This window comes from Macaca mulatta, chromosome 4 (assembly GCF_049350105.2).
Source record: "Macaca mulatta isolate MMU2019108-1 chromosome 4, T2T-MMU8v2.0, whole genome shotgun sequence".
Taxonomy (NCBI): Eukaryota; Metazoa; Chordata; class Mammalia; order Primates; family Cercopithecidae; genus Macaca; species Macaca mulatta.
The window spans coordinates 175,055,660-175,199,838 of NC_133409.1; the positions used below are offsets into that span (position 1 = coordinate 175,055,660).

The window sequence follows — 144,179 nt, forward strand, 5'->3', positions numbered from 1 at the left end:
TAGGCAGCGAAGTATTAAATGAGATAAATGAGGCATGCAGGAAATTATTTATTTCTTAATTAAAGGTAAACTTGCTTTTAAAGGTAAAGAAAATATATTGGTAAAGGAAAAATGGGGGGAGATGATTAAAACTCAAAAAGTGTTAAAAATGTAAAGTGCTGTCAGGCAGAGTGGCTCACACTTGTACTCCCAGCACTTTGGGAGGCTTAGGTGGGAGCATCGCTTAAGCCAGGAGTTTGAGACCAGTCTGGGCAACATAGCGAGATGCTGTCTCTGGAAAAAGATACAAAAATTATCCAGCCGTGGTGGCATGCGCTTATGATCCCAGCTACTCAGGAAGGGGCTGAAGTGTGAGGATGGCTTGACCCCAGGAGGCAGAGGTTGCACTAAGCCAATATTGTACCACTGCGCTCCAGCCTGGCCAACAAAGCAAGACTCTGTCTCAACAAATATAAATAAATAAAATAAAATAACAAATTTAAGTGCATTGGCATGTTGTATTATCATCAAAACACAATAAATTATTGAATAATTGAAGAATTTATTTTCTCTTGTGGGGAGTGACCACGCTCTTATTTGTAACTACTGCCTACAGCAAAGATTTCATGCTCACTATCTGTATCAGTCACGGGTCAACATTTGTTCTGATCTGTGTGCCTTCTTTCAAATACGGGCTGAAGAACCCCCACCCCAACCCCCATCTGGGGGCATAATGATCTTGTGGCAGAGAAAAAAGTGTTAAGGCCAAACCACCCAATAGCTCTTCAAGCTTCTTCTCATATTCCCTCAGCCAAAGTAAGTCAAATGCCCACCCCTGACATAAGTAGGGCAGAAAAGTATAATCCTCACTTAGGGATGTACTGCAAGCCACATGGCTAGAGACAGGGATATATCATCTTCTCACAAGGGAAGGCAGAAAACAAGTAGGAACAGTAATACAATCTACCCTTCCACTATATAATCACTGTCTCACACATCTTGTACAAAGTAGATGTTCAATAAATGCTTTGAACTAATATATGAATGACTTAAGTTGACCATAGCCTCACAAATGTAGATTGATTCATCTTTTCTGGTGTAGAGTTTTATCCCCTGGTATGTTACTTAGTAACTTTCCCTTTTCTTCCGTAAATGTCCTCCTAAGAATGAATCTCACAAGTATAATGTTAAGCAAAGGCAGCCACATGCAAAAAAGTATTAACAGAGGAGTGGATAAAGAAATTGTGGTGTGTCCAAACAACAGAATACTAAAGAGCAATAAAAATACAAACTACTGATAACACGAAATAGCATGGGTACATCTCAAAATAATTATAGGGAGTGAAAGACCAAAAAAAGAATACATTCCTTATGATTCCACTTCCATCAAATTCTAGAAAATGAAAACTGATTTATGGTGACAGAAGCAGATCAGTGGTGGCCTGGGGAGAGTAGAGGAGGGGCAGGGAGAGGGTAGATAAGGAAACTTTGGGAATGATGGATATGGTCATTATCTTGATTGTGGTGATGGTTTCATGGGTGTATTCACATGTCAAAACTCATCAAATTGTATCCTCTAAATATGTGGAATGTATCATACAACATCATGCCTGAACAAAGCTTTAAAAATAAATGCTTTAAAAAAGCTACTTACCATATAACTATGTTTATATAAAGTTTTAGCAACAGGCAAAACTAATCTATGGTATTCGAAGTCAAGGTGGTGGTTACTTTTAGGATCAGTAACTGGAAGGATTAGAAAGGGGTGCATGAGAGGGCGCTTTTTGATCTGGGTGCTGGTTGCACAGGTGTGTTCTCTTTGTGAAATGTTGAGATGTATGTTTACAACTGGCACACTTTTCTGTGTGCAAGTTGTGCAGCAATAAAAACTGTTTAAATGTGCTATTGTTTTTTTAAATGGAATTTCACTCTTGTTGCCCAGACTGGAGTGCAGTGGCGCAATCTCAGCTCACCGAAACCTCCACCTCCTGGGTTCAAGCGATTCTCCTGCCTCGGCCTCCTGAGCAGCTGGCATTACAGGCACCCGCCACCACGCCTGGCAAATTTTGTATTTTCAGGAGAGACAGGGTTTCTGCATGTTGGTCAGGCTGGTCTTGAACTCCCAACCTCAGGTGATCCACCCGCCTCAGCCTCCCAAAGTGCTGGGATTACAGGCATGAGCCACCACACCTGGCCAAATGTGCTATTTTCTTTAAAATATCAACCATCTTAAAAAATATCAAAGACCATCCCATAAATTGTTTATGATGACAGAAAAATAATTGTGTGATTGCATTCATTTATGATCTGCTTTTGAAATTCAAAGACTGTGAGTGGATTTGTTCCTGCCAGGGTCTATGACAGAGGACAGACCACAGGGCTTGTCAGTCATAGACACCAGGACTGAGCAGTTGCAGGGACAGTTGGAGAAGTGCATCAACTACTGACTAAGGTGCCAGTGTTTGTCTCCAGATATGTGCCACTTCTGATGCTTCTGTTCTCTCTTGTGCCCTTAATTTGAATTACTGTTGCCAGCACTCTCTTCTTGCACAGGGGCGTATGGGAAGCTACATATATGGACAAATGGCACATGTGCACATAAAACAACTGAAAAAGCAGGCAAGCTATGTCAAAGTCCCACTGTTGGGATTACACTGTTGCAGACAGCTGACCTAAGATAAGAAATGAAAATTCCTAGACACTTTTATGAACCCATCATTTTTACCATTTAATATATTTAAAGAAAGCAAACCCTGTTCCTACTGATTGATTACTTTAATGAATAAATGTACAGTCAATGATTTGGTGGTTGGAATGGATTAAATTTCCCTTGCTGGCAAGAATGGCCCTAAATAAAAATGAATGAAAGGTTTATCTTTTTCAACAACCTCCCGTTATCTCCCCCAAAAAAGATAGAAAATCAGTCTGAATTTCAAATGACTTTGGTCTCTGTGTTTATTTGATAAACTATTACCTGGCCCCTGTAAATGTCCTTGTGGAATAAAAACAAATTACAGTGTCTCAAATTGTGTGCTCAAGTAATTTTAAAAGAAAAATTTTTCAAAATGTCATTGATCTGTTGTAAAAACTATGACTCTCTTTTCATGCAGAAAGCTTTAAGATTCCCCACTGGACCCCATCTAATAAGAAAAAATGAAAATAACCATAACTACCTATGCCCATCATTTAAAATGTGAAAAAAGACAAAAATAAAGAACTGAAAAATATAATTCTACAGCAAATATCCGCGTCTACCAGGTGCTGTGCTACGGACTACATAGATAAGTTAAAAACAGATTTTGGGCCAGGCACACTGGCTCACGCTTGTATTCCGAGCACTTTGGGAGGCTGAGGCAGGCGGATCACCTGAGGTCAGGAGTTCCAGACCAGCCTGGCCAAGGTGGCAAAATTCTGTCTCCACTGAAAATACAAAAATTAGCTGGGCGTGGTGGCAGGTGCCTGTAATCCCAGCTACTTGGGAGGCTGAGGCAGGAGAAACGCTTGAACCCAGGAGGCGGAGGTTGCAGTAAGCCGAGATTGCACCGCTGCACTCCAGCCTGGACAAGAGCAAAACTCCGTCTCAAAAGAAAAAACAACAGATTTTGGTACCTGGAAGTGGGCTGCTGCTCTAGTAAGGCCGTAGAATATATGCTAGTGGCTTCACGAACTAGTCGTCAGTAGAAGTCCTAAGGACCCCGAAGAGACCATTAACAGAATTGATCATGGCCCCTAAGAGGTAGTCATAGAGGGCTCATAAAAAAAGTTAAGAAAATGTTACCAGAAGCTAGAGGAAGGAAAGGGGATCCTTGTTATTGAGTAGCAAAAAATCTAGTAACAATGTTGCCTATGTGTCTTAGTCCATTTTGTGCTGCTGTAAAGGAATGCCTGAGAGTTGGTCATTTACAAAGAAAAATGTTTCGGCCAGACACATTGGCTCACGCCTGTAATCTCAGCACTTTGGGAGGCCAAAGTGGGTGGATCACTTGAGGCCAGGAATTTGAGACCAGCCTGGCCAACATGGTGAAACCCGTCTCTACTAAAAATACAAAAAAAAAAAAAAAAAATTAGCTGGGCATGATGGCGTATGCCTGTAATCCCAGCTACTTGTTAGGCTGAGGCAGGAGATTCTCTTGAACCTGGGAGGCACAGGCTGCAGTGTGTTGAGATTGTGCCACTGCGCTCCAGCCTGGATGACGGAGACAAGCAAGAAGGAAGGAAGGAAGGAAGGAAGGAAGGAAGGAAGGAAGGAAGGAAGGAAGGAAGGAGGGAAGGAGGGAAGGAGGGAAGGAGGGAAGGAGGGAAGGAGGGAAGGAGGGAAGGAGGGAAGGAGGGAAGGAGGGAAGGAGGGAAGGAGGGAGGGAGGGAGGGAGGGAAGGAGGGAGGGAGGGAAGGAAGGAAAGAAAGATGTTGTATTTGGCTCACAATGCTGCAAGCTATACAAGAAGCATGATGCCAGCACCTGCCTCTGGTGAGGGGCTCAGGCTGCTTCCACTCGTGGCAGAAGGTGAAGGAAAGTCAGTGTAGGCAGCGGTCACACGGCGAGAGAATGAGCGAGAGAGAAAGAGGGAGGTCCCAGCCTTTTTTTAACAACCAGTTCTCTCAGTAGCTGACAGAGTGAGAACGAACTCACCTCCAAGGGAGGGCATTCATCTATTCATGAGGGATCTGCCCCATGACCCAGTCACCTCTGTTGAGGCCCCACCCCCAACCTTGGGGATCAAATTTCAACATGCGATTCAGAGGAGACAAATATCTAAACTCCAGCACTATGAGAACATGGAAATAGAAAATGTCACTGAGTGCCAAGCACTGTGACTCATGCTTGTAATCCTAGCACTTTGGGAGGCTGAAGTGAGAGGCTCACTTAAGCCCAAGAGTTCAAAACCAGCTTGGACAATACGGTGAGAGACCTAATCTCTATAAAAGATACAAAAATTAGGCTGGGCGCCGTGGCTCATGCCTGTAATCCCAGCACTTCCGGAGACTGAGACAGGCGAATCATGAGGTCAGGAGATCGAGACCATCCTGGCTAACACGGTGAAACCTGTCTCTACTAAAAATACAAAAAAATTAGCCGGGCGTGGTGGCGGGCACCTGTAGTCCCAGCTACTCGGGAGGCTGAGGCAGGAGATTGGCATGAGCCCGGGAGGTGGAGCTTGCAGTGAGCCAAGATCGCACCACTGTACTCCAGCCTGGGGAATAGAGTGAGACTCCATCTCAAAAAAAAAAAAAAATTAGCCAGGTATTGTTGCACACCCCTGTAGTCCCAGCTACTAAGGAGGCTGAGGTGAGAGAATCGCTTGAGCCTGGGAAGTGGAGGTTGCAGTGAGCTGAGTTGATGCCACTGCAATCCAGCCTAGGCAACAGAGAAAGACTCTGTCTCAAAAATATGAAGAAAAGAAAACGTTATTCTGAAAGGGACAATCTAACTGATATGGTTTGGAGTTGTGTCCCCACCCAAATCTCATGTTAAATTGTAATCCCCAGTGCTGGAGGTGGGGCCTGGTGGGAGGTAATTAGATCACCAGGGTAGACTTCCCCCTTGCTGTTCTCATGAGAGTGAATAAATTCTCACTAGATCTAGTTGTTTAAAAGTGTGTAGCCCTTCCCCCTTCTCTCTCTCTTCCTCCTGGTCCAGCCAGGTAGGACATGCCTGCTTCCCCTTCTCCTTCCCCTTCCACCATGATTGTAAGTTTCATGAGGCCTCTTCAGCCATGCTTCCTGTACAGCCTGCAGAACCAGGAGTCAATTAAACCTCTTTTTCTTCATAAATGGTCTAGTCTCAGGTAGTTCTTTATAGCAATGTAAGAATGAACTAATACATTAGCTGAGGAGATTTCTAAGGAAAGTGGTGAAGGTGATGCATGGCTCTATTTGCCACTTACCGTAAAATGTAAGTAGAGAAACAAACTGAACTAAATAAAGTAAAGAAAGAATTGTTAATATAAAGCAGCTAGGTCTTGCTAGGTTTAAAAATAAAACTGTTTTCCTTCCTTGGCTTTCCAGATAACGAACAATACAAAAAATACAAAAAGTAAGAAATACCTTCCAGACCCAACCCTCCCCTATGCAAAAAAAAAAAAAAAAAAAAAAAAAAAAAAAAAAACCCTCCAGGGCACTATCAGGGAAGCATGAACTAAAGATGAAGCCAAGGATGTAACTGTAAAACCATGTGTTATGGTCTCGGAAGGCATTGCCCTTCCAAACAGAAAAAAAAGTCCCTGTAAGATGAATCTTCATGTCATTGTCCCTCAGATGCCTTACAGGGAGTCTAAGCTAGAGATATTTGGGAAGAGATTTGTGGCTTTTCTAACGGAATGAATTACAAATTGATTCACACAATAAAATACAACACTTTCAAAGGAATACCATTACTTGAAGTAAAAGGAATAGATAGTAAAAAAATAAAATGAAGCTTTTAAAACCTCAAATTTCTGTGAGTAAGAAACAGAGAGAGAAAATTACTCAAGTGTGCACAGGGGCCACATTTTATGAAAAAAAAAAAAAGAGGATTTCAGAAGATGGAGCCAAGAGCCACATTGAATCCTAAGGCCTAGTGTTCGACCTAGACATTAGGATTGAGCCCTAATCACAGAGCTGGCAGCACATGCTGGATTTCAGAATTGTGTGCCTATAACTGCTGTGTGCCCTTACCCTTTTTTTCTTTTTCTTTTCTTTTTTTTTTTTTACATTTTATAAAACAGTTCTGTTGATGTAACTGACAGAGAAAAACTACAGTACTTAAATTGGACAATTTGATAAGTGGCAACTGTGAAATCATCACCACAATCAAGATAATGAACATGTCTCCCTCATCGTGTGCTGTCAACACGTCTTTGTCACAAAGACATCCTTTCACATGGCAGCCATCGTTTTTGTCTTGCTAGTAAGCCCAAGGAAGCCTCATCATCCTTTCCAAGTGATCCAGATCCACTATCTGTCCAACTGGACGAAGTCTCCTCACCATACTGCAGAACCCCACACCTGCCCACTCCCCTGCCAGAGAAGTACTTTCCTTGAGTCTAACACCGAGATAAGGTAACACCTCCCTCACATCTCCGCATCCAGGTGAAAGGTGAGTTTCAGCCCACAGATATTACAGTGTCTTCAAATCAGACAGCTGCTTTGGAAAGAATGTGGTTAGGACCTTACCTCCCTGGTGAGGAAGCTTAAAGCCACATAATGACTGACGTTCACTTTAGTTCTCTCTCTCTCTCTCTCTCTTTTTTTTTTTTTTTCTTGAGATGGAGTCTCGCTCTGTTGCCCAGGCTGGTGTGCAATGGTGTGATCTTGGCTCACTGCAACTGCCACCTCCCAGGTTCTAGCGATTCTCCTATCTGAGTCTCCCGAGTAGTTGGGACCATAGGCATGTGCCACCACACCCGGCTAATTTTTGTATTTTCAGTAGAAACCATGTTGGCCATGTTGGCTACGCTGGTTTTGAACTCCTGACCTCAGGTGATCCGCCCGCCTCAACCTCCCAAAGTGCTGGGATTACAGCCATGAACCACTGTGCCCAGCCAGTTCTCTCTTTCACCAGCGCATTACAAGGACATTTCCTTCCCTCAAAGAAATCTAATTCAAAAATTATCTACCCTCCACTCCCTTGGTTTTCATCCAACCTGACCCAGCCTTTAGTCTTTGGGGAGGTGGGATGGGGCAACGGGAGGCGCCCAATTTTAGTTACTTTCTGCTGTTGCTCTAGACAAGAGTTTCCCTGGAAATGGAGATTTTAGGATTCCAACTGAGGGCTAGAAAAAAAAGCAAGTTAGAAACGTTTCCTGAAGAAAACAAGATAAGATGGCTAAGGTTGGATTAAACATAAACCCTCTAAACTCAGACACTTCTTTTAAAGGGAGTCCCTTCACTCTTTTTGAACAGGAGTATCTCTAGTGGCCATTGCAAACCTATCCCACCACTGCATGTTGAGAAAGTGAGACCCAGATAATGTGTCCCTCTAGTTACAGGTCTTCCGATTAAAAGGAACGGTTCTCAAGGAGCTGCTTGAGAGGAACAATATTTGAAGAACCTCATCCTCACTTGGACCTGATTTAAGTGTTGGGAGTCTAGACCTTGAGACACAGCCTGAAGTCCAAATGGGATGAAGCTTTAGGGCAAATGTATTTTGAATGTGTGAGGGATATGCATTACTGTGGCCAGAAGATAGATGGTAGCGGACTGTATTTTTCAAAACTGGCTGCAACAGGCTGGGCGCGGTGGCTCAAGCCTGTAATCCCAGCACTTTGGGAGGCCGAGACGGGGGGATCACGAGTTCAGGAGATCGAGACCATCCTGGCTAACACGGTGAAACCCCGTCTCTACTAAAATACAAAAAAAAATTAGCCAGGCGAGGTGGCGGGCGCCTGTACTCCCAGCTACTCGGGAGGCTGAGGCAGGAGAATGGCGTGAACCCGGGAGGCAGGGCTTGCAGTGAGCTGAGATCCGGCCACTGCACTCCAGCCTGGGCAACAGAGCTAGACTCCGTCTCAAAAAAAAAAAAAAAAAAAAAAAACTGGCTGCAACAATAGTTTTAGCCCCTTTGTGCCCTTCCAGAATCTTGCCACCACTCTTTCTTTTTTCTTTCTTTCTTTTTTTTTTCTTTTCTTTTTTTGAGATGGAGTTTCACTCTTGTCGCCCAGGCTGGAGTGCAATGGTACGATCTCAGCTCAGTGCAACCTCTGCCTTCTGGGTTCAAGCAACTCTCCTGGTTGAGAGTAGCTGGGATTACAGGCGCCGGCCACCACGCCCAGCTAATTTTGTATTTTTAGTAGAGACAGGGTTTCACCATGTTAGTCAGGCTGGTCTCGAACTCCTCACCTCAAGTGATTCACCCACCTCGGCCTCCCAAAATGTTGGGATTACAGGCGTGAGCCACCGCACCTGGCTGCCACCACTCTTTCAAGAGGTAGAATCTATTTCCTTTCTTTTTATATTTGAACAGCCCCGGTGAACAGTGTGTGACAGAAATGACACTGTAAGACTTCCACCTCTGGGTAATTTTACAAATAAATTTTGCAAAATGTCATCAATCTGTATAAAACGGCAACTTTTTTTCTCATGCATAAAGCTTTCAGATTCCCCCAGTAATCCCCACCAGAAGAAAGAAAAAATCAAAACCCTACAACCATGATTGAAACGTGAAAAAGACAAAAATCAAACATTAGAAGTTCAGGCCTAGCACAGTGGCTCACACCTATAATCCCAGCACTTCGGCAGGCCAAGGCAGGAGGATCACTTGAGCCCAGGGGTTCAAGACCACCCTGGGCAACATAGCGAAAGCTCATATCTACACATAAAAATTAGTCAGACACGGTGGCATGCACCTGTAGTCCAAGCTACTTGGGAGGCCAGGTGGGAGGATTACTTGAGGCCAGAAGGTCAAGGCTGCAGGGAGCCATCATGGTGCCATTGCACTGTAGCGTGAGGAGCAGAGCAAGACCCTGTCTCAAAAAAAAAAAAAAAAAAAAAGTAAACGTTCAAGTTAGCTTTGTATATCTACTATTTATCTGGCACTGTTATAAGACCAGATATACACAGATAAATAACAGTCTCTATCCTCATGTAGTTCACTGACAGGCAAAGGTGACATGATATAAGCCATTAATATAACATAAGATGTGCTGGAGGCTGGGCATGGTGGCTCATGCCTGTAATCCCATCACTTTGGGAGGCTGTGGCAGGTGGATCACCTGAGTTCAGGAGTTCAAGACCAGCCTGGCCAACATGGTGAAACCCCGTCTCTACTTAAAAGACACAAAAAATAACCGGGCATGGTAGTGCACACCTGTAATCCCAGCTATTCAGGAGGCTGAGGCAGGAGAATCACTTGAACCCAGGAGGCAGAGGTTGCAGTGAGCCAAGATCGTGCCATTGCACTCCAGCCTAGACAACAGAGTAAGACTCCATCCTAAAATAAAATATATAGATATATATGTGCTGGAAAAGATGGCTGCAAACAATACTTTAAACAAGAAATAGGAGAGTGAATAGTTCTATTGTGGAGAAGACAAAAAAGTAGTTAGAGAGTTTATACTGAGTTGAGTGTTGAAGAATAAATAAGATATTGCCAGGTAGACAAAAGACATCCAAATAAAACCTTTGACATAATTAGGACTAGGTTTAGCTATATATGTGGCAGAAAAAAAAAAAAAAAAAAAAAAAACCCACAAAACTAAATGGCATAAGCAAAACAAATTTTATTTCTTGATTACATAGAAAAAGCTTGTCCAACCGATGGCCCTCAGGATGCATTGGGACAGCATTAAATGTGGCTCAACACAAATTCATAAACTTTCTTAAAACTTATGAGTTTTTTTGGAATTCCTTTTTTTAGCTCATCAGCTATTGTTAGTGTTAGTGTACTTTACGTGTGGCCCAGGACAATCCTTGTTCCAATGTGACCCAGGGGAGCCAGAAGATTGACATGGAGGCATCTGGCACGTGATCAAGATTGGCATATTTCATCATATCACCCAGGCCCATCCAACCTTTAGTCTCTGGGGAACAGGGATGGGGTGAGGAGGGGAGCTAGGTTTCAGTTGCTTTCTGCCCTTCTTCTAGATGGGGCTTTTCCTAACAATAGAGATTTTCGGATTCTCACTGAAGACTAAAAAGAAAGCCATTTAGACACTTCTTGAAGAAAGCCAGATGTGGCAACGCCATAGTCATGAGCGAGCCAGGCTTCTTCTCTTGTTTTTCTGCCACATTCATGTACGGCTTCCTCCTCATCATCCAAGATGGCTGTTGTGGCTCAAGCCATCACATCTGCTTTCCAGTCAGCAAAAGGAAGAAGGTCAGACAAGGGAGGGCTCATTCACATGACACTTTGGCCTAAATCCCACTAACCAGAACCGAGCCATATGCCTCACCTAGATGCATGGAGTTGGGAAATGTAGTCTTTCTTGTGCACAGTCATGAGTCCATGTATGAATCAGGGTTTCCATTACTAGGGAAGAAGAAGAGAATAGGGGAGGTAGCTGTGCTGGGAACTCAGTCTGATCTGGATCTTCCAGGAGCAGTGGTGATGAAGCTTTAGCATCTGGTCTTGAACATTACAGGGGCCAAGTAGGATTGCAGTAGTATTGCTAGAGTAAATTCAGTTTTCTGCAGATAACCATAGCCAGTACAATATTTTCCTGATAAAAGGGAAGTGCCTTTTCCCTTTTGGCCTCCTGGCCTAAAAAGGCACATGCAATGGAGGTACAGCAGCCATCTGTCAACCATGAGAACAAGAGCAACATGTTGGAATGACAGAGGCTGAAAACAGAAAGAGCCTGGACTCTAAAGGCAAAAAAAAGCAACCATGGACTGCCATGGACTGCCATCAAGAGGCTTCTTATTATGTGAGAAACCCCTTTGATGAAGCCAATGTAGTTGAGTTTATGACATAATCAGCCATTAGTATCACAATCCTAATCCTAAGTAATAGACCAAGCTGTGTAATCCCACACCTGAACCCCGTAGATGGCTTGCAAGTTCATTTCCCTGCAGCCATTCATTCTGCCCCACCATCCTTTCTTCACATGACTACCAGTATGAAATTTAAAAGTGTACGGCAAATTACATCATGCCCCTGCTTAAAGCTTCTGAAGGCTCCCCAGTGTACTTGAAATAAAACCTAAAGACCCCATCATGGCCCCCGATGTCCTGGTCCTTATGCATCACTCTGACCTCATCCCCTATCTCTCCTCCTCTCTATTCACCAAGTTCTCTTCAACCCCTTTTCAATCAACATCTGTTGTGCTTCAGAATCTTGTACTTGCTATACCACAGAAACCTTCTTTCATGTCATTTAGATCTCACTTCAAGTGCCACCCTTTTAGAGAGACCTTTCCTGAACCCACCTCCTAACATAAATCTCTTTTATTTTCTCAACAGCACTTATCACTACTGAATCTTTTAAATTATTTACTGTTTGCTTATTTACTGCCTCTATCCAGAAGACAAAGTCATGCTGCGTGTGGAGAAACTCACCCTTTCAAGAATAAAACTAAATGGAAATATTAATTCATTCTATTTCAGAGACCCCAGAAGCAAGCCATGCATGGGTAGGGGTGATATCATGAATAGTAGAGGTTTTGAGTCATGTATTACTAAAAAATAAAGTCACTCCTTTCCCCTTAGTCTCTTCTCCCCAGATTGTACAGTTGATAGTTTACTTTAGCTGAGAACCTCATGAAGTCATTTCAAAGTTCGTTATTCATTTAGGGATTTACAGAGGTGGGTTGTAAAGAGATGTCTGCTCAGTAATGAGCCTTTCAAAAAAAAAAATAGCTGCAGAACTGGGGAAGACAAATTTGAATGCATGGGGAGGATGTTTTTTAAAAAGGACCTACACTTCTTAGCATAAGAAGCAGACAATAACATTGGGGTGCTAACAGAGCGGTCAGGAAAATATTGCTCTTCTTTATGGCTTTAAATCAAGGCTCACAAATTCAAATGCCTAAGGGGCCAGGTAAGAAAGAGAAATGGGCCTGTGCAAGATGATAAAAAGTAACTAATTCACTGCCTTATTTCTGGGGAATACTAAGGAGAAAATGAGGTCTGAGTCGAACCAAAGAGAGATCACCCTTCTTCCAGAAGAATCAGAACCCGCTCACCTCCAGACGCTTGGTTCTAAAGCAGGAACGAACGCTCAGTTACCAGCTTTTCCTATTCCTCAAGCAAAGCCAGAAATCTGGATTTTTATGTAAAATCTCTCGACTTTAATGGTTGCCAGCTATTCCAATTTCTTTTAACTATATAAGCCAACATCATACTGGATAAACAAAACATATCCACGTACTAGGTCCAATTTGCCGGCTACAGAGTTTGTGACCTTCAGTTTCAAGTGTACAGCTTAAACGCTCCTTAGGAAATGGGTAATTACATTTGTTTATCCTTAGGAAATGAATAATTACATTTGTTTTAACAGTTATTCATTGAATAAAATGGGGAATAAAGGGAGATAGTGGCCCCGCTGGTGAGGGTGGGCTTGGAACATTCGTATCTCCTTGAACTACTCCATGTCATTGGCAAGACAAGGCCAAAATCGACTGCCATCCTGGAGACCTTCTTCCGGAGTGGTATCCTAAACTGAATAAGTCAGACCAGCCTTGGGGAAATGAACTGACTGGAAGAGAGAGATCAGTCTTAGGGTGCTTAAGAGGTGGTTTTCTGAAAGACCAATGGACAGCCACATCATGGAAGTTTAGCAAAAACAAGCACCTTTATGAAATTGTGCCAATCTGTGGACAGAAGAAATGAAATTGGGGTCTGTGAATGTCCATGTGGGGACCCCTAGGGACAGGCATAACTTCTGGATGGGGCCAGTTCTTGAGTGAAAGGGACAGTCAAATCTGGAAGGAAATTTTAGGCTTTTTCCTTTTGCTGTCATTTCCTGCAGTTGCCTCAACCCTTCAGTAAAGCTTGGTGGGTTTTTTTTTTTTAATTGTATGGACATACTATGTTTATTCATTATCAGATGATAGACATTGAGTGGTGTTCACTTTTTGGCTACTGTGAATAATACTGCTATTAACATTCATGTACATGTTTTTGTGTGGACATACGTCTTCTGTTTTTCTTGGGTATACGTGCAGGAGTAGAACTGCTGGGGCTTATGGTCTTATGTTTTACTTTTTGAAGAGATGCCAAGCAGTTTTCCACTGAAGCTGCCCCATTTCACATTCCCATCAACAGTACGTATGTGTTCCAATCTCTCCATATCCTCAACAATACTTATTCTGCCTTTCTAAAACAATCAAAGCCATCCTAGTTACTGTGAAGTACACCTGTGATTTTCATATTTCCCAAGCAACTAGTGATGTGGAGCATATTTTCACGTGCTTCTTGGCCATTCATATATCTTTTTTTTTTTTTTTTTGTGAGACAGAGTCTCACTCTGTCACCCAGACTGGAGTGCAGTGGTGCGATGTGGGCTCAGTGCAACCCCTGCCTCCTGGGTTGAAGCATTGTCGTGCCTCAGCCTCCTGAGTAGCTGGAATTACAGGTGTGTCACCAAGCCCAGTTAATTTTTTTTTTTTTCGTATGTGTAGTAGTGATGGGGTTTGACCATGGTGGCCAGGCTGGTCTCGAACTCCTGGCCTCAAGTGATCTGCCCACCTCAACCTCCCAAAGTGCTGAGATTACAGGTGTGAGCCACCGTGTCCAGCTTTGTATATCTTCTTTGGAGTGATGTCTGTTCAAATCCTTTGCCCACTTTTATGTTGGGTTATTGTCTTATTATTATTGAGTTGTAAGAGTTCTGGATTCTGTATTCTAGACCCTTTGCAGATAAATGATTTGCAAATAGAAAAAAAAGTAAAGCCTGGTGGTGTGGAAGGAAACAAAGGAAAAGAGCAGAAAAGGGGCGTGAAGCCTGCTCCATCTTCACCCTCCATGGTCACCATAGAGAAGGAGCAATATTTATCCAGGAGTTATATCTAGAACTTTTAGACATGAGCCAGCAGAGAAACAAGTAGTTGTCCCCGGCAAAGCTAGGAGTGGAGACTAAGAAGACCAGTGACCGAGAGGACAGCTCTGGGGGACAGGAGGAGCAATCAAAATATCTTTCAATTTACACTAAGAAAATGGCCTGCAAGACGGAAAAGCTGACCCTTACATTGCCTCTAAAATAGAATTTGGGGGACTTCAGGCATCATCCAATCCAGAAGCTTCTAAATTTGTTTTTAGCAGTGGCACTGTTCTTTAAAAGAAATGTTCTTATTGCTGAAATTGGGTGATCAGTAATAAGGGTTCATTATATTGTTATCCCTACTTGTGTGTATATTAATTTTCCATAGTATTTTTAAAAGATTATGTTTATATTTAATATGTAAAACAGATTAATATATGTAGTTTAAAAACTGCAAAGTATTCTTCCAATATTCTGCATACTTGCAACGAATCATTTCCAAAGAATCTTGGCAGATGATCTCCAATTGCTTGAATACTTCCAATGACAAACAGTACACTAACTTTGAGGCAGTCATAGTTGGATGGCTCTGCCTGTGAGAAAATAATGTTTATATTGATCCAAAATATGCCCCTTATAACTTCGAGTGAGAATCAGACAATTCCTCCACCATGCAAGTATTTTTATCTTATTTTTATTTTATCTAGTGCCTTTTCAAAGAATGCCAAATAACTGGCAGAGTTTGGTATTCTGTATCACACTAACATATGCTACACAGTCTGCTTGAGAGATGCTAAGGGCTATGTTCCCATCCTCTGGGTTAAAAAGATATGAGCAAAATATTTAAGTAAAATTAAGATACCTACAGGCAAAATCTGACAAAGTGTTGCACATTGTGCTACATAATAGATTGAGATTTTTTTTTTAATATCACGGTTCTCTCCAGTTTCACCTGCCTGTCAGCTCTACATCATTTGTTATTAATTTAACACCAGAGAGCCTGGAAAAAGCTGCAAGCTAGTGAGCACACACAAATCAGGCACAGGGATGGCAAGTGCTCCTTGGAGATTCTTGTTCACAAACTTTAAGGGAATTTGAAAAATGCCCGCCAATTTGCAGGATGCGTGATATGAAATCAAACAAAGTAGAGAAACACAAGTTACAATTGCCTGATTTAACTACAGAAACTGACAGCAAGACACGAGCAGCTGGGTCATCTGTGGAATTCCACGCAGCACTGTGGGAACACATACCTGTCTTCCTGACTCCCTTGGCATCTTCCTCCTTAATGATAAGGAATCTATTCCCAGCAACAGCTGATTCTGAGACACACACATCTATGTGCATCTCAGCAGGATGAATTGGAGAGGGAAATGCATCTACTTTGCAGACTTATTTTTACAGCAGTACTCTTTCGCTAAGAATTACTTTGGGCTGGCTGAGAGCTGTGGCTCACGCCTGTAATCCCACACTTTGGGAGGCTGAGGTTAGGAGTGGTGGGGTGGATCACCTGAAGTCAGGAGTTTGAGACCAGCCTGGCCAACATGGTGAAACCTCGTCTCTACTAAAAATGAAAAAATTAGCCTGGTGTGGTGGCATGGCCCTGTAATTCCACCTACTCGGGAGGCTGAGGTGGAAGAATTGATTGAACCCAGGAGGTGGAGGCTGCAGTGAGCCAAGATTGCGACACTGCATTCCAGCCTGGGCAACAGAGCAAGACCCTGTCTCAGAAAAAAAAAGAAAAGAATTACTTTGGACCCTACAGTGAAAATTTATACAAAGCATATTTGTCCCCAGTTAGCCAAAGCCCAATTTCAGATGAGTAGTCTTCATCCCAATGTTCAAATGCCATTTTAATGTCAAAAAGCATCTGAAAGTAAAATTTTTCAATATGAAAAAGACCCTCATCTACTAAATTTCCTCATAAAAGTCCATCTACTTTCATCAGTACATGTATTTTATATATATATAAGTACATTTATATTAGACAAATGATGTTGACCATATATATCCACATTCACTGCAAACCAAGGATAAAACTTAAAAATTGGCACTGACCATAATGTGGCAGCAACTGACTAAATGCTCACCAAACCAGTTCCCTCTTCTTCCCATACCATCAGGTTTCCTGCAGGAAACAGAATCTGACTCTGATGCTCCAAGACACTCTTTTAAAGTACTAGATACAGAAGCATGGAAAGCATTAAGAAAATCATTCTGGGAAGCTGAGGTGCCCATGGACTAGCAAGAATAGAAAGCCATGACCACTTCTAGGTTACCAACTGCTCTCAGATAACACAGCCTGTTTTCTGGTCATTCCACCAACAGAGAACGGACTTCTTCCCAATCAATAGATCAGATGTGGAGACTAATGACCCTCCTTCATGCACCAAGAGAGTAACAAAGAAAGTCTATTATTAACATACAGAGGACTTCTGGGGAAGGGCAGGTGCAAGCTGGATGAAGCTGAGGGGTTCAAACACACCACTGCATCAAGAGCTCAGGAGCTTGGGGATGGGGAGTTCCTTACATGAAGTCCCAGATGCATGATGGTGGGCAGGGCAAGGGTGGGTGGAGGCCTAAATGCTGTGAACAGTCAAACATTACAAACACAGTCAGACTCTACTGCACAGCCAAATGCAGGAAGGGAGAAAGTCATAAATACTCCAAACTCGTGCTCTCCAATCTCTTAACTGTGCCTCCCACACTGAACCTATCTGGAAGCCAGAAGGTAGGAGACTCTGGGTAATTTCATCCACAGTGTCAGTCTTCTGTGTCAAAGAGCAGGGCAAAGGAGAATGGAGAATAAAACTGTGTGGCAGGTGCAGAATAACCAGCAGACACACAGATCAGATCACTTCACTCAGCCTCCCTTTAGCCAGGTGTGTCTTCCTGACTGAGTTTCAGCCAACGAGACGTGGACAGAAGTGATGTGCAACATTTTCAGACCTAGCCCATAATACTTAGTTAGTCCTCAATGGTCTCCCTCTTGCCTCACCTATAGTTCAAATGACAAGAGCTTAGGGCCCAGAAAGGGACTTTGAGGCCTTAGAGGATGATGGGATCACTAGACTGTAAGTTTGAGTTCCTAAATGACTGGCAATCAGAGACCCACATTGAACTGTGGCATGAGTGTTCTATGTGCTAAGCCCCTGAGACAGTGGAAGTACTTGTTATCAAGACAACTGTAACTAATACACACATGAATGTTATGGAGAAAGAAAAAGTCTAAAATGAACTGAAGTTTACAAAAGATTCTAAGGTAACCCTTTAAAAGCCATTTGAAAAATTATTAGCGGAGAAATGCCATGAAAGAATAAGTTACCGACTTGGGACCAAAGTTATCAACCTTTGTTTTATAAGCTTTGCCCCTGTACTTCCTGGCAGTATTATGCAAGCTGTGCTCCATTATATGGTAAAAAGGAGAGGAAAATAGCTTTGGGGTAGGAAACCAACAGTCCCTGTCACAGATGGGAACACGTGGAGCCCTTCAACATCAGCGTGTGGATGGCTAGTCCTTGAGCCTGTATATTGCTTTGTTTCTTTTTCTTTTTTTTTTCTTCCTTTCTATTCTTTTTGTGTTTCTTTGGTTTTTTGTTGTTGTTTTTGTTTTTTAGGACAAAGTCTTGCTCTGTTGGCCAGGCTAGAGTGCAGTGGCTATTCACAATACAACCATAGCTCACTGCAGCCTTAATCTCCTGGGCTCCTGCCTGAGCCTCCCAAGTAGCTGGGACCACAGGTGCATGATACCATGCCCAGCTGCCTTTGCACCACTCTAAAGTCCATCTTCTTTTTTTTCTTTTTTCTTTTTTTTTTTTTTTTTTTTTTGAGACAGGGTATCACTCTGTCATCCAGGCTGGAGTGCAGTGGCATGATCTCAGCTCACTGCAACCTCTGCCTCACGGGTTCAAGTGATTCTCGTGCCTCAGTCTCCCAAGTAGCTTGGATTACAGGTGTGCGCCACCACACCCAGCTAATTTTTGTATTTTTAGTGGAGACAAGGTTTCACTATGTTGGCCAGGCTGACCTCAAACTCCTGACCTCAAGTGATCCACTTGCCTCAGGCTCCCAAAGTGCTAGGATTACAGGCGTGAGCCACCACACCCAGCCCCATTCTCTTTCAACACTCCTCTGCCCCTCTAATATTTCACCCCAATGATTACTATTCATTTAACCTTCATTTACTCATTCTAGAAATATTATTGAATGCCTACTCTGTCAGTTTCATCTCAAGTGACTTAGAGTCTATTTGGAAGAGTCCAAATGTGAATAAATAGGTGCGATGAAGTATGGCAAATTTCTTTGGAGGGAGCAAATGCAGGGTTTCAGCAGAACCGCAACACAGATGACCAGTGCTGCCTGGGTTGGGGGTGAGGGTAGGAAGGGATTAGGAAAGTCTTCAGAGAGAAGGTGACCCTGGGCACAGTCTGAAAGGAAGTAGTTCTCAGGACACATGTCCCTCCAATGGCCTGTGCTGCTCTTGATCAGAAAGAATTGGCCTGTCACCAGCATGCTGGCCCCAGGCTGACTCTTCACCTGAAGGGTGGCACCAAGGACATGCTCCACCCTTGAGCCTTCCTCCAGAGAGTGTGGGAAAGATGTTCTGCTGCTAGAAATCCTGTGACTCTCTGCCGTCATTGTCCCCGGGGCTGTGGTTGGAGCTGTGCTGACAGCTCCCCTCTCACACCTCCTCTGCAACAATCTCAGTGACACTGTGCAGCAGGTCCCCAGCATGGCTCTCAAGCCAAGATCCACCCAAGCCTTGATGAACTGGCATCCCCTGAGTAGAGCCTGGAGTTCTAAATTGAGTCGGCGCTGAGTCGGAGAATTAGGAGGCGACAGAGAGGATGTCAGGGCAGGCCTCATAATCTGGGGGATACTTTGTTCTTTTCTAAGATACTTTTCTATCTGTAATGCTCTGAAAATTCATTTTCTTACCTTTCTTGGAGCCTCAATTACCTCATCTATAAAATAGGGATAACAATGGTATCTGCTTCAAAGGCTGGTGTGATAATTCATGAGTTAATTCGAGAGCTTAGAACACAGACCAGCACACAGCAATGATCAATAAATGCTTGATAGCCAGATACCGAGAGGGAGGAGAATGAGGACGATGGTGATGATGATGGTGATAATGTGATAAATGGCCACTTCCTGAGCCCAAAGAAGGTGGTTTGGGGGATCAATGAATGAGTGTTTGGGAGACTAGTGAAAGAAAACGATTTTTCTTTCAGTACATTGGTTGCCCATTCCTGACTTGTAGTTTTGAGTCATTTTCATTTGCACCGGTCAACCCATCACATACGGGTTTTTAAATTTTTGGTTTTTAATGTTTGCTTAAAGATGAGACTGTATAAGATCCTCACAGTTCGCATGTTAGTTGTTTTGACCCACTGACCTAGCTTTCAACATCATTTCATATGTTTGCATGATTCTTTATTTATTCAGCAAAGGAATGTACCCAGTGCTCACCCTGTTCCAAGGCTGGTGCCCCGTGCGATGACTCAGTAACAAACACGACGCGGTCCGTGTTCTCAGTCAGCGCGCCAGCCAGGGGAGGCAGACACCAAGAAGGCAGCCTCAGCCCACTGGGGTCTGTCTTGTGTCGGGAGCATTCCCAAGGCTGTTATGAGTGCTCAGATTCAGCCCTAAGAGAGGAAGGGGGGCATTCCTGCTGGAGTGAACCAGAGACAGAAAGGCCCAGAGACAAGAGAATAGTTTGGGCTCCCAGGAACTGTGAGGAGATGGCCAGGGCTGGCGGCAAAAAATGCCACGCAGGAAGTGTCTAGAAGTGAGCGTGAAAAAGGCAACAGAGATCAGGTTACAAAGGACCTTAGCTCCCAGATGAAGGAGTCTGGACTAAATTCTAAGTGCTGTGAAGAACCACAGGCATGTTTTCTGGAAGGAGTCACCAAATAGATTGGCAGCTAAGAAAGATCACCTGAGGCCAGGCGTGGTGGCTCACACCTGTAATCCCAGCACTTTGGGAGGCTGAGGTGGGTGGATCACGAGGTCAGGAGTTCGAGACCAACCTGGCCAACATGGTGAAACCCTGTCTCTACTAAAAAATACAAAAAATTAGCTGGGTGTGGTGGTGCGCGCCTATAATCCCAGCTACTCAGAAGTCTGAGGTAGGAGAATTGCTTGAACCTGGGAGGTGGAGGTTGCAGTGAGATGAGATCACACCATTGCACTCCAGCCTGGATGACATAACAAGACTCTGTCCCCCCTCCAAAAAAAAAGTTTTTTTAAAAAAAGAAAGAAAGAAAGATCACCTGAGCTGCAGAGTGGAGGACGGATGGGGCAGGGTACTAAATAGATATTGGAACCTCAGGTGGGAGACCACTGACAAATTTCAGATGGCCCGTGATGGTGGGTGTGCTAAGGCATGAGCAGTAGGGATGGGAGATGTGACTGTAAAGGCAGCCATCAGGAGATCCACAGAAATCAGAGGACCCAAACACAAATCCAGTGTATAGACTTCTACCCAGTCTTTCCATGCTGGGGTGGCAGGATAAGGAGGATTTCTTTGTCATGGGGCTTGAGTCCATTCACTGTTGCCTGCATATAGGACATGAAGGAGGAGAAGAGTCAAGGATGGCATGTAGACTTCTGATGTGAGCAACTGGTTGAATGTCAGTCAAAAAGATCAAGACTAGTGCAGAAGGAGCAGCTTGGGGGAAAATAATAGTTCAGGTCAGACATAAGTCTGAGATGCCTAGGAGGCTTTAGAGTCCTCCAAAGAAACAGAACTAACAGGAGATACAAACAGAGAATGCAATACCTAAAGATATAGATACATAGAGATAGGTGTATATAAATAATATGACTGTAGGCAAGAATTGGCTCACACAATTATGGAGGCTGAGAAGTCCAGTGATCTGCGATCTGGAAGTTAGAGACCCAGGAAAGATGCTGTGATATGGTTTGGCTATGTCGCCATCCAGATCTCATCTTGAATTGTAACTCTCACAGTTCCCATGTGTTGTGGGAGGAACCTGGTTGGAGGTTATTGAATCATAGGGGTGTGTCTTTCCTATGCTGGTCTCATGACAGTGAATAAGTCTCATGAGATCTAATGGTTTTAAAAATGGGAGTTTCCCTGCACAAGCTCTCTTCTTTTGTCTGCTACCACGTGAGATGTGCCTTTCACCTTCCGCCATGATTGTGAGGGCTCCCCAGCCATGTAGAATTGTAAGTCCCATAAACCTCTTCCTCTTGTAAATTGCCCAGCCTCAGGTATGTCTTTATCAGCAGCGTGAAAACAGACTAATCCATGGGGGTACCATTCAAAAGCCTGAGAGCTGGAGAGCGATGGTGCAGATTCCCATCTGAGTTTGAAGACCTGAGAACCAGGAGCACTATGGGTAAGAGAAGATCAGTGTTCCAGCTCAGCAGTCAGGTCAGGAGCAAATTCCACCTTCCTTCATTCTTTTGTTTCATCCAGGTCCTCACAGACCAGAGACGGCCACCCACACTGGTGAGGGTGGTCCTCTTCATTCAGTCCACCAACTCAAATGCTCATCATTTCTGGAAACATCCTCACAGACACACCCAGAAATGATGTATAACCAGATAGCCAGGCATCCTGAAGCCCAGTCAAGGTGACACACAAAATTAACCACCAAAAACAAAGGATGCCCAGATGCCTCTAAAAATTTTTAGAGACATCGTTCAAGGATCCTTCTGATCCAGCATCTGCTTACCTGTCTAGCCTGAACAGTTACTCCAAAGAATCATGCTCTCTTCCACTTTGCAGCCTTTGCACATGCAATTCCCATTGCTCAGAACTCTCCCTCAGTTTTCCACCCCACCTCTCACCTGACCAACTCTTATTCATCCTTCAAGTCTCAACTTGAGCACCATGACCTCCTGGAAGCAATTTTTTTTTTTTTTTGAGACAGAGTCTCACTCTGTCACTTGGGCTGGAGTGCAGTGGCACCACCTTGGCTCACTGCAACCTCCCAGTGAGGTTGAACCACCTCCCAGGTTCAAGCAGTTCTCTGCCTCAGCCTCCCAAGGAGCTGGGATTACAGGTGCCCACCACCACACCTGGCTAATTTTTGTATTTTTAGTAGAGACGGGGTTTCACCATCTTGGCCAGGCTGGTCTTGGACTCCTGACCTCATGATCCACCCACCTTGGCCTCCCAAAGTACTGGGATTACAGGCATGAGCCACCGCATCTGGCCGGGTGCCTTCTCTGCATTCTTTATCATGCCTTCCACTTCCTGATCGTTGCCTTATCACAAAATTTTTCTAGTGTCTTTCCTCTCAAGATACTCTAAGCTTGATGGGGATTGTTCATCAATGTGTCCCCAGTGCATTGTACAGTGCCTGGTGCATAGTAAGGGCTCAATAAACAAGTGTGACAAATGCAAGACATACATAGATATGAGAGGTATCTATAGAGAGAACAAAATGCATGTATGGCACCTGCATCACTTCACTTAGCACATATTTAATATCATTCACACCTAAGTTTAAAACCCTACCATATTCTGAAACAGAAAGTTAAACTCTTCTAAAACTGAAAACTTGCAGATGATGGCATTGCTAAGAGCAATCTGATACAGTAACAGTTTCTGGCATATGCAGCTCATTTTAACAGATGCCTGTATGACATACAGAAAGCTGTCAGGCATGCTCCAAAAAGAAAAGCCATCCAGTTCATGTTCCACTTGCCAAATTAATTTCATTTGACATTTAATTTATATCCTAAGGTACTGTGGATTTAAAACTTGACTATGATAATAGCAGATTAGAGAAGTGTTCTATTTGACAAAATCAATTCATCAAGTTACTTTTATTATGAGGAAGGCTGTCTTGATATAGATATCTCCAGATCAAATATGCAGACCATCTAAAAATACATTTATTGATTATTTCTAATAAAATATAAGCTTTCTCCTCTTTCTTATGTCTAATGTTAAGTGAAGTAAAGCTTGCACCTGCTCACCATAATAACAGAGAAAGGAGACATTAGAAAGTCAGAATGGTGTGGGTTTAAAAGCTAGAAAGCAGAGTTGAAATTCTCCATCGGCCATAGAGGGTTTCAACTGCAGCCACATATTAGACTCAGCTGGGGATTAAAAAAATAATAATAATAGCGCCCAGTCCCACCCCAGATAAAGTGAGTCAGAATCTCCAGTATGACATGGATTTTTTTTTTAAATCCCCAGATGATTCTATTAGTTATGTGAATTTGGGCATGTAATTCAATATCCATAGTATATAAAATGGAATGTAGTAGACATTGGCCACAATCATGATGTGACAATCCACTTTAAAAAAAAAAACTAACAGTTTATTAGTTGGAATCAGACTTGAAAAAAAGATTTATACATTGCAATCGGTTGACAGTTCCTTTATAACGCTTTCAACTTATAGGTTCACCTCTCTCTGCCTTTTCTTTTTGCTTTGCAATTTACTTGTTGAAACAACTGGATCATTTGTCCCATAGTTCTCATGATCTAGAATTTGCTCATTGCATCTCCATGACATCATTTAACGTGATCCTCTTTCCCACAATTATTTCTTGTAAATTGACTGACAGATCAAAAGGCTTGGTCAAATTCACATTCGATTGGCAAGACTGGGCAATGATCTACCCCTCTCTCAGAAGCACTTTATGTCTGTTTGTCTCTGTTTTTATGAGGTGAATAGTTATTGATAATTGTCACCTAGATTCATTATTATATCAGTAGCTGCAAAACAATGATGTTCTATTGTTCTGTTTTTATTAGTTAGAATTCTATAAAGACATTTTTCTCATCAGAGTTTAGTTTCCCTGAGAATAATCATGAAAAAAAATGTTGGTTTCTTTATGTGTTTTCTTTATAATTTTTCAAAATAATGAATTGGATCTCTAGTATCCTCCAAAGATGACCAATGAGGGTTATTTTTATTTTGTTCTTGTTTTTTTAGTATCATTATGAACTCATAGATTTAAACATATTCAACATGTTTCAATTCATTGCAATTATTCTTATTGACCCTCAAATTGTAATGACTATTATTGACCCTCAAGTGATCTGACCCTACCCTCTGACTCCCCTCATTACTCTTAGATACTTTCTTTCCTTTCTACCACAACAAGGTGGTCCAGACTGATCTCCTGCCCAGGTCTGGATTCAGCCAATCTCCAAAGAGCCCTCATTTATTTTTGTGGGAAATAGTATTTGAAACCAGAATCTGGGTGCTGGGGTGCTCATTGCCGTTTAATTGTCCTTGTTTCTAGGCCTTTTAAGTAAACAGAACTAGGTAGGAAATTCTTTTCATTTTCCTTAAGATAAAAGCGTCATAAGTTCATATTGATATTAGAATTCAAATTCAGGACCAGAAAGTTTTGATTTAATGTCACATACCTTACAACTGCTTCTGTTTTTGGCAACAACAAAAACCCAAGTTCCCAGCAACACCACATGATTGAGTCTTTGCTTTATTCCACAGTACATATGCAGCACCATACCAACACTGACACTGCCAAGATGCTAACCAAACCAACAAACAAAAAGAACCAAAAACAATTTGTCATGAATTTTGTCCTTAAAGCATATCTTACTAAGAGTATACAATTAAATGACTGTGCTATAAAGTCACTTAAAAGAGGTCCACACTGGGTGATGATGTCATCAATTTGATGTGCAATATGCTTTGTTCTGCTTTCAGTTTTTTACAGATTTCTTTTTTATTTTGATATTCTATAATTATGTAAAGGTCAAACCTTATTTTAATTATACCACCCATTGGCATTGGATAAATGTTAAATTTTTTTTTTAAAATGTTTTATTACAAGCAAGAAGTGTACCTAAACACTGAAAATAGATACGTGAATTATCTTAGAGGGCTGGTCTCTTAAAAAGTAGTAGAATAGTCATTCAATTATCTGAATATGGAAAGTAATACAGATAATTAGTGCATTAACAATCCACTGATACTGAAATTTATTTTGTATTTTGTTATGTTGATTTGGCAAAAGTTTCTTTTCCTTATGTTTACTTCTGCTGCCAGAGTAAACTTATTAAGTATTCTGGGATAGGGAAGGTGTAACACAGTAACAACATTCCCCACTACACTTTGATATTTCTGACTCAATGATGAATTACCTTGTAGGATTTTTCTATTTCTCTCAGACTAATACACACTTTGTTTGTTCATTCTTCAATGTGGAAAATATTTAGTATTTTCACAAATCTTTTAGAAATATTCAATATATACTACTAATATACTACTAATTTTTTTTTCTTTTTCTTTTTTTTTTTTTTTTTTTGAAGATACAAGAATGTAGCAAGTTAGTGGCACAAAGTTATGCACCTTGTTTATATACCAAAACTTCATAAATTACGTAACTAGCTTTCTGGTACTGCAAATAAAGATCATTAATTCCATTAACGGCTGATTTCCCTGAGCTGTAATTATTTGACCCCTATCTAACATAGGGGTCTGTGAATAATCTTTAAATGTATAATTCTACTGCTAGTGTTGAGCTGTAGATTAACAGTAGAAAAACCAGTTTTTCGAATTCACCACTACAACACAATTAAAATCCTCATGAATTATGCTACACGTTAGAAACTCCTAATGGATTGTGAACTTTTTGCTATTCAATTTGATTGTTCAAATGTATAGATTTCTGAGCCAAACTAAGGTAAATTTCAGTTCCCATCATATATAAATTCTCTTAGACTAGCAAATGAGTTAACGAGTTACCGCTGGCAGCCATGTCAATAGATTGCTATTTAGAGATCCAGTCTACTGCAGCCACCGAGGGCCACTCTACCAGTAGCTCCCCCAACACTTCGAGTGGAAATTTGCCATCACTTCTCCACCTGTCTCACACCCCGCCCTCAGCCCCGCCCCAGCCCCGCCCCTTCAACTGGCCCCACCTCCTGCGCTTTGGCCCGCGCTCGCCACGCCCCTTCCGTTCAGCCAATCGCCGCTGAAGTTTGCAGCAGTGGGACTTCCGTTTCCACCAATGCGGGAGGTTCTTGTTCTGCAGGTCTCGCCTCTTCCAGGAGCTAGGGCCGGAAGATGGCGGCGGCCGCAGAGTTGTCGCTGCTGGAGAAGTCCCTGGGACTGAGTAAGGGGAATAAATACAGTGCTCAGGGCGAGCGACAGGTGAGAAGGAGAGGCGGCGCAGAGGGGAAGAGGTGGACGGGAGCGGGGTCTGCCGAGCCCTGGCAGTACCCGGGCCGGCCACCCAATACCGGCGGAGTGAGGATGCTGCTACCCAGCTCCCCACGTGTCTGCGCCGCGAGCAGGCTGGCACCTCTGGGCCTCGGCCCCTGCCGCCCTACCTCCCGGAGGGAGGGGATAACTAGCTCAGGTCGGGCTCGGCCTGAACTTCACCTCCTGGGAAATCATCCCATTATGAGGAAACGAAACCAGTTGCAGGAGGGTCCTCACAGGGCTCTTAGACCAACCTGGAAGCCCCGTGTTTGTATTCAGTATTAACTGGCTTTTTTTTTTTTTTTAACCGTAATCGCACCTTTCATTCAGTTATTACGCAGCGATTCCGTGATAGCTAACAGGGTGTCAGGTAGCACTGTGCTGGGCCGGGGAAATACAGTGCTGATTTAGGGGAACATGCTTCCTCCCCTCAGGAAGCTTGCTTTTTGGCCGGTTGGACAAACACTGCAACCATTTAAATTGAAAGAGTGCCACGTTGCACCATAAATGGCAAAGAGAACACCTAAGGAGTCTTGGCCCAATCTAGGCGATTCGGGGAAGGCGTTTCTAAAGCCTTGGGGTATCAATTTAAGTGTGCGACCCACGGAGAATGAGGTGTGAGATTGCCTGGTGAGGCACTGTTAAAACGTTTGTGTTTTACAGTTGTTTGTCGTAGAGGGAATGTATTAGAGGAGGAGATTACATCACAAGGTATGAGATTGCCTAGTGAGGTACTGTTAAAACGTTTGTGTTTTACAGTTGTTTGTCGTAGAGGGAATGTATTAGAGAAGGAAATTGGTTGTAGGAAGACTACTTCGGATATGTTTTTTTCGCTCCTTTGAGATCTTTTTCCAAATTATGTTTGTTTTTTGTATTTAATTTTTTCTCTTCTTCATTTGGTCCATGTTGATCTTGTTTAGAAAGTAGTAGTATAGTTTTTATTTAAGTTAACCTGAAACCTAGAGAGTTAAGTGTTCAGCCCTGTGATTGGTGGCAGAGTAGGCATCGGAGCCAAAGTGACCTTCTTTTGGTGTTTCCTCTGCCCCAGTGATGATTCTGTCCCTTCAAGCCCCTACTCGCTAGTTTAGTGTATATATTACATAATCCATATATAATATAAATACAATATATATGGCCGAGTGGACAAACATTGCAACCATTTAAATTGAAAGAGTGCTATATATACATACATACATACATATATATATATTTTTTTTTTTTTTTTTTTTTTTGAGACGAAGTCTCGCCTGTTGCCCAGGCTGGAGTGCCATGGCATGATCTCCGATCACTGCAACTTCTGCCTCCTGGGTTCAAGCGATTCTTCTGCTTCAGCCTCCCAAGTGGCTGGGATTACAGGTGTGCGCCACCACGCTTGGCTAATTTTTGTATTTTTAGTAGAGATGGGGTTGCACCATGTTGTCCAGGCTGATCTTGAACTCCTGACCTCAGGTGATCCACCTGCCCTGGCCTCCTAAAGTGCTGGGATTACAGGCGTGAGCCACCGCGCCTAGTGTAGTTTATATTTTTTAGGGACCGTTGCCAAGATATGAGTATTATCTAGTATGAGAAACAATCATCATTTAAAGCACAACATAATAAGCACTTTATGGACTGTCGCAGGTGAGCAGCAACTCTCTGGGGCAGGTGGTGCCAGGGTAAGAATTCACCAGAACAGCTGTAGGTAAAGAAAAGCAGATTTATTAGAGAAAGTATGAAAATATGTTGCGAGAGTGCAACGGGCAGGTTAGTAAGAGAGGAGCTGACCGCAAGGAAACAAAGGCTGGCTGGGATTTTACGGAATAGTACTTCTGCTGTGTGCTGAAGAGAGGTTTGTGCAGTACTGATAACACTAAGGTTGCAGTGAGCTAACTTGAGTTTTCTGTCAGTCAGAGGTCCGGTGATAGCTGGACACGGAAAGATTATTGAGTTATTTGTGCAGAAGGGCTGTGTCCTGGACCATGAAGAAAGGCAGACTTGTAGCTTATCGGCCTTCTCTTTTTGCTTTCCCTTGGTCCCCTCAACCTGATGACTTTTCAATAATTAGGACTCCACGTGGAGGAAAACACTGTTGAGGAGTGTGAAAAAGGAAGTTAATTCTGACTATAAAAATGGATTTATAAACTCATGGAAGAGCTGGCGTTTAAGGGATTACGCTTTGAAAGATGTGTAAAACCAATAAATTATGAAGGATTGGGAAGTTTAGGGCAATAAGTAAACCAGTATGTGGAATGATGCAACGCAAAGTAAACCCCAAATCAACAGTTTGAGGCTCAACTGTGAAGACTTTGGAGTTCAGAGTGTGGTTTTAAATTTTATTTTAATTAAAGCATTTTAGCAGTGAGCAGCTAGTGAAAATTTCTGTTTGCTTGTATGGGGAAAGTGCTGGCCATATGTGATAAGATTCAGCCATTTTTTGGGAAGACAGCTGACAGCAGTGAGCCAGCGATAAGGCATTCTCTGCAGCATTACCAATCATAGTTAAAAACTGAAAGCAGTTCAGAGATCCTTATCCAGGAGAATGATTCTCTAAATTATGGTACATCAGCACGTTGACATACAGTCACGTGTTATTTAAAGACAGGGATATGTTTCAAGAAATGCATTGTTAGGCAATTTCATCATTGTGTGAACATTATAGAGTGTTCTGGGTTTTTTTTGTTTTGTTTTGTTTTGTTTTTTGAGGCAGAGGTTCACTCTTCTTGCCTGGGCTGTAGTGCAATGGCGCGATCTTGACTCACTGCAACCTCCGCCTCCCGGGTTCAAGCGATTCTCCTGCCTCAGCCTCCCGTGTAGCTGGGATTACAGGCATGCGCCACCACGCCCGGCTAATTTTTGTATTTTTAGTAGAGACAAGGTTTCTCCGTGTTGGTCAGGCTGGTCTCGTACTCCTGACCTCAGGTGATCCGCCTGCCTCAGCCTCCCAAAGTGGTGGGATTATAGGCGTGAGCCACCACGCCGGGCTAGAGTATTCTTAAACCTAGATAGTATGTCCTACTTCACAAACAGTAGGTATGTGAAAAAGCCTATTGCTCCTTCAGGCTACAAATGGGTACTGCATGTGTTACTATGCTGAATAATGTAGGCAGTTGTAACACAATGGTAAGTATTTGTGCATCTCAATATATTGAAACATGGAAAAGGTACAGTAAAAATACTTGACTGTAATCTTAGGGCACTGCCATTGGATATGCCATGCAGAACATCATTATGCAGTACACGGCTATTGCATAATGCAGCCATTAAAAGTAATTACTTTGAGGACTATGGAACCTTAAAATGAATGTGAAAATAGTATATGTCTCATAATTGCAACTGCATAAGAATTGTGTACTTTAGGCTATGTAAAGGAAAGAAAATGGACGTTTGAGCCAATAGGACTTTATTCAAACACTGGCTCTGCTATTGCAAACCTAGCGACCTTGGTTTTTATTGTCTGTAAAATGAGGATGAGATTACTTACCTTATCTTACAAGATGTAATGATTAGATGAGAAGGTAACTGGGAATTTTCTTAGAGCATGGTTGGGTTGTGGATAATTTATTTTTACAAATAATTGTCTTTAGAGTTAGTTCTGTCCCCTCCCGCCCAGCAATTGTGAGTCATTTGATTTCTCTTTTTTCCCCCAAATATACCATACATTCAGTACACACATCTTGGTGTTACCACAAAGTTAACACACTCAGGTAACCACCCAGTCAAGGAATAGAACATTACTGGCACCCCTCAGAGGGTTCCATATTGTTTTCTTTCAGTACATTTAATTTATTGGTGATCCTAGAGATTGTGGTTTCATTTGAGTTGAAGGCAGAAGTGAGAAGTCAAGGAGCTATGAATAGTGAATGGAAAGTGGAAAGAACTTTTACCACCTTTACTTTGAAGTTACGTCCTGACTTTGAATCTGTATCCTGTAGAGTATTAATCTCCTTGTAGACTTCATCAAGTCCTGTTGATGTAGGTGTATGAAAATGCCTTGCAAAGTGTAAATCATTACAGAGAACAAGATATAATTGGGCTGGATGCGGTGGCCCACGCCTGTAATCCCAGCACTTTGGGAGGTGGAGGTGGGTGGATCACGAGGTCGGGAGTTCGAGACCAGCCTGGCCAACGTAGTGAAACCACGTCTCTACTAAAATTACAAAAAATTGCTGGGTGTGTTGGCACGTGCCTGTAGTCTCAGCTACTCGGGAGGCTGAGGTGGGAGAATCGCTTGAACCCAGGAGGCAGAGGTTGCAGTGAGCTGAGACCATGCCATTGCACTCCAGCCTGGGTGACAGAGTGAGATTCCGTCTCAAAAAAAAAAAAAAGATGCTATTTCACTGCAGAAAAAAGCAGCAGTCTTGCCAAAAAAAAAACATTTCTTTTTTCATTTGCTTAAGTCATTGAGATTGTATAGTTATTATTTGTGTTTGGTCAGTCTTCCCATTAGGTAATACTTTCCATTTTCTTTTACATTTCTCATAATGCATTATGCTTATTTGTGTATCAAGAAAATTTAAATTAATTGTCAATTTCTTATACACAAGCAAACTTGTGTTGCTATTGTAATAGGGGAAGCATGAAGTCAGGTTTATTTAAATATGATCACTTTGCTATATAGTAGGGTGCAGGTTAACTTGATTGAAATTAATACTGTATAATTAGAGTTTCCATTTTCTCTGTACATAGCTTAAAATTACTGTAGTAACATTATACTGATTTTTGCAATGTTAATAGCAGTTTCATCATCTAGCATCTGTTACCACATTGTAAATTATTTAACAGCTATTTTCCAGACTTCCATTTGTATGTAATTTAGTATCTTAGAGTAAAATCTGGGATTATTTCAGAAAACTGTTGAGGGATTTTGTGGTTACTTAGAAGTTGTAATCATGATGTGGTCTTTGTTTTTTAAATTCTGTGAACTTTTTTTTTCTTTTTAAGATTCCAGTTCTTCAGACAAACAATGGTCCAAGTCTAACAGGATTGACTACTATAGCAGCTCATCTCGTCAAGCAAGCCAACAAAGAATATTTGCTGGGGAGTACTGCAGAAGAAAAAGCAATCGTTCAGCAATGGTTAGAGTACAGGGTCACTCAGATAGATGGACACTCCAGTAAAAATGATATCCACACACTGCTGAAGGTATCATGACTTCTCTTATAGGCTGAAATGCATGAACTGTTAATCGGAGATCTCTTTCCCCTCAGATTAAAAAGCTGCAGCTGTTGGCTTTCTTCACCTCTTTCCTTCTGCCTCAGTAGTTTGCATCTGTTATTCCCTCTGCCTGGAACAGACTCTGTCCTCCCCCGGCCCTCCCCCTCAGATCTCAGCTGAGGTAGCTGCCTTGGAAACTTTCTTGACTACTTCTCTCTCAGCTGGATGAGGTTCTTTGTTCTGTATGCAGTCACAGCACCCTGTGCTTTTCCTTCAGAACCCTTGTCATAGTAATTACAGTATTATAATATGACTTTTCTTGTTTTTTTAATGTGATGCTCCACTCAACAATCCCGATTCCCTAAGGGGTAAAGTGCTTTCTTAGAGGCAAGAGAGAATCAGAATCTTTTAGGGTTGTAGTTTGAAAAAACTCTCATCTGAGAAAGCTCAGCTTTCCCTGTTTTGAGAATCACTGCTTTACATTTTTATTTTCAAAGGCATCAAATAATAATCTACTGGATATAGCTTCAGAGTTACCAAGAATAAAAAAAATTCCAAAGTTATTTTTGTTAATTTATTTTTATAAAAAGAAAGCAGATTTTAAAAGATTTTGTTGAAGCTTTAAATTTGAGAGAAACTTGAGAGATTATCCAGACAACAGCATATCGCTGTAGAAATTCCTTCTGTTTCTTAATTTTATTGTGATTGTTTTATCATGGCAATAAAAGTTGTGAAAGAAAGGTCTTCCTTTATCACGTTGGGCAGAATGGCTCAAACTGTATTCTTGATAGATGCCATCAAGAGAACTGGTAGAAATTCAGTTTCAGAACTTGGCCCTCTGTATGTCTGTCGTGATCAACCATTTATTCTTAATACCATAGTGGTCATTCACAGGGACCCTTCTCTTGTGCCCCTACTATTGACAGTATTTCCAGGGGGAAGCAGTCATAGCCTCCCTCCAAGTGAATTTGAGATTTCAGGCAAATAAAAAGTGAACACAACCTTCTTTTATAGTTTCCCAAAGGAAAGGATAGTAATGAACTTGATTCTGAAAGATAGGAACAGAATTTCAATGAATTGGGTTTATAAGGTTCAAAAGTTACATTAATATATGTGGTATTAGAAGCATAGAAGTAACTTCCAAAGTGTTATCTCTGAGACATGTAAATATTTAATTGGGAGCCTCTAATGTATGTGGAGCTGGGCAATTTGCATTGTTTTTGAAATGTATGTGGAGCTGGGCAATTTGCATTGTCTTCCTTGTTTGACCGCAGTCTGCTCATCTGCACCTACAACATAAGCACTTGCAATGCACCAGGATGCAGTTCTAAGGGCTGGTGGTGCATTAGACACAGTTTCTGCCCTTACAGAACTCAGACTGGCAGGTGAGACTGATTATGTATAGAGTGGATTGCAATGTGATTTTGGCCACATGCACAGATGAGGAAAGAGTTGTTTTGTTTTATTTGCTATTTTAAAACAGTGTTGTTTTTATTTTAAAAGCAGTAAATGTTACAGAATTTAAGAAGTAAAAATAAGCAAATGGAAGACATTTGAAACATCCATAGTCCCACCAGCAAGACAGAACTATTAATAATGCTTATGTTCGGCCATCAGATATTTATTAAACCCCTTTTGTGTTTTTTCTATGCTTTTTTTTCCTTGTGTATGTACTTGTGTATGTATTTAAAAAAAAAAAAAAAAAAACGGACACCTACTGGGCGTGGTAACCTGTTGGGTTTTTTTTGTTTTGTTTTGTTTTGTTTTGTTTTTGAGACAGGATCTCACTCTGTCACCCAGGCTGGAGTGCAGTGGTGCAATCTTGGCCCACTGCAGCCTCCTCCTCCTGGGTTCAAGTGATTCATGTGCCTCAGCCTCCCAAGTAAATGGGATTACAGGTACACTGGGATTACAGGCACGCACCACCATGCATGCCTTATTTTTTGTGTGTGTTTAGTAGAGAGAGGGTTTCTCTGTGTTGGCCAGGCTGGTCTTAACTCCTGAACTCAAATGATCCTCCCACCTCAGCCTCCCAAAGTGCTGGAATTACTGGTGTGAGCCACCTCGCCTGGCCAGTAAACTGTTTTTTTGTTCACTGACAATGTGTTGTCAACACCTTTTTACGTCAACAAGTATTTACTAATACTCTCCTTTTAATAACATGTTAGTGTTGCATCATATACAATGCAGGGCACTGACTCCCTGAGCAGTTGAAAATCCATGTATAATTTTGATTCCCCAAAAAACTCAATTGCTAATATCCTACCATTAACTGCAAGCCTTACCTGTAACATAAAGCAAATTAATACATAGTTTGTATTTTATGTGTGTTATATACTGTATTCTTAAAGTAAGCTAGAGAAAAGAATATTATTAAGAAAATCATAAGGAGGAGAGAATACGTTTACTATTCATTAAGTGGAAGTGGATTGTCATATAGGTCTTTATCCTCATAGTCTTCACTTCACATCCAGTAGGCTGAGGAGGAGGAGGAAGAGCAAGAGTTTGTCTTATTCTCTTGGGTGGCAGAGGCAGAAGAAAATTTGTGTTTAAGTGGACCTGTGCAATTCCAACCTGCGTTGTTCAAGGGTTAACTGTAATTATACCACAATTTAAATTATGTATCCCTCAGTATTTACTAGATTTGTAGCTAAATATTTGAGCACATTCCCATTGTTTCCTTAGCCTTTTTGTTTTTTTTTTTTTGAAACAGAGTCTTACTCTGTCACACAGGCTGCAACCTCTGCCTTCCGGGTTCAAGTGATTCTTCTGCCTCAGCCTCCCAAGTAGCTGGGATTACAGGTGTATGGTACCACACCCAGCTAATTTTTTTGTATTTTTAGTAGAGATGGGGTTTCACCATGTTGACCAGGCTGGTCTTGAATTCCTAACCTCAAGAGGTTTGCCCGCCTTGGCCTCCCGAAGTGTTGGGATTACAGGAGTGAGCCACCGCGCCTGGCCTCCTTAGGCTAAATTCCTACAAGATAAACTGCTAGGCTAAAAGCTATATATGTTTAAGCTATGTTGCTCATTTTTCCTCTAGAAAAGTACATCATTATAGTATCGTAGCGTAATAGAGTGGCCTCTTCCCCAAAACTAACATGGTATTACCTCTTTCTCCTTCACTACCCCAATTTAATTACCAAAACAAGAAAATTTAAAAATTATTTGTTTGAGGCCGTGCGCAGTGGCTCACGTCTGAAATCCCAGCACTTTGGGAGGCCGAGGCGGGCAGATCACTTGAGGTTAGGAGTTCGAGACCAGCCTGGCCAACATGGTGGAACCCTTTCTCTACTAAAAACAGAAAAATTAGCTGGGCGTGGTGGTGCACACCTGTAGTCCCAGCTACTCAGGAGACTGAGGCAGGAGAATCACTTGAACCTGGGAGGTGGAGGTTGCAGTGAGCCAAGGTCACCCCACTGTACTCCAGCCTGGGCAACAGAGCAAGGCTCTGTCTCAAACAAACAAACAAACAAAAAATTATTTGCTTATTTTTTTTGAATACAATTAATAATGTGTCATTTTCATACTGCTTATTAGCTATTTTATTATTTTTAAAAATTTACATGTATTCTTTGCCTGTGTTTATACTGGGCTGTATAGGTTTTTATTATTTATTTTTAAAACTCTTGCTTTTAGGATATTATGAAAGGGTTTAATTCTTATTTGTCAAAGTTCCATTTCAGTGCTAAAACCACAATGCTAAGTTTAAATGCCTCATAAATAAGGTAGTATATAATTTCAAAAAGCAGGCAGTGCAAAACACGTGTTGAGTCTAGATGGAGGGTATATAGTTGTTTATTTTACTGCTTTTTCAACTTTTTTGTATTATTAGAAAGTTTGATAGACGGAAGGAAAAATAAAAATCAGGTGGAATTGTAGGGGAAGTATTTAAAAAGTTTGACAATAGCATCAGAAAGAATTGTTAAAAAAAAAAAAAAAGACACAAACGTCAGACATAATTAGTTCTCACCTGTGAATATTTTGAATGTGTGAAACTCTGTCTTTTGGTAGGAAAAATTTTAGTTATATCATGAACCCAGAAAATATTACCTAGTCATCGTTTATAAAAACTACATTTTTAAGAGTCTTGGCCGGGCGCGGTGGCTCACGCCTGTAATCCCAGCACTTTGGGAGGCTGAGGCGTGCTGATCACGAGGTCAGTTCAAGACCAGCCTGGCCAACATAGTGAAACCCCATCTCTACTAAAAATACAGAAAATTAGCCGGGCATGTTGTGTGCCTGTGGTCCCAGCTACTTAGGAGGCTGAGGCAGGAGAATTGCTTGAACCCTGGAGGCGGAGGTTGTGGTGAGTCAAGATCGTGCCACTGCACTCTAGTCTGGGCAACGGAGTGAGACTCAAAAAAAAAAAAAAAAGGTCTTTATCTCTAAAACATGGATATAGATTCTGTTTTTGGAGAAAATATACAAAACTGTTATTGTTTCAGGTCTTTCTTCTTGAAATTAAATGAAGATGTATTTATTTTATTTGAAATTTAAGATATTTAATTTCTTATACTTTCTCAAAGTTGATTTCTCTGAAGATATTTGGAGAGAAATCATATCTATTCAACAGATTACCGTAAAATTTAAGTGGTAGTCCCTAATATACCAATACATTCTACCCTTTCCACCGGAATTTTATTTTGATTCTTCTATGCCTGTCTCATTTGTGTCTATATTCCTTTATGTTCTCATCTGTACCACCTTTAGGGTCCCATATTCATATACTGTTTTGAAAATGACTGTCTTTAAATGAAAATCATAAGAGAAATGTGTTTACTCTTCATTAAGTGGAAGTGGATTATCATAAAGGTCTTCATCCGCATTCTCTTCATGTTGAGCGTGTATCATGTTCACTTTGTTTGCAAATTCAAAGAGATTAAATTAAATTCTGCAAACATTTTTTATTGACTGCTGAACCACTATATTCCAGACACTTTGGGATGTTGCTATGGTCTGAATGTTTGACTCCCCCTCCCCAAATTTATATGTTAAAATTCTAACCCCCAAAGTGATGGAGTTAGGAGGTAGGGTCTTTGGGGGTGATTAGGTCCTGGAGGCAGAGCGTTCATGAATGGAATTATTGCCCTAAAAAAAGGCCTGGGAGAGACCTCACCCCTTCCACCAAGTGAAAAGACGGCTGCCTGTGAACCAGGAAGCAAGCCCTTACCAGACACTGCATCTGCCATCACCACCTTCATCTTAGACTTCCAGCCTCCAGAACTGTGAGGAATAGATCTCTCTTGTTTACAAGCCACCCAGTCTATATATTCTATTACAGTTGCCCAAGTGGACCAAGACAGATGTGATTTGAGAATCGGAACAAAATGCCCTCTCTATAGTTTAAGGAATTCTTCTAGAATAAATGCTGTTGATCACTGGACAGTGTTTTATATCTAGTCTTTAGAGGAGCCTCAAAGAATATCTAATAATAGTTCATATAACTTATTTACAAAATCTTCCTCTGAAGGTTTTATGAATCTGTTGTTTCACTTAATTGACTGTAATTCAATGTAAATTCCTGTTCTGCTAAATTTAAGTGTTAATTTTAAGAGAAGCCAACAGTTTCCATCTCAGGAAATTGACGTATTCATGCTGGTCTGCCAGACAATACTTCTAACAAAAGTAAAAATAGATAAATTGGACTATGTCAAAATTAAACATTTCTGGACATAATCAAAGGAGACAACAGAGTGAAAAGGCAACCCACAGAGTAGGAGAAAGTATTTGTAAATCATATGTGTGATAAGGGGTTAATACTCAGAATATGTAAAGAACTCCTACAGCTCAGCAACAAAGAAACCCAATATCCTGATTTCAAAAGTGGCAAAGGACTTTAGTATACATTTAGCCAAAGAAGATATATCAATGGCCAGCAAGCATATGAAAAGATGCTGGAATCACTAATCGTTAGGGAAATGTAGATCACGTTTACAATGGGATATCATCTCACACCCATTAGGATGGCTACTACCAAAAAAAATCCCTCAGAGTAACATGTGTTGGTGAGAATATGAAGAAATGGTAACCCTTGTGCATTGTTGGTGGGAATGTAAAATGTACAAGTGCTATGAAAAGCAGAATAGCACTTCCTCAAGACATTAATAGAATTACCATATGGTCCAGCAATTGTACTTATAGGTATATACCCAAAATAATTAAAAGCATGGTTTTGAAAATATGTTTGTACACTCCTGTTCACAGCAGCATTACAATAGCCAACGTGGAAACAACCATGTCTATTGACACAGGAATCGATAAAATGTGGTCTATACACACAGTGGACTATTATACAGCCCTAAAAAGTAAGGAAATTCTGACATGTGCTGCACACTACATGGAGGAACTTTATATTCAGTGAAACAAGCCAGTTACAAAAGTACATATATTTTGTGATTGCTGTTATATGAGGTATCTAAAGTAGTCACATTCATAGAAACAAGGTAGAATGGTGGTTGCCAGGACCTAGAGGCAAGGGGAAATGGGTGAATTATTATTTCATGGATATAGAGTTTCTTAGAATTCTCTAAAGAGATTGAAATTGTTGGGGAATTTTTTATATTGTAATGGAAAAAATAAGTGTAACTAATGAGCATGAGTAACAAAATGTTTCTAAAAACAAAAAGCTAGACTTTAAAATGATCATAGATGGCATTTTGAATATCATTTTCTAATGTTTTCTTGTTTCTTTAAGACTAGTAATGTTTAGCCTATTTTTTTAAAATAAGGTGACTGGCGTGTGATTTGTGATTTTGAATGAATATTAATGTCAAAGAGTAAATTTATTAAATGGCGATATTTTGTTTTCTAGTAGCCTAAATCTTTTAAGTTGTTATATGGTAATTAACTTTATTATTACTGTTTTTTACATTAATATTTATTTGTTTTTTTTTTTTTCTAGGATCTTAATTCATATCTTGAAGATAAAGTCTACCTTACAGGGTATAACTTTACCTTAGCAGATATCCTATTGTACTATGGACTTCATCGCTTTATAGTGAGTATTTGAATAGTTACTAGCTTTTTTTCTGTAGTGTTCAGAATGATTTTTAAAACTTTGTCTTGAATTTAAATCAGATTTGCATTTTCAGCTTATCAAATAAAAATGAAAGTAATTACCGTATACAAAGTGCCTATGTAAAAACTCCTTTCACATATCCAGTTAACACAGTTGCTTCCTTTTCTTTGACCTTGATTTTCTTCCTATGCTTCTGCTCTTCTTCAGCAGTGACTTCTCCAGCCATGCTTTAGGTTTTGTTGTCATCCCCTGGACCCCATATTCCTACCATTCTACCTCTAGATCTTAACTTCAGTACCCCCATCTTCTGTGTAACCACTTGTGATGGTTAATACTGAGTGTCAACTTGATTGTATTGAAGATGCAAAGTATTAATCCTGGGTGTGTCTGTGAGGGTGTTGCCAAAGGAGATTAACACTTGAGTCAGTGGGCTGGGGAAGGCAGACCCAACCTTAATCTGGATGGGCACCATCTAATCAGCTGCCAGCGGACATAAAGCAGGCAGAAAAACATGAAAAGGTTAGACTGCTTTAGCCTTCCAGCTTACACCTTTCTCCCATGCTGGACGCTTTCTGCCCTCAAACATCAGACTCCCAAGTTCTTCAGTTTGGGAACTCAGACTGGCTCTCCTTGCTCCTCAGCCTGAAGATGGCCTGTTGTAGGACCTTGTGATTGTGTGAGTTAATACTTAATAAACTCCTTTATTTATGTATTTATATATTCCATTAATTCTGTCCCTCTAGAGAACCCTGACCAATACACGGCTTATCTTAGCTCTTTTAATCTCTTAGTGTCTAATTTCTATCTGATGTAATTTGACTCCTGTTTTCCAAATCTGTATACTTTCTTCCCCACCCAACCTAGACCCCCTTTTGTGTAACTTCAGCTACATCCTCTTAATATCTTCAGCTCCTTTGCTTTACCTTACAGTCACCACCTTTTCCCTGTAAGTTCCCGGCTCTTGGCCAGTCCAAATAAATGTCTTCATTCTTACATCCAAGATCCAAGCTGAGCTCTACTGGAGAAATTACAACACTGTAGATTACTGCCACTAAAAATGTTTACTATCCAATTGCAGCTGGGCTCTCATACTGGATCAGCTTCTTTTTTTTTTTTTTTTCTCCCAGGGATACTTCCAAACCTTTACTTCTTTCCTTAAGCCCCTTCCTTCTTCCTCCTTTATCTTTAGTCCTTATCACCAAGCCTTCCTCCATCATTTGACTAGAAAAATGGAGGCTGTTCATCTGAATCCCTTCATTTTCCAGCCTGCCTGATTGTGCATCCTTGTCTATCTTGTCTCCTTTTCCTGGTCTCAGCCTTGCCTTTTTCCTAGACCAATCCATTTGTATCAGTCCATTTTCATGCTGCTGATAAAGACATACCTGAGACTGGGTAATATAAACAGAAAAAAGGGTTTAATGGACTTACAGTTCCACATGGCTGGGGAAGCCTCACAATCATGACAGAAGACAAGGAAGAGCAAGTCATGTCTTAAATGGATGGCAGCAGGCAGAGAGGGCTGGTGCAGGGGAACTCCCACTTATAAAACCATCAGATCTCATGAGATTTACTATCACAAGAACAGCACAGGGAAGACCTGCCCCATGACACAGTTACCTCCCACCAGGTTCCTCCTGTGACATGTGGAAGTTACATTTCAAAATGAGATTTGGGTGGGTACAGCCAAACCATATCACCATTCATCTGACTCTTACCTCAATCTCCTCTCCACCTCCTGCCCCCTTTCTGGATCTTTGCTCCAGATTGTATTTCCTTTCTTTTTATTTCAGTCTTGCCCACTACCTACATGGTCAGTCTCTTTATTTTAAATTTGTTCGTGAACAATGACATAATATTCGGTATGTTCTTGGCACTGTTCTTCATGCTGTATAAATGTTGACTCATTTAGTCCTAATAACAGCCATATAGGGTAGGCACTAATATTATCAGCCCCATTTTACAGATGAGATAACTGAGGCATAGAGAGGTCAAATGTTTTGAGATTGCCTAAGTAAGTGGTGGAACAAGGTCCAGAAACCAGACACTTTGGCCCCAGAGTGTGTGCTTTCTTACACCCATCTCTCTGCCTAAAAGCTTGGCTCAACTCCCCATCACCCTAACACCCATCTTCCCCTGTGGAAAAAAACAAACTCATGCATTTTTGTGCATTGTGCACCTCATGCATCCAGTCAGTCAGATCCTGATGTCTAGCTCCTGAATGCCTCTCACATGTGTCTTTTCCTCTGATCCTGATGACATTGCCCAAGTTCCAGTATTTAGAATCTTTTGTTCATCTAAAGAGGATGGACTGTAAGACATGAGATTGGTGACCCCTGGAGCAGTCTTTCTCATGACTGTGTCTTTTTCTTTCTCAAAATAATTAACTCGGCTGGGCGCAGTAGCTCACCCCAGCTACTTTGAGAAGCCAAGGCGGGTGGATCACCTGAGGTCAGGAGTTTGAAACCAGCCTGGCCAACATGGCGAAACCCCATCTCTACTGAAAATACAAAAATTAGCCGGGCGTGGTGGCTCACGTCTGTCATCCCAGCACTTTGGGAGGCCAAGGCAAGTGGATCACCTGAGGTCAGGAGTTCGAGACCACCCAGGTCAACATGGTGAAACCCCGTCTCTACTAAAACTACAAAAATCAGCCAGGCATGGTGGCATGTGCCTGAAATCCCAGCTACTCCAGAGGCTGAGGCAGGAGAATCACTTGAATCCAGGAGGCAGAGGTTGCAGTGAGCAGAGATCGCACCACTGCACTCCAGCTTGGGCGACAAGAGTGAAATTCTGTCTCAGTTCGTCTGACTCCTACCTCCCTTGCTATCCTCCTTCCTGTCATTCTCTCAGCCACAACATGTGCCCCAGAGCCTGCTGGATGCTGGGCTCTTTCTACCCAGCGTCCTTGCATTGCTCTTCTCTTTTGCTCCCTGGTCCCAGCCCTTCCTTTCCTCCCTACTTCATTTGCATTTTCCAAGTATCTCTCTGTTCCCGCTCATTCCTCGGCTGAATCCCTCTCAGGCCCCTAAACCGTATTGAGGTGCTCCTTCCTGTGTGTGTGTTTGTACCTCATATACACCTTAGGTCTAGCTTGTTTCACTCTTACTGTAATTCTTTGAAAATCTCTCTCTCTAAATTATAAGCTGCTTGACTCAATGATTGTAGCGGCACATATTTGTAACACCATTGTCTGAGGTAATTCCTGGCACGTGTATGTAGTCGCCCCTGCATAAACACTGAATAAAATTTTAAACGTATTTCTCTATGCTTTTCAAGGAGTTTCCTATATACTTTCTCATTGTGCCTCATCACTAAGAAGGAAATAGGACCAGTGTTATTAGCCTCCTTTTACGGAGAAGGAAACTAATGCTTAGGAAACTTGAGGTTTAAAGGCGCAGCACTCAGTTTTTGGAAGGGCCAAACTAGGTCTTCTGACTGAAGTGTCTTAATGTGTGGGGAAGCTCTTTGTGTTATAAACTATGAAATACCGTAATAATTGAGGCCTGCGCAGGCCCCAACCTGTCCATGGTTTGGGGCTGCTATCTGCCTCATAAAGCAAAGTGGAGGGTTTGTCTTTTGGAAAAACAAAGTCGTTTTCTCCTCTGAAAAAGCCTCCTACATAGTTGGCTTTGCCATTTGCCAAGAATAAGAGGGCACAGATTGAGGCCTCATGAGTCTGGGTTTTCAGTTGAGGTTGAAGAGAGAAGACAGGGATTGTAACCAGAAAATTCAGAATGGAATGTAGTTTCCTCCAGAACTCCTGGGCTTCATGACAGTCGTAGAAGTGGATTCCTTTTGGTTTCCCCTCACCCCACAAACATACTGTAATAATGCATAATACAGTTATTAGTCCCCTACTCAAGCTATAATCCCTAGGTTTGAATTTACTTGACTTTATTGTGAATTGTTCCTCAAAGATCCCTCAGTGATTATGTTAAATTCTACAACATTATTGTAATGGCTTAGAATGATCCTTCATTTAGTGTAAGACTATTATGAGTTTTAAATGATTTATTGAAAGCCCACTGTGTATGCCCACTGTTTTATACTTGGGAGGGAGACAACAGAAGTATAAAACTATTTTCAGGGGCATATTAATCTTATTGAAGAAATTAGACTGTTTTACATGAAAGCAATTAATGAAGTAGAGAAAATGGAATCCAGTGCTAATCTCTGGTCAGAATATTATGTTATTAATGAACGAGGCAGATGAGTAGAATATAGAATCATAAAATTGTCAGAAAAATATCTGAAGATTTGGATGGCCTTGGCTATCTAAGGGAATTTTCATTGTTTTGGAAAGCTTATGATAAGTTTGATTACACATGTTCTTTGTAAATAGGGTGACCACATGATTTCTCATCCAAAACACTTGACTGTGAAAGAAGGCCTGTTAATAATTACATTGGGACAACAGGAGTGAAGTAGAATGAATGTTCCCCATACTTACAAAGAATATGATTCAATTTACACAAAATAAGGGACGGGAGAGGATATGTCTGATTTCTGTTCATCCCCTCTTGGCTTTTAGCACAGTGCCTTGCACAGCTAAATACGTATTGAGATTAGCAATATTAAGTCTGGGCATGATGGCTCATGCTTGTAATCCCAGTACTTTGGGAGGCTGAGGCAGGTAGATTGCTTGAGCCCAGGAGTTCATGACCAGCCTGGGCAACAGGGCAAAACCCATCTCTATTAAAAAAAAAAAAAGAAAAAAATTAACCAGGCATGGTAGCTCTGTGCCTGGAGTCCCAGCTACTTGGGGGAATGAGGTAGGAGGATCATCTGAGCCCAGGGAGGTCGAGGCCACAGTGAGTCATGACTGCACCACTGCATTCCAGCCTGGGCAACAGAGAGACCCTGTCTTAAAAAAATAAATAAAACAATATTTAACAACTGGTACCCATTTATAGTTCCTATTTCAGATTTTTTATCTTTGTAGTGAAAGTGTAATATAATTTAAGTGATGTTAGTTAAATGTAGAGAAAGTTTATTGGAGTTGAAATACATTGATTACCAGCTTCTTTTTATTCCATTCTAGGTTCAATATATTTTAGTAGCTTTTGGAATTTAAAATGATGATGAGGCACAACTTGCCTCATTTCAAAATGAAAAAGTCTCCAAGGTAAAGAGGATTTGCTGCTAAGGTATCTAAGCATCTCTCTCCTGGTGGCAGCCTACATACAGTCTTTGAACTTGGGGGAGTCTGTACTTGATTTTAGTAAGACTGTGCTGCTGTGAGCATGGCTACCCAACAGGGCTCCAAGAACAATTTCTATCTGAAAACCACAATAACAAACTTGTTGACTTTTTAAAAATATATATATTTAAATGTGACATATGTTTTGACATTTAACTTTTTAAGCTTTATATTAGGAAAAATGTCATCAGTCATCCTGTGTGATGACAGCCAGCAGGCTAGTGAATGTCTCTTCAGACCACAAGATCTGGCTTGCTGTGGCATCGGGCTGTCATTAAGAAGGAGAGTATTTTTGTAATCCCAGCGCTTTGGGAGACCGAGGCGGGCGGATCATGAGGTCAGGAGATCGAGACCATCCTGTCTAACACGGTGAAACCCCGTCTCTACTAAAAAATACAAAAAATTAGCTGGGCACAGTGGCAGGCGCCTGTAGTCCCAGCTACTCAGGAGGCTGAGGCAGAAGAATGGCGTGAACCCGGGAGTCGGAGCTTGCAGTGAGCTGAGAATGTGCCACTGCCCTCCAGCCTGGGCGACAGAGCAGGACTCCGTCTCAAAAAAAAAAAAGATGATACTGAAGTGCAACTCATAATCCAAGTGTGTAATTAAGTTTTCCTTTCCTCTAGTTTATGCAGGTTTTGCAGTAAGGAAAGGAAATACTCTGAAAAGGAGGGAACTTGTTTGGAATTCCTTTGCCAGCAGAATGAACAAGGTCATAATCCTATAGTGCAAAATATTCATAGCACTATCTGCAAAGTTATTTAATTACGAGTCTAAGTGCACTGGAGGGCACTTGGTTTTTAGGCAGGTTAGAAGTGTTTCATTCAGTACTGCATGTTAAAGTTAGGGTTACTTTAACAATATTTAGCACTCTCTATGTGTTAACATTTTCTATTTTGGAATGTATGTCCTCTTCATATATAGTGACTAGGATGTTATGATTAAAGATATCCTTATCTTTTTCAAAGTGAAATTGAATAGATTAATATGTAAATCACTGTTGACCATCCTTTTGGGTTCCTATCATGAGTCAAAGTATCTCTCCCACTCTAGTCCAAGTGCAGGCAAAGTAATCAGAGAAATAAACACCTTCTCAAGGAACAGGCCTCACAGACTAAAACCTACACAATGGCAGAATCGCACTGTGGTGTTAAATGGCATTCCTGTTAAGTTGGGTACAAATACTTACAGATGTGGAATAAGTGATTTCTAGGTGTTAAGGTAGGGTAGGTGTGAGGTGCAGATTGGCCACCTGCTGATATTTACCAGGTCTTTGTGCTTTGTTTGCTTTGGCAGTATTACTTATTTTTGGCCTCATGCATTCCTTCATTTGTTTGTTCATGTTATTCAGTACGGAATATGTAATCAGCACAGTGTACAAAACAGCAGTCAAGGAACCTTCGAGTCATCAGATAATCCCACTGTATTTTGTTTCATTGTGAGCCCAATTTTAGTCATGGCTGAGTTATTCTGAGATCTGGTCTATCTTAACTCCATTTGAGGAATATTATGTTGCCTTTCCTTTGTTATACTGCCTGTTAGTGTGGCTGTTTATTATAACACCAGTGACTCACTGCTTTCTTAAAGTGATTTCACTAGTAGATAGTCATCCCTGTGAACAGACTGTTACTCAAGATTATTAAAATCCTTTGTAATATTATGTGCTTCTTGACTGTAAGATTGTTATCAACTGAAATACTTTTGTTCTGAAGTTTGGAGCACCATTGGAGGCATGTGGTTCTTTTATAAGGAAAGGAAAAATAAAAGAAATAACTGCAAAATAGTCCAGGAGGCCTGGCCCTAAAGAATGTCCCAAAGGCGGCAGCGTGGTGCCAGTTGGAAAGGTAACAAAGCAGCGTGTCACCCTGATCTGGAATGGGTCACTTAAAGTGTTTCTCACATGACTTCATGGAAAATTAGTGATTCAGAATATTATCTGCTTGGCTTTAAAGTTCAAAGTCATGATAGAGTGCCAATATAAATTTTAAAAGGAATTATTAGGCAGAAAGAGCCAAGCACCACTATAGACACACTGGCATGCAGACCGACATGAAGCAGGAAATGGTAACTAGAACAATTGCATTATTTCCTGTTGTAAGAAAGGAAAAAGAACTTTAGCTAGAAAGGGATGGTGGAAAACCAGTGTTGTAAGTAAAGTAGCCCAGGGGATCCCATCAGAAATGTTTTTAAAATCTGTAAATTTGGTGAGGGGAGAAATCTGTTCATTTCTTTGTTTACAGGAAGTTTATATAGGGAATATCTTCCAAAAAAGTAACAGAGTTAAGAAGTCAAGGTCATTCATAATTATCTCAGACTCAAAGGGACACGTTCCAAAGTTTAAACTGTAAAAAGAGGTGAAAGTGGTAACCATAACCTCATCCTTTTTGAAAAACTCTGAGTTTCTGGCAAAAGTTTCCTGAGGGAAAATGAATAAATGTAGTCTCTAAAATAGATCATCTAAAATTATTGTAAAATGGATCATCTAGCTAAAAATTATTGGAATGGGGGCTGGGCACGGTGGCTTACGCCTATAACCCAGGCACTTTGGGAGACCGAGGCTGGTGGATCACTTGAGGCCAGGAGTTCAAGACCAGCCTGGCCAACATGGCGAAACCACGTCTCTACTAAAAATACAAAAAATTAGCCGGGCATGGTGGTATGTGCCTGTAGTCCCAGCTACTCGGGAGGCTGAGGCAGGAGAATCACTTGAACCCAGGAAGTAGAGGTTGCAGTGAGCCCAGATCGCGCCATTGCACTCCAGCCTGGGCAACAGAGTAAGACTCCGTCTCAAAAAAAAAAAAAAAAAAACATTGGAATAAATTAGGAATCGTTAGAAGCTTTAGGAGCTCTTGGAATAAAAACTATTTTGTACTGTGGGTCTGTTGATAATCCTGACACTGGAGACTCCAAATGTAAAATGTTTAAGTTGGAGAATATTTGTTTTGCTGTGTTCTGTGTGTTATTATTGTTTTAAATAATAGGCCTGTGAGCAACATATACTAGTCCTCTGTGACAGCAAATGCTGTTCTGAAATACAAATATCACAGATAACATTGCCCTTTTTACCTACTTTAAAATCTGTGTGAACAACTTGAATATAAACAAGCATTAGTACTCTGTTGTTTGGAAGTGCTTTACCAAATAGCTGAGTGGAGAATTACCTGAAATGAAAGAGCTATGAAAGGACTAAAATGATAAGAAAGAGGTCAGATTTGAATCATCATATATTTCAGCAGCTAACATGAAATCAAGTTGGAGTAAAACTTATTATTACATCTGTTTGCTTTAACTATCAGCAAAGAAATTTGTCAAAGTTGATTTTGAATTTTATTCATTCATTCATTCATTTTTCGTAAGAAAGCTCCCATTTCTTGTTAGATTTGCAGCTGTGTTTATTACTGGTTGAGCTTTTAATAAATCGTACATTTTCTTTTGAGGTCCTTGGTGAAGTTTACATATAGTAAAGATTTAGAAAGAGAACAAAATGCTCTTTTACAAAATATTTTTCAAAATGTTTTTGAAATATAGACTGATGCTCAGTTTAGTCCACAGATGATGAAGTGCTGCCTGTGAAAACACACCTGACACGGAGATGCCCCTTTCAGTTTGAATCCACCAGTTAGAGCCTGATGTGATTCTTTACATGTGAAACCATGAATGTTCTTAGTAAACATTAAACTCTTACATTAAAAAAGACATTCTTGGCCAGTTTTCTTGACTGATGTGTTCTTTATCTCTGTGCCATGGACTGACTGTTATAGATGAGACAGTTATAGTAACATCTTTCTAAGTAGACACAACCTACACACCTTAAACAGATGAATATGTTTTTATGATGTGCTAGAGCAGCTTGTGTGTGGGATTTCAGTATCACTAAAACCCGGAACTTACATTTTTATGAAACAGAAGCAGTGAAGATTCTCCCTGCTAACAACTTAAGTAAACTGAGCCAACAAATATGATTCCAAATGAACATTTAATGAGAAAATACTGCCTACTTTTTAATTGTATTGTTAATATCCTTTTGTATTCTGTAATAATGATTGCATGTAGAGTGATTTGTCCTTCACCTTTGGTGATCTGGTAACTTAGCAGAATGCTTGCCTGTAGAACAAGTATGTGCTAAATTCTGAAAAGCAAAGGACATCCATCTCACTAAAAATGTCTCCCAACAAGCAGGCAGCTGGTGGGTTTGTACCGCTTGCGGGGTGACTGAGTTCGTTCTTTCTGCAAACACTCCTGTCAGTGTTACAGAGACTTGCACTGTCTGTTTAGTAAATGTGACTTAGGAGAAGGAACTACACTACCCATTCATGGGGCATGGCTGCAAGTTACTGCCCTGCTGGTTTTCTCTTTACCTGATAACTCTCAATAATTCCAAATTTTACCTTAGAGAAAAGTCTCTGAGTCACCTACTTCGGAATTTGAGCCCAGTGAAATGATAAGCACCTGCAGTTTGTGTCACGTCTCCCTCTAACCAAATCTCTGAGCACTCTGGTAGCTTGATAGCAAGTTGGGTGAACTGCTACATTCACTAAAAGACTGAGTTCAGCTTTATTGCAAACAGAATTACGAAAGTCTGTTCTCATGCATTTACTCAGCCTCCTTCATCTGAGTCACACGCCACTAGCAATAGCCCCCCCTTATATTAAGCAATATTCACTTGAAATGGATCATTTCGGTTTTTTAGGTTTACTAAAAAATAGTAGAGAAGGAACTGTATCTTAATCTATCTTCCTTTCCAATGAAGTAAAAAACAAATTCTTTGACCTCCAAATCCTCAGTTAATGTAAATTTTGCATTTGTTGAAAACTTGATATTTCCCAGGAAGCACATCTGGTTTTGAACTGAACATAGCATTGAACATGAAGAACTTTTACAAGTCAGTGTTCATTGGGCTGAAACTTTTACTCCTATCTGAATATGTTGGCTTTTGAGAACTCTTGGGGGATTGATGTTGTTGTTTTTCAACTTCTATCTCCTACTTAAGTGGTATTAATAGTTGTGCTTATGTAACATCTGTGTTGTGTGTGTATGTTTTTAATCCCTACTTAGGTTGACCTGACAGTTCAAGAAAAGGAGAAATACCTTAATGTGTCTCGCTGGTTTTGTCACATTCAGCATTATCCAGGCATCAGGCAACATCTGTCTAGTGTTGTCTTCATCAAGAACAGACTCTATACTAATTCCCACTAGAAGCTGTCCATGCCATACAGAAGATGTATTAAAAATGTTTTAAATGGAAAATGTACTCTGGGCCACAGGACTAATGTAAATTAATATACAGTCAGTCATTATTTGTTGAAGTTGATAGAATTTTTGAAGTGTAAACTTGTGTCTGAATGTTTTATTTGTTCTTTAGTTGAAGTTTTGCAATTTTTATGTCAAAATTCAATTGCTCTTAAACAAGTTGAGATCAAGTTATCAATTAACCTTGTTTTTAATAGATGACATTTATTTCAATAAAAGTTGCAAATCAGGGGCTTAATCTTTAAAAAAATTGGTGGTCCTTTTAATGGTTGACATATTTGGCTATTTATTAATCTCTCTTTCATATTCTAAAATTCATTTTCCCCTTATGGATATTTATGGTAGTTTGTTAAGAACTGTGATAAATTGTGCCAAGGAAACAGGGAAGACAGATGGATTTGTTTTAAATATTTATGTGAGCTAGTAAATGTGGTTGAAAAAATATTTCTTGGTTGTTTCTTTCTTTCTGTAGTCAGTGTTCATTGGGGTGAAACTAACTACCGAACTGCCCTACGGGAAACTGGAGGAAGATACATTCTTCCAGGTCCTCTTGAGTTAATGATTCTTTTTTGTTGTTAGGCTTATTGTAATATGCAGTGGTCCAAAAGAGATGGGAAATTCTTCCTCCTGTAAGGAGGAAAATAAATATAAGAACAGAGATGGGAAAGTCTTACCGTCCCACTAATTTTGGATTTTTAATTACTAGATTTTTTCTAAACTGAAAGCCAACTCTCATGGAAAGAACTGCTGTTAAAGTGCTGTGTGAAGAACGGAGGCACTTCATTAAAAGATCTGTATATTTTATAACTCTTGCTGGTTGAATAAATAATAGTTATTGTAGAGCTAAAGACCTTATCTTTACAAATAATGAGAAAAATGGGGTCTTCGGGGGCTTTCCCGTTTAATGCTACTTAATGTTTTCATGTTGATGCTGAGTCTGACCAGTGGACCCATCAAAGTTCTAGCAGAAAGAGCAGATACTTGGGAAATATACAGCACTCAGGTTGAGTCCTGTTTTTATCACTTAGTAGCTGTATGACTGTAAACAAAGCAGTTAATCATGTTTTCTTAATCTCCAAAAATAAAAAGATAATGCTAAATTAGGAGGATTAATGTAGACAACATGAAGGAAAAGGCCTAATACGTAGCTCTTGGCCATCAGTAAGGTTAGTTTCCTTTCTCTTCTCCAGGCAAATCATGATTTTGTTGTTTATAACAAAACGAGGATTGTAACAGGCCCCCATTTTTGCCTCTCAAGTTACTGAGTCAGGAGGCTTAACAGGCCAGGTGTGTGAACACGGCACACCTCATTTTACTGCATCTTCAACACATTGAAGGTTTGTGGCAACCCTGCTTCGAGCGAGTCTGTTGGCACCATTTTTCCATCAGCTTGTGCTTGCTTCATGTCTCTGTGTCACATTTTGGTAATTCTCACATTATTTTGATTTTTTTTCATTACTGTATCTGTTACAGTGATCTGTGTCCCGTGACCTTTTTTACTATTGTTATTATTTTTGGGGTGCCACAAACCATGCCCATATAAGACTTCAGACTTAATAAATGTTGTGTGTGTTCTGACTGCTCCACTGACCAGCTGTTCCCCATTTCTTTCCTTTTCCTCGGGCTTCCCTCTTCCTCGAGACACAAGAGTATTCAAATTAGGCCACTTAGTAAACTTATAGTAGCCCCTAAGTGCTCAGGTGAAAGAAAGAGTTGCACGTCTCTCTCTCTAGAAATGATTAAGCTTCTTGAGGAATGCATGTCAAAACCAAAACAGGCTGAAAGCTAGGCCTCTTGGACCAAACAGCCAACTTGGGAGTGCAAAGGAAAAGTTTTAAGGAAATTGAAAGTGCTAGCTGGATGAGGTGGCTCATGCCTATAATCCCAGCACTTTGAGATGCAGAGGTGAACGGAATAAATAAAAATTCATTTCTTAATAAGAAATACATTTTGTAGGCCAGGCGTGGTGGCTCACACCTGTAATCCCAGCACTTTGGGAGGCCGAGGTGGGCAGATCACAACCTCAGGAGATCGAGACCATCCTGGCTAACACGGTGAAACCCTGTCTCTACTAAAAGTACAAAAAATTAGCCGGGCGTGGTGGGCTACTCGGGAGACTGAGGCAGGAGAATGGCATGAACCCAGGAGGCGGTGCTTGCAGTGAGCCGAGATTGAGCCACTGCCCTCCAGCCTGGGCGACAGCAAGACTCGTCTCAAAAAAAAAATGCATTTCTGTAAGGCTATATCTGCCATAGATAGTGATTCCTCTGATGGAGAGGGCAAAGTAAATTGAAAACCTTCTGGAAAGGATTCAGCATTCTAGATGCCATTAGGAACATTTGTGAGATTCACGGGAAGAAGTCAAAATATAACAACAGTTTGGAAGAAGTTGGTTTCAACTCTAAATGATGACTTAGGGGGTTCAAGACTTCGGTGGAGGAAGCAACTACAGATGTGGTGGAAATAACAAGACAACTAGCATTAGAAGTAGAGCCTGAAGATGGTACTGAATTGCCACAGTCTCTTGGTAAAACTTGAACACATGAGTTACTTTTTTTTTTTTTTTTTTTTGAGACTGAGTCTTGCTCTGTCACCCAGGCTGGAGTACAGTGGTGCAATCTCGGCTCACTGCAAGCTCTGCCTCCCGGGTTCACGCCATTCTCCTGCCTCAGCCTCCCCAGTAGCTGGGACTATAGGCCCCCACCACCACGCCCAGCTAATTATTTTTGTATTTTTAGTAGAGAGGGGGTTTCACTGCGTTAGCCAGGATGGTCTCAATCTGACCTTGTGATCCGCCGGCCTCGGCCTCCCAAAGTGCTGGGATTACAGGCGTGAGCCACCGCACCTAGTGAGGAGTTGCTTTTTACGGGTGAATACAGAAAGTGGTTTCTTGAGGTGGACTTTATTCCTAGTGATGATGCTGTGAACACTAGAGATGAGAACAAATGATTTATTCTATTACATAGGCTTAGTTGACAAAGCAGCTGCAGGGTTTGAGAGAACTGACTTCAATTTTGAAAGAAGTTCTACTTTGGTTGAAATGCCATCAAATAGCATTGCATGCTACAGAGAAATGTTTTTTGAAAGGAAGAGTCGATTAATGTGGTAAACTTTATTGTTGTCTTAAGAGATTGACACAGCCACCCCAACCTCCAGCAACCACCACCCTGATCAATGAGGAGCCATTTACATGGAGGCAAAACCCTCCACCAGCAAGAAGATTGACTTCCTAAAGGCCCAGGTGATCATTAATGCTGTTTTTAGCAACAAAATATTTTTTAGTTAAGGTGTATACATTGTGGTTTAGACATGATACTGTGGCACACTGAATACACTCCAGTATAGTATATACGTAACTTTTCTATGGACTAGGGAGCTGAAAAAGTTGTGCAACTCACTTTGTTGTCATACTCACTTTATTGTGGTGCTCTAGAAAGGAACCCACACTGTCTTTCACATCTTCCTGTATAACAGATCAAGACAGTTTTTACATGATGTATTTCACAACTCGTTGCCCTCAGGAGTATTTTTAGTTTTATGACATGATCTTTAAATTAAAAACTGTAAATTTGTATTCGTGTATGTTCGGAGACTACAAGGTTCACATTAATTGCGGGAGTTGTTATGTGTCTTACAGGAGCAGGCCCGGTCTGTGTACCTTTCGCGCTAACCACTGGGTCTGCTATAAGCACGCCACGTTATGGTTCACTGCTGCAAATTACACCTAGCCCCAACACTTCTGTCTTCTCCTCCCAGTCAGCAGGAGGATTGAAGCAGGACAGATAGAGGCAACAGGAAATAGGCCACCAAGCATTCTCATCCCAAGTATTTCACTCTTTTCCTTCATTTTAGGTCAGCACTGAGGAAAGGGCGGGAGGACAGAGAGGGAGACCACCTCTTTGTCAGGCGACCCCTCTTCCCACTTCTTCCTGTGTCTTAAATTCCTCTGAATCCCTCAGTCGGCTAGGCAATTCTTTATTGTGCAAAACATTGATGGAACAGGTATTACTTGGTACCACCAAGTCCCAGGACTTCTCGCAACTAACTTAGATCTTGGAGGATGAAGGGATGGTCGAAAGATAAAGACCTGGCTTCTGCAGCCAAGGGTTAGATCATCTTCTCAGCATCCAGATCAAAACAATTCATTTCCTTGTAGAATTTCTACTGTGCTTCTTGGGTCATTTCTGTCGGGCACTTGCCTGAAATGCCCTTGTCTTCTCACCTGATGACCTCTTCAGTATTCTACTTTGTCAATGTCCTCATGGAAGGCAAATCTGTCCCGCCCTTAGCCCCTGATTCTGGCACTGGCATCATTGTACTGTTTTTGATTATCTGTTTCTTCTGCCAGGCTTGGTAATTTCTTGAGAGCAGAGACTATATTTTCCCTTGCTTATCCAGCCCTCAGAACAATCACTGGCACACCACAGTCGGTGCTCAATCTGTTAAAAGAATGTACTGTTCTTTTAAGTTCCTTTTGAGCTGACTGAGAAAAGTATAAGTGTAAATTACATGTATATGTTACCGGTACAGCTGTATATTGCAGAAAGACCCAATAACATCAAGGTGGATTGTTTTTCTCTCATGTAAAAGAAGTTAGGAAATAGTCCACCTTTGGTGTGAGCATCCAGCTCCAGTCTCTGCTGCTCCATGCTGAACGAGTGGTTTCCATTCTAAAGTTCAACGTATGGTCCAATATTAATGTCAGAGCTCCAGACATCAAATCTGATTAACACCCAAACAAAGAGCAAGACGGGGACAGCAAAAGGCTTCTCTCCCAGCCTTCTCAATTCCCCTGGACGGCCTTTCCTGGAAGCCCTATTCAGCTGTATTGATTTACAATTTTGGCCACTCCAGCTGGGAGGAGGCCAGATGTGTAGTCGAAGGGCACCCAGAATAAAGCTCTGCTCTGTCAATGAGAAAAGAAGGAAAAGGGATACTACATGGGCAACCAGCTACCTCTGTCACAGTGAGTAACGCTTAAATGGGAAAATGCCTTCTGAGTGCCAAATGATCAATTGTGTAAGATCTTTTGTTAATAAATTGCTGACATCACATGGATCATCAGTTTGCAAAGAATTGAGATATAATACAATTTCCACTGACCACATTGCACTGACAGTTTAATTTTCATGATTCAGAGCTAATTTTAGGATTCTGTAGTATGCAGAGTTATGAAGATCTGTTAATGCTTTTTAAAAATATCTGTTATAACGACAATAATAGCTAACATTTATTGAGCATTCAGTGAATATCAGGCACTATTCTAAGTGCTTTAAGTGAATTCACTCCTTTTTTGTCCCCTTTTGCTGATAAGGAAGCTGAGGCACACAGAGGTGGGGAACTAACCCAACATCATCCAACCAATAGTCAAGGGACTGAGATTCAGACACAAATGTCTGCTCAAACTTCACCGTAAACTGCTTTACAGGGGGTGCCATAAAATGCCGCTTAATTAACTTGTGGAATCAGTTTCTGCCGACCTAGAAAAAGCTGCCCTAAGTATTAGATAAAATAAACGGGTGCATAATTTTAAGAATAAATGAAATGGTTGCACCACTCTGGGAATATATGGAAAACCTCTAACTTGTACACTTTAAATGGTGAATGTTGTCATATGTGAATTACAGCATGAAAGAATTTGGGGGTGGGGAAGCAGTGGAGTCGAGCACACCAGCCTCACCATGTGTTAACTATGAGACCTCACTCGAGTTACTGCACATGGAATTTCTCATATGAAATGGGGGTAAAGATAACTGATCTCATTTAATTTGCAGTGAGAATGTATAAAAATTACCCAGCACTGTGCCTAATATGTAGAAAGTTATGAGTAAAGGACAAACTGCTATGGAAGATTGTAAAATCATAAAGCCAAATTATTAAGACTTTTCCCACCTGCCAATCATCCCTGAAGTACCAACCTGCTCAACATGTGAGCCTATCTGAGATAAAAATGGTGGCAGAGCATCTTGAGATTTTGATAAAACACGAATTTACATTACTTACCAGTTTAAAAAGTCTCTCATGCCTGTAATCCCAGCACTTTGGGAGGACGACGCAGGCAAATCGCGAGATCAGGTGTTCAAGACCAGCCTGGCCAACATGGTGAAACCCCATCTCTACTAAAAATACAAAAAATTAGCTGGGTGTAGTGGCAGGCACCTGTAATCCCAGCTACTTGGGAGGCTGAGGCAGGAGAATTACTTGAACGCAGGAGGCGGACGTTGCAGTGAGCCAAGATTGTGCCACTGCACTCCAGCCCTGGTGAAAGAGTGAGACTCTGTCTCAAAAAATAAAAGAATAAAAAAGTCTGATTCTTACATTTTTCAAGCTGTTGAAAAAAAAGGACCATGCTGTCTTTCTTATTTTGTTTCTAATAGACCAGTGAGCCAGGTGTGGTGGCTCACACCTGTAATCCCAGTGCTTTGGGAGGCTGAAGCAAGAGGATCACTTGAGCCCAGGATTTGAGATTACGGTGAGCTATGATTGTGCCACTGGATCCCAGCCTGGGCAACAGAGTGAGACCCTGTCTCTTAAAAACAAAGATTGATGAGACCTGTCTAAGATACAGTGCAGTTATCTTTGTGAATGATCTTCCTTCAGAAAAGTGAAAGCCCCTTTCCAAGGATTTTCTTTCTGTAATTCCGAGAAGCCTACAGCACTGACCAATGATAACCCAAATATTATTTAGGCCATACTGTGTAACAGACACTCTGCTAGGCCCTGCAGATAACACAGTCACATCCCTGCTCTCATAAAGTTTACAGTCCAATGGTCTGTGAATATATTCCTGAAACAGGGTGTATAGAGCACTCTTTGGGAGGCTGCCAGCCACTCAGCATTGTTTGAAAGTAAATAATTAGATATCATTTACTGAGTATTTAATATGTTCTGAGCTCTGTGTGGGAATTTTACAACAGTAATATGATCTCATGTTAATTTAGGAGCTAGAGAGGAGGCAGAGACTAACCCACATGCTAACCACCACCTTGGTTAGACCATGGCTGAAATGGGAACTGTATGATTTCAGGGTTGGAAGACCATCTGTTACCAGGTTCACTGGATTTGATTCAACTGCCCTGATTAGATATATGTCCCTATTCCATGTGTAACTTTCAAGAACAGACCAAAAATTCCAAGTAGGGAAGAATCACTCTTCAGCCAAACATCCGTTAACTTTTTCATTAATTAGAATAAAAACGAGTTTTAAAACAAATAGGAATTCTAGAATGGGAACAATGTCAAACAACCACAGCCACGGTTATACCCAAGTATCCAAGAGATCTTGAAGTGTTTTGTGTAGTTTTGTGGTTGCGAGTCTCTTCCCAAGCGATGACTATCACAATATGGTAGAAAAGGTGACATAGCTCCAAGAATGACATAATCATCCATCCATGACCTGACTTCCCAGTTAAACACCCCATCTCCCACCCCCAGTTCAGCAATAAGATTATTCACTAAGGTTTTTAGCAGATATATAGGAATTCTCATGTTTACTCCCAGTTACACGTTGATCTTCCATTGACCCCACCCAATTATACCTGAACCCACGGTTAACCACAGTCAGTAATAAGCACATTAGATCTCCCACAGGGATGAAGAAGGCAGGAAAGGAGGAGTGGAATGAATGTGAACCATCACCCACTGCCAGTGCGTCATACCGTCAGTGCCCCCTTAAAAATGTAATTCATGGCCAGACGCGGTGGTTCACGCCTGTAATCCCAGCACTTTAGGAGGCCGAAGTGGGCGGATCACCTGAGGTCGGGAGTTCGCAACCAGCCTGATCAACATGAAGAAAGCTTGTCTCTACTAAACATACAAAATTAGCCGGATGTGGTGGCGCATGTGTGTAATCCCAGCTATTCGGGAGGCTGAGGCAGGAGAATCGCTTGAACCAGGGAGGCAGAGGTTGCAGTGAGCCGAGATCAGATCGTGCCATTACACTCCTGCCTGGGCAACAAGAGCAAAACTCCGTCTCAAAAAAAAAAAAAAGTCATTCATGAGAGACTCGCTGAAAGTCCGTCCAGAATAGCTTCAAGACATGTTGATAAAAATTTAAGCAGATATATTGTTAGGATGGAATAGAACTCCATTATAATCAGGTACATGCACATCACACCCAAAGATAAAATACACTATTTGACAAGTGGTCAAATTAGAATTATTGTGAACTATAGCTTTTTCATTTACATTTTTTTCTAACATTTGACTTAATTCCTTTTAAAAAAAAGTCAGATGTTACATGAACTTAAATATTAATCTAGCTTTGGCAGGGAGGTGGTAGTTTAATGGATTAGAGCATTTAGCTTTTTACCCCAGAGAGCAATATTTCTTCTTTCTCTCTATAATTAGATAATCTGCTACTACCCATTACCAGGGTAGTTTCAAATTCTCCATACACCTGAGCAGGCTGCTACATATCTGGCCATCTTAATTTTAGTCTTGATTTATTGAAGCTGAATTACATTCCTAACTCTTCCTGGAGCACTGGGTGAATTTTATTGCAAAAGCAATGGGGAGAAAGTTACCGTCATATATCTCTCTTGCTGGGCAGAGCTTTTAGATACACAAGGGGCTCCACATCCCACTGCTCTGTGGCTTGTATGCTGGATTTATAACACTGTGAAGCCCAGCTCTAGGGTTACATACAGGCATATCAGAGATGAGATGGAGAATTTGATTTTGCAATAATGATTACTTGTTGCTGGCGCCCACATTCCTGCAGGCTTTGCCTTTATTCCCAATACTGCTAGCAAATAAAACTAATTCCAACTGCTACCTAATCTAGCAAAACTCATCTTTCACTTAAGGAAGGGAGGCCAAAAGAAGGTAGGCAGGAAGGCAGGAGAATTTGAGATGCTGGCCATTTTTGCTGTTATCTCAAGGATTTCTGCTTCCATTATCATGATTCCTTTAGGAATGTTTTAATGTTTTAAACTTTTGTTTCTTTGGGGGTAATGAAAGCATTGCATCTTTTTCAGCCCAGTGAGTTAATTTGATGGCTCATTCGTACTGTCTCTTCCACTTCAAAGAGGCCAGGTCCCTAGGGCTAGCCAATAGTATTATGGCTCCTGCAGATTTGGCTTGCCATTCCTGCTGGGTGTCATCTGTCCTCGGAGTCTTGCAGTGGATAATTTTTGTTCTCCCCAATATCATCAGCTTGAGAAATTTGTGCCTGGCAGGCCTGTCTATCCAAGTTAAGCTTGAAATACAGTAGCCATATGACCAATTTGGCAAGGCATACGTAGCTCTAAACAATAAGGCCGCAGGCTTGCTTTGAGCAAGATGAGAAACTTCCAGCCACCTGATTACAAATTCCAAAGCTGCTTTGGTGCAGTCTATGAACTAGTCTGTTCATGTAATGTAAGTTCTCCTTCTCCCCATCCCCATTTTTCCTGACCTTCTGCAACACACATACCTTGTCTTAAAAACCCTTAGAAGTTTTCAACTCTCAGACTGACCTCATGAGGTTTCCAGTTCCTGACCGCTTTCACCATTTGACTTGAGCACTGTCACTTGGATAAAAGAACTCTATCATTGACTCTCATTATCAGATGCTGAGGGAACAGGAAATAGACACTGCAATAAAGCACTGGTTCTCAGACCTTAGCATGCATGGGAATCACCTGGGGCTTCTCAAAGCACAGATTTCTGGGATCCAATTTGAGTAGCTGATTCAGGAGGACTCTAATACTGCTGCTGTGATGACCATACCATGCAAACCACTGCACTACACCTGTCCAAAGCTTAGGTGACAGGCATACACAGAGCTAGCTGCATGTACACAACAACTCATGCTTTTGTCTTTTTGCACAGCTGAGTCCAGTTTAATGAAGGTGTGCCCAGGGTGGTGGAGGGAATGCATTCTGTGTTCCAGTGGGTTGGCTCTGTCACCGGAGCAGTTACTTTCTAGTAGCTCTTGCAGTAAGCCCTGAATGTTCTCCGAATGGTGGAGCTACACCAGAAGCTTCTCTGGGGGAACTACTAGCAGCAGTTGGTACAGGAAGATTCAGTACTGGATTATAAAGTTGCTTCAGCCTAAAAGACCGCTAATGCTAATACAAAGCATGTTACCTCACAGTAAACTGGCTTTCATGCCCAGTGTGCCCTAAGCATTTCCAAAACTTTTTTTTTTTTTTTGAGACAGAGTCTTGCTCTGTTGCCCAGGCTGCGCTGCAGTGGTGCAATCTCAGCTCACTGCAACCTCTGCCTCCCAGGTTTGAGCGATTCTCCTGCCTCAGCCTCCCGAAGAGCTGGGATTACAGGTGTTTGCCACCACACACGGTGCTAATACTAAAGTTTTTTTGCATTTTTAGTAGAGAGGGGTTTCACCATGTTGGTCAGGCTGGTCTTGAACTCCTGACCTCAGGTGATCCACCCGCCTCAGCCTCCCAAACTGCTGGGATTACAGGTGTGAGCCACCGCACCCGGCCGCATTTCCAAAACTTTATGAGATTGCTACACAGTAATATTTAGTACCTCACCCAAAAAGACCACCTGCTCTTTTTCGTTGTTGTTGTTTTTGTTTTGAGACAGAGTTTTGCTCCTGTTGCCCAGGCTGGAAATTAATGGTGCAATCTCATCTCACCGCAACCTCCACCTCCCAGGTTCAAAAGATTCTCCTGCCTCAGCCTCCCGAGTAGTTGGGATTACAGGCATGTGCCACCATGCCCAGCTAATTTTGTATTTTTAGTAGAGACAGAGTTTCTCCATGTTGGTCAGACTGGTCTTGAACTCCCTACTTCAGGTGATCCGCCTGCCTCAGCCTCCCAAAGTGCTGGGATTACAGGCATAAGCCACCGCGAACAGCAAGACCACCTACTCTTTTCTCCTCCTTTGCCTTAATCAGTTTTTGCATTATTTTTTATTTTTTAACCCATTTCTAAATTAGGTTAGACAAATGAAGATAAGAAATAATGTCAATAGATGTTGCAGAGGAAATCTCGTGGAGTGGATTTGATAGAACACAAAATAAACTTAGGAGTCCCTCCATCTCCCACCCTGTGCCGATTATGGTTCCCCTTGATGGGCTTATACTAAGGAATAAATTATAATTTTATTCATTGTATACATGTAATTACTCATTTATTTTTTAATTTTCACAAGATTCAATATGGGATTACAGCAAATAATTATCCCCAAAGTCAGAACTTTACTTCTACTAAATTGACAATATCTCCATGATTTAGATGTCTTGACTCTCAAAAAGTAGAGTAATTGGAAAAATCCCTTTATAATCCCATGGTTATATTTGTATATGATATCGATTCTCCAATCTTGTATAGAGGTTATGATGTGAGTACAGCTATTCTTAAAAATGTAAAGGTACTTAATGTATTATTTCATTTCTATAATATTTTTGAGGTGAAAAAATTTTTAGAAATAGAGGACAGATGATAGGTTACCAGAAGTCAGGGTGGGGACAGGGAGAAAGGTAACTGTGGTTATAAACAGGAACCTTAACGGGATCTTTACGGCACTGGAACTGGTCAGTATGTTGACTGTAATGATAGATGCATCAACCTACACATAATAAAATTGCATAAACTTAAACATATACACGCACAATGAATACAAGGAAAATTGGTGAAATCTGAATCACATTGGTGGATTGTATCAATGTCAATATCCTGGTTGTAATATTAGCATTTGCAAAATGTTACCACTGGGGGAAACTAGGCAAAGTGTAAAAGGAAACTCTATTATTTCTTACAACTGCATGAGAATCTACAAATATCTCAACACAAATTTCATTAAAAAATCCAAGAAAAGTCTCGTCAATCCAGAGACAATAAGAGATAATACAAGACCTTCAGGGAGAGGATAAGAGTCCCAAAACTTGAGATTTCATGGTTTAAAGCCCAAGGACACACTCATAGCAGCTGAATGTGCCAGGTGAAATGGCACTGCCAGTGTTGCTTCTCAGTCTCCTAGCTGTCTGAGCTGCAGTGTAAAGATTTCTGTAAAAGCAGAGAGAGAACAGAGGCATATGCTGGACCTCACCATCGCAGAGAACAATACAACTCAATAGTGTATAATCAAATGGCTAGAACACATATTCACAGGCTACAAGCAACAGACTTGCAGAAAAGTAATTGTGTACTTATTCAGTGTTGGCGCCCCTGTAGGCTCCATGAGGAAGGGAAAAGGCTGCATCAGTCTTGTTCACCACTATATCTTAGTTCCTAGCACTGTGCTGGGCACATAGCAGCTGCTCAATAAAGTATTTGTTAAATGTTTTGAATGATAAAATGAAAAGCCCATGTGGCCTGTTAAAGTTAATATGGCTTCTCTCTTCCTTCTCTCCAAATCTCCCTTCCCCATTCTCTCTTCACCCACCACCTATACTTAAACACATACACAGAGTCAGTTGTTTCTGCCACATACAAGTCAGGCAGTCATTTAACCTCTCTGTGCCTCAGCCTCCTCATCTGTAAAATGAGGACAATAATAATAATGACTTCAAAGGCCAGCCATGAGGATTAAACGAATGCAAATTTGTAGACCACTTACAGTATTACCTGGCATGTAGCAAGTGCCATGTAAGTGTTTGTTAAACCGCAGTGCTATCCAAAGTTAGCACAGACTTCAGAGATCAAAGCATGTTCCTCCTCAAGACTCCCCTTCAGACACCTGCCACAAGCTCTAGGGTTCCCAGGCCACCTGCATTTCTGACCAGCTGTCTCTGTCATATGCCCAGGGCCCGAGCACTGTCTGCTAGGGTGCCTCAGTTCTCACCCATGCAGCTTCTCTCTACACATGATGTTTCATTGCTATTCACTTTACTCCCTCAGGTTTCACAGAATGACTCATAGAACTCAAGAAAGTGCTCTCCTTACTATTACAGTTTTATTATAAATGACACATATCAGGACCAGTCAAATGAAGAGATGCATAGGGCGAGATATGGGAGATTTCCCAAATAGAAGCTTACGTGTCCTCAGGAACGCTTCACCCTCCTGGCACTTTGATGAATGATTACCAACCAGTAAGCTCACCTGAGCTTCCATGTCCAGAGTACTCATTGGGGTTCCATCATGTAGGCATAGTTGATTAAATCATTGGCCACATGGCTGAACTCAGTCTCCAGCCCCCATCGGCTCCCCAGAGGTGGGCCTGTTTATGTGGCTCAAAGCCTAAGCCCTCATGGTTGGCCGGCCCTTCTGGCGTGGCCAACCTCCATTCTGAAATCATCTTGGGCCCTCCATGAGTCACCTCATTAGCATAAACTCAGGTGCATTCCCAGAGGCCCGGCATGAATAACAAAGACAATTCTATCACCTGGGAAATTCCAAGGATTGAGGGTACCTCCCAGGAACCAGAGTCAAAGTCCAGTCAAATTCTTTATTATACAGCATAAGTTTACTGACTTGAATAGGCAGAGGGAGCAAGAAAAGCATTCTAGGAAACAGTTTAATGTCTAAAAAGAAAGGCAGGAATAGTCTGCCACACTCATGGCATAGTAGAGAAACAGCCCCCAACTGATTGACTTTGCTATACAGAAGTCCCTCCTTATCTGAGGTTTCACTTTCTGCGGTTTCATTACCTGCAGGACAGTACAATAAGATATTTTGAGAGAGAGAGACTACATTCACATAACTTTCATTAAATTGTTCTAATTGTTCATCTCTTACTGTGCCTAATTTATAAATTAAACTTTATCATATGTATATACAGGAAAAAACATAGTATATACATGGTTCAGTACTATATGAAGTTTCAGGAATCTACTGGGGGTCTTGGAATGTATTCTCAGCAGATATAGGTGGCAACTGCATTGGAATGCATCAGCCTTAAGCCAAATAACCAGGGCTCTGAGTTTAGCTCCAACGTTCAAGCACCTTCCTATTCCAGCAGCATCCGCCCTGATCCAGCATGGCGGCAAGAGCTTCTGCCAGTTAACACCCTGACTACACGGCAGACGCCTTTCCGGCACCGCCCGCTGAATAGATTAAATTTCTCCGGCGCCCTGTGATGACGCAAAAAAAAACCCCGAGCGCGCCTTGAAAGAGGGCGGCCAGGTTTGCGCAGGCGCAGCGCGGCCGCGGGTGGGCGGAACTGGTCGGGATGAGTGGCGGAGGGACAGAGACCCCTGTGGGTTGTGAGGCCGCCCCGGGCGGTGGCAGCAAGAAGAGGGACTCCCTGGGGACTGCAGGCTCAGCGCACCTCATTATCAAGGGTACGGAGTGTCAGGGCTATAGTCCCTGGTGGTTCCTAGCACAGCCTCACCTCCCAGGCGGCGCCCTCTGACCCGGGCCGACCCCCGGCTCCCGGGCTGGCGCGCGTGCGTTTGTGCGGGTGGGGGCGTCGTGGTTGGTTCCCTTCTTTTTCCCCGCTCCAAATGCGTCCCACTGCAACCAACCAGCCCAACTCCTCGTGTTTCCCCGCTTTTCTCTGCCGCAGCCTGAACCATCAGGCCCGCCCCTGTCCATTCCGCAAGCTCAGGACCCCGGGGCGCAGAGCCTTTGGGCAGCCTCGTGACCGACGTATAGTGAAAAGGGCGTTGGACTTGGGAGGCGGGGGCAGTCGCTTAGGAGTTGAGTGACTTCGGGTCATTGGCTTTACCCACTCTCCTCCCCGATCTGTTCCTGGTCGTGCGAGGAGTAAGTGAGATACACTTACGAAAGCGCCCTATAGCACCGTAAAGAACCATTCATCTTCAGAAATGTCCGTGTGTCCTGTGTGCTTTGAGCTGGGAGAAGGTTACAACCTAGATTCTCACAGAACCTGCATTAGGTTTGACTCCTAAAGCTCACAACGCTGTTCCCTGCGGGAAAGTCTTTGACAGTTGAATTGTAGTTCTTTATATGTACCAGATATATACGGTGCTTATATACAGTGCTTGTATTCGTATTTTTTCTACTTGACCTGCTTAAGAAGATATGTCCTAATAAAATTCATTAAAATAGAGAATTGAAATCTGCCCATCGTATGTCTGCAAAAATGAAAAATTTGGGGAACATTGCCAGTGAATGAACATGAATACCACATCTTCTTACTTTAATTTCTCAAGGAATTTTGAGATTTGCATTTTAAACTGCATAGCTGTAACTAAGAAGAATAATAAATTGAGTCACCAAAAGACTTAAATTCAGACCTTCTTAATGACTTTTTCAGACTTATGAAAAAGAGACTTACAGTGAACATTCACCATCCACCGTGATAAATAAATTACTAAAAGCCCCACTGTGTCTTGCTCTAATTGCACTCATTCCCCTCCCCCTTCTCAAGGTAGCCACCATTCAGAATTTGATGTTTATTATTCTTGCGCATTTCTTTATAGTTTTGTGGCTTCTATCTCTATCCCAAAAGGAAATATTTTGAATATTTTTAAAGGTTTATGTAAGTGGCTTTAATCCTCCTGAAACTTGCTTTTTATTATATTTATTATAAAATACGTATTATATATTTTATTATATTTATGTTGATAAGTGTAACTGATGTATTTATTTTTATTTGGTGATTCATAGAATTCCATTATATGAGTATGGTTAAGGTGTTTCCCGTTTTTTCTTTTGATATTACACCTATGCTGTAATATGTATAAATGGCCTTATTAATTTGTGCAAGAGTTTTCTAGGCTACATACCTAGGCATGAAAATGCTAGGTATACATGTCTTCAACTTTATTAGATACTGAAAGATTGTTCTCAAAAGCAGTTGCATCAGTGCACGCATCCACTGGCAGTGGATGAGATTTCCTCTTAGTCCGTAGTCTAAACTGGATTTTAACCTTCATCTCTTGGTGGGGAAGACAGAGAGTAAAACAAGCTAGAGATGATGCCATTTAGCATGGATTAACCCTGAATTTCATTTTATCTTTACAGATCTTGGAGAAATTCATTCAAGGCTTTTGGATCACAGACCAGTTATTCAAGGTGAAACTCGTTATTTTGTAAAAGAATTTGAAGTGAGTATTTAAACTTATTTTATAAAAGTACTTCCCTAATTGTTAGTGTGTTATTATACAGAAGAGAAATTCCCCAGTTTTAAAATCTGATTTTAGTTCATGTGTTCATAAAATATACGAAGTAAAAATGATGAAGAGGTAAAAATTGTTGTTTTTAATGGGATAAATTCCATACTAAACAGCAGGAGACATAAGTTCTGGTGCCTACTCTGGGGCATTTAATATCTGTCGATCTCAGGATTTTTAAATCTATAAAATGAGATACAGTGGAAAAAAAGGGATTTTAGAGATTGATGGGTCTGAGTTTTCCAGACTCATTTTCTGTATTTTTTTTCCTCAATTGAGACATCACCAATCATTCAAGCAGTGAAATTAAAACTTGAGAATTATCCTTGGCTATTTCCTTTCTTATAGGTTCCACATTCAGTGACCACATCTTTTAGACGTTACCTAGGTGTTTACCTCATAAATGTCCATTCTTTCTGACAGGTTTGCCTGCTTTATCAATCAAGTCAAATTAGTTTTCACCCTGCTGCCAGGGGAATCTAACATTATTTCACTTTTTAAAACCTTTGATAATATTTCTGTCTTCAGGATAAAGTCCAAGTATTGTTCTGTGACCTGGCTCCTGCTTTTCTAGCTTAACCACCTGCCACTCTACCTTACATACTATGTTTCAGTGACAGTGATGCACGAACATGCCATCTTGTTTCATATTACTGTAGCTTTGTACATGTATAATTGGTTTATTGTGCTGTAAGTGGTAACTTCTCAAACTACCGTTGGGATGGTAAAAGGTGTTACACAAACAATTTTGTAATTCTGTGTAAGTTTCAGTTTTTTTGAGACTGACCAATCAGGATGTGCAAACATGCCAAAAGGAGAGAACCTTTTAATAAACCCAGTTGGTACAGAGCACTCTACCTAGAGGGCCAGAGCTGTTGCATTAGATAACCATTTCTGGGTGCAAAAGATGCTGTGACTCAAAAACTGTGTAATACTTTACAGGATATGTGCATTTTAGAATATTGTCTGGTACCTAGGAATTAACTAGGTACATAACCAAGTTAATTATACACGTTAAGTAACATGTATGTTAATGTGTATAATTGGTTTAGTTAATATGTTAATTAATGTACATAATTGGTTCATTGTTCATTAAGCAGTAAGTTCCCACAATCTGATTATACCATATCGTCATCATTAAAAAAAATTAAGTCTTTTTTATCTTTTTGATATTTATTTATTTGTCATCATTATTTATTATTATTATGAATAAGAATGATGTGGGAGACACAGGAAATTATCCAGAGACTATTCCTTTACCGTGCTGCCTACAAATCTTGGCTGTTCTTAAAAATCCTAGATGATCTCTGACCTCTCCTTGTCTTTCCGACTTTATTGTATACAACTCTTCACTCCTTGTGTTTCAGCCACAATTCTTCCTTTCTTTTTCATTAACACATCACTATTGTTAAGCATCAGCAATTCCATCTTCCTAAGATGCTGCTACTTCTCATTTTTCGCAGGACTCATTATTTTTGGTTTAGATTGCAGGTTAAATATCACCTCCAGCCCTTTAGTCCAAGGCCGTCATCAGTACACTCTATCATGTCACCCTAATTTACTTCTCTATATAGCACTGTATTCATTTTCTAAGTCTATGTAATAAATTACTACAAATTTAACAGGTCAAAACAGCTTATAGTAACAGCTGATTATATAAAGTCAAACAAAATGTGTCGAGCACTTATTTTATGTGAGGCATAATATCAGGAAGTAGTGATTTACCAGTGAATAAGACAGACATAGTCCCACCCTTCATTCTTACAGTGCTTTGAAGAATGGTCTTTATTTTTGAAGAATGATCTCTGAAGGGCTCAAGAACATTTTATCAGCTAAGTTTGAGTTGCTTTTTTTGAAAAGTGCTTGATCCAGTCTTTTCACACAGTGACCAACACAAGAGCAATTGGTCTTCCCTCCCTCATTGGTCTTCCTGAGGGTTTAGTGTAGCGTAGAACCTCAGGCTCAAATGCCTTTTCTGTCTGTTATACTCTCCTCTCAGATTAGAGGGAAAAAGCTCAACGTGTTTCAGAGGCTTTAGGTTTGAATATACATCTGCATTATTTGTACTTCTTTTCTATCTTGGCCGAAACAATGATACCAGATAATGAATAAATGTGGTCTTTGCCCAAAGCGGCATGGTTAGATAGAGAAGAGCGGCGAAGCAGAGCTGCTGGTACCTCCTGGAAGTTTCGTCTTTTCTGTGCCATTTGAATATTGTTTACTTTAAGAAAAACTGGCTGGCACTTAAAGCTGAAGTTGTTTATATGTTTAAAAACCTTAAGGTATATGGCAACAATTAGCTTTTTCTTTATAAAATTTTATTTGTAAAAGAAGGGAGTAAGTGCCACATGGTGGCAGCATTACTTAAATTACTGAAGTACCGTTAGGCTACTTTAAGCTCTCTTTTTGTTTTCATTAGTATTTAAGGACAGTTGACTGTCTTTCTCCTAACTTTATACAAACTCTTTTCCCCTTGATTCCAATGGACATTATGGACAGAGATTCATAAGGATCTCACCTTTCAGGTGAAATCCTTCCAGTGAGTATTCATGTCATAGTATCAGTGGGTAAAGGCATTGTCCTCTGTGCTACTGTCTTTCTAGCCTTGGAGGAACTGTTATGGCCTTTCTCATGTAGAAAAGAGCAGAGACTCATGGTAGTCAATAAGTATTTAGACATGCTTAGAGAGTATGTAATCCTGTATAAGTTCCTTGTTTAGTTTTTAGCAAACTTTATTCATGCAAGGCTTTATGGAATAGTTACTGAATACCTATGTATATTAGTACGGAATATGTTTAGTTGATAGTGACAGATATATGAAAAATAGTGGATTTAACAAGTGCTTAATTTTCTATCACAATATGCAGAGTTCAGAGTTAGCATAGGGCTGGAATGGTGGTCCTATGATGTCAGCTTTTTCTTCCAGTTTTACCTTCTATCCCCCTGGGATGTTGCCTTTGTCCTTATGCTTACAAGTTGGCTTTTTTTTTTGTTTTGTTTTAAGACAAGGTCACACTCTGTAACCCAGCCTGGAGTGCAGTGGCAGTATCATGGCCTACTGCAGCCTCAACCTCCTGGGTTCAAGCAGTCTTCTTACTTCAGCCTCCCAAGTAGCTGGGACCACAGTAACCTATCCTCTGAATGGAGCTGCATAGCTCACCTCTCTGTTCTCAGTTGTGTTTGTCTTTGAACTGAGAGACCATTTTCTTGTACATGTAAATTAGTTTGCCATAAGGAATGAAATAGTTTACCCTGCTCTCTCATGATTCTTCCAGATTACAACGCCATGGCCGGCCTTTTTTGTTTTGTTTTGTTTAATTTTCGTAGAGACAGGGTCTCACTATGTTGCCCATGCTGGACTTGGACTCCTGGGCTCAATTGATCCTCCTACCCGAGTCTCCAAAAGTACTGGGATTATAAGCATGAGCCACCATGCTCAGCCTACAAGGTGGCTTTTGGACCTCCACCCATTACATGTGCATTTCATGTAGCAAAAAGGAAGGCAGGTAGGAAATAGCTAGCAGTCTCTGTTTTTTTTTTTTGAGACGGAGTCTCGCTCTGTCGCCCGGGCTGGAGTGCAGTGGCCGGATCTCAGCTCACTGCAAGCTCCGCCTCCCGGGTTCACGCCATTCTCCCGCCTCAGCCTCCCGAGTAGCTGGGACTACAGGCGCCGCCACCTCGCCCGGCTAGTTTTTTGTATTTTTAGTAGAGACGGGGTTTCACCGTGTTAGCCAGGATGGTCTTGATCTCCTGACCTCGTGATCCGCCCGTCTCGGCCTCCCAAAGTGCTGGGATTACAGGCTTGAGCCACCGCGCCCGGCTAGCAGTCTCTGTTATAGGCATGTTGCCACTCCAAATGAAATTTAGGTGTTGATAATGAGAGAGAAGAGAATGGAGGCAGAGATACCTGTCATACCAGACATGTAAAAAATAAATAGGAAAAATTCCTACCTCCATGAAGTTTACCATCTAGGAAGAAGAAAGGCATGTAAACAAAGAATTGTCGTGGTGTAATTATTATAATAAAATAAGCACAAAAGACTTGAGAGCTCAGAAGAGGAAACAAGTGGAGAAACAACTTCTAAGAGAGCTCAGGGAAATTTTCATAGAGCAGGTGCTGTTTGGACTGAAAGAAAAATAGGGGTTAGGAAAAGAAAAGGAAATGTTGGTTAAAATTAGAGGCAAAAAGAAAAGTATTTAACAGTGCAATAAGTACAGGAGTTGAGAGGGATTGTTTTAATTAATTCCAATGTGGGTTAAATTGATCAAGAGAAAATTCCTCCAAAGGCAGCACAAGAATTTCACTTGACCTCCTGATTTCTTGTTTTTAGTTAGATTACTAGAGACACTGTCAGGTTAAAACATCATTTTATCAGAGTGTCTGTTCCATATAACATGTGATAAGTATATGTATACACTGTATGGTTTAAAATCTTGTGACTGAAAGAAAAATTTAAATTATGTCAGTCTCTCATTTTCTCTCTGATGCTGTCAGATTACATCAGAAACCAAGCTTTATGAGTGCTGAGCTTTGCTCTGAGAATTTTCATGCCAGAAACAATATACATATATAAATAAACAAATGTTAGTTTATATTCTTCCTTGTGTGATAAGTGTGAACAGTACCCCTCAGTTAAAAATATCAGCATAAAAACAAACGCATACCAGATGGTGAGTTTAAGGGAAGAGACTTTCTAATGTCTTTTTTGTGTAGTAGTGTCATGAGTTTTTTTTTTTTTTTGAGATGGAGTTTCATTCATGTTGCCCGGGCTGGAGTACGATGGTGTGATTTCAACTCACTGTAACCTGTGCCTCCCAGATTCAAGCAATTCTCCTGCCTTAGCCTCCCAAGTAGCTGGAATTACAGGCATATGCCACCACATCCAGCTAATTTTGTATATTTTTTAGTAGAGAACAGGGTTTCACCATGTTGGCCAGGCTGGTCTTGAACTCCTGACCTCAGGTGATCCAACTGCCTTGGCCTCCCAAAGTACTGGGACTACAGGTGTGAGCCACCATGCCAGGCCTTTTTTTGTCTTTTAAATTAATTATTAATGGGCTGTTAGAGAGGTATGGCTACTAATTCACTTACTGTAAGTACCAGTTTGCCTGCTACAATAAATAACCCTTTAAATAAGTGGTTCTCTTAGTAGGTCACGGACTCCTTTAAGAATTTTTTTCCCCAGAAAAATGCATAGAGAACATATGTCTTCAATTTGACTACAATTTCAGGAGCACCCTGGAACCCCAAAGCCCATTTATAGGCCCCGGAGTAATCTGTCCTGTGAATGGAACTGCATAGCTCCCCTCTCTGTTCTTGGTTTTGTTTGTCTTTGAATTGAGAGATCATTTTCTTGTACATGTAAATTAGTCCGCCATAAGCAATGAAGTCGTTTCCCCTACTCTCTTGATTTTTCCGTATTACAGTGCCATCTGGAGAAGGTGGCAGTGGTGGTGGCATAGTTTTATGTTTTTTTTTTTTTTCTCCTTGAATATATCTAAAAACAGAGCAATTAGCATAGCAAAACCAATCTACATCTGTAATAAAACCAGGCGACAGGGTACCCATGATATCAGTGGCCAAGTCACCAACAGCTAAAAGGCTTCTGTGGTATAAGAACTGCCAGAGGGAGTGGAAAGAATGCAGAGGGACTTGTGAGAGCGTTGAGTGCTAGACAACCTCAAAATTCCCATCAGATAGATTTGGGAAGCCTGATGGGTGTTTTAGTCTGTCATGTGATGCTAGAACAGAATACCTGAAACTGAGTAATTTATAATGAGGAGAAATGTATTTTCCTCATAGTTCTGGAGGCTGGGAAGTTATCAAAGGGGCTTCAGCTGGTGAGTGCCTTCTGACTATGTCATCCTATGGTGGGAGGCAGAAGGTAAGAAAAGTTGAGAGAGAAAGAGAAGGGGTCTGAACTTTGTCTACTTATAAAGGAACCCATTCTTTTGATAATGACCTTAACCCATTCATGAGGGCACAGCCCTCATGAACTAATCACCCCTCATTAGGCCCAAACCCCACCTCCCAACACTGTGGCATTGGGTGTTATATTTCCAGCACATAGTTTTGGGGGATACGTTCAAACTGTAGCAGTGGGCCATTTGGAGAACAGCAGCAGAAACTGGGAGGGGACTTCACAGGCTCCAGCTTAGGAGTAGGTGCTAGCGGGCTGTTGGAAAAGCCTAACGGTGCTGAAGCAGTCAGGGGCTCTGGAACTCCCAAACCAAAACACCGTTTCCCAATCATGTTTTACGCTGTAGAAAAGCTGTAGGAAACTGAATACTTTGTGAAACAAAAAAAGGAGTTCTACAACTCTGAAGTTAAAAAGGCTGTTGTGACCACCCCTCCCTTCTAAAAATAGTGGAAAACTAATTTCACTTACAGTTGAGCAAGAGTCAAATCCCACACAATTTATTAGAGGCTAAAGAACAGAATAATATTCCTCAAGGAAATAAGAAAGATTTGACCACACAAAAAATAAAACTATAACCTAGTATTTTATTTTATATACTTTTTGAGACAGTCTTACTCGTCTCCCAGGCTGGAATGCAGTGGTGCGATCTCAGCTCACTACAATCTTCACCTTCCGGGTTCCAGTGATTCTCCTGCTTCAGTCTCCCGAGTAGCTGGGATTACAGGCACCCGCCACCACACCTGGCTGATTTTTGTATTTTTTAATAGAGACACGGTTTTACCATGTTGGCCAGGCTGGTCTCAAACTCGTGACCTCAGGTGATCCACCCGCCTCGGCTTCCCAAAGTGCTGGGATTACAAGCGTGAGCCACCCAGCCAAACCTAGTATTTTAAGATGAGCTCTGGGAGCATAAGAAAATTGTAGAAGCAAGGAAAGAACAATATACCTCATAAAAGGAAAAACTCAGAAATGGTCAGGTAAAATAATTAGCAAACATAAAAGGTAAGGTGAAAGAATTCAGGAAAAAGAAATTTAAAAACATGTCATAAATGAAAACTAAACTAAAAGGAACACGAGTGAATAAACAACTGAAGAGTCCTTAAGTGAAGTTGAAAATTGAAATGAAAAATTGAAATATGTGTGGTAATGAGCCACTAGAAAAGAAGACCAAAGCAATATAATAGAGCAAATATAAAATATAAATATAAAAACTAGGAGTCAAAAAAACTTTCTTGAAGTACAATACTACTAAAATTATATTGAAGGGCACACTACATTCAGGGAAAATTAACCCAGAACAGACAACACTAAGATAGTTAAGAATAAATCTATTAGACTTTATAGAAAAAAGTCCTTTGGGCATCCAGACAAAATGGCTAAGTCCTTTATAAGGGCAAGAAAACGCAGTTGTTAACAGATGTATCTGTCTCATGCCAGAAGACAACGGAATAACAGCCAGGGGTTTTATATCCAGCCAAACTGACCCCCAGGTACAGAAACCACACACTATTAGGTCACGCAAGGACTCTGGGATGATTGTTCCAATGAGCCTTTCCTAAGGAATCTGTTATACAACAGAATGAATTTCAGCTAACCAAAATGATTAGAGAGACTTCTACCTAACAACAGTGGGTAAGCGTTCAATATATATTTACTTTCAGAATTAAGACTAAACCACAGTTAAAGGCAGACAGTGTAATATCCAGTGGCTCTGTGTTCTGACAGTGAAGATGTAGTGTAACTATCAGAAAATAGAAGGAAATGGTGAGCGTCTATGAAAAGTAGGATTTCCTTACCGATTGCCTTGTAAATATTAACTGGAAGTAAAAGGATGCTGTTTCAAATTGGATCCCAAAAAGGAGGGAAAAACTGGGAAAAGAGAAGATTAACACCTAATATTAATATTGCTAATAAGTAGGGAACCAATAAACAGTCACCAAAAAAGTGAAGGTGTTATATACAAAGTTATATAAAGTATAGGTTGGGTGTCCCTAATCAAAAATTCCAAAATCCAAAATGTTCCAATAAGCATTTTCTTTGAGCATCATGTTAGCATTCAAAAAGTTTTGAATTTTGGAGCATTTCAGATTTTGGATTTTCGAGTTAGGGATCTTTGATCTGTGTTAATATAAACATAACCATGAGAACAAGAACACCAACTTTTCTAAATAACAAAACGATGCACCAAAAAGAGAAAACAAAGATCACACAGAGAAAGATATTATATGTATATTATGTATGTGTGTATGAATTTGACTCATGAAATAAGAAAAGTCTGTATCACGTTTCTGTTTAAGAAAGGTAATTTAAAAGTATGTACAGGCCGGGCGCGGTGGCTCAAGCCTGTAATCCCAGCACTTTGGGAGGCCGAGGCGGGCGGATCACAAGGTCAGGAGATCGAGACCACAGTGAAACCCCGTCTCTACTAAAAATACAAAAAATTAGCCGGGCGCGGTGGCGGGCGCCTGTAGTCCCAGCTACTCAGGAGGCTGAGGCAGGAGAATGGCGGGAACCTGGGAGGTGGAGCTTGCAGTGAGCCGAGATCGCGCCACTGCACTCCAGCCTGGGCAACAGCGTGAGACTCCGTCTCAAAAAAAAAAAAAAAAAAAAAGTATGTACAATATTATTGGTATATTTCAGAAATATTGTGGGTTTGGTTACAAGCCTCTGCAATGAAGTGAATATTGTAATAAAGCAAGTTAAACAAATTACTTGGGTAACCAATTAATAGAAAAGTATGTTTATACTGTAGTCTTTTAAGTTTACAGTAGCATGTCTAAAAAACAATGTACATACCTTAATTTAAAAATACTTTCTTGTTAAGGCTGCTAATAATCTGAGCTTTCAGCAAGTCATAATCTTTTTGCTAATGGAGAATCTTGTTTCGACGTTAATGGCTGCTGACTGATCAGGGTGGTGGTGGTTGCTGAAGGTTGGGGTGACTGTGGCAATTTCTTAAAAGAACAATCAAGTTCCCACATGAACTGACTCTTCCTTCTACAAAGATTTCTCTGTAGCATAAAATGCTGCTTGGTAGTGTTTTACCCACAGTCGAAGTTTTTTCCAAATTTCAGTCTTCTCAAACCCTGCTGCTGCTGTATTAACTAAGTCTATATAATATTCTAAAACTTTTGTTGTCATCTCAATAGTGTTCACAGCATTTTCAACACGTCTTTCTAAGTGTCATCATTTCTAGCTTTTGATTAAAGTGAGAGTTGTGTGACTCTTCTTTACTTGAACTTGTAGAGGCCATTGTAGGGTTATTAATTGGCCTGATGTCCAACCAGGAGTAGATTCCATCTCAAGAAACTGCATTCTTTGCTTATCCATAAGAAGCATCTCCTCATCTGTTCAAGTTTTATTATGAGATGCAGCAATTCAGTCACATCTTCAGGGTCCACTTCTTTTTTTTTTTTTTTTTGAGATGGAGGCTCGCTGTGTTGCCCAGGCTGGAGTGCAGTGGCGCAATCTCGGCTTACTGCAAGCTCCGCCTCCTGGGCTCACACCATTGTCCTGCCTCAGCCTCCTGAGTAGCTGGGACTACAGGCGCCTGCCACCACGCCCGGCTAATTTTTTTGTAGTTTTTTAGTAGAGACGGGGTTTCACCGTGTTAGCCAGGGTGATCTCGATCTCCTGACCTCGTGATCTGCCAGCCTCAGCCTCCCAAAGGGCTGGGATTACAGGCGTGATCCACCGCGCCCGGCCTTCAGGCTCCACTTCTTATTCTGGTTGTTTTGCTTTTTCCACCCCATCTGTAACAGCTTCAGCTGAAGCCCAGAACTCCTCAAAATCACCCATGATGGTTGGAATCAACTTCTTCCAAACTCCTGTTAATGTTGATACTTTGACCTCTTCCCATGAATCATTAATGTTCTTAATGGCATCTAGAATGGTGACTCCTTTCCAGAAGATCTTCAATTTACTTTGCCCAGATCCGTCAGTGAAATCACTGTCTCTGGCAGCTATTAAGAAATTTGTTTCTTAAGTAGTAAGTCTTGAAAGGCAAGGTGATTTCTTAATCCACGGGCTGTAGAATGGATGTTGTATCAGCAGACATGAAAACAACACTCATCTTCTTGTGTATCTCCATCAGACCTCCAGGGTAACCAGGTGTATTGTCATTGAGCAGTACTATTTTGAGAGGAGTCTTTTTTTCTGAGCAGTAGGTTTCAATCGTGGGCTTCAGTAAACCATACTGTAAACAGATGTGCTGTCATCCAGGCTTTGTTCTTCCTTTTATAAAGCACAGGCAGAGTAGATTTAGCATAATTCTTTAGGACCCTAGGATTTTTGGAATGGTACATGAGCACTGGCTTCAACTTCAAGTCACCAGCTGCATTAACCCCTAACAAGAGAGTTAGCTTGTCCTTTGAAGCTCTGAAGCCAGGCATTGACTTCTCTCTAGCTATGAAAGTCCTAGATGGCGTTTTCTGCTAGTAGCAGGCTGTTTCATATACATTGAAAGTCTGTTGTTTAGTGCAGCCACCTTCACCAATGATCGTAGCTAGATCCTGCAGTCTACATTAGCTCTTGCTGCTTCACATTGCACTTGTATGTTATGGAGATGGTGTCTTTCCTCAAATCTCATGAACCAACCTCTGCTGGCTTGGTTTCAAACCTTCCTTCTGCAGCTTCCTCACCTCTCTCAACCTTCATAGAATTGAACAGAGTTAGGGTCTTCCTCTGGATTAGGCTTTGGCTTACGAGAATGTTGTGGCTGGTTTCGTCTTCTATCCAGACCACTCAAACTTTCTCCCTATTAGCAATAAGGCTGTTTCACTTTCTTACTTGTGTGTTCACTGGAATAACCTTTTTTTTTTTTTTGAGATGGAGTCTCACTCTGTCACCAGGCTGGAGTTCAGTGGTGCAGTCTCGGCTCACTGCAACCTCCACCTCCCGGGTACAAGCGATTCCCTTGCCTCAGCCTCCTGAGTAGCTGGGACTACAGGAGTGCGCTACCACACTCAGGTGATTTTTGTATTTTTAGTAGAGATGGGTCTCACCATGTTGGCCAAGACGGTCTCGATCTCTTGACCTCGTAATCTGCCCATCTTGGCCTCCCAATGGAGTAATATTTTAAATTTCCTTCAATAATCTTTCTTTTCCACTGGGCACAGTTGCTCATGCCTGTAATCCCAGCACTTTGAGAAGCCGAGGCAGGCGGATCACCTGAAGTCAGGAGTTCAAGACCAGCCTGGCCAACATGGCGAAACCCCGTCTCTACTAAAAATACAAAAAAATTAGCCAGGCATGGTGGTGCTTGCCTGTAGTCTCAGCTACTTGGGAGGCTGAGGTGGGAGAATCGCTTGAACCTTGGCGGCAGAGGTTGCAGTGAGCCGAGATCATGCCATTACACTCCAGCCTGGGTGACAGAGAGAGACTCTGTCTCAAAAAAAAAAAATGTTTCTTTTCCCTTCTCATCTTGGCTAAATATGTGGTGCGAAAGGCCTCGCGTTCATCCTGCCTTGGCTTTCAACATGCCTTCTTCACTAAGTGTAATCATTTCTAGCTTTGGATTAAAGTCAGAGATGTATGACTCTTTATTTATTTGAACACTTAGAGGCCATTGTGGAGTTATTAATTGGCCTAATTTCAATGTGTCATGGGGAATACGGAGGCCCAAGGAGAGGGAAAGAGATGGGGGAATGGCTGGTCAGTGGAGCAGTGAGAACAGACCCAACATTTATAGATTAAGTTCGTGGTCTTATATGATTGTGGTTTGTGGCACCCCAAAACTATGACAACAGTAACATCAAAGATCACTGATCACAGATCTCCCTAACAGGTGTAATAGTAATGAAAACTTGTGAATTTTATGAGAATTACCCAAATGTGACTCAGGGACACAAAGTGAGCTCGTGCTGATGGAAATATGGCACCAATAGGCTTGCTTGAAACAGGATTGTCACAAACCTTCAATTTTTAAAAAACATAGTATCTGCAAAGCGTAGTAAAGTGAGGTATGCTTGTGTACACTTAGAAGTATATACATTGGCCGGACACAGTGGCTCACACCTGTAATCCCAGCACTTTGGGAGGCTGAGGTGGATGGATTGCTTGAGCTCAGGGGTTTGAGACCGGCCCTGGGCAACATGATGAAACCCCGTCTCTGCAGAAAATACAAGAATTGGCCAGGCATAGTCGCTTGTACCTGTTCTTTCAGCTACTTGGGTTCTGAGGCGGGAGGATCGTTTGAGCCCAGGAAATGGAGGTTGCAATGAGCCAGGATCACACCACTTTACTCCAGCCTGGGCAACAGAGTGAAACCCTATCTCCAAAAAAAAAAAAAAAAGGTATATACGTAATTATATACACATTGACACGTATGCATTTGTATATGCATGTATATACTTAAAACAGTGGTTGAATAAGTTAATAATTACCTAAAGGGAAAGCTGTGGAGGAGATAGGGTGCAAAGGATAGGAGGATAGTAGAAGCTAGACTTCTTTGAATGTATTTTGTTTTACAGATGTAGTTTTGGAGCCATATAAATATTTTACATAATTTAAGGTAAACTTTAAATTTAAAGAGCAATTCCTAAAAAGTCAAGTAAAATTTAAAGAAACAAGTCTGTGTTTTTGGATGGCGACATTGCTACTTAGAGAGAAATTGTTCCACATTCTTTCTTTCCTTTCTTTCTTGCTTTTTTTCAAGACGAAGCCTTGCTCGTCCCCTAGGCTGGAGTTCAGTGTCGCGATCTCAGCTCACTGCAACCTCCGCCTCCCGAGTTCAAGAGATTCTCCTGCCTCAGCCTCCCAGTTAGCTGGGATTACAGGCGCCTGCCATGCCCGGCTAATTTTTGTATTTTCAGTAGAGATGGGGTTTCACCATGTTGGCCAGGCTGGTCTCGAACTCCTGACCTCAGGTGATCCGCCCACCTCGGCCTCCCAAAGTGCTGGAATTACAGGCATGAGCCACTGTGCCCGGCCTCTTTCCTTTCTTTCTTAATTTCCTTTCTTTTATTTCTTTTGAGGTGGAGTCTCGTTCGCCCAGGCTGGAGTGAAGTGGTGTGGTCTCGGCTCACTGCAACTTCTGCCACCCTGGGTTCAAGCGATTCTCCTGTCTTAGCCTCCCGAGTAGCTGGTATTACAGGTGCGCACCACCATGCCCAGCTAATTTTTGTATTTTTAGCAGAGATGGGGTTTCACCATATTAGCCAGGCTGGTCTTGAACTCCTGACCTCAGGTGATCTGCCCACCTCGGCCTCCCAAAGTGCTGGGATTGCAGGCGTGAGCCACTGTGCCCAGCCAACTCTTCCATGTAATTTCAAGGCACAATGATTTGACTTTACATCCTAGTGAAATACATCTTCAAAACAAAAAATTTAAAAAAAAATCTTAAATTTCTTTTTTTAGTAATCATTTTGTTGATGCTAGTATTGGTATTACGACTTGATTGAATCAGTGATAAAACAAATAATTATGTTGGTGTTTTGATAACTGGAAAGAGATAAGACAGAAGAGGGTAATTAGAAATTCTATGGTCTTGAATTTGAGTTTGACTATCAATATAAACTCAAGATATATCTATTCTTTTTAAAAATACATATTTCCTAGCCTTGTCCACTGAAAAGTTAGAAATAGTGACCAACCCAATAGCAGTGAGCAGCCTTAGTTTTCAGTCTCCGAATTCCTTTTCTCCATCCCAGTGGGAGTTAGACACCTGCTCATTCCAAGTCCAGAGCAGGAGATGGAGAGGATGAACCTGGAGCATCAGATCATGCCAGAAAGCAAATGACCTACTACAAAATACTAGAGTTTTGTCTGAAGCATTCCAGAGCCAGCTTGAATAGGCTCCCACTGGACAAAGCTAGGATAATCTGAGTACCAATTATCTGGTGCAAAAGGCCTTGCGTTCATCCTATGAGAAATACTGCAATGGATTGAAAAACTTCAAATATATTTAAATCTATGAGTCATAGGGATATGTACAAACAAACAAAAAACCTTTATAATCACCTTTAGTGAATACTAGGGAGCAAACTCATTATTTTTGAAACTGGTAAATAAGGGAGAAAGAATCAAGTGTTCTGTTTTGCCTTTTGTATGTGAACATTCCTCGGAGTAACCAAGTTGTTGATAGGGGCAGTTTCTCTTCATAGAGTATTTCTGCTAGTAAACAAAGACAGAATGCTACCAAGATGCTGTTGAGAGTATACAACTCATGTCTGAAAAATTCTTGCAAACAAAAAATAGAACCCTGAATTTGATCAGGGCTTTAGTTCTAACGACTAATTTACAGGAAAGAGAACAGACAAAGGAGTATGTTAAATTGCACCATGGGGATTCATTCAGCAAACAACAGACTGTGGGAAACTGTGCAGAACAGATGACTCACTTTTTTCGAACAAATTGCAAAGGAAAAAAGTGAAAGGGGAAATCTATTGGTTAAAACGGACTTAAGAAACATATTAATCAATTACAGTACATAAAACTTGTTTAGGTTGTGGTTCAAACAAACTGGGGGATAAAAAACATAGGACATGTGAGGGAATGTGAACATTACTTTGATATTTCATGATACTAAAAAATCGTTGGCCAGACGTGGTCAACAAATGTCTTTTATAGAGAGATGGGTACAACCCTGTCTCTATAAAAAATACAAAAATTAGCCAAGTGTCATAATGTGCGCCTGTAGTCCCAGTTACTTGGAAGGCTGAGGTAGGAGGATCGCTTGAGCCAGGGAGGCAGAGGTTGCAGTGAGCCAAGATTGTGCCACTGCACTCCAGCCTGGAAAACAGAGCCAGACCTTGTCTCAAAAAAAAAAAAAAATTACTGTTAACTCTGTGTGTGTGTGTGTGTGGGTGTGTGTGTGTGAGAGACAGAGAGAGAGCTGGTCTTATTGTTTGTTTAAGGCAAGTCTTGTGTTTTAAAGATACTAATATATGTTGAGACTGAGCATGGTGGCTCATGTATGTAATTCCAGTACTTCGGGAGTCCAGGGTGGAAGGATTGCTTGAGCCCACGAGTTTGAGGCCAGCCTGGACAACAAAGTGAGACTCTGTCTCTACACAAAATTTTTTAAAAAAGAAAAATGAGCCAGGTGTGGTGGTGTGCACCTGTAATCCCAGCTACTGGGAGGCTGAGACAGGAGGATTGCTTGAGCCCAGGAGTTCAAGGCTGCAGTGAGCCATGATCACATCACTGCACTCCAGCAGTAGTGTGATCTCAGTGACAGAACAAGACCCTGTCTCTACAACAACAAACAAACAAAAAGATACAGGTTGAAATATTTAACAGTTGAAATGATATACTTTCTTGGATTTGCTTCAAAATAATCTAGAGGGGATGAGGTGTATGGAGCATTATGGAGGGGAAAAAATCAGTCATAAGAACTGTTGAAGATTGGTGATGAGTATATGAGAGTTCATTATATTATTCTCTTGCAACATTTGTATAAGTTGTTAATATCTTATTATGAGAAAATTAGAAAAAGTAAGAAGCTGGCCATATAAGAATGGCTCAAAAAAAAAAAACATTTCAGTAACATAACTAACCTATTATTTTTTCATAGTCAAGGTTACCACTCTATTTTTAGTAACTTCTTGTTTTGTATTAATTTTAGATTTGTAGAAAAATTGCAAAGATAGTACAGATAATTCCCATGTACCCCTGTATTAGTTCATTTTCATGCTGCTGATAAAGACATACCCAAGATTGGGAAGAAAAAGAGGTTTAATTGGACTTACAGTTCCACATGGCTGGGGAGGCCTCAGAATCATGGTGGCAGGCAAAAGGCACTTCTTACATGGCAGCGGCAAGCAAAAATGAGAAAGAAGCAAAAGCAGAAACCCCTGATAAGCCCATCAGATCTCGTGAGACTTACTCACTGTCAAGAGAATAGTACAGGAAAGACCGGCCCTCAGGATTCAGTTACCTCCCCCTGGATTCTTCCCACAATAGAATTCCTGGGATTCTATTCCCGGGAATTCCAGGAGATACAATTCAAGTTGAGATTTGGGTGGGGACAGAGCCAAACCGTGTCATTCCACCTTTGGCCCCTCCGAATCTCACGTCCTCACATTTCAAAACCAATCATGCCTTCCCAACAATCCCCCAGGGTTTAACTCATTTCAGCATTAATCCCAAAAGTCCACAGTCCAAAGTCTCCACTGAGACAAGGCAAGTCTCTTTCACCTACAAGCTTGTAAAATAAAAAGCGAAGTAGTTACTTCCCATATACAATGGGGGTACAGGTATTGGGTAAATACAGCCATTCCAAATGAAAGAAATTTGCCAAAACAAAGGGATTACAGTGCCCATGCAAGTCCGAAATCCAGTGGGGCAGTCAAATTTTAAAACTCCAAAATGATCTCCTTTGACTCTGCGTCTCACATTCAGGTCACACTGATGTAAGAGGTGGGTGGTCTTGGGAAGCTCCGGCCCTGTGGCCGGGAGGCAGGGTACAGCCTTCTTCCTGGCTTCTTTCACAGGCTGGCGCTGAATGTCTGTGGCTTTTCCAGGTGCATGGTTCAAGCTGTCGGTGGATCTACCATTCCGGGGTCTGGAGGACGGTGGTCCTCTTCTCACAGCTCCACTAGGCAGTGTCCCAGTAGGGACTCTGTGTGGGGGCTCCAACCCCACATTTCCCTTCCGCACTACCCTAGCAGAGGTTCTCCATGAGGGCCTCGCCCCTGCAGCAAACTTTTGCCTGGGCATCCAGGCATTTCCTTACATCTTCTGAAATCTAGGCAGAGGTTCCCAAACCTCCATTCTTGACTTCTGTGCACCCACAGGCTCAACACCACTTGGAAGCTGCCAAAGCCTGGGGCTTCCACCCTCTGAAGCCACAGCCCAAGCTGTATGTTGGCCCCTTTCAGCCACTGCTGGAGCAGCTGGGACACAGGGCACCAAGTCCCTAGGCTGCACACAGTACGGGGGCCATGGACCTGGCCCGTGAAATCACTTTTTCCCCCTAGGCCTGTAGGCCTGTGATGGGAGGGACAGCCATGAAGACCACTGACATTACCTGGAGACATTTTCCCCATTGTCTTGGGGATTAACATTGGACTCCTTGTTACTTATGCAAATTTCTACAGCCGGCTTGGATTTCTCCTCAGAAAATGAAATTTTCTTTTCTTTCGCATTGTCAGGCTGCAGATTTTCCGAACTTTGATACTCTGCTTACCTTATAAAACTGAATGCCTTTCACAGCACCCAAGTCACCTCTTGAATGCTTTGCTGCTTAGAAATTTCTTCCACCAGATACTCTCAATCATCTCTCTCAAGTTCAAAGTTCCACAAATCTCTAGGGCGAGTACAAAATGCTACCAGTCTCTTTGCTAAAGCATAACAAGAGTCACCTTTGCTCCAGTTCCCAGCAAGTTCCTCATCTCCATCTGAGACCACCTCAGCCTGGACCTTATTGTTCATATCACCATCAGCATTTTTATCAAAGCCCTTCAGCTTTGATAAACTTTCTCACATTTCCTGTCTTCTTCTGAGCCCTCCAAACTGTTCCAACCTTTGCCTGTTACTCATTTCCAAAGTCGCTTCCACATTTTCTGCTATCTTCAGCAACCTCCCACTCTACTGGTACCAATTTACTGTACTAGTCTGTTTTCACTCTGCTGATAAAGACACACCCAAGACTGGGAAGAAAAAGAGGTTTAATTGGACTTACAGTTCCACATGGCTGGGGAGGCCTCAGAATCATGGCAGGAGGTGAAAGACACTTCCTTTTTTTTTTTTTTTGGGGGGGGGGGTGGAGTCTCGTTCTGTCGCCCAGGCTGGAGTGCAATGGCACAATCTTGGCTCACTGCAGCCTCCACAATCTTGGCTCACTGCAGCCTCCACCATCTTGGCTCGCTGCAGCCTCCACCTCCCAGGTTCAAAGGAATCTCCTGCCTCAGCCTCCTGAGTAGCTAGGACTACAGGCACGTGCCACCACGCCTGGCTAATTGTTTTTGTATCTTTAGTAGAGACCTGTCTCTATCTTTAGTAGAGACCATGTCTTTCACCATGTTGGCCAGGCTTCCAGGCTTGTCTCAAACTCCTAACCTCGTGATCCACTCGCCTCGGCCTCCCAAAGTGCTGGAATTACAGGCGTGAGCCATCGTGCCTGGCCTGAAAGATACGTCTTACATGGTGGTGGCAAGAGAAAATGAGGAAGAAGCAAAAGTGGAAACCCATGATAAGTCCCTCAGAGACTTATGCACTATCACGAGAAAAGTATGGGAAAGACTGACCCCATGATTCAATTACCTCCCCCTAGGTTCCTCCCACAACATGTGGGAATTCTGGGAGATACAATTCAAGTTGAGACTTGGGTGGGGACACAGCCAAACCATATCAACACCTCACCCACTTTCTTTCGTTATTTAATTTCTTATATTACCATGCTGCATTTGTAAAAGCTAAGAAACCAACATTGATACGTTACTGTTAATGAAACACCAGACTTTATTTGAATTTTACCAGTTTTTCTATTACAGTCCCCTTTCTGTTCCAGAATCTAATCTGGGGTACCACATTGCATTGAATCATCATGCCACCTTAGTCTTTGGTCTGTGACAGTTCCTCAGCCTTTCCTTATTTTTTATGACCTTTACGTAAGTCTTGAGTACTGGCTAGGTATCCAATCTGGATTTGTCTGTTGTTTTTCTCATGACTAGACTGGGGTTTTGGGTATTGGGAAAGAATACCACAAAGGTAAAGTACCCTTATCACATTATATCAAGGAGTGCGTGCTATCAACACGACACCACTGATAATATGAACCTTCTTGGCTTGGTTGAGGTATTACTGCATTTGCTGGTTTTCTCAACTATCATGTTGCTAGTTTTCTCTACTATGATGTTAATATTTTTCCCTTTCCCTGTTCTATTATTTGGAAGCAAGTTACTAAGTATAGCCCACCCTCATTTTGGGCAGGGAGGGTGGTTTTGCTCTACTTTCTGTAATGGAGATGTTTTCGGAGTTCCTAAAACCACCTGCAGGTTCAGTGATTCACTAGAAGAACTCACAGAAGTCAGCGTATGGCCATACTTGTGGCAAGCTTTGTTGTGGCAAAAGAGTACAAAGCAGTGTCAGCAAAGGGAAAAGGTGCTTGGGAAGCAGTCTGGAGGAACCCGGGTAGAAGTAGTCTGGAGGAACCCAGGTAGAAGTGTCCAAGAGTCCTCCCCCCGTGGAGTCACACAGGATGCACTGAATTCCCCTTGTGACAAGTTGTGACAACACATGTTAAGTGTAATCTTACAGGGAAGCTTGCCTGAGCCTAGGTGTCCAGGGGTTTTACTGGGGACTGGTCAAGGAGGCATCCTCTGCCTGGCATGTACATTTTCAGACTTCCAGAAGGAAAGAGGTATTCAACATTAATCACATTGTTTGTGTAAACCAGGGGTGTCCAATCTTTTTGCTTCCCTGGTCTACGCTGGAAGAAGAAGAATTGTCTTGGGCCACACGTAAAACACACTGACAGTAACAATAGCTGATGAGCTAAAAAAGAAAAAGTCACACAAAAAATCTCATAATGTTTTAAGGAAGTTTTATAATTTGTGTTGGGCTGCATTCAAAACCGTCTTGGGCCGCTTGTAGCCCATCTGCCGCGGGTTGGACAAGCTTGGTGTAAACCATTCAGGCACAGTGAACCACTTTTGTAATTTATGGAAGGGTTTTATACCAACATAGGGAACTGTTTACTAGTCAAGTTTCCAGCCCCAAGCCAGGGCCAACCGTATGAGGAGGTCTTTCTAATGATAATAGCCTCAGGCCTTCAGTGTTCTTTTCTATATAGGGAAGTATCTACATATTACTTTTACTACCCATTTTTATTTTGAGAAAAAAAAAGGAATCAGATGAAAAATATAGCACATAATAATAGAAGCTATATGATAGTAAGAATGACAAAATGAAATTTAAGATCAGATCAGGGGTGTTTAATTTCCTTCTAATAAAATATGTGGCAATCTGGGCCATTTTTCTGGTTCTTTTAGTATTTCTCTGGCCAATTTTTTAACATTGCTATAAAAATATTACTCATATTGCAACTTTTGGAGCATTTCATAATTTTAAAAATGCCTCTGGGTTATGAGGCATAAATTTTATGCATAAATTTTCAGTAATAAGTCATAACCTAACAACCAAAACCTGGGTGGATATCTTAGAAAGTAATTACTAAGATTTAAGACACAATATGCTGGGCATGGTGGCTCCAAACTGTAATCCCGGCGCTTTGGGAGGCCAAGGTGGGCAGATCACAAGGTCAGGAGTTTGAGACCAGCCTGGCCAATATGGTGGAACCCCATCTCTACTAAAAGAAAAAAATTACAAAAATTAGCCAGGCATAGTGGCTGTAGCCTGTAGTCCCAGCTACTTGGGAGGCTGAGGCAGGAGAATCACTTGAACCCGGGAGGTGGAGGTTGCAGTGAGCTGAGATCACACCACTGCACTCCACTCTGGGTGAGAGAGTGAGACTGCATCTCAAAAACAAAAAAAAAAGAAAAAGACACCATATTTATTAGTCATTTACTTTCTTTTAATAGGAAAAGCGTGGTCTTCGAGAAATGCGAGTTCTTGAAAATTTGAAGAATATGATCCATGAAACAAATGAACATACTCTTCCCAAATGTAGAGACACAGTGCGGGACAACCTCAGCCAAGTTCTCCAGAGATGTGAGTTAGCGATTTTTTTTTAATTGCTTTTCATTTCAAATGAATGCTACACCACAATGTATTTTCTTGGGTATTATGGTGAGAAGTGGAGAGGGAAAGTTCTTAACCTGGATATATGAGAGGGAAGCTCAGTTACAGAGAAAGTGGTTTTCTAGTGATTAATGTGTGTTGCCATTAATTAATCTCCAAACAGCATTAATCTCCAAAGTGAGTTGTGTGCATCTGTGGTACACGAGACAGTCTGTTTAGTATGTGAGAAAGTCAAAATATTTTTCACCTATTTTTACAAATTTTTCTTTTTTTTTTTGGAGGCACAGTCTCACTCTGCCTCCCAGGCTGGAAGGCAGTGGTGGGATCTCAGCTCACTACGACCTCCGTCTCCCAGATTCAAGTGGTTCTCGTGCCTCAGTCTACTGAGTAGCTGGGACTACAGGTGTGTATCACCACGCCTGGCTAATTTTTTTGTTTTTAGTAGAGATGGGGTTTCACCAAGTTGGCCAGGCTGGTCTCGAACTCCTGGCCTCAAGTGATCCACCTGCCTTAACCTCCCAAAGTGCTGGAATTTTTTACAGGCATGAGCCACCATGGCCGTCCTATTTTTACAAAAAAAATTTTTATATATATATATATATATATATATATATATATATATATATATATATATATATAAAATTTGAGGCTGGGCACGGTGGCTCATGCTTGTAATCCTAGCACTTTGGGAGGCCAAGGCAGGCAGACCACGAGGTCAGGAGTTTGAGACCGACCTGGCCAATATGGTAAAACCCTGTCTCTACTAAAAATACAAAAATTAGCCAGGCGTGATGGCACGCGCCTGTAGTCCCAGCTACTTGGGAGGTTGAGGCAGAAGAATCCCTTGAACCCAGGAGGCGGAGGTTGCAGTGAGCAGAGCGAGATGCCATCTCGGAAAAAAAAAAAAAAATTGATGACCAGGAACTGGGAAGATCTGAGATGAAACTTCTTTTTCACACAGGGGACTAGAGGTAGCTTTATTTAGAAAATAATGTTTTCATAAATGTTTATACTTTATCACTTTTTTTCATTAAGTAAAATATTTTAATGTGGAGAGATAGTTGATCAAAATGAATATTTTTAATATCAAACCATAACAAAATAAATAAAAGTTTTATTAGTAACTGATTTAGAAATTTGAAGTATTTAAGAAAATCCAGATTTATATTGCCAATATTCAGCTTGTCCAAGTGTTGTGCAGGAAGGAATTCAAGAGCAACAAGTGGGGATAACGCTGGTAAATAATGATGGGTTACTGAAATATAAAATGGAAACAGATCTTTCTGAAGGGGAAGAAAAGCCAAAAAAAACCCCATGAAAAACAAAAAAACTGACCTGCAATAGAATGGCTGGTGAAGAAAGGCAGCAGAGAGATCTTGGTTAATAACTGAATTAAATAAGTCTTTGTGTCCATGTCCAAGTTAATGCTCTTGTGTACTCTAATGCTAAAAGGAGGTTGGAAAACATAGATCTCCCAGGTCACATTTGGTTTCTCGGAGTGGAACAGCAGAAGTATAAAATTGGCCTTAGGCTTTTGCATTTTACAACAAACATGCCCTCATTTGTTCATAACCACATCCTTAACCCTGTCAAACATTCTAGTTAGCATGCTAAAAGGAAAACTGCAACAGTTATCAATAAGATGTTTACGTATGCCTTGCAGACATGCATGCACCTTTCCTTTTCCACATTGTAAGTATATAAAACTAAATTTTGTAAAACTGAGTGAAAACTATTTTGACTTACTTCATTCTGGGGCTAACGTTATTGAAGATGTGAGGACGAGCCTCTTAAAATTACGGTCTTCTCAGTGAAGTACAAAAGTATTACTGATAATTTACAATCCAGATTAAGTGCGTTTTCTTGAAAGGCAGAATTAAAACATAAAAATGTGAAGTTAGTAATTGAGGTTCCATTGTGTGTGGAATACATTGGGTCTTGCCAGCTGTAGAAACCAGGCAATGGCTTTCCAAACAGTTTTCTGCTGGAAGCAGGAAAAGTTTCTGTAGTAAGCTCTGACAGAAGTATTTTCTTGTACCTTTTATCGCTGAGTGTCACTGCCTTTAAAACTGATGTAATTTTGAAAATTAGTCTGGGCCAAGCTGTCTTTCATGGCAAATTTCATGTTTAAAAGTGACATTTTAAATTATGTATTGACTTGTTTATTTTCACCACTAATCGATCTGGGAGTTGTGCAAAATCATTTAAGCAAGTTTATGTATAGAATATATTGATCTCAGTATTTAATAGTACAAGACTATTGATAAGTTGGGTTTCATTTTGTGCTTTTTAGTAGAACCATCACATTTATCTCTTCATATACGTGTTTGACACTATGTGTGTGGTCAGCTGTGCCTCTCAGAACACTACAAATGTGGGTCTTACACATTGTTCTGACATTGTGCACAAAACTAACAGATGAAGGGCCAAGAAGGTGGGACCATCTAGAATTCTCTGAATGGAGACCTAGTACAGAACTCAGCTTGGAACCATTTCTGCTTTTGGCTGCATTGCCACCTACTTTGCAGAGTGTCCTGAGATTAGGTGAGCAGAGGCTTTAGAACCAAAACTCTTCTGTAGTTCCTTAAGAACCACAAAAAAGTAAATAGGAGCTCCATCAAGGTATGTAAGAGCAATCCATAAAGTAACTTGTTATGAAGATATAGCCATTACCTTTTTTTCATCCTTGAGACAAGGTGTCTGTGTTCTATTTATTAATTATTTAATAGACTTGTAAATTTCACCACGTTTGGTGTCAGGAGATCTTGTCTTAGTATCAAGGATTCAGCCTTTGATTTTTAGAGAGTAAGGAGGATGGACAGCTTCTAGGTTATTCCTCATTCGAATAAACTAACATGACCATAATAAAAGAATATCCCCTCCCTCCTTGTCTCCCTCTCTCTTTTTAAGAACAGTGACTTTATTTTTGCATTATTTAAAAGTAAAACCTAATGTATTTTAGTAATAAGCAAAAAATAAAGAAGAAAATAAATCGTAAAAAGAAAGAAACAGGCCAGGCATGGTGGCTCACACCTGTAATCCCAGCACTTTGGGAGGCCTAGGCTGGAGGATTGCTTGAAGCCAAGAGTTCAAGACCAGCCTGGGCAACAAAGCAAGACACCCTCTCTCTACCAAAAAAATTGAAAAAAATTAACTAGGTGTGGTGAGGTGCACCTCTAGTCCCAGCTACCTGGGAGGCTGAGGTGGTAGGATTGCTTGAGCCCAGGAGTTCAAGGCTGCACCAAGTTATGATGATGCCACTGCACTCCAGCCTGAGCAACAGAGTGAGATCCTGTCTCTAACCAACAGCAACAACAGCAACAACAACCTCCTTTAAAAAGCTGTTGCTTTTTAACTTTGGTGAACACCATTCCAGGCATCTTTATGTGTATTCAAGAACGATGTATGGAGAATGATAGCTGGATAAATGAGCAGGGAAGAGGAGAAGTTGGGGGGAAGGTATGAGAGGGAGAGAAAACATTTGATAAGAATGGGATCATATAACTTTTAAGTTAAAGTATTAACTTTACTTTCATTTGAATTAGAACAAAAATTAAAGTAAAATGGAAGACAGTACCTTGAAACAAGTACTTCGTACCATCAAATATAGTAGTTACTAAAAGATCATTATGAGGAAAATAATTATAGAAAACAATTCAAAGTTGTAGTCATGTTGTTTCTGTTCATTTGTATTATGTTCAAATTGTTAGTAGCATTAATTAATGCCTTGCCATGAGAGATGGAGGATTTTCAACCCTCCCTTCCTGCCACTCTTCCACTACTCTCTCACTTGTGAATTTAACTTTGTCAGGGTTTATAATACTTGCTTTCTGTTCTACAGTTAAAATTCTGCCAATGTTTAGTTGTAGACAATTCAATTCCTTTTTTTTAGGCTGAATTGCAGGGGTGTGGTCACGGCTCACGCAGCCTCGACCCCCTGGACTCAGGTGATCCTCCCACCTCAGCCTTCCAAATAGCAGAGACTACAGGTATGCACCACCATGCTGGCTAATTTTTTCGTAGAGACAGGGTTTGCCATGTTGCCCGGACTGGTCACAAACTCCTGGGCTCAAGCAATCCGCCTGCCTCTGCCTTGCAAAGTGCTGGGGATTACAGGCATGAACCACCACAACCAACCTGATTCAATTCCTTTGTTTCTGATTTTATTTATTGTATCTGTAATGATGTTGTTACAGTTCTCTGTTTCCTTAGCTTTGTAGTTTCATTTTTCATTTCATTCTGTATTTTTATCATCAGGTTTGATCACATTTATTGAGCTTATAATGCTACTTTCTATAGGACTTATAGAGACTTTTATTAGGTTTTCTTCCAGGATGGATACTTTGTCTTATCTGTCTTTCATATGTTCTTTTCCTTTCTTTCCTCTCCCCTCCCCTGTCTGTTTTTCTACAAATTAAAGCGTATTAGAGTTCTAACAATTTTGTAATAGAGACGGGGTTTCACCATGTTGGCCAAGATGGTCTCAATCTCTTGACCTCGTGATCCACCTGCCTCAGCCTCCCAAGGTGCTGGGATTACAGGCATGAGCCACCAGGAATCTCAGTTCTTGACTACAATCTGTGTTCCTATTCTTGGTTACTACTTTTCAAAGTTTATTGTATGCAATTATAATTCTTTACTGTTTAGTAAATGGTGAAGTATTTTACCTTTTAAAAAACTTTGTTTTGAGAGTCATCTAAGGGACTGTTTGTGTGATTTTGCTTCACTCTGCCATCTTTACCTAGAAATCTTTAAGAACACACTGTAATTTAAAATACAAACTAATTTATATAGCACTTTACTAGTTAGACTTTTCGCCTGTATTTTTTCATTTTTTTCTCATAACCCAGTGAAATAAGTGTTTATCATCTTCCCTGCCTTATAGTTGAGAAAACTGAAATTTATAGTGGTTGAACACTCCAGATTCTCCAATAATAATTGGAGGAACTATTATGCAAGCCTAGCTCTTCTGCCTCCAGAGCTCAAGTTCCACTTCAGGATGTTACTTCTATGTATCTTTGAAAAGGTAGTAAGAAAAGTCTGCCTTTATTCCTGGATTATCACTTTTTCTTGGATTTCCTCCTACAACGCAGGCTCCTCCTTTTCAGTCTACTTTGTTAGTTCCCACTTACCTTCATGACTTTTAACCTTGGGGCGCTTGCAGGCTTGGTTCCGTGACTTCTTTCCTGTTTAAACTCACTTGCTTGGTGAGCTCATACAGAATCACGCCTTTCAATATCATCTGTATACCAATCAATAATTAAATTCCACATTTGTGGTTTTAGCCTGGTCCCAAATCCCTGTCTTCCCTGTAAGCTCAGGACTCTTGTTGTTCACTGTGGTATCTCAGGCACCTAGAACAGTGTTTGCTACTTTATAGCCACTCAGTAGTTATTTGTTCATTGAAGTGAATGAGTGAGCATTCGGCCAAAATCTGTTCCTAATGCCAAGCTGAAATTATTATTTTTTTTTAAAGTTAATACTACATTTACTTAGCTTTTTAAAAATAACTTTACTTTTGTATTTGTATAATGTACATATTTTGAGGGTACTTATGGTAATTTAATGCTTTCATATAATTTGTAAAGACCAAATTAGTGTAATTCACATATTCATCACCTTAAATATTTGTCTTTTCTTTTCACTAAAAACATTCAAATTATTCTCTTCTACCTATTTTGAATTACGTAATAGGTTATTGTAAGCTATAGTCAGCCTACTGATGTATCAAATACTAGGTCTTATTTCTTCCATCAGACCATATATCTATTAATGAACCTGTCTTCATGCCCTCCTCCTCACTATACTTCCTTGCCTCTGGTAGCTACCAATCTACTCTCTATATTCGTGAGATCCATTTCTTTAGCTCTCACGTATGAGTGAGAGCATGCAGTATTTGTCTTTCCGTGCTTGGCTTATTTCACTTAACATAGTAACATCTAGTTCCATCCATGTTGCTGCAGAAGATGGGATTTTGTTCATTTTTATGGCTGAATAATATTCCATTGTGTATACCACATTTTCTTACCCATTCGTGGAAATTTAGGTTGGTTCCATATTTTGGCTAGTGCTGCAATACACACGTGAGTGCAGATGTCTCTCTCCTTTTCTTCTAGATATATACCCAGTATTGTGGAATTGCTGGATCATATGGTAGTTCTACTTTTAGTTTTTTGAGGACCCTCCAAACTGTTCTCCATAGTGGTTGTGCTAATTTATATTCTGACCAACAGTGTACGAGAGTTCCCTTTTCTCCACATCCTTGCCAGCATCCATTATTCTTTATCTTTTTAATAAAAGCCATTTTAACTAGAGATGCTATCTCGTGGGTCTGATTTGCATTTCTCTGACAATTAGTCATCTTGGGCATTTTTTTCATATTCCTGTTGGCCATTTTATGTCTTTTGAGAAATATCTCTTTCTTTTGAAATAGATCTTTGCCTATTTTTAAAATTGGATTCTTTGGGTTTTTTGCTATATTGTTGTTTGAACTCCTTATATATTCTGGTTATTAATCCCTTGTCAAATGAATAGTTTGCTAATACTTTCTTCTCCTGTGGGTTGTCTCTTCAACTTGTTGATTATTCTCTTTGCTTCACGGAAGCGTTTTAGCTTGATGTAATCCCGTTTGTCTGGTTTTGCTTTGGTTGCCTGCTTTTGAGGTCTTACGGAAAAAAGTCTTTGCCCAGACCAGTGTCCTGGAGTGTTTCACCCTAGAGTTTCTTCTAGTAATTTCATAGTTTCACATCTTAGATTTAAGTCTTTAATCCATTTTTGTTTGATTTTTGTGTATGGTGAGAGATAGAGGTTTAGTTTCATTCTTCTTCATATGGATATCCAGTTTTCCCAGTCATATTGATATCCAGTTTTCTCAGCACCATTTATTGAAAAGCCTGTCCTTTACCCATTGTATGTTCTTGGTGCCTTTGTTGAAAATGAGCTGGCTATAAGTTTGCGAGTTTATATCTGGGTTATTGATTCTGTGCCATGCATGGTCTGTGTGTTTTTATGCCGGTATCGTGCTGATTTGGTTACTGTAGCTTTGTATTAATAATACGCTTTGTAATCAGGTAGTGTGATGCCTCCAGCTTTGTTCTTTTTGCTCAAAATTGCTTTGATTATTCAGGGTCTTTCGTGGTTCTGTATAAATTTTAGGGTTTATTTTTCCTATTTCTATGAAAAATGTCATTGGTATTTTGATAGGGATTGCATTGAGTCTGTAAATTGCTTTGGGTATAATTGTCATTTTAATGGCATTCTTCCCGTTATGGAGCATGGATATCTTTCCATTTTTGTGTGCCCTCTTCAATGTTTTTCATCAGTGTTTTATAGTTTTCCTTGTATAGATCTTTTACTTCTTTGGTTCAATTGATTCCTAGCTATTTTATGTTCTTTGTAGCTATTGTAAACAGGATTGCTTTCTTGATTTCTTTTTCAGATTGCTTGCTGTTGGCGTATATAAATGCTATGGATTTTTGTATGTTGATTTTGTATCCTGCAACTTTACTGAGTACATTTATTAGTTCTAAGAGCTTTTTGGTGAGTCAGTAGGTTTTTCTAAATATAAGATCATGTGATCTGCAAACAAAGATAATTTGACTTAATACCTTTCCAATTCGTGTGCCCTTATTTCTTGCCTAATTGCTTTGGCAGGACTTTCAGTATTATGTTGAATAAAAGTGGTGAATGTGAGCATCCTTTTCTTGTTCCAGATCTTATAGGAAAGCCTCTCAGTTTTTCCTCGTTCAATATGTTAGCTGTGGGTTTGCCATATATGGCCTTTATTGTTTTGAGCTATGTTCTTTTTATACCCAGTTTGTTGAGAGCTTTTATCATAAAAATGTTGGATTTTATCAAATGCTTTTTTAGCATCTATTGAAATTACCATATGGTTTATTTATAGATTTGCATATGTTGAACCATCCTGGCATTCCTGGGATAAATCCCACTTGACCATGGTGAATGATCTTTTTAATGTGTTGTTGAATTTGGTTTGCTACTACTTTGTTGAGGATTTTTGCCTTTACATTCATTAGTGATATTGTGTGTAGTTTTCTTTTTTTTTTTTCTTGTTTTGTCTTTGTCTGATTTTGATATCGAGGTAATGCTGGCCTTGTAGAATGAGTTTGGGAGTATTCTCTCCTCTTCAAGTTTTTTGAAGAACTTGAGTAGAATTGGTGTTAAATTGTCTTTAAATGTTTGTTGGAATTCAGCAATGCAGCCATCAAGTCCTGGGCTTTTCTTTGACAGGAGACTTTATCATGGCTTCAGCCTTGTTATTCATTATTAGCTTGTTGAGGCTTTCTGTTTCCTCATTTTATTTGTGCTTGGTAGCTTGTATGTGTCTAGGAAATTATCTATTTCTTCTAGCTTTTCCAATTTGTTGGTGTAGTTGATAATCGTTTAATGATTCTTTGATTTTTTTAGCCTCAATTTTATTTATTTCTGCTCTGGTCTCTATTATTTCTTTCCTTCTACTAATTTTGGGTTCCTTGAAGTTCAATGTTAGGTTGTTTATTTGAAGTCTTTCTATTTTTTCGATACAAGCTTTTGTTGCTATAAATTTCCCTCTTAGTGCTGTTTTTGCTGTATCTCATAGATTTAGGTATGTTGTGTTTTCATTTTATTTGTTTCAAGAGATTTTTAAATTTCCTTCTTAATTTCTTACCTGACCCATTGGTTGTTCAGAAGCCTGTTGTTTGCTTTCCACGTGTGTGTGTATTTTCCAAGTTTCCTCTTGTTGTTGATTTTTAATTTTATTCCATTATGATCAGAAAATATACCTGATAATGTCGTCTATCTTTTTGAATTTGTTAAGACTTGTTTTGTGGCCTAAGATGTGATCTGTTCCAGAGAATGTTCTGTGTTCTGATGAAAAGAACATGTAACCTGCTGCAGTTGGGTGAAGGTTCTGTAAGTGTCACTAAGGCCTGGTCGAGTTTGTAGTTGAACTCTCCAATGTTTCTCTGTTGATTTTGTCTGGATGATCTGTCCATTACTAAGTATGGGAAGTTGAAGTCTCCTGCGGCTATTCTATTGCTTTCTGTCTCTCCCTTTAGATCTATTAATGTTTGCTTTATGTACTTGGGAGTTCCAGTGTTGAGTACATAGATATTTATAATTGTTACACCCTCTTGCTGAACTGACCCCTGTATGATTATATAGTGACCTTGTCTCTTTTTACAGTCTTTGATTTGTAGTCTGCTTTATTTGATTTAAGTGTAGTTACTCCTGCTCTTTTTGGTCTCCAGTTGCATGGAATATCTTTTTCTGGTTGCATGGAAATGTAAAGCCTAACTGATATTTACTGAACATTTCACCCAACCGCTGAAGAATATGTGTTCTTTTCATCAGCACATGGAACTTGCATGTTTTATAGGTGAAGTGCCTTTCTCATAGGCAGCATAGAGATGGGTCTTGTTTATTCAGCCACTCTATGCCTTTAAAAAAAATGGATTCTTATTCCTTTTTAAAAATAGACTTTTGGGGAACAGTGGTATTTGGGTATATGGATAAGTTCTTAAGTGGTGATTTCTGAGATTTTGGTGCACCCATCACTTGAGCAGTGTACACTGTACCCAATGTGTAGTTTTTTATCCCTTGCCTCTCTCCTATCCTTCCCCGAGTCCCCAAAGTTCACTGTATTATTCTTATGCCTTTGTGTCCTCATAGCTTAGCTCCCACTTATAAGTGAGAACACAACGACATTTGGTTTTCTCTTCCTGAGTTATTTTACTTAGAATGATGGTCTCTAATTCCATCCAGGTTGATGCAAATGTCATTATTTCATTCCTTTTTATGGCTGAATAGTATTCCACAGTGTGTGTGTATATCTGTGTGCATGTGTGTATGTATATATATATACACCACATTTTCTTTATCCACTTGTTGATTGGTGGGCATTTGGGCTGGTTCCATATTTCTGCAATTGCGAATTCTGCTGTTATAAACATGCGTGTGCAAGTGTCTTTTTCGTATGATGACTTCTTTTCCTCTGGGTAGATACCCAGTAGTAGGATTGCTGGATCAAATGGTAGATCTACTCTTAGTTCTTTAAGGAATCTCCACACTGTCTTGCATAGTGGTTGTACTAGTTTACATTCCCACCAGCAGTGTAAAAGTGTTCCCTTTCACCACATCCACGCCAACATCATTTTTTTTTATTATTATACTTCAAGTTCTAGGGTACATGTGCACAACGTACAGGTTTGATACATAGGTATCATGTGCCATGTTGGTTTGCTGTACCCATCAACTTGTCATTTACATTAGGTATCTCTCCTAATGCTATCCCTCCCCCAGCCCCCCACCCCACGACAGGCCCCAGTGTGTGATGTTCCCTGCCCTGTGTCCAAGTGACCTCATTGTCAATTCCCACCTATGAATGAGAACATGCGGTGTTTGGTTTTCTGTCCTTGTGATAGTTTGCTGAGAATGATGGTTTCCAGCTGCATCCATGTCCCTACAAAGGACATGAACTCATCCATTTTTATGGCTGTATAGTATTTCATGGTGTATATGTGCAACATTTTCTTAATCCAGTCTATCATTGATGGACATTTGGGTTGGTTCCAAGTATTTGCTATTATGAATAGTGCTGCATTAAACATACGGGTGCATGTGTCTTTATAGTAGCATGATTTATAATCCTTTGGGTATATATCTAGTAATGGGATGCCTGGGTCAAATGGTAATTCTAGTTCTAGATCCTTGAGGAATTGCTATACTGTCTTCTACAATGGTTGAACTAATTTACACTCCCACCAACAGTGTAAAAGCATTCCTATTTCTCCACATCCTCTCCAGCACCTGTTGTTTCCTGACTTTTTAATGATCGCCATTCTAACTGGTGTTAGATGGTATCTCATTGTGGTTTTGATTTGCATTTCTTTGATGACCAGTGATGATGAGCATATTTTCATGTGTCTGTTGGCTGCATAGATGTCTTCTTTTGAGAAGTGTCTGTTCATATCCTTTGCCCACTTTTTGATAGGGTTGTTTGTTTTTCTCTTGTAAATTTGTTTGAGTTCTTTGTAGATTCTGGATATTAGCCCTTTGTCAGATGGGTAGATTGCAAAAATTTTCTCCCATTCTGTAGGTTTCCTGTTCACTCTGGTGGTAGTTTCTTTTGCTGTGCAGAAGCACTTTAGTTTAATTAGATCGCATTTGTCAATTTTGGCTTTTGTTGCCATTGCTTTTGGTGTTTTAGCCATGAATTCCTTGCCCATGCCTATGTCCTGAATGGTATTGCCCACATTTTCTTCCAGGGTTTTTATGGTTTTAGGTCTAAAATTTAAGTCTTCAATCCATCTTTAATTAATTTTCGTATAGGGTGTAAGGAAGGGATCCAGTTTCAGCTTTCTAAATATGGCTAGCCGATTTTCCCAGCACCATTTATTAAATAGGGAATCCTTTCCCCATTGCTTGTTTTTGTCAGGTTTGTCAAAGATCAGATGGTTGTAGATGTGTGGCATTATTTCTGAGGCCTCTGTCCTGTTCCATTGGTCTATATATCTGTTTTGGTACCAGTACCATGCTGTTTTGGTTACTGTAGCCTTGTAGTATAGTTTGAATGCCTCCAGCTTTGTTCTTTTGATTTAGGATTGTCTTGGCAATGCGGGCTCTTTTTTGGTTCCATATGCACTTTAAAGTAGTTTTTTCCAATTCTGTGAAGAAAGTCATTGGTAGCTTGAAGGGGATAGATTGAATCTGTAAATTACTTCGGGCAGTATGGCCATTTTCATGGATATTGATTCTTCATGAGCATGGAATGTTCTTCCATTTGTTTGTGTCCTCTTTTATCTCATTGAGCAGTGGTTTGTAGTTCTCCTTGAAGGTCCTTCACATCCCTTGTAAATTGGATTCCTAGGTATTTTATTCTCTGTGTAGCAATTTTGAATGGGAGTTCACTCATGATTTGGCTCTCTGTTTTTCTGTTAATGGTGTATAGGAATGCTTGTGATTTTTGCACATTGATTTTGTATCCTGAGACTTTGCTGAAGTTGCCTATCAGCTTAAGGAGATTTTGGGCTGAGACAATGGGGTTTTCTCAATATACAATCATGTTATCTGCAAACAGGGACAATTTGACTTCCTCTTTTCCTGATTGAATACCCTTTGTTTCTTTCTCATACCTGATTGCCCTGGCCAGAACTTCCAACACTATGTTGAATAGGAATGGTAAGAGAGGGCATCCTTGTCTTTTGCCAGTTTTCAAAGGGAATGCTTCCAGGTTTTGCCCATTGAGTATGATATTGGCTATGGGTTTGTTATAAAATAGCTCTTATTATTTTGAGATACGTTCCATCAATTTAAAAAATTTTTTTAAAATGATGGCCATTCTTGCAGCAGTAAGGTGGTATCAAATTCTGGTTTTGATTTGCATATCCCCAAAAATTATTGATGTTGAACATTTTTCATGTTTGTTGGCCATTTGTATATCTTCTTTTGAGAATTGTCTATTCACGTCCTTAGCCCATTTTTGATGGCATCGTTTTTCTCTTGCTGATTTGTTTGAGTTCTTTGTAGATTCTGCATATTAGTCTTTTGTGGGGTGCATAGTTTGCAAAGATATTTTTCCTACTCTGTGGGTTGTCTGTTTGCTGATTATTTCTTTTGCTGTGCAGAAGCTTTTTAGTTTAATTGAGTCCCATCTATTTATCTTTGTTTTTGTTGCATTTGCTTTTGGGTTCTTGGACATGAAGTCTTTGCCCAAGCCAGTGTCTAGAAGGGTTTTTCCACTGTCATCTTCTAGAATTTTTTTTTTTTTTTTGAGACGGAGTCTTGCTCTGTCGCCCAGGCTGGAGTGCAGTGGCCGGATCTCAGCTCACTGCAAACTCCGCCTCCCAGGTTTACGCCATTCTCCTGCCTCAGCCTCCGAGTAGCTGGGACTACAGGCGCCCGCCACCTCGCCTGGCTAGTATTTTGTATTTTTTAGTAGAGACAGGGTTTCACCGTGTTAGCCAGGATGGTCTCGATCTCCTGACCTCGTGATCCACCTGTCTCGGCCTCCCAAAGTGCTGGGATTACAGGCTTGGGCCACCGCGCCCGGCCATCTTCTAGAATTTTTATGGTTTTAGGTCTTAGATTTAAGTCTTTGATCCATCTTGAGTTGATTTTTGCATAAGGTGAGAGATGAGGATCCAGTTTCATTCTTCTACATGTGACATGCCAATTATCCCAGCAACATTTGTTGAATAGGGTGTCCTTTCCCTAGTTTATGTTTTTGTTGTCTTTGTCAAAGATCATTTGGCTGTAAGTATTTGGCTTTCTTTTTGGGTTCTCTATTCTGTTCCATTTGTCTGTGTGCCTGTTTTCATGCCAGTTCCATGCTGTTTTGGTGACTATAACCTTGTAGTGTAATTTGAAGTCAGGTAATGTGATGACCTCAGGTTAGTTATTTTTGCTTAATCTTGCTTTGGCTATGTGGGCTCTTTTTTGGTTCCATCTGAATTTTAGGATTTTTTTTTTCTAGTTCTGTGAATATTGATAATGATATTTTGATGGGAATTGCATTGAATTTGTAGATTGCTTTTGGCATTATGGAGATTTCACAATATTTATTCTACCCATTCCTGAGCATGGGATATGTTTCCATATGTGTTGTCTGTGATTTCTTTCAGCAGTGTTTTGTAGTTTTCCTTGTGGAGGTCTTTCACACCCTTGGTTAAGTATATTCCTAAGTATTTTGCTTTTTTGGCAGCTATTCTAAAAGGGGTTGAGCTCTGAATTAGATTCTCAGCTTCGTTGCTATTGGTGTATAGCAGTGCTCCTAATTTGTGTACATTGATTTTGTATCCTGAAACCTTCTGAATTCATTTATCAGTTATAGGGGCTTTTTGGATGAGTCTTAAGGGGTTTTTAGGTATACAATAATATCATCAGCGACCACTGACAATTTTACTTCCTCTTTACCGATTTGGATGCCCTTTCTTTCTCTTGTCTGACTGCTCTGGCTAGAACTTCCAGTACTATGTTGAATAGAAATGGTGAAAGTAGGCATTCTTGTCTTGTTCCGGTTCTCGGGGAGAATGCTTTCAAGTTTTCCCATTCAGTATAATGTTGACTGTGGATTTGTCATAGATGGCTTTTTTACCTTAGGGTATGTCCCTTCTATACCAGTTATGCTGAGGATTTTAATCATAAAGAGATGCTGGATTTTGTCAATTGCTTTTTCTGAGTCTGTTGAGATGTGATTTTCTTTTTCTCTTTTTTAGACTGTCGCTCTGTCACTCAGGCTGGAGTGCAGTGGCGTGATCTTGGCTTACTGCAACCTGTGTCTTCTGGGTTCAAGCGATTCTCCTGCCTTAGCCTCCCAAGTAGCTGGGATTACAGGCGCCTGCCACAATACCCAGCTAATTTTTCTATTTTTAGTAGAGACAGGGTTTCACCATGTTGGTCAGGCTGGTCTCAAACTTCTGACATCAAGTGATCTGCCTGCCTTGGCATCCCAAAGTGTTGGGATTACAGGAGTGAGCCACTGTGTCTGGCCTTTCTTGAGCTCACTGACTCTCCTCTGCTTGATTCATTCTACTGCTGAGAGTCTCTAGTGAATTTTTCAGTTCAGCAAATGTATGTCCCAGTTTCAAGATTTCTGTTTGATTTTTTAAAATTATTTTAATCTGACTGGGTGTGGTGGCTGACACCTGTAATCCCAGCACTTTGGGAGGCCAAGGCGGGTGGATCATGAGGTCAGGAGTTTGAGACCAGCCTGACCAACATGGTAAAACCCCATCTCTATTAAGAATACAAAAATTAGCTGGGCATGGTGGTGCACGCCTATAGTCCCATCTACTCAGAAGGGTGAGGCAGGAGAATCACTTGAACCCAGGAGGCGGAGGTTGTGGTATGCTGAGATTGTGCCACTGCACTCCAGCTTGGGCAACAGCTGTCTCAAAAGAAAAAAATCTATTTTAATCTCTTTGTTAAATTTCTGAATTATTTTTTCTGTGTTATCCTGGAGATCACTGAGTTTCCTTAAAACTGCTATTTTGCATTCTTGGTCAGAGAGTTCATTTATTGCCATCTCACTGAGGTCATTCACTGACTGGTTCTTTGCTTTGTCTGTTTAGGGAGGTCTTCAGACGTTCCTTGTTTGCTGTTGTTTCTTGTGGATGTACATCTGTGTCTTTGCATTGAAGCATTAGTTATTTATTCCCATTTCCTCTGTCTTGTTTCTGTTTTTATTGGATCCATTTGCTTAGAGATTCTTTGTATTTTACCTGCAGATTTCTTTTTTCTTTCACTAGGTCACTGCTTCTTTTCAGCACTAGATGGTATCTTAAACCCGTCTGCCTTAGTTCTAGTAAACAATCAAAATGCCACTCATCTTGAATAGGGGAGGTCCCCAAAGGGATATCTTGTTAGTGTGGGAAGGCTGGCTAGGCAGCCTCTGTGCCCAGGGCACCTGTGGAACGAATCTCCTGCAGTGTGGTGCTGCTGAGCAGCCACTTTGATTTGATGTCTTCTTTGGCTGAGTTACAGAACAGAGTTTCTAAAAGGCTGGGGGTGGAAGTGGCACCTCTCTCCTTTATCTCTGGCTGTCCTCGAGGATATGTCTGCCTCTAAGGTATCACCAATGCTTTCCGTGGGTTAAGGCAGGGACAGTTCTCCTGCCAGGGAGCCCAAGATGGTGGGGAAGCTGATCGTCCACCGTGATCCCTCTTTTAGCATAGAAACCATGAGTCAGGGAAATTTCCCATGTGCTTGGTGCCAAGGCAGGTTGGGGAAGGAATGGTACAGAGATGGAAGTGCGATTCTGTTCCTGTCTCCTCAGAGTGTTTTCATGTCTCTGTGGCCCTGAGAACTGTCTCATCCTCATGTTTGAGTTCTGGGGTATTGCTGGCACTGTGTACCTGATTTTCGTTTTCTGTTGTGGAGAGTGAAGCTAGCTCGCTTCTATACCCGCATTTTGGAACTGCAAGTGCTGAAATTATTTTCTTATGTGTGTGTTTGAGGTTTACGTATAGACACCATGATAGAATGAATTTGTTTCTCTTTTATGTGAGGAAAATAGGACATTGTTAACTGTTGTGCGTGGCATAGATCTACTTGAATAATCTTTTGGTTAAGAGAAAAGCACTTGATAAATTCTTGACTTTTTTTTTAAGTCTCTCCTAAAACACTGAGACAACAGGGCAGATGGCTTCGTACTGAGTTACACAACCAGTAAGTGATGCAGATGTGATGGGAAGGTTCAGAGAAATGGGCCTTCTTGGTGTCACTAATTGATCAAAAAGGGAATGTTTGGTGCAGTATGGTGATTGTCTTCAACTTTAGAAAAGCAAGTTTCATAAATTCAGAAAGTAAACCTTTTCCATTGTGTGCCTGAAGAGTTAAAAGGCAAATTGCTTCAAAGGGACTGTGATTTCTGAAAGTGGATATTCTGTCTAAACGTAGCAATCCTGACGCGGAACAGAAGTGCACTTTTGTCAGATGTGTTCTGATTACAATTTTAAAGGACATTACAAATCACAAAGTAGGTGGCAGAAGCCTGTAACTCTTCTTTTAGGTTAGGCTCAGAATCTTCTGAAAGTGATGAAGCTCCTAACAGCTGCCAAATGGATTTTAAGTTATGTTCGCAGAGCCAGTGGGGGAAAAAATCAGCCCAGGAAATGATAGAAGCACTGCTTGGGAAAGATGATGTCATATTAATATGCCACAGAAAGAAGGCAGATCCGATCAACTTTTTTTAAAAAAAATATTTTCTTTTATTAAAAAAAAATGATTGGGAACCTAATTTTCAGTACTTAAATATTACTTTTGATATAGCTAAAATTAATGGTTACTGATAAAAACACAACTTTTTGAAAACAAAATTCTTCTCTTTTACCATATTCCCAGAGGTAAAGGCCTAACATTTCTCTGAAAGAGAAATCACAGTCCCTGCCCTATTGTGGAACTTGTGACCTAGTTGGGGCCGGATTGGGGTGGGGTGGGAAGACATAATTTTAAAACAATTAGACAAACCTCCAATTTCAGCAAATGCAAGATATTAATAAATGGTAGGATACACACACACATCTGATAAAGGAATTTCAAATAGGGCAAATCCTCAGAGGGAAGAGACTAATCAGGAGGGCTTTATGAAGACAGTAAACCTTGAACTGGGCTTTTGAAACAAAACAGTTTAATTAGTGAAAAGAAATAAGGAAAGGATTTTCTTTACGGATAGTACAATAAATAGAATATTGGTAACAGTGAACAGTTCTTGATTGCTTATTTTATATATATATATACACATATACACACACACACACACACACACACATATATATATATTTATTTATTTATTTTGAGATGGAGTCTCGCTCTGTCACCCAGGCTGGAGTGCAGTGGCACGATCTTGGCTCACTGCAACCTCCGCCTCCCAGGTTCAAGCGATTCTCTTGCCTCAGCCTCCCAAGTAGCTGGGACTACAGGCGTGTGCCACCGTTCTCAGCTAATTTTTGTATTTTTAGTAGAGACAGAGTTTCACCATGTTGGTCAGGCTAGTCTCGAACTCCTGACGTCAGGTGATCCGCCCGCCACAGCCTCCCAAAGTGCTGGGATTACAGGCGTGCGTGAGCCACCGCGCCCGGCCTGACTGCTTATTTTATATAAAGAACTACTCTAAGTGGTTATCATTATTAATATTGAAAATTATTTACTTTTAAGCATAGTACGTACTGTGTTCTCATTTAAATTTTATGTCACTTCTGAAGCCCTGTCATTAGTAATTATGTTCATATTACAGATGAGGAACTAAGGTGCTGAGAGATAGGAGCGCCAACAAGAACAGTGCCTGGCACAAAGCAAATGCTCAGTAAACATTTGACAAATGAATAATTGAGCGAGCAAACATGCCCAAGATCATTCACACAACTGAGTGCCAAATTTGACTGACTAAGGCTCACTCTTAGCCTGCACACTACATGTCTTTATTTGGATGAAGTAAGTGAGAACATTTATGGACAGAAAAAAATGCGTCTGGCAGATGAAAAGGTTTAAATAAGGGAAGAATTACAACTGGTTTCACTGATGAAATAATTAAAGAGGCAGTAGAGTGTTGATAGTAAGAGCCAAGTCTTTAGAGCCAGAAAGATCTGATTTGAAATCCTGTTTCCTGTACTTGTTAGTTATATAACCTCCTTGATTGACAGCTTCACCTCTCTTTACCTCAGTTTTGTCATCTGTAAAATGGAATAGTGATCATTTTCTAATACGAATGTGGGATTAAGAGGGATAATACATAGATCTTGGCACTTAGTAAATACTCAATAAATAATTAGAATAATTATTACTAGCAGTTAGTTCTTGAGAAAGAGAAATGACTTAATGGAGATGGTCTAGAGGAAGCTGAATCTTGCAGTGGCAGCTGAGATAAATTAGAAATCAAGAGAGCACAGGCAAGAAGAGTAGAAAGGTGTTGAAGTCATGTAGTTACCAGGTACTGCAGTGAGAGAGCAGTAGTATGAATGAGACAAAGGGGGAACGGTGGGGACAGACAGACAATGTAACGTCATAATCAGAATGTTGTGATAAATTTATCGGCATTTTATATCTTTTTGGAGAATTCTGAGGTGGTCGTAGACAGTCTGTCATTGGAGTTAGTATTTAAATGTCCTTCAGCTTATAGCTCAAAGCTCAAGAATTATTGTTCTAATTATGACATCCTGAATATATTGGCAAAACTTACTTTCCCTTTCTGGCCATCTCACCACCACCAAAATAATGTCAGTTTTCTCATAGTTTTTTGAGATCTAAAACAATCCACATGCTCTCCACACATACTCCTCCCCCAGGTATGTGTTTCCTTGAACACGGTCTGCTGACTGAAAACCCATGTCTTTTTTATTTCAGTGCAAGCAGCTAATGATTCAGTCTGTAGACTCCAACAGAGGGAACAGGAACGAAAAAAGGTAAAAGATCATTTAGATAACGGGGCATATAAGTCTTGGGTGTTTGTTACATTATTAGCAATTGCTTTTGATCAGAAAATTCTCTGAATGCAGTGATTTTTACATATTTTAAAATGGCTGATTCATTGAAGATGTGTTGAGAAGGTATGGTCACGTGGTCATACCATCAATATTTTTATAAATTGAAATTGCAGAACTCTCTTTTTTCCTTTTCAACATTTCCATCTTTTCCCTGAAAGTGGTATTTGTCTCCTGGAGGAGAGAGAAAATAGAACTTTTTACATGTAACAACAAATATCCACCAGATTGGAGATATAAATCTTTCCTCTGAGCCTGAAGTATTGAGTATATTATGTATATTTCTTCTAGAAAAGGAAGCATTCATGCCTGTGGATAGGTTATTTAATGAATAGCCATAGGAGTATTTGAATCATTTGCTGGGCAGTGCTTTGCTTATTTGAATTATATGTTAACTAAATTCAGATGTGGAAAAATAGCACAAGAATTTAAGTTCCTGTGATAATTTGGTGTTTTTCACTTGCAATTATCATCAAGTGTTTTTGTAACTTACTCATTGCTCTAAACTAATGAAGATACATCTTACACTTATTAAAAAACATTGAAAAGACTAAGTCACTCTGAAAATAATACCTTTTTGCTTGTGTGTGTGTATCGACAAATGTTACTGTCTCCATTTATCTGGAATGTGTTGTGGTTAATCCACAATAATAGTTCAGATCTGTCCCTGTATAAAAATATAATGGAATGAGCCTTCTCAGAGTTTCAGTTTCTGTACCCTCTGCTTAAATCTAAACGTTGATATAAAGTTTGAAAAGTCAACAATTTGCTAATTTACACTTTATTGAAAGGACTTGACATTTAAGACAGATGGGAATGCTGCCCAAGGATAGTGGGACCCCGCAGGCCATTTGGGAAGCAGGGCCATGGCTGAGCTCCTGGATGAAGTGGCAAGGCAGATCTGTGGTCAGGGAAGTTTGTGTCAGGATGGGGTGCTTGCACAGCGTGCAGAGAGTGCTGGAAAGGCAGGCAGGGCTGGGGGACGTAAGTGGACCATGACAGACTGGACAGCAGATACATTTTTAATTCCTCTGCTGTGCTAGGTGCCCTGGGGATGATGGATTTTGCTAATTTTAGGGCAGTTCCTACACTTAAGGAGCTAAAAGTCTTGGAGTCCCAAAGCACTAACCCTGTAATAATAGAGGATAAAGTGAGAACTGTGATCATTACTAATAACTTTTTAGGATCTTGGCAAAAGTATAATTTATTAGGAAGACGATGGCATTCAAGCCTGACCTTGATTGGTAGGAATTCAGTTACTGGAAGATGAGAAGAGAGATATTGTAGGGCAAGGAATACATTGTAAGTAAAGGCGAAAGATGTGAGAAGTCAATATTGTCTCGTGGACCTGGTATGGAGACTGTCTAAATGGACATTTCTAGAGATTATTGTGGATGATCTTAAATGCTATATTAAACAATTTGTTGTGGGGACATCAGAAACTTTCCGTTTTTTGAGAAGCCGAATAACTATCTGATAGAACACTGGCTGTACATTTCAACACATGCGGTTCTCTTGGCTCTCAAAATAAAAATGAAGACGTATCGCATGCTACATGTTACCTCTCTGACATGTTGCTGTATGATTTAAGTAGATTCAGGTGAGTGTACACCAGCACATTAATTGGTCTGTTTTTCTAAGACATTGTCAAAGCAGTTATAGTTCTGAAAAATGGCAATTTTTGTCATTCTTGAGCAGAAGGAACTGAAAATTAAATTTTAATTTGAACAGTTTCTCTTGTCGCTTTGAACTATTTCTACATGTGGTGTATTGGCCCTGTGTATAGTAGGAAGATGACCAGATTGGGTAAGAATACCTGGCTTGTTTTATTTCTGGTATTGGTTCCCTTTACTAGCTAGCTATAAGCCCTTGGACAAATCCTTGAGCTTCCAGCTCCTCGTCTGCAAAATAATGATCTATTCTACTTATCTTATAGATCGAAGGGTAAATTGCATTATAAAAATTATTTGAAATGACTTTGAAAATTGTATCTCACTGTCAAAATGTAGAGTAGCATTTTTTTCCTGCCAACTCACTATTTGTTTAAGATGCGAGCAGTCACTGTGTGGATAAGAGCCCTGCCATAGTCTGTTAGAGTCTGTGAAGAAGCACTTGAGAAACCTTCCCATTGATGATTTTGCAAATTAAAAAGTGCTGTCTATCCCATGGTTTAAAAAGCACTGGCCACAAGAAATAAGAATATTTTAAGCCGAGCGTGGTGGCTCACACTTGTAATCCCAGCACTTTGGGAGGCTGAGGCGAGCGGATCACTTGAGGTTGGGAGTTTGAGACCAGCCTGACCAACATGGAAAAACCCCGTGTCTCCTAAAAAATATATAATTAGCTGGACGTGGTGGTGCATGCCTCGTTTAATCCCAGCTACTGGGGAGGCTGAGGCAGGAGAATCACTTGAACCCGGGAGGCGGAGATTGCCGTGAGCCAAGTTTGCACCATTGCATTCCAGTCTGGGCAACAAGAGTGAAACTCCATCTCAAAAAAAAAAAAAGAATATTTTAATATTTAATATGAAGTACACTTCTTTTTTTCTTTTTCTTTTTTTTTTCTCTTTTCTTTGAGACGAAGTCTCACTCCGTCGCCGCCCAGGCTGGAGGGCAGTAGTGGTGCAATGGCTCACTGCAATCTCCGCCTCCCAGGTTTAAACTGTTCTCTTGCCTCAGCTTCCCAAGTAGCTGGGATTACACCTGTAATCCTAGCTAATTTTTGTATTTTTAGTAGAGACAGGGTTTCGCCATGTTGGCCAGGCTGGTCTTGAACTCCTGACCTCGGATGATCTACCCGCCTCAGTCTCCCAAAGTGCTGGAATTACAGACATGAGCCACTGTGCCCAGCCTGAAGGACATTTCTTATAGATATTATGTCTAGGGGTATTTTAAAACTAATTTTTATAGAATATATATTAAAAATTAGTATTTTAAAATATACTGAAACTTTGTTTCACCAGAAGTTGGTAAGTCTGTGAGACTTAGTTTGTAAGCAGACTTAGATTTGTTACCCTGATTTTCTTTCCTGAAGATAATTTAATAAATTAACCAGCTTAAAGTCATAAACAGATGTACTTCTTTGCTCAGAGAAAAGTAAAAATTCTTTACATTTTTATTAGAGCAATAAACTTTCAGTCATGTCTTTATTTCTTTTTTCTTTTACTTTTTTGTTTTACTGCCATATGTAGCTTCTTCTGAAACTGTGACATGGTAGAGGTTTCAAACCCCACACATACACATGTGTGTGCACACACACATATGTCATAAAGGTAAAGTTTAATTTCTCATCTAGCCAATGTAAACAAAGCAAAAGACCTGACCTCTAGCTGCATTTTCAACCTAATGTTAATTGTTGCCCTTGGTTATACTATTGCATACATTTTATATATTTGAAAGGTTCTCAGAACAAAGATGGGAATAGTAATGAAATCAAATAGACTCCTGCCATTACTCATTAAATCTTTTTTTTTTTTTTTTTTTTTGAGATGGAGTCTCACTCTGTTACCCAGGCTGGAGTACAGTGGCGCCATCTCAGCTCACTGCAACCTCTGCCTCCTGGGTTCAAGCGATTCTCCTGCCTCAGCCTCCCAAGTAGCTGGGATTACGGGCGCACACCACCACTCGTGGCTAATTTTTGTATTTTTAGTAGAGACGAGGTTTCACCATCTTGGTCAGGCTGATCTTGAATTCATTAATTCTTTTATGTCAAGACAATTTGTGGATTTCTGTAGGAAGTAAACTGATAAACGTCATTCATACAAATCATATTTCCCACAATTGATATCTAAAAGTACATTCAGAAGAACAATAAATGCACATTCCCTAGTTATTTGACATGTCTTCAAAACTACCACTAGTACAAAGTTGCATTTTGGGCACTAGCAATAAGAATAGTGAAAGGAAAATATTATTGGCTTATAAAATTCACTGGCTCTTAAAAATATGCCACCGGTGGAGATGAGATGGTTAATAATATCTGTCAATAATTTAAATTTAGGTTCATGCACAGGTGTCAATTTTTGAAGCCCTGTTCAACCAGACTGGAAGTAATTATGAAGTAAATGTGAATGCTTTTGATTCACCTTGTCCACAAATATTTATTAGATGCAGTTATCCTTCTTTATGATTACTTTCATGAGAGCAGCAAGTTCAAATGGCTTATACATTGTTTTTAATAGAGTTTGAAAGTAGAGTAACGTATCAGTACATACTGTTCTATATAAAATCGTTTTTGGCAGTTGTTATACTGACACTCCTTACCAAAGGAAATGGTTTTTCCTGTGTCTCTGTAAGGCATATATAAAATTAATGGCATGTATATTACTGGCAGATGCTCTAAAAGACCTTTTAGACCTTAGTTGGATTATTCAGAGTTTTCCCGTAGACCAGGGTTTCTCAACCTCAGCACTATTTGGACCTGGTAATTCCTTATTGTGGGTGCTGTCCTGTGCATTGCAGGATGTTTAGCAGCATCCTTGACCTCTATCGACTAGATGCCAGTAGCACCTTCCCACAACCTGTGTTATGATAACCAACAATCTCCTGGGGGAGAGGGGTGTAAAATGCCCTCCCCTGCCCCCCATTGAAAATCACTGACTTAGACGAATCTCTGCAGAAGTGTGTTTCTATTTCGTAATCCAGACTTCTTTTATATACCTGGTTCTAGACACCTGTCTTCAGGATTGGTTTCTATTTCAAATTATCTTTAATTGGTGGAGGGCGGTGAGTGCCTGCATGCATGCCAGTTTATTATTATTTCTTTCTCTGTTGTAACTTATGTATATATTTTACTAAGTAGAAAGAGATAACACCATTATAGTTAATTACTTTTGGTGTGTAGTTATAGGTTATTAATAAATTCTCTTCATTTTCTTTTAAAGTTGGCATTTTCTAAGTTTATCTTGAAGAGTGCAGTTGATTCCATTTAAGAAGAGCCCACTGAAACTTGATGTACTTTTTTTTTTTTATTGTGGCAGAATTCATATAACATTTACCTTCATAACCATTTTAAAATGTACATTTCAGTGGCATTATCTATATTCACATTGTTGTTCAAACATCACCACCATCCATCCACAGAACCTTTTTTTTCTAAATTTATTTATTGCTATTTTTTTGAGATGGAGTTTTGCTTTTGTCACCCAGGGTAGAGTGCAGGGGCGTGATCTCGGCTCACTGCAACTTCCACCTCCCATGTTCAAGCGATTCTTCCACCTCAGCCTACCAAGTAACTGCGACAACAGGCGCCTGCCATCATGCCCAGCATGCCCAGCTAATTTTTGTATTTTCAGTAGAGACGGGGCTTTGCCATGTTGGCCAGGCTGGTCTTGAACTCCTAACCTCAGGTGATCCACCCACCTCAGCTTCCCAAAGTGCTGGGATTATAGGCGTGAGCCACCGCACCCAGCCCACAGGACTCTTTCATATTCAAAACTGAAACTCTGTACCCAGTAAGCAGTAACTCCTCATTCCCCTTTCTCTCCACCCCTGGAAACCATCATTCTACTTTCTAGCTCTATGAATTTGACTGCTCTAGGTTCATCGTGTAAGTAGACTCATATAACGTTTGTCTCTTTTGTGACTGGCCTATTTCTTTAGTGTGATGTCGTCGAGATTCGTCCATGCTGTAGCATGTGTCAGAATTTCCTTCTTTTTTAAGGCTGAATAATATTCCATTGTATGTGTAGACTACATTCTGTTTATCTGTTCATTTGTCTATGGACATTTAGGTTCTCCCACCTTTAGCTATTATGCATAACATTGCTGTAAATGTGGGTATACAAATAGCTGTTCAAGTTCCTACTTTTAATTTTTTTGGATATATGCCCAATAGTGGAATTGCTGCTTTGTATGGTAATTCTATGTAAAAACCAAGGTTTTTATATTCTTTAAGCACAATGTTCTTATAACTTTAACCACTTTTTTTGTTGTTTTTCTGATTTATTTTATTTTTAAGGAGCAGTTTCCAAGTCATTTTATTCAGAATTTTATGTTTCTTGAATCAATAAACACTATACAAAACAATGTCAATGTAAAAATGGCTACCATTTTCTCTCCTCTGCTTCCCCTACATGGGGACAATCCCCTGGGCAGCCTCACTCAGGAGTTTTATGAGCTCTCCCTCCAGATTTGTTCCAGCAAATGAAGTTCAGTGACATAGTCCCTTGAATGATATCCAGAGAAACTCAGCTGGGGTGGGGAGAGCCTCTGGAATCTGGAGGTAACTAGCTTAGGGAAATGAATTAGTGTTTTGGGGGAGAAGAAATGGCCCCTAGGGCAAGAGCCTACCCCAAAGAAAAGGGTGTCTGACGTGTTCACAGTTAACTTCTTTTGCCTCAGGAAGTGGTATTTGTACAGAGAAAAAAGTGACAAGATGTCCATGCCATCCTCACACGCCTGCTGCTCCTCTGCCCCTAGCTGGGGCCAGGTAGCAGGACAGCCTCTCAGACAAGGTCAGCAACATTGAGGGGCATCTCCTTAATGGAGATGTTGTAGGTCTCCATGTCTCGATGGGTCTTCTTGTCATCTGTCACCATGAACTTTGATGACTTTGGATGGAAATCTTAAAAAAGATATTCTATACTTTTATGTTTTTTAAAAAATTTATTAAATGTTACAGAATAATTTTGTAGGAATCAGGCATTATTGAGAATATCCGACTTTATATAATGGTGAATATGGTGATGTCATTAGGGAAGAAGAAAGAGAGATACTGTGCTGTGTTTCTGTAGCAGCCGCCCTCAGATACTGCGTGTTTTAAGTTTTTTATCTGCCTCCTCTTTTGCTATAAGGCTGATGCCTGTTATTCTTCCCTCGTTTATCAGCCTTTTCATTTTCTAACTTGTGATTTTTTGATAGGGTGTTGTCTTAGAAACCAGTTAACTAAGCTGGTTAGAATTGTATATAATGTAGGTCAAATAGGCACAGAATCAGAAGAGCTTTTCATGAGCCCTGCAATATTTGTAAATGGACTTTGTAGTATCTTTTGGATGACTTAAAGGTCTTACCACGTTCTCAACTAAGTTTCAGATAAATGTTATTTCCAGGTAGCTGGGTTTTATTTGTATGTAAAGATCGCAGTATTGTCAATACATGAATGTATAGGTGACCCTCCCCCTTTTTTTCTTTACTAATTGTTGTAAAAAATGTAAGAATGGGCCGGACGCGGTGGCTCATGACTGTAATCCCAGCACTTTGGGAGGCAGAGGTGGGCGGATCACCTGAGGTCAGGAGTTCCAGACCAGCCTGGCCAACGTGGTGAAACCTTGTCTCTACTAAAAATACAAGAATTAGCCTGGTGTGGTGGTGGGCGCCTGTAATCCCAGCTATTTGGGAGGCTGAGGCAGGAGAATCGCTCGAACCCGGGAGGCAGAGGTTGCAGTGAGCTAAGATTGTGCCACTGCACTCCAGCCTGGGCAACTAGGAAACGATAGCATGGAGTGACTGTAAGAACTTCTTGATGAGGAAGCAAAACTAGATTTTTATTTGGATTTGGCGATTGTCATCTTTTAGCTTATTTTCACTCGGCCTACAAGGCCAATAAGCGATATGCCTGATATGAACAGGCTACTTGAATATGTTTATCTTTATTCATAATATTCTGAAACTACACAATAGAAATACTGATCTTTGGCAGTATCTTATTCACTAATATATTGCAGTATCTTAAAGACTGTTCTTGTAGCCAAATGGTTAATAATGGCTACATCGAGGATTAAATTGAATATAGGAATGGAGGGGAAAGTCTGTTGCTCTTGAGTTGTCTATATTGTTTGAATTATTACAATAATCTGTTGCTAAAATTATTAAAATTAAAGAACAAAAACTGAAATGGCAGGGGGATAAAAGTAGAGTGATCTGCCTTCTAGATGCTTTGCTTGTGATTTGTATAATATTTACCTTTTATTAAGTTCCTCAGGCACTGAACTAGGAACTTGACATGTTCTACCTCTAGTCTTTATAAGTATTATTTATGGATGCGGAGTATTTATTTTCCTCATTTTAAAGTTAAAGAAACTAAGTTGCTCAGCATCATGCAACTAGTGACAGGTAGACCAGAATTTGAAGCGAGGTTTATATGCCTGCCAAAGCTACATTTTTCTTTATTGGGCTGTACTGGATAAAATGCATTCTGGTTGGGAAGGGGAACACGGGCTCTTGCCTTGTGGTTCACATCACAGGGTCAGCTGAGCCAGTGATGACTTTTCATTTACAAAGAAATGAACAAATTAAATAACATCTGAGTATGCATGTTTAATATTCTCTGTGTTTATTAAAACACAACTAAAGCTAAATATCATTTTGATGAAGTTTATCTGCATTTTTTCTTTTTCTAGTGTGACTGTGGCTTTTCTCTTAGACTGTAACAGTTTTTTCCTAAAGTTCCATCAGAATAGTTCGATAAACTCTTCATGCATCTTTTGGAGAGTTATAATCTATAAGGCTGAAAAGTTAAAATAATTCTTTGCATTTTGTTTAACCTGTTTAACAAATTTTTTGGATGAGTAAACCCCTCCCTAATCCTCTCTCCCTACGACTGTAATATCTGTTCAGATCCCAAGTGTCTGTGGGACATATTTTAGAGCAATGTTTGACTGTAAAGGAACAGTCAAACATTTTAGAGGAATGTTTGACCAAGAATTTTCAATTGGAAAGAAGTTGACGTGAGTCTGAAGTTGAACAGTCTTGGTGCTGAGGAGCTTCAGATCAGCCTAGCAAAAAGGCTCGGACAAGAGCGTTTGTCTTGTGAAAGAGATTTTTAGCTACCTACGTAAAACTTCCTCTAGAAAGATCTGATTTGTACTCTGTGATAGAAAAGGCGTAGGTTTGGGTATCAGAAAGAACTAAATTTGAATCTACAACCAAGCTATTAGGTGAGTGACCATGGAGGATAAAAGTGTCCTTAAGCCTTAATTTCTTTGTCTGTAAAATGAGAATAATGTCATCTTAAAGGAGAGGCTTTTAGAAGTAGCTATGCAAAACAACTAGCAGAAATTTGCATTTTATGGGTACTTAGAGCACATTGGTTTATTCAGCCCTTCATCCTGTTTGTGGTCCTGACCCGAATGAGAGAGAAAATAGAACAGCAAGAACATGATGAACAGCCTGAAGATGGTTTCTTTTTCCTAGTAGCTGTTTTTCTGGTGGCTGACATCTGAGTTAACCAGCATCTGAGTACGCTGCGTGTCCCTTTTTCATTCAAGTGCTGGAATTAATATGCCAGAATTAACAGTGACTTTGGGTGCTTTGTTGGGGTGTGTGTGTGTGTGTGTGTGTGTGTGTTTTGTTTTTGTTTTTGAGACAGAGTCTCGCTCTGTCACCCAGGCTGGAGTGCAATGGTGCAGTCTTGGCTCACTGCAACCTCCGCCTCCCGGGTTCAAGCAATTCGACCTTGTATGTTTTTATAGTTTGCATATCCCAGTTTTTGTTTGTTTAATAGAACCTAATCTGTATCAGAACTTAACTGCTAATGACATACATGTAGAATAGTTGAAATAGGGATGTAAAGTTATTTTTTCATACTCTCTATTAAATTTTTGTTGTACGTATTCAAAGTTAATAATTGAAATTATACTTTGGAAGGAGGGAGAAAACTAAATTTATACCTTTTTTATTTATACAGCATTTTATCTGTATTACTGTGGTGCTAGAAAGAAAAACAAAACACCTTTCATCCTTATATAGCAGTATTAAGGAACATCTCAAGAACTGAGATATTTGACGCAGATGTTTGAGATGTTGATTTGCTTTAAGGACTAGAACTGACCCAGGGGAGATTTCTTTCTTTCTTTTTTTTTTGAGAGGGAGTCTCACTTTGTCACTGGTTGGGAAGGGGAACTGGAGTGCAGTGGCGTGATCTCATCGCACTGCAACCTCTGTCTCCTGGGTTTAAGCAGTTCTCCTGCCTCAGTTTCCCGAGTAGCTGGGATCACAGGTGCACGCCACCACACCGGCTAATTTTTATATTTTTAGTAGAGACAGGGTTCTGCCATGTTGGCCAGGCTGGTCTTGAACTCCTGACCTCAGGTGATCTGCCCACCTCAGCTTCCCAAAGTGCTGGGATTACAGGCGCGAGCCACTGTGCCCAGCCCAGAAGAGATTTCTCGAGTTCTTCTCTAGTGACTAATAATTTATGATTCTTTTTAATGCACTTAAAAATATTTTATGTAAGACAGACATTTTGACTTCTTATAGCAATGATTCTTTTAGCATGTATTTTTTAAAATTGGTTTTAAAATATCTGCAGTGAAATGGTATTTGAGGAGAAATAGAAATATGAAAAAATACTTGGATTGTGTTTGATTTTATCGTTTTATACTATACGCTTTAAAAAAAATTTTTTTTTTTTTTTTTTTTTTTGAGACGGAGTCTCACTCTGTCACCCAGGCTAGAGTGCAGTGGTGCCATCTCAGCTCACTGCAACCTCTGCCTTCTGGGTTCAAGCGATTCTTACGCCTCAGCCTCCCAGGTAGCTGGGACTACAGCCATGTGCCACCACACCCAGCTAATTTTTGTATTTTTAGTAGAGACGGAGTTTTGCCTTGTTGGCTAGGCTGGTCTCAAACTCCTTACCTCAGGTGATCCACCCGCCTTGGCCTCCTAGAATGCTGGGATTACAGGCGTGAGCCACTGTGCCCAGCCTGCTTTTAAAATTTAGGAAATGAGAATATCCATGTTTAATTTTAATGAGAGAAGCCTTAGATGTCTCTAATGTGTCATCTTTTTTTGGATATTATAACACTTTTTCCTTGTGACTTCCCAGCTGATTGTTACGGTAACCAAATATCAAGAGATAATGTTATGAAATTATTGTCTGGAAAATGTCATGTGACTTTCTAATTTCTTTTCTCAGATTCATAGTGACCACTTAGTAGCTAGTGAGAAACAGCATACGCTCCAGTGGGACGACTTCATGAAGCAGCAACCCAACAAAAGGGCTGAAGTGGATGAAGAGCACAGAAAAGCCATGGGGAGGCTTAAAGCACAATATGCTGAGATGGAGAAGGACCTAGCGAAATTTTCAACTTTTTAAGAACTTGAACCACAACAATCACAAACTAATGTGAATATATTCACCTCTCTCCTGAAAAATATTCCCACCAAACCATTTAGCCTCTGCTTCAAGCTTAGCAATATATTCAGTAGCACTCTTGTATCAGAAGAAAGAAGCTTCTACTGGCATTCTGATTGGACGTTTAAAGAAAGGTGCTACATCTTTCCAGCTTTAAGTGCCTATATGATTATTTGAATGAAGAGAAGTAGGAAGGACAATGGAATAAATGTACTCTTTGTTAGTCAGAATTGATCATCTTTTCCATTGATTAGCTCAGAGAACTGTAGGTATAGACTTCTTAAAAAGATCATTTAATTCATTTCTATATAGGGTTAACAATTGTTTATTGTTGTGGCTTAATGGGCAGGTATAGAAGCTAGCTGTCACAGCCTCCTTGGCTGTTGAAAGAACGTACAAAGTGTAACTGCATGAGTAATGCAGACCAAAAAAAAAAAAAAAAACCCAACTGTCCTTGGAGCAGAGCTCACATTTCAGAGAGGTGGGAGTGACAACATTGTCCCTACTGCGGCAAAGATGGCCATGTTGGTATTGGAACTGCCTCTTGGGAAGCGTTGCTCATTTTACAGTGCAGCGTAATGCCACGGGCTTCCGTGGATGAGAAGACACATGTTAAGTTTTGTGGCCTTCCAACACTTAACTATTTTCAGCTTTTACATCATGCTTAGTAAGAACAGCTTACCAAAAATATATTTTGACATTTAGTTTTTCCAAGAACTATAATCTTGCCCATAGTATTTACCTCATTTTTGTGTCTGTTTTGCTGTGGGTAAGCTTTATAAGATAAATAATATCTATACATGTTTCGACTGTTTAGTGGAGTAATCAACAAAATCTGCCAGGGAGTCCCTCTGGAACCATATAAAGTTCCTGGCTTTGAATGAACCAGAAGTGTTTGCCCACATGGCAAATGGTCCATGTTAAATGTAAATCCTTTTTAGTGCTAATGTCTGTTCTCATAAGCAGGTATATTATGATGAAACATGTACCAGTTCTGTCATCACTGTGATCTTTAAAAACCTGCATTTAACAATCTAATTTGAGGCTGGGTGCAGTGGCTCACACCTGTAATCTCAACACTTTGGGAGGCCGAGGCAGGCGGATCATTTGAGGACCAGGAGTTCAAGCCCAGCCTGGCCAACATGGTGAAACCCTGTCTCTACTAAAAATACAAAAATTAGCCCAGCGTGGTGGTGCACGCTGTAATCCCAGCTGCTCAGGAGGCTGAGGCACGGAAATCACCTGAACTTGGGAGGTGGAGGTTGCAGTGAGCTGAGATGGCACCGCTGCACTCCAGCTTGGGTGACAGAGTGAGACTCTGTCTCAAAAAAAAAAAAAAATCTAACTGAAGAACTAAGTTGATTTTTTATTTGCCATAAACCAAGCAAAAGCAAATGCAATAATTTCAAGAGATTTATGGTAAACGAATTTGAGGTATGGATAAATCTTTCACATATTTTTTATTGCTCTTTAGTAAAGAAAGGCACACGAAAGAAAATATCCAGCTCTCTTGTGTTATCTCAGTGTGGCGACTGCAGAAAATTGACAATGCCTGCCTGTGTAAATGTATGGCTTACTGTCAAAGCTTCATTCTTGGCTGCATGTTGAAAATGTGATTAAACTTAATAGAGGAGATGAAATAAGTATTTGAGATTTTTTTTCAGTAACACTGAACTTCTGCCAACTTTCTCTATCCGCTACTGTAGGCTTGACAGGCTCATCAATCATTTGCTGGTACCTGGACTAAAAAGCACACTTGCTGACACCAAGGCATGTTGGAATTTTCTTAATTCTCTTTCAGTGGATGGAAAAAAAAATACTTCTAAAAATATCCCACACATGAAAAGGGAGGGGAGCCTTAAATGAAAATTCCCTTTGTACCGTGGACACTTTTTGGAATGCGATTAATTGCCAACACATCATTGAACGAATGCTGTAACCAAGAAATTAAGATTGTATGTGTGAGGGGAATATATTCTTAACTGTGGCTACCCAGCTTGTATAGCAAAGATTTCTGATAGTTTGTGTTCATCTCATGTGAATAATACTTTACCTTATAAGTTTGTACATATTCCATAAATACCTAAGGGACTTCCTAAACCAAAATGAAATGATGGGCTTTTTGAGCTTTAGACATTAGTAACATTTTTAACTATTCAGCATAGCTTCTATAAGAGTTGGTTTATTTACCTTCCTTTTGATATTTTTAGTGGTGAACACTTCTGCTTCTGTTTCCCAGTTGCCAAATCACTTTTAAGATGTATTTTATTTACATGTAAAAAATAATTTTAATAACTGCATAATTTGTAACATTCCTTTCCTTTTTTTTTTTGAGACAGAGTCCCACTGTGTCACCCAGGCTGGAGTGCAGTGGCGTGATCTCGGCTCACTGCAAACTTTGCCTCCTGGGTTCAAACAATTCTTGTTCCTCGGCCTCCTGAGTAGCTGATATTACAGGCATGTACCACCATGTCCAGCTAATTTTTATATTTTTAGTAGAGAAGGAGTTTCACCATGTTGGCCAGGCTGGTCTTGAACTCTTAATCTCAAGTGATCTGCCTACCTCAGCCTCCCAAAGTGCTGAGATTACAGGCATGAGCCACTGTGCCCAGCCAGTTTGTAACATTTCTGCTGTGTTTATGCTGTTGAGCAGAGATACTATGGGTTCTACGTTGCTCATCGGATTACTGTAAGGATCAAATGAAATAATGTTTTATATTTTTAAAGCACCATAGAAAGATTTAAGTTCTGTGTATTTTTAATTATGATTTCTTTCTGGACTAACATATGTATGAGGCTTTTTTTCCCATTTCCTAGCATGTATATTTTTAAATTTTATGTTTATTGATTTCTGTTTTAATTGAATTTGAATTGTGGACAGAAAATAGGTACAGGTAAGACTGATCTGTTAATATTTGTTGAGATTTGCTTTATGACCTAGATTATAACTTGTTTTTGTAAATGTTTCATGATTGCTTGAAAAGTATGCTTGTTTTTCAGTTGTTGGATGTCTGTTAGACCAAAGTTGTTAATTATGTAGTTCAATTTTTTTCCATTTTACTATTCTTTTGTCTTCTACTTGATCTCTCAGACTCTGAGATGTGTTGAAATTTTCTATTCTAGTGAACTTACCAATTTCTCCCTATAATTTTGTCAATTTTAGTTTTATATATTTTTATATATTTTGAAGTCTTGTTATAATTATAAATATAGACATATAAAAATACATAAAATATATATTATGTTTATATAGATTATGCCAGCTAGCTAGATTTATAGGATATATCTTTTTTTTTATCCTTCTGTTAAACCTTGCTGTTATGTTTTAGATATGCCCCTTAAAAACTGTGTGACTGGGGCCAGGGCGGTAGCTCATGCCCGTAGTCCCAGCACTTTGGGAGGGCGAGGTGGGCAGATCATGAGGTCAGGAGATCGAGACCATCCTGGCCGACATGGTGAAATCCCATCTCTACTAAAAATACAAAAATTAGCTGGGCATGGTGGCATGCACCTGTAGTCCTAGCTACCCAAGAGGCTGAGGCAGGAGAATCGCTTGAGCCCAGGAGGCAGAGGTTGCAGTGAGCCAAGATTACGCCACTGCACTCCAGCCTGGGTGACAGACAGAGCAAGACTCTTTCTTAAAAAACAAAAAAAAAGTGTGACTGGGTGTTTTTCTTTCTTTCTGATCATTTGTCAGCTAAGGAGTTCAATCCATTTACATTTGTCAGAATTACTGATATATTGATATTTATTTATATCATCTTATTTTGTGCTTTTTGTCCCACCTTTTCTGTTTCTTGCTTTCTTTCAGCTTGAGTTTTTGTTTTGTTTTTCCATCTACTTTTCTTCTACTTTCAAAGTTAAATATTTCCCAGTTTCCAAATCACTTTTGATATGTATTTTATTTATATGTAAAAATTAACTTTTAATGAAGTGCTTAGTAGGAAATTTAACATGCATAGTTAACAGAATCTAAAGTAAACATCTTTACTCTCTTCCTGTACATTAGAAATTTTTGTACAAAGTCTGATTTATCTCTTCAACTTACAAATTGTTGCCTGGAATTCTAGTTCTATCTCCGTTTAACTACAAAAGTAGTTATTTTGTACAGTCAGTGTTTATGTAGATTTACCTAGAAGTTTACTATTTTATTATCCTTGAAAGTTAGCTAGGTATACGATTATAGATTGACAGCTGTTTCTCAGTATTTAATAATATTCTACTGTCTTCTTGCTTCCATTGCTGTTTCTGAAATGACAGTTGTCAGTCTGATCAGTATTTGTAGCTAATCTGCCTTCTTTCTCAAGTCATATTTAAGATCTTTATCTTTAGTGTTCTACAGTCAAATGTGGCCATGTTTAGCTGCGTATTTCCTTTGATTGTCCTGTTGGGATTCATTGAGATTCCTGAATCTGAGAATTGGTACTTTTCATAAATTCTGAAAAATTCTCAGCTACTGCCTCTTTGAATATTGTATCTCCCTCATTCTCTCTGTTCTCTCCTTCAGGAAATCAGATTACACTTCCGTTTTATGATCTCACCGTCCTCTCCGTATCTCTTAATCCCTGTTTCATATTTCCCATCTCTCTGTCTCTAGGTGTTGAATTCTGGATAATTTCTTTAAATCTATTTCATTAATTCTGTCTTCACTCTATCTCTAACCTATTTTGCCCATCTATTAAGTTGTTAATTACAGTTATTATATTTTTTGATTTTCAGAAGAGTTGTTTGGTTCTTTCTTAAACTTTCCTTGGTTGCCTGGGATAGTTCCATTATTCCCTCTTTTTCTTTTCTTTAAACATATTAAAAGTACTTATTTTACATTCTGTGTGTGGTAATTTCAATATTTTTTGTGGATCTGAATTTATAGTTTGTTGCTTGTTGTTTTTGCTGAAACAAGTTTATGGTGACTAGTTTCCTAATGTGGTCAGTCATTTTTTATTTAAAGTTTACATTCCTCTGAACTTTCTTTTCGGAGGTTTTTTAAAAATTTCATGTATAGTCCTACAGAGAAGATTTTTTTTTTCCCCTGTAGCATCAATTTGTTTCTTGCGACACTACAAACCACAGACCACTTCAAAATCAGTTTTCACCTTGGATTCCCTGCCTCTCCCTTTTCTGCTCCTTAAGCTTTTGCACCCACACTCACACACAATGTGGATGTCAGCCCTACACACCCGTGACTGTCGGCTGTGATGAGGCGTTCCCAGAGGAGGCATTTTTCTTCCTTTGTATCTCTTCTTGAATAATGAAGAAGGGTAAATTTAGGTGTTCTCCTAGTTTACTTCCTGAGGACAGTGCCCTCTGAGGCTTTACAAATCCTCCTGCTCATCCAGCTCAGCCCTTGTCATGGACTGAATTTTGTCTCCCCTGGATTCATCGAGTAAAGCTGTAACCTCAGTGTGACTGTATTTGGAGATACGGCCTTTAAGGAGGTAATTAAGGTTAAATGAGGTCATGAGGTCATAGGGCGTGGAGGTGAGACCCCAGAGCTCTCTGCACATAGAGGAAAAGTCCTGAGATCACAGCAGGAAGGCAGCCATCTGCAAGCCAGGAAGAGGGGCCTCATAGGAACCACATTTTTCAGGACCTTGACCTTAGACTTCTTGCCAGCACGTCTGTAAGAAAATTAATTTTTATTTAAGCCACCAAGCCTGTGGTGTTTTGTTACGGCAGGTGGGAAGTCCCTCACTTTGATTCCTGTCCCTCACGCAGGTATGGCTTCTAACAAGTGGGGCCTTCCTAGGCTGCAGGGATGGGGACGCCTTTAGGGCAGTTATCCAGAGCTCAGTTACCCTATAGAATGTCCCTGTCTCCTGATCTGCCTTCAGTTGTTGTCACTAATTTGCCTTAAATTCAACCAAGAATAATAAATAAAGTTTAAATTGTTTTCTAGCATTACTGGTGTTCAGTGGCTAGACAGATTTCTCTGTACAGAAATGGCATGTTAGACAAGTACATGGTGATTTTATTATACTAAAATTTCTCCAAAAAAGAACATGCCCATATTCTAGTGTAAAAGATAGTTTTTTACTTTTCTTTCAATATTATACTAAATCTTTTATATTAGATTATTTCCTATTATCCATGAACTAATAATGGTTGTCTCTATTGCTTCTATTGGATTGGCCTTTTACTGTTTATGAGCTAATGAAGGCAAAGAAGAGTCCAGTAGTGTTCTAAACCTGCATAACTCTTATCTGAATACTCAATTTTGGAATTTTTAATCTTTAGGACATTACCGTGGTTTGCGACAATGTCTCAGGCTACTATTATGGGCATGTTAGATAGAAGGGGCTTGATCTGTGCTATTAAACCCAAAGTGCCATGAAAATCTGGAGGAGTCACAGATGCCTCCAAGATACATAGTGAATTCTCTTCTTTGCTCTTATAATGCATAAACTTTCTATCTGAACATTTCCATGTGCTGTTTGAACAGTTTTCTACTGTGCATATGTCTAGAGGTAGTGGGTTTTCTGTTTGCCATTGCAAATGAAAAGGTAGAGGGTTTTATTGCTTTGGAATTTAGCATAATGTCTGCCTTTCTTGAAATTGTACCCTGGAGGCTTCCCCCACCCCCATTTGGGGCTGTAAGTCTCTGTCAGGATGAAAAATACCCGAAAAATATTTTAAACATTAATTCAGTCAAAATATTTGAAGTTTCCATTACAGACGATATATTTTCTGGTAGCTTGTTCTTAGTCTTTCAGAAAGGTTTTATAATTATTTCATAATTTTCAACCCCAATAAAATGTTAATATTTTATTGACTTGGTGCAAATCAAGGTCATACAATGAATGGAGACTGGAAATCAGTTGTATCATATCACTTACTGCCTGCTCTTCCTCATTCCGCTTTTTTTTTTTTTTTTTGAGACGGAGTTTTGCTCTTGTTGCCCAGGCTGGAGTGCAATGGTGCAACCTTGGCTCACTGCAACCTCCGCCTCCTGGGTTCAAGCGATTCTCCTGCCTCAGCCTCCCAAGTAGCTGGGATTACAAGCACCTGCCACCACACCCAGCTGATTTTTGTATTTTTAGTAGAGATGTGGTTTCGCCACGTTGGCGTCTGAAACACCTGACTTCACCTGCCTCAGCCTCCCAAAGTGCTGGGATTATAGGCGTGAACCACTGTGCCCAGCTCTCTGCTCATTTTTGAATCTTAACTGCTACAAATAATGCTTTCTTGTGATTGGTCTGGCAACAATAGCAAAACAGCACTTCCTCTGGTATTCTCCTATTTATGTTCCATAAGCAAGAGAAAACAAACTTGGATTTTCAGATGTGATACACATCAAAGAGCAGTAAGTTAGTACGTACATTAACATTTGATCCTCACAAAAACTCAAGGTTCAAATTCTCTCTGAAGAAATAGTCAAAATTAAGGTAAGTTAAACACAATACTCATATTTGTATAACACAATGTAGAGCCTACTTTTTAAGTGCCTCATATGTAGTTTAATCTTATTTCATCATTATAACCAAGAAATACCCATTATATTTTTTTAAAGAGAGAGCAAAACAGCGCAGAAATACAAGGAATATAGTGTTTTGCCCACCTGATGTTGAGCTAGCAACAACACATCAGATAGACTAAATACCTTCATGGTATTTAAAAAATTCCGTAAGTGATATGAAAATCCATAGTACAGATGGATCAAAAAATTTTTCTTTATAATTACATTGCTTTCTAAAGTGATAGTCTCATGTACTACAAACAATAAGTCAATATGTGAAATTCTGCTCTGAAATATTTTGAATCATTAGAGATACTTACTATTATTTCTCCATTCGCTGTGTGGTCAGGCTTTGCCATAGGATAGAATATAACATGAGGTGATAGATATGTTAATTAGCCTGATTGGATCATTCTGTAATGTATGCATGTATCAACCCATCACATTGTACCTAATAAATATATACAATTATCTATCAATTTAAAAAAGCCAAGCACAGTGGCTCACACCTGTAATCCCAGCACTTTGGGAGGCTGGGGCAGGAGGATCACGAGGCCAGGAATTCAAGACCAGACTGGGCAACATGGTGAGACTTTGTCTCTACACAAAAATGGGAAAAAAGAAAAAGAATGTAACATGAATGTAGGTAAGATTAAGATAGATAAGTGCCACCCTGGGAAGAGGCCAGTGCATGATTCAAGGACATTTAGAGCAGACACCACCAGGCTCAAGTGGTGCAGCATTTACTGATAACAAGAGAGGAGAGAGTGTGTGCGCAAGATCCAGTCCTTTCATCAGTCCCCTGTGGCCAGCAGGTCCACTCTGCAGCCAATGTGGTCAGTACCGGTTTTTTAAAAAAACTTTAAATGAATGAGGATATGTGCATTCCAGCATTCCTTGGAGCAATTGTTTTCCCCTGTTTAAGCTTTTTTTTTTTTTTGAGACAAAGTCTTGCTCTGTCGCCCAGGCTGGAGTGCAGTGGCGCGATAGCTCACTGCAAGCTCCGCCTCCAGGGTTCACGCCATTCTCCCACCTCAGCCTCCCAAGTAGCTGGGACTACAGGCACCTGCCACCACGCCTGGCTAATTTTTTTGTATTTTTAGTGGAGAAAGGGTTTCACCGTGTTAGCCAGGATGGTCTTGATCTCCTGACCTCGTGATCCGCCTCCCTCGGCCTCCCAAAGTGCTGGGATTACAGGCGTGAGCTACCGGGCCCAGCCTGTTTTCCCCTTTTAACTTTAAAAAACAAAAGTTTGGTTGAGACCTGGCAGGCATTAAAAGTTAGCCTCCATTGCAAATATTATCACCATTTATGAGTGTGAAGTTTTACCATAATAGAAGTCAATGTACAAGTTTATCTGTGTTGTGCTTAAGATTTTCTCTACATAGACCTGATTTTTGACTTTTGTGAAATTGTTTATATTGCTAACATTACCATTCAGAGAAAATATTCTGTAAATGTTGATTTAATATAATAGTTTCCCTTAAAATAGAATTTGTAGAGAATTTGAAAAGAAAACCACACGTTATTTCACTTTTTAAAAAACTTCATGTCATCTGAATACTTACGCTGCTTTATTGGGAAAGTGTCTTTTTAAAGAAAATGTTAATAAAATTACAGTAAGATAATTGTCACAAAATAAAAATCTTAGGTGGTCAGCTGTGTATTACATAGATTTGTTTGTAACAATTATACAAGTTATTTCAGTGGAAAACATTAATATTAAATTTTATTAAGAAAAATTTTGACACCAAAAAATCTGTCCTTCAGTTAGAATATAAAATTTATAACTGAACACCAGCAGGTGTCACTGTAATAACATGTTTCCCCTCTCTGAACAGTTTTATGTGGATGGGTGCATACCATCTATGGACAAAGATATGTAGGAGATAATAAATGTAAGTTATATAGCTGAATAAAAATACCAAAATGTAGGAAAAGCCTATGTGTTCCGTGATAGTTATGAATGCTATATTTTTTTAGGAGTGCTGTATTTTTAGGAGAATTGTATTTTTTTGTCACTTTCTTCATGTCATAAACGTACAGATTCTTTCATTACGTAAGTGATGTGCGGTTTTATTAGCAATAAAAGTACAGTGAGAAATCCCTTTATATTTGGGCTATGTTGAAGTATACAATGGTACACAAATCAGTAAGCTACACCTTGTATAACCAAAATCAAATTAAGAAATGGAATATTCCTGATAATGTTTTTATATGGGTTTTGGAAAAGTTGGCCGGGCACTGTGGCTCACGCCTGTAGTCCCAGTGGTTTGGGAGGCCGAGGCGGGTGGGTCACTTGAGGTCAGGAGTTCCAGCCTGGCCAACGTGGCGGAACCCTGTCTCTACTAAAAATACAAAAAAAAAAAGTTAGCTGGGCATGGTGGCGTGCACCTGTAGTCCCAGCTACTCGGGAGGCTGAAGCAGGAGAATCGCTTGAACCCAGGAGGTGGAGGTTGCAATGCACTGATCGGGATTGTGCCACTACACTCCAGGCTGGGTGACAGAGCGGGACTCCATCTCCAAAAAAAAAAAAGAGAAAAGAGAAAAAAAACTCTTGGTTCATTCCTCCAAGTTAAGGCAGTTATAATTTTTAAATTAATGTTTACAGGCACAAAAATACAGCAATTGGTTGAAAATAGAAATTTAAGAGCTAGTTGTCAGTATTTTTTTCCCCACCTAGCATGGAAGCCAGAGTAGGATTTAATAAACATATGAGCATTGTTCTCTGTTAGGATTGTATTCCAAAAAGCAGATAAGTCAGAAATAGGATTCTATCATAAAGGAATTTATAATTGAGTTGTGCACATGTAATAATAAAGTAGAAAACCAAGCCCGTAACATTACATAATACCACACCAAAGACTGTGATATGCTAAGCAGGCTGTGTATGACTAAAGAGTCCCAAATAGGAACTGTCTTTGTGAGTTGTGATCAGGGAATCATTTGTAATAAAGATAAAACTTGAATGCAATAGGATTTGCATTATGAAAAGGATGGCAGAACCTTTCCAACTCAGTTTAGTTCAGCAAGCACCTGTGTTCCAGGAACTAGGGCTAAGAAGCTGACTGAAGCTCGGTTTCTGCCCTTGTTTATCAAAAACACAGGTGGGCATACTTTTGAGAAGTTTAGACAATAATCCATAGACTTCTTTGATGTTGAAGCAGTAGTGGATCAGTCTGGAAATTGGAAAGTTCACTGGGTTGAGAGAAGACTTGCATTTTGGTCATGCGTCCATCACTAAATTTGTACAGAGACTTTAAACACATTACATAGATGGTTTTCACATCATTTCCAACTTTAATAATTTGTGCTTGTCCTGTAGGTAATGGGACTCTTAGCGTAAGTGACACGATGAAAGTGTTACAGGAAGGTTACTCTGTGGACTCAGATGTATGACTGATAGATCGAGGAAATTATTAGCCTGCATAAGGATTTTTTTAGAATGTAGCTGAAAATAGTAATTCCTAGTCTAGACAGGGCAGGGATAGAGATGAAGATCTTGGTTTGGAATTTAAGATTATGGGAATTTTTAACATCCATATATAGATATGTCTATGGACTGTTTATGTTACTTTATGACAATTACTGGCATGGCTTCAGATTTAGATAATCTCTATTTCTTTTTTATGTAAAATAGTAATTCTTAGCCCAAAGTGACTCAATTTTTGCTTTTGAGAACACCATTACTATAAGTAGGAAATCAAGAAAGTTATTAAATGGTCTTTGTCTTTTAGGCAAGTATTTTGCTTTTTATAATCAGTGTGAAAATACATCAGGGTTTATTAAGCAGCTACCTCTAATTAAGGATTTCCCATTTCCTTTCCCAGAAGACTAAATTATTCAAGGACAAAGAATGTGTTTTATGCTGTTATGGTGTTTTATATCCCTTGCATAGGACATGTGCTGACCACATATTTAAAAAGGAAGTTCGTGGGGGCTAAGCTATGAGGATACAAAGGCATAAGAATGATTTAATGGATTTTGGGGACTCGGGAGGAAGGATGTAAAGGGGTGAGAGATAAAAGACTACACATTGGGTACAGTGTACACTGCTCAGGTGATGGGTGCACCAAAATCTCAGAAACCACCACTAAAGAACTTTTCCATGCAACCAATTCCCCAAAAACTATTGAAATAAAGAGAAAAGAAAAGGGAAGTTCTTGCTGTATTACAAGGCTCACCGTGTGTTAGTTTGGTTAAGGAAGATTTGAGTTATCCTTGCTATTTACATTGCATTTATGTTTTACAATAATTGAATATGACGAATGCATAAAGACTAGATGAATGTGTTTCATTGTTTCTAATCAAAACTTCAGGATCCTCAATAGTCTGTCATCACCTGGTTTATAAACTTTGCTATTTCTCTCTGGAAAGGCTTTGAAGCTTTTAAAGTAAGCCATATACTGCAAAAGTAGAAACTTGAAATTTTACCTTTTTGGAAAAAAAAATTACCCCAATTAGCAGTGTTTTCCCCCAAAACCTCACTTAGGTCATTTGTTTGGAACTTGGAATGCATCTCCCAATAGAAACAATGATGCACATGGTGATTAGCTTTTAGCTGGCCCACAAAGATGGTATCATGCCTCAAAATACCATAGTGCCAGTAGTGATATGTAATGCTCTAAGCTAATCATCAGCCACTATATTTGATTTTTTTTTTTTTTTTTTTTTTGAAGAACTGTATTGAGTCTTAACTTGTGGGACCTGGGATGTACCCATTTGGCTGCAGCTCAGAAAATCATATTGCCAGGTGGGAAAGCAGAGCAGAATCTCTTAGCTCCCGGTCCCTGAAGGAGGCGTCTGCTGTTTAGGACCATTCACTCTGCAGCCGCAGCCTCAGCCTCCCACCGGCCTGCTTCCCTTTCTGTTTACTTCCTACCTCAAAACAGTTCTTCAACTCACTTCCAGAAAAAGTCTCGCAGTTTCCCTTTTATCTGGTGCTGAAGAGATTTTGAAGTTTTTACTAAGATTTTTGACAAAAAGGAGAAGCAGATGAGAAGCACCCCTTTCTACCACCACTAGACACACACACACAACTTAAAGCGCTTGGTGACACTGATGGTTCCCTAAACGCATCACTGGATAAAAGCATCTCCATGTGCACATTAAACGAGGTCTGTAACATTTTCTTCTTGGTTTCCTTCTTGTGGGATGTTCTGTGGGGTAAGTCGGCCCTGAGGTTGCTGCCTACGGGATTCCCCTAGGGCTGAACAAATGACTGGTGAAAGTGCAGAGCAGTCCCCAAGGATTTGTTTTCACCCCTTCCTTCTTGCTCCAACTGGCTCCTCCTGGCTTTCACAGACCTAGGTATCTTATGAAGTGAATTAGGCTCCCACTTGGAGATCCCAGGTCCTGGTGGTATCTGAAACCATGAGAGCATAACAAAATCCCTCTTCTCTTCTGTATCTGGTGTGTGTGTGCGTGCCTTGTATGGATGTTGGGTTTATTGTGTTAAAATCTTATGTAGGTATCTAATTAAGGCCACAGAATAATTCTATACTCAAGTCCTGAAATGAATAGACCTTACTAATGTTAATCACCTGAGAAAGGGATGCGTTCTTAAAGAGGACTAGGTGGGTGTGAGAACCTACCTCTCTCTCTCTCTCTCACCCTCTCTCTTCCCCTGCCCCTTTTCTTTATTCTCCCTCCCCCTCCGCAGTGGGCAGGGGTTACAGATAACCTCTGCCTCATGGAAGTGGACTGCAAGTCACACGGTCATCTTTGTAGGAGCACCTGAACCAGAGATGAGTGAGTTATGCTTTGTAAACCAGATTTTCTAGTTATATTTTATTGTGCAGCCATTTCCATGTTGTAACCCCCAAATTCTCCATGAAACTTTTTTTAAATGTTCCAACATGATCTCGGCTGTGTAGAGGAAGTTAAGCAAGGGGCTGTCCCTCAACACCAAATGTATTGGATAGTGGTGATGGCAGGGAGCAATCTCAAAGGAGAAGGTGGATGTTGTCCCATGAGGTCTAGTTACTGTTCTCCATGTGTACATTTCCCCTCCATTGCCTACCTAGGAGCATCTAGACTAAGTTTTCATGAAGAAAAGAGCAAGTTCCCTCTGTAAGTATTAGGGACAGCAAAATTGCAGGCTATAGCAACCGAAAAGTAATCTGGAACACTCATTGCTGAGGCTGGCTGACTGGCTGAACCAAGTGTGGACAACCATTTGTAACCTATCCTGCTTTTTGCAAAACAAAACAACGTGGATTAAATGTATGCAGAACAAAAATGCATGTTTTGAACATTATCAAACTAATTTTATTTTTTCAGAAGATGAAGAAAATTTAGATTATGCAAAATCATTAATTCAGCATATTATAAATGCATTATAACTGCCACCTAACCCCAAGAAGCCTTCCCTATGCTCCCCATTTTCCCTTTAGCTTCTGCGCCATTTATCTGCTCACGTTTATAGCAAAATACCTGGAAAGAGCTGCCAGTATTTGCTGCTGTGTCCACTTACCTCATTCTGTATTCTCCCTTGAACCCTTTCCAGCCTGGCTTTCAGTACTTCTCCTCCCCTGAAACCACCAGCCATCTCCATTGGGCCAAATCCTATGGTCCTGAGTTTTCACACTATTTTTCCACAGCAGTAGGTACAATTGATTACTCCCTCCTAGAAACACTTTCTTCACTTGGCTTTTTGATGACCAGCTATTCCTGGTTTGCTTTCTGCCTCTCTGGCTGTTCCTCCTCTTTCCAACCTCTAATTATTGATATGTCTCAAGGCCAGACCTCCAACTATCTCTTCCCTGCAGATACTTCCTTGCAGCCAGTCTTAGGATGTTAACTATAAACTCCCCAATTTGTATGTGCAGCCCTGTTTTTTTCCGTCACATATTTGACTGCCTGATTAATATCTGCACTGAGATGCCTAATAGGCATCTCAAACCTCAATATCTGTGCCTTAGTTTCCCCATCTGTAAAACAGGGATGGTAAAAGGACCAATACTTAACCTCATAAGTTTGTTTTGAGAATTAAATGAGTTAATATATGTAAAATAGAACCTCACAGGTGCTATATTTAATGTTTCCTTTGTAACAGTTATTATCATTATCAATTCTAGATGTCCATTTGGGAATTTGCTCTGTGTAATCCATCCATTAAAAGGTCGACAGGTCATGATCATAAGAAATTTAAGCTTCTTAGGGCGAAGTCCATAACAGTTCCCCCTGGACCACTTAGTTGGATTAGACTTTTTTCTGTGGTCTTAAAATACGTATTAAACCAAAGAAATACTAGTTTAGTAAATCCTTAGATGGCACACCCATACAGCTGGTACCACAAATGATGTCACATTTCAGGAAGATCAGCTAATATATTCCATAGAATCAAAGGTATTTCTCAGGATGAAATGTGTTTCACTTCTAGTTCCCATGCTGGTCTTTGACTCAGACCCAAATTAGAGAAAAATTTAGCCTTTCAAATAGGTCTCTGCTGAACCCATTTTGATAGCACTTAATTTGTCCAAGTTATTTATTACCACATTTAGTAATTTTCGTAAAAATTTCTCACTTCTTAAAACAAATTTTGCTTACGCCCTTTCAAAAGAATGTTACTGGTATGTGAGTAGGTTGTCTGGGGCCAGCCTCTTATCTAGAGACCAGATTTTAAAAGTCTGAGTTCAGTGAAGTGACTTAGACTGCATGCCTTTTGTTTTGTTTTGTTTTCGTATGCATGTATGGGTCTTGCTGAAACACATTGCTCCCCTCATCTAGGAACAATGCCGCACACATCATTTCCTGAAATAATGGAGTTGGAAGGCAATTATCTACTCACAAAACAGGCTGAAACAACAGTTCCTGATATTCTTCTCAAATACTTTAACTTCCCAAGGAATCCGGAAAAAATAATTCCATGAGACAGTGTTGTGAATGAAGGTATGACATTCCAGTTTCCTTCAGTACAGTCCAGAGACCAAAGGTAATAAATCAGCAAGCACTCGGCACTATTGAGAGGGGCTCTGGCCATGGTGAGCTCTTTGTCTTTGTACTGCCTTCCAGCCTCTTGGGAGATGATGACCCTGGGTTCCTTTTTGTACACTTTTGGGAACCATCCCAGAGATTACTTGCAGTTTATTGAACTATTCTTATTTTACAGCTTTGTTTTCCTTTTACTCCTAAAGAGAATTTGGGACTTCTGTTTCAGACTTTCCGGATAAGAAATGCAAACTTTCTAGAAAGAATGAATATCGGCCGGACACTGGCTCATGCCTGTAATCCCAGCACTTTGGGAGGCCGAGGCGGGCAGATCATGAGGTCAAGAGATTGAGACCATCCTGGCTAACTCGGTGAAACCCCGTCTTTACTAAAAATACAAAAATTAGCCGAACGTGGTGGTACATGCCTGTAGTCCCAGCTACTTGGGAGGCTGAGGCAGGAGAATCGCTTGATCCCTGGAGGCAGAGGTTGCCGTGAGCCGAGATCACGCTACTTCACTCCAGCCTGGCAACAGAGCGAGACTCCATCTCAAAAAAAAAAAAAAAAAGAAAAGAAAAGAATGAATATCTATTTCAGCAAAACATGTGTTGAGGTAGTGTAAGAGTTTTTTGGTCCCCGCGGCTCCTTTACCTTGAATGTGGATTGGTAGATACTCCTATGAAGAGGTATCTTTATAATCCTTAACAATCTAAACATCACCAAGGTAGCCTGATGGTACCCATGACAAAGAATAACGAGAAGATTGCTAATGTTTAGGCAATGCTTTCTGGAATTCTCATTTGAAGGGAAGTCAGTACTGTAAATTATTTAATCAGGGATGAGAAAAAAATTGAGAATAGTCATCTGGCTGTTGAGTGTTGAGCCTGTACAAGGCCAACTAGAAAGCTGTTTGGAAACTAGATTGTGTTTTAGATTTCATCGGAATGTTTGAATTTGCCTTTGTGTTGACACATCCTCCCCTGTGAGTGAAAGGTGTAATAAATCGCATGTAAGAGTCACAGGGAGGGACACTGAGCAGACTGAAGAGGGACTTGAGACACTGCAGCATTACTTATGGGGTCTCGTCAGCTGCCTCTGGACACTTTGCCCAGAAAGATAGACCATTCTCTGTCTGGCTTTCTGGGTCTTTGTAAATCCTCTTCCCTGTGTGGAAGCTTAGGTATCGATGTCGTGTCTCTTTATTCCACCTCAAAATCAATTTGCTTGACATTTGCTGTAGTGAAATGTATAACTTTTAAAGGTATAGTGTGAAACTGGCATTTAAAACTACTTATTTCAGGCATCCGGATATGATGGCTCCAGCCTCAGGAGACTGAGGCAGGAGGATTACTTGAGCCCAAGAGTTTGAGACCAGCCTGGGCAACGTAGTGAGACCCCATCTCCACAAAACAATTAAAAAATAAAAATGCTTATTTCTGATTGTATCTGAAATTAACCAATTCCTCATAAATTATGAAAATCGCTAAATTGAGGTCTTCTTTTTTTAAGACATCTTTCCATTTGGCCTGGCTGCAGCCCGGCTGAACAGTGTGGTTGGCCACACATCCATGTTAGAAAATCCCTTACCTTTCTCATTGTTTCTTGACTCCCACTGGCTCTTTTCAAGCCAGGAGACTCAAATTGAGAAGCTATAGGTGGAATGAGGCAATTTGTTTTATTAAAAAGGTAATAGGTCAAATTACCTCTTGAAGAAGAGTCAGTGACAAAAGCTAAAAGCAGAAGTAGGGTTTGTGCCACCTTGCCCCACGGGACAGCGAGTGGGGCTGTGCAGCCTGCCGTGTGGGGAAAGCAGTCCTAGGTGGAGGAGGGCCAGTCATAGGCCTTGGCACATCGTTCATTCCATGGAATATGCTGGAGCCAGATTTCAGTGGTCTAGGCCTAGTTAAGAACTTGAGAATGAACAGTGTCTGGAGTCTTAAATCAGTTGTCTTCATTGTTTGGCTTTAGTTTATAGCAGTGGAATCATTTTTGGCTTTCTTATCTTGGCTCACTCCCAGGATTGGCTTAACACAGTAGTTACCCAATTCTGTAAATTCCAGTTACCTTACTAGTCGTCATAGCTACCTCAGAGGGCAATCGCCAGCCATGAATACTCAACTCTATGAAGCTGTCTATGAAGCACTTAGCCCTAATGGGCTGCTGTTTATATTTAAGGATAAGTGTTATTAATGTTTTCTGGAATGGTCATTTTCTTGGTAATACTGAATTTTGGCAAGATATAGTCTAGCTTCGTAAGCAAATACCAATTGTCTGTTAGTCTTCAATGACTAGGCATAGCACAGGCATACACAGGTAGGAAAGTTAAATTGAAGTCTGTATGAATTGTTAATTCATTGCTACCTATACTGTATAAATGGTGGATTATCAATTTGTATTTGCCGTATACCTTTTTATAAGCATTGTTAAATATAGAATGAAATTTTTCTAAAGCAACATCTGTCTTAGACTGTATGCAGGGACTGTATCACTAGGCCAGTCACATGTATCCTTGGCTAATTATAGGGGATGTAAATGAGGTATATAATATGTGATTACTGCCTTATAAAAAACCTCTGTTGAGGAAGCAAAGGCTAAGTTAAATGAAATCATTGGGAAACAGTTTAAAACTACGTTTTAGAATGCTTGGATTTTACAGGAGGAAGAAATCACTGTAGGCTGAAATAGGTCATTGCATCTTCCAAAGAGGCTTCATGGAAGAGGCAGGATGTAAAAGATGAATGGAATGTAATTGGGCAGAAAAGAGACAAGACAGAAACATTTATGGAGCCTCTTTTGAACGCCAGACTCTTTGATAGCAACTTTATACACATAATCTCATTAATCTTGCTGAGTAGACATTTATATCCCTGTTTATACATGAGAATATTAAGGACTGGAGAGGTTAAGCAGTTTGCTCAAGTTTATACAACTAGTGAGATGCTCTTAAGTCATGGTTAGGATGATTGGCTCTGCATTCCAAGCAGTGTTAGATTTGAATCTCAGCTCCTCACCGACTGGCTACCCTTCATCTCCTTGTGCTTTCATTGTTTCATCTGTAAACCGGGAACTTAATAATAGTGACCTCATAGGTATACAGTGATGAATAAATTACTTAATGAGACAAAGATCTTCACACGGTTTTTCATATGCTGTAACCGCTCAATATGTGTTTAAAAATACATAGAGAGACAGATAATCTGACTGAGAGTCATAGCTATATCTTGTCTGACTCCAAAGTCTACATTCTTCGTAGTATATTAATTACCCTGTAGAGGGAACAGGTAGAAAATTCCAGATGGGAGAATAAGAATAAGCATTTTGTCTGCTAAAGAAAGGTGACGTCCCCTGCATGCCTTAAGTAGGGTTGGGTTGGTGAAGTCATGAAAAAGTAATTGGTTAAAGTAGATGGAAGCTAATTATGTAGGACCTTGAAGGGAGAACTTCAGACCAGATGCCACAGAGACCAGGAAAGCCAGCTAGTTCCTAGACGGAGAATAGCATGATGCTATTCTGCCACTAGTGTGGCTCCAGGCAGCAAAGAGGGGAAGGGTGGAGGTGCTGGAAGTTTACTTGGGAAACTGCCAAGTAAAGTGTGAGGTAATGTGGTCTTGTGCTGAGGGGAACAAAACCAGAAAGTCCAAAGAAAGGATGCACATGGAGGATGCTGGTGCTGGCCGCATCCCCGCACACAGCTCCTGGACTCTGGATGCTGTCCTCTCTCCTAGCAGACCCTGCCCTGGCACTAATGCCACATGCTAAAGCCAAAAGCCAATGTTAACTAAAAATGATTCTGCCTTGAGTAAAAGAAAAAGTAGGTGATGTTTTATTCTAGATAAATCACAAAATCAAATGAATGAGAAAAATATAGTATACCACAGAGTCACTTAAGGTATAAGTTTTCAGCTCAGCAAGCCTCATATCCTGTTTTAATGCACGTGTATTTACTAAAGATTTAGCAAATTGACTACACTTCTCAAAAGTTTTGACATTTCTGATTCTGTATCTCATTTTCCTCCCATTTTTTTATGTCTTTACCCAATGACATGTTTCCAGCTTGAGTGCGATAATGCCCAATCCTTTTACTTAGCAATGTAGACTAGGGCTCTGCCTGCTAGGGCATGTCATTATCTACGAAGGTTAATATCTGAACATAAAAAAGTGGCCTCTATTAGCTGAATGGATCCTGAGCAAATCCTTTGTTTATTAAACTAAAAGCTATCATCTGGAGGTCTTGCTGACTTAGAAGGGCTCGAGTCTGACAAATTGTTAATTAACATTGCATGTTCAGCCAGTAGCTATTCAGCCAGTAGCATACAAGAACTGCAGTGATATAATTATATCACTAATTACAAAAGAGTATATCATAATGATTAAGAATATGGAATTAGTCCGTGTGTGTTGGCTCATGCCTGTAATCCCAGCACTTCGGGAGGCCAAGGCAGGTGGATCACCTGAGGTCAGGAGTTCAAGAACAGCCTGGCCAACATGGCAAAACCCCTTCTCTACTAAAAATACAAAAATTAGCTGGGTGCAGTGGCGGGTGCCTGTAGTCTCAGCTACTAGGGAGGCTGAGGCAGGAGAATCGCTTGAACCCGGCAGTCAGAGGTTGCAGTGAGCCGAGATTATACCACTGCACTCCAGCCTGGGCAACAGAGAGAGACCTTGTCTAAAAAAAAAAAAAAAAGAAAAAAAAAAAAAGAATATGGAATTGCAGCCAGACAGTCATGGGGTCCAGTCCTGACCTTATTCCTCACTAACTGTATGAACTTGGCATGTTCTTTATCCTCTCTGAGCCTCAGTTTCCTCACTTGGCTGCCAACAGGGCTGGATGGGATACCATTTGGGAAGCATTTAGAACAGCATCTGGCACTTCAAAAATGCTTGATAAATGTTAGTGCTTAATCATTATATTAAGCATGGTAGCTTACAAAAAAATCTTGCTCACATATTAATTTTCTTTGAACCGGTCGGTCCTGTGAAATGGGCAGAAAGGTGTTATTCTTATCTGATATTAAGTACTGAAGTTCATAGAAGGGTTCAGTAACTGAAGCTAATTAGTGGCAAATCCAGAACTGAAAATCGGGGGCTCTCTCCTCTAGATTTCTTTTTCTTTTCTTTTTTTTTAATGCAGAATCTTGCTCTGTCACCCGACTGGAGTGCAGTGGCACGATCTCGGCTCACTGCAAGCTCTGACTCCCGGCTTCATGCCATTCTCCTGCCTCGGGCTCCCAAGTAGCTGGCACTACAGGCGCCCACCACCATGCCCGGCTAATTTTTTGTATTTTTAGTAGAGACGGGGTTTCACCGTGTTAGCCAGGATGGTCTTGATCTCCTGACCTAGTGATCCACCCACCTCGGCCTCCCAAAGTGCTGGGATTACAGGTGTGAGCCACTGCGCCCAGCCTTGCTCTCCTCTAGATTTCTAAACTACACATATAAAATATAAGACAGAGGAAAGAATCCCTGGCTTTTATGAATTTAAGAGAAGGTTCCTGATAGCAGTAGTTTTCAGATGCCAGTCCATGGACAGTGATCCTACAGGACGGAGTTTTCCTGTGTGTGTCATTTGGATTCTCAGACTGGATGGTGAAATGAGAACATGAGGGTTAGAGCAGTGAACTTGAGATAGAGTTAAATTTACCCACCTTAAGGAACTGCCTTTTACTGTCATGTTATGGCTTTTCTACTTTTTGGTGTTGAAATTACCTTATGAAATGATGACAGATCATGGTAGCTATTTTTTGGCTAATGTCTCTATCTGAAGTAAGAGAACTTTGACAAAGACCACTTTGGGTTGCATGTTTTGTTTTAGAAATGTTTCTAGTCCTAAAATAGGAGAATCACTGTTTAGAGTGATTTCATTATTTTACATATTAGTAGTTAAGTATACCGTAATACTTAGTTTATCTACATTAAGCCATAAAATCAGGCATTTGGATTTTTATCCAATTTTTTTCCCTCTTTTTTGTTTTTAGAGACAAGGTCTTGCTCTGTTGCCTGGGCTAGAGTGCAGTGGTGTGATCATAGCTCATTGCAGCCTTGAATTCCTGGCCTTAAGCAGTCCTCCTGCTTCAGCCTTCCAAGTAGCTGGGACTGCAGGCACATGCCATGGCACCCAGCTAATTTATTTTTGTGTAGAGACAGGGATCTTGCTGTGTTGCCCACACTGCTCTTGAACTCTTGGCCTCAAGCAATCCTCCCACCTCGGCTTCCCAAAGTGCTGTGATTATAAGCATGAGCCACTGCATCCAGTCCTCCAGGTTTAATTTTCTTTCCCTTTCTCTCTTTTTAATTACGTAGATCACTGATGCTTATCTTTTTTAAGTACCAATTGCAGACCATTTTAGGAATCTTTTGGTAACTCCATCCCCCAAAACACATACAGAAACAATTACAGGTGCATATTGGCTAGTTCACAAATTTGGTGGTACAGAAGCCCAGGGACGTGTAGGTGGCGCTGGTTGGTTGGTTTATGTAACCCGTTTGCTTTGTTGTTGTTTTTTGCTTTGTTTTGTTTTGTTTTGTTTTGTTTTTTTCATCTTGCTGCTTTTGCCTGTTGGATGTTAGGGCTTATACAGGTGAGAGTGGTGTTACAGGAGACTGGGCAAAAGGCTTAATGTCAGGACCTGATGGTTACACAGAGGTCACTGCACCTTGTGTGGTTTTTCAGGCAGAACAGGAATATGATGGATTGTAAAATATTATTAGAATATACATGTTAGCAAAGAAGTGAGAAAGAGGACTCCTACATACTCTCAAAGGAGAGTATAAATTAATATAACCTCTTTGGAGGGCGATCTGAAAATATCTATCAACATTTAAAATGCACATACTGGCTGGGCACGATGGCCCACACCTGTAATCCCAACACTTTGGGAGGCCGAGGCAGGTGGATCACCTGAGGTCGGGAGTTGGAGACCAGCCTGGCCAACGTAGTGAAACCCAATCTTTACTAAAAATACAAAAATTAGCTGGCCGTGGTGGCACGTGCCTGTAATCCCAGTGACTCTGGAAGCTGTGGCGGGAGAATCACTTGAACGCGGGAGGTGGAGGTTGCAGTGAACCGAGATCGGGCCACTGCACTCCAGCCTGGATGATAGAGTGAGACTCCGTCTCAAAAAAATAAATACAATAAAAAATAAAATAAAATACACATTCTTAGGCCAGGTACAGTAGCTCACGCCTGTAATTCCAGCAGTTTGGGAGGCTGAGGTGGGCAGATTGCTTGAGGCCAGGAGTTCGATACTAGCCAGGGCAACATGACAAAACCCCGTCTCTACTAAAATACAAAAATTAGCTGGCTACAGTGGCACATGCCTTTGGTCCTAGCTATTTGGGAGGCTGAGGTGGGAGAATCACTTGAGCTCAGGAAGCAGAGGTTGGGGTGAGCCAAGATTGTGCCACTGCACCCCAGCCTGGGCGACAGAGCAAGAGCCTGTCCCATAATAAATAAATAAATAATGAAAATAAATGCATATGCTTGCATTTGTATGTTAAGATGTGTACAGAAGTCTTTGTTGTAGCTTTTCATATGAGAAAAATACTAGAAACAACATAAATATCCATTAATATGGAACTGGTTAATCAATTGTGTGGTATATTCAAATGGGAATACCATGCAGCCATGAAAAAGGATGAGTTAGCACTAAACGTGATAATATGAAATGATCTCTAAGATGTTATTATGTGAAAAAGAAAGATACATTTTAAAAGGAGAAAATGCATACATGCTTGGGTTTGGATATTTCTAGAGTGTACACCAGCAGCTGGTACTGATGACTGCCTCAGGGTAGGGTCTGGGGAATCAAGGGTCTGCAGGTCTGCAATGGAAGGGATACTTACTTTTCCTTTTTCTATTTATTGTAGTGCCTAAATCTTTTAATCAGGTCCTTGTATTACTTATTCAATTAAAAAAAGAGCTAGTTAAAAGGAGTTAATTTTAAAAATTGCTGTGCAATATGAGCAAAAGAGGTCAGTGGATATTTAAATTGCCTAACTGCAAGGAGATAAGGCAAAATGAACAGACTTCTTTTTTCCTTTTCTTTTCTTTTGCCTCATTCTCTAATGTGAGATCAAGGGGGCACCTGATGGAGTTAAGAACTGGGAAATGAATAAATCAAAGGAAATAGCTTTTTGCACAGCATGTAGCTAGTCTAAGGAATTTACCGCCACAGGCAGTCATAGAGTCAAATATTGTGGCTGGATTTTTTTTTGGAAGTCTGGTCACTATGACCAGTCATAACATTTGTAGTTATGCAAGAAAAGATAAGGATAATCAAATCTGATGGTGCAGGATGTAAGCTGATCATTGCAAAGGAAGGAATTTCTCCCCAGCCTCCCTTCTTTTTTGGCTTCTCCCGGTGCCTCAGAATAACATTACACAATTAGCTAGGTCTGCTTTAAAGAGTTGACAGTACTTCCTCTGAATCATTAGGTATTATCCACAGCCAAGGGAAGGATTCCAGACCTGACAGAGCAGCAAAGCTCGTAACTCTTTTTTTACACCCAGAGCGACGGCCCCTTCAGTTCCAAGTTCAGCGTTTTGGCAGGACAGCCCTCCTGCTGCTTTGCTCCTCCTGCCATTCCCAGTGAAGAACATGTTCAAAGGGAAATAATGGGTTTCAGCTCTTCTCCCGTTGAGCTGGCACTCTCGTATAAACAACAAACCCAAGATTATTGAGGAACTGAATAGATATTCAGGAAATAATTCATGCTTTTTTCTCTTTCTCTTTCCTTCTTTGGCTCTGACTAGTAATGAATCCCTCCACCAGGGGGTAGACAGAAGACATAAAAGAAACCAGCACTGGCCAATCTCATTTAGGCCCCAGTAACAGATTTCACATTGTTCTAGGTCTCATTCATCCATATAACCCAAGAAATGCTGCACCCATGTACTGTCTTATATTTCAAGATCAAGAGTAGGATGCATCAAATTGACTTCGATTTGAGCAAGTAAGTAGAGTGTAGAATAGTGTAGTATGTCAACATGAGCCAGGTAAATGGCATTAACCAAAATCTACTGCAGATGAGTCCATTCTGTTACTTCCATGTGACTAGTTCAAAGGCAAAACTTTTAGTGTCCAGTCACATAAATAAGAAGACCTTCTTTTTAAAAAGTTTCTCCCCCATGTTATGGAAGCTGGCAACAGGCAGACAGGGTATGGCTGTGTGCCTGTATATGCATGCAGGGTGAATGTCCTTCCCTTTTCTGTCAGCCAGCAGCTGGATGACTCTGAGACAACACAGTCAGTGATCTCAGGCCCATCTGGTGGCCACACACAGGGACATGGCCTCTTGCTTGTCCCCCAGACAAGATTCAAAACAGTGACCCAAACACCCAAAGTTCCAGGAGAAAATTTGTATCATTTTTGTTTGGCTAAATTATGTGTTTAGAAGTTCCAACAGAATTTTTAAAAACATCTCTTATTACATTTAATTATAATTTTAAGGTAATTTCTTTGCTACTCAAACTCATGGACACCATGTACAACCTTACCTTTGAAGCTTTTTAGGAGACCCATGTTACTTCCAGCATTGTCCAGTAGACATTTCTGCAGTGGTGGAAGTGTTCTAGATCTGTGTTGTCCAATATGGTAGCCACTAGCCATATGTAAGCACTGAGTACTCGGAATGTGGCTAATGTGTCTAAGGAACTGAATGTTTAATGTGACTTAATTTTCACTGACTTATAAGCAACAGTGCCACCTGAAGTTTAGCTTTCATATATCCTCAGCCCATTTTTACCTTAGCATCCTAGCAAACATTCAGAAGTGACATGGCCATTTTCTTCCTTCTGGGATAGAGCATTGGCTCTCTTTATTGTCATGAAGATCTTTGAAAGCAATAAAAAGATATAATTGGCCGGGCATAGTGGCTCACACCTGTAATCTCAGCACTTTGGGAGGCCAAAGAGGGTGGATCACCTGAGGTCAGGAGTTCGAGACCAGCCTGGCCAACATGGTGAAACCCCATCTCTACTAAAAATGCAAAAAATTAGCTGGGTGTGGTGGTGCACACCTGTAATCTCAGCTACTTTGGGGGCTGGGGCAGGAGAATCTCTTGAACCTGGGAGGTGGAGGTTGCAGTGAGCTGAGACAGAGCCATTGCACTCCAGCCTGGGCAACAAGACCAAGACTCATCTCAAAAAAAAAAAAAAAAAAAGAAGAGGATATAATTTTGCTGTTTTCACACAGCTTTAGGAAAAGTGACACAGACTTTTCCTTATGCAAAGGCTACAGTTTTTACACAGATTCTGTCATAGGGCCTGTGTTGATACCTGATATCCCAATGGTAACCTCAACCTGCAACAGTAGTGAGGCTTTGTTCTCTAAATGGTATAACCCATAATTTTAGACAATAATAAAAGTTTAAAAATCTAATTTTTGCACAGCCAAGAATAACATGGGGTACTAGGAAATTCCATCAGCAAGCCAGGCAACTTCTTGGCATCAGGGATTGTGTCTTTTATCTGTTTCCTTAGTTCTAGCGTAAATTTTAATAAGTGCTTCTCAGATGAGTGGTTTAGTATGTGAGTGGATGAATTAATGTGTCTCAGAAGTGATGCTAGTAACATAACATTAAAGAAGCCTCTCATTAAGGCTCCTGGTACTCTAGCAGGTATCTTTATTAGCAGATAAGTTATGGAAAGACACACTGTAAGAAATAGTATTTTGGGCTCATGAAAGAACTCATATAAAAACATTGAAAATTCATCTATGACTAGTTTGGGTAGTTTGAAGAATAAGTGGTACCCTATGCTTATAAAGTATATGGGTCCAGAAAAAAGTTCTTTTTCATACACAAAAAATGTATTTCTCTCTGCATTTATTTATGACAATGAATATCATCTTTCCTGGTCATGCCTTTTCACCTTGCTCTGCCTTTGCCTTATGCTGACACACACATGGCATAGTCAGCTGCCTTCCTTCCTTGACTCCTGCTTTAAAATTATTACAGTCAGGTGTATTAAATTACAAACTAAGAGCCTTCCTTTCTGCTTTAAGATGCTTTACAGGATAACCTCAACTTTTCCTTATCCCTGTCTCCTTTCTTCATTGTTATCAAAATGATCCATCAGTGTCTTTTTTTTTCTAAATAACTGATTGAAGTTTATTACATTAAAACCATATATCACTTTTATATTGCATTTGCCTTTTCTGAATGATACAAAGTAGAGGCAAATAGAGATACTTCATAAAAATGTGGATTTCCCATTCCTTTCCCTAAGACCCAGCCCTCCCTCAAATATTCCCTCCCACCCCTTACAGAACTCTGCCCTTAATAAAACACATAAATACATCATAAATAGTAAATTATGAAAAAAATAGCAAGAATTGTTTCTTTCCTTCTTGTAAGAAAGAACATGGCAGCAAAGACAGGCCACCAGAAACTGACGGGGGTATCTAATATAAAAAGTTATTTGGGGTATGGGCTAACCTACTATCAAGGCAGGGTGGGATAGAGAAGGGGTAGAATAGGAATTCAACAATCTGCCTGAGATACCAGGCCCCCTTCTTCTCCTGACAACAGTGGAAGGATCAGATGGAAAACCACAACTCTTGTAGATGGGAAGGAGAGGACATATGTAGCCCCCATTTCCAACTTCTCTGCATGAAGACAGGGGGGTAGGACATATGGCATAGCAATGACCTCACCGAGGCAAGAATCCACTGTCTCCCCTTGAGTTTAAGAAAATATTTGCTGGCCTCATAGATATGGACTGCCTGTTAAACAGACCGAGGTGTCCCCTCTTCACCTTAGCACCACAAACAGGAGAACACTGTTGGAAAAGCTGGAAAGAGCAAAAAAGTCTCCTTTGGAGAATGATCTAAAATTCACTTGGTAAGTCTTCATATTTTAGAAAAGCAACCAGAATATATTTCAAATTGCAAAACAGTAATAATCATTATAGCCGGGCAGTGAATAGGATTCTGCCTAGGAAGGGCTATGATCTCCCAACCCATGGCTGCCTCATGTTTTAACAAAAGGCGTAAAGATTACCCCACGTCCCACTCTCTCCATTCCTTCAGCCTCAAGAAATTCATCAAGAGAGGAGGAGTTTAAAGAGGTGCTGCTTCTGGCAGAGCAATCACTACTTTTCTCTTCACAGACGCTGTGGCTCTTCTGAGAGAACCCTACGAATAGGCATCTCATCAACACTTCTGGAGTTTGTATCTGAAACTGGCTTGAAATTTTGTGCTGTGCGCTTTTTCCTTTTTTCAGGGAAAAAAAAAGTTGGGAGGTGGTTAAACACCCCTATCCCCCAAAAACCTTTACAGAGATTACAGGGGTCTTCTTCCAGGGATCAGAGAGAAAGAGGTGGGGATAATGTGCCAGCTAGTCTGTCCTGAGGAAATTAAGAGTCCAGTTCCTGGTGAAAGATGAGGGGAAAGAAAACTGCCAAGTCTAGTAATCTCATTTCCAGCATGAAGAATGGGGGTCTGAAAAAAATTCAGTTGTGGAAGCCAAGGTTAGCCAGTTGAAAATCCGTGCCACCTAACTCTGGAGTGGAGGGGATGCTGTGGTCCTCAACTGTCCGAGGCACTAATGCCCATTCATGAGGACAGAGAACAGGAGGAGGCTCTTCTTCAGGAAGAAGATGGAGAGCCCACCTCGCTTCTTTTACACTCCTTTTTTGATGACCAAGTAGAAGAAAATTCCACATTGCTGGGGCAAGGGCTGACATCTTGGGATCACAGAGAGGCAGAATCTCGTACCAGGTCTTCTGAGGCTTTGCGCTTAATGGGTGAACTCTGACTCTGCACGTTCAAGTTTTCCAAGGTTGTACTTGTAGTTAGCATACGCAAAGTCTCTCCAACTACAGGTGAGAAACTGGACTCAGTAATAGGTGAGCCCTCACTGATTTCCTCCAAAGGAGGATTCTACAGTAAAACATCAGGACGACCAAGGTGAACACCTGGCTCCACTTCTGCCTTTGTTGTCACCTGTGCCTTGTGTTCCCCAGAGACCAGTGGCTGGTAAGTAATGCAGGAGTTGCCACTGGAGCCCGTACGCCGGGAGAAAGATGAGCCAGTCCCAAACTTTTTGGAAGGAGAAGGCTTC

General features: G+C 40.4%; 3 protein-coding genes across 7 annotated transcripts in view; 2 read left to right on the forward strand and 1 right to left on the reverse strand.

Annotated features, from left to right (window-relative positions):
* Window positions 1-26,361: 26,361 nt before the first annotated feature.
* On the forward strand, window positions 26,362-50,733 carry EEF1E1 (eukaryotic translation elongation factor 1 epsilon 1). 3 transcript variants are annotated; one of them, NM_001261342.1, is given in 4 exon segments: window positions 26,362-26,493; window positions 31,465-31,665; window positions 38,582-38,677; window positions 48,951-49,152. In NM_001261342.1, coding segments are annotated over 4 exon segments (525 nt in total). In that variant the 5' UTR covers window positions 26,362-26,406; the 3' UTR covers window positions 49,092-49,152.
* Window positions 50,734-51,040: 307 nt separating this feature from the next.
* On the forward strand, window positions 51,041-117,372 carry BLOC1S5 (biogenesis of lysosomal organelles complex 1 subunit 5). Of its 3 annotated transcripts, NM_001194862.4 has the most exon segments (6): window positions 51,041-51,050; window positions 63,174-63,321; window positions 64,970-65,052; window positions 85,523-85,652; window positions 104,523-104,581; window positions 115,514-116,168. In NM_001194862.4, coding segments are annotated over 5 exon segments (564 nt in total). In that variant the 5' UTR covers window positions 51,041-51,050; window positions 63,174-63,209; the 3' UTR covers window positions 115,694-116,168.
* Window positions 117,373-143,809: 26,437 nt separating this feature from the next.
* The window catches only part of LOC144340757 (phosphatidylinositol 4-phosphate 5-kinase type-1 alpha-like), a 2,030-nt gene continuing 1,660 nt past the window's right edge, over window positions 143,810-144,179 (reverse strand). Inside the window, exons 1-2 of the mRNA XM_078001359.1 lie at window positions 144,159-144,179; window positions 143,810-143,903 (exon numbers count right to left, since the gene is read on the reverse strand). The exon at window positions 144,159-144,179 is cut by the window's right edge and continues 1,660 nt beyond it. Of these exons, the coding sequence (XP_077857485.1) occupies window positions 143,810-143,903; window positions 144,159-144,179 (115 nt within the window). The remainder of the gene's footprint in view (window positions 143,904-144,158) is intronic.

Bases quoted from the DNA above. Each gene is read 5' to 3' on its own strand.
- EEF1E1 (XM_015135450.3), top strand. From the start codon at position 26,407: ATGGCGGCGGCCGCAGAGTTGTCGCTGCTGGAGAAGTCCCTGGGACTG. The intron at 26,494-31,464 runs GTGAGAAGGAGA...TTTCTTTTTAAG, and splicing joins GTGCTCAGGGCGAGCGACAG to ATTCCAGTTCTTCAGACAAA. The intron at 38,678-47,440 runs GTGAGTATTTGA...TGCTCAGTTTAG, and splicing joins ATGGACTTCATCGCTTTATA to TCCACAGATGATGAAGTGCT.
- BLOC1S5 (XM_015135443.3), top strand. From the start codon at position 63,210: ATGAGTGGCGGAGGGACAGAGACCCCTGTGGGTTGTGAGGCCGCCCCG. The intron at 65,053-85,522 runs GTGAGTATTTAA...TTCTTTTAATAG, and splicing joins ATTTTGTAAAAGAATTTGAA to GAAAAGCGTGGTCTTCGAGA. The intron at 85,653-104,522 runs GTGAGTTAGCGA...TTTTTATTTCAG, and splicing joins CAGCCAAGTTCTCCAGAGAT to TGCAAGCAGCTAATGATTCA.